The sequence below is a fragment of the Bubalus kerabau genome, chromosome 12 (assembly GCF_029407905.1).
Source record: "Bubalus kerabau isolate K-KA32 ecotype Philippines breed swamp buffalo chromosome 12, PCC_UOA_SB_1v2, whole genome shotgun sequence".
NCBI classification, from domain to species: Eukaryota; Metazoa; Chordata; class Mammalia; order Artiodactyla; family Bovidae; genus Bubalus; species Bubalus kerabau.
The window spans coordinates 25,487,919-25,632,097 of record NC_073635.1 but is presented as its reverse complement, the minus strand read 5'-3'; the positions used below and the strand labels follow the sequence as shown (position 1 = coordinate 25,632,097).

Sequence of the window (144,179 nt, the reverse complement as noted above, 5' to 3'; positions counted from 1 at the left end):
GAGCGTAGCAAGCAGGGTGTCGCCAGCACACCCTCAACCCTTGCCACCCCCACCCAGCTGTGGCCCAGCACCTTCATCAGTCTCTATTTGCTGGTTAGGAACATGATGGATGAAGCCACTGCCAGCAAAGATGCTGTCTCTGCCCTCTGCACTGTGCCATTAAGGTGGTTTGGATGTAACCTTGGAGGGTAGATTCTAAAGGGCACCGTGCTGATTGATGTTTCCAACTCAACTAGGTGACAGCCACCGCTGGTGAAACCACCCAAATGGTCACATGTCTACGTCTGCCTCCACCCTCTTTTCATATATAAGAAAGTGGGACTGGAATTAATCATGACAACAGAAGCTTTCTGAATGTTGTTTTATGTTTTTGGAGCAAATCTTTGTCTGTAAGAGCAGTTTTGGGGGAAAAAAAGGCCATTAAGAGGATTAATGGAAATGCATAGTACTAATTAGGCTGCAGAGATACAGAGCTCTGAGAATGGTTGGCTCTTTTAGACACCTTTTACTTGACATTTGAAATTATTTAATTTCATCAACTGGAGTAGTAAAAAATGGACCTTCAAAAGATGAGTGATTTTCTTTTATAGTTGCAATGGTAAGGTTTTTGTTTGGCATATAATTTAGCAAATACCTATTGACTGTCTACTATGTTATTCGTTCAGGGTGAACACTTCAAAGTCCTTGTTCTTGCAAAACTGATGTTTTAATGGAAGAGAGAGAACCTTAAGCTATTTAATTTCCATCAAATAGAGTTAGTGATAGGATTGAGGAAAGTGAGGAGAGATGAGAGGTTATGAGAGAGGGGAGAAGTAGATGTATGGAAATTGGAGTCTAACCAGATATCTTCTCTGAAGAAGGAAAGAAATGTCAATCTGGGTGGTGTGTGGGGAAGGGTTGACCTCAAGCAATTTGTTATTTATGCAGCCTAGAGTACAAATCGGGAAATGATGGGATGAAGATAAAGAACCAGGAAGGGGCATGTCCCTGTGGGCTCCGTATGCCAAGTTAAGTAGTTTGGATCTTTTTTCATACATCAGAAGATCTTGAAATTCAATTGCATTAGAATCATTTAGAACCTGATACATACTACCTTAGCCAGGTGATCAACGTCAGCATCAACAGAGACAAATCATGTTGGATGTACGTACCCTAGGGAAGATGTGATGAAAGTGACACTTTGCCTCTGTGGTCTTCTTTCCCCAAACCCTTGACCCCTGTCTAATGATGAGAAAATGCCAGCCAAATTCAAACTGAAGGACATTTCTAGAAAACACCTGACCACTACTCCTCAAAAGTCTCAAGGTCATCATAATCATGGGAAAAAATCATTTAAGACTTTGCGACTTGAAGTGTGGCCCCCAGATCAGTTCCCTGGGGAACTGCTGCTGCTTTTTTCAAGTTCATCAGTCAGCAGAACTTCTGTGCATTCCAACAGAGTGTACTGCCAGTGCTGGCGTAGTGCCCTGGTTCTCAAACTCTGGTTTGCATCAGAGTCACCTGATAGCTTCTTAAACCATTGCCGGGCTTCACCCATACTGTATCTGATTCAGTAAATTGAGGTGGGGCCTGAGAATTAGCATTCCTCTCAAATTCCCACAGGATCCTCTTTCTCCTCTGCACACACCACTCTCTATGTGAGCTCATCCCAGCCTCCTGTCGAGCTTTTTGAATCATGCTTCTCCTCAAAGCACAGCTCAAGTCCCATCATCCCCATGCAGATTTCTGGGCTTCAGTCTCTTCCTACAACCCAATCTGTATGCTAGATTGTCTCTGTGCTGGAGAGGGGAAGGTATAGAGGGGGCCAGTGTGAAATAAACAAGGGCCAACCAAATCGGAACAGGCAACGGCTGTTTATTCAGAGCTTGCTGTAGCACGAGACTCAGACACCATCATCTGTGTCCTGGCCGAGACACACAGGAAGGCAGAGGAGTGGGAGAACCTGATCATCAAGAAGGGGGAAGGTTCAGGTGTGCCGTGACTAGAGGCTGTCGGCAACCTAACTAGAAGCATCTATGTGACGGGTCAGAAGTGCATATTTGACTTTCTCTGGTTGATCCTAAGTTGGAAGTAGGGACAAAAATTAGGGAAGCTGTCATTTATTCATCAAGTCCTGGATATTTTGGGTCATTAGCAGAGAAATTTTTGTTGGGCTCCCTGGACTGTTGCTAGAGATTGTGATCTAACTTCCTACAAGTCTGACTTATAGATAGCAGGCTGGCATTCTGGGTTGGCTTCTATAGATTACGGGTTGGTTTCCTGAACTAGTTGCTGCAGACTGTGGGTCAGAATTCTATTTTTACATATGGTTTGGCCTTTATTCATTTGTATATTCAGTCTCTCACAAGGGACAACACTCATGAAATGGCCAAGTGAGTTACTGAGATTGGTGGGAGTAGAAGAGAAGGAATAAAAGAAGAGGATTTGGTAACAGGTAGGGGTGAGAAAGCCTTCACAGACCAGAAGAATGGTTAAAACTCTACTGCTACCACACTGCCTGCCTGTTAATCCCATTCCTGCCACTCACCTATTAAACTTAAGGCTAATAATAGTACCTACCTGGTGGTATATAATTGTTAAATATAAATTAAATTAGTTATTATAGTGAAGTGACTACACCAGTTCTTGACCTAAAGTCAGTGTCAGCTACTATTCTTGTTACCCTAGGACCAGGGTGATGCCATTAGCTGGCAGTTTGTCAAGAAGGGACCAGGCTTTGAAGCAAACTTGGGACCTCCAGGCGATGCTCAGGAGTGAGACTGATTTTTCCCTCCACCTTATATACTTCCAAGAGTACCACAGTGTATGTACTTGCTAAGGACTTAGTGTGTGTGTCCCCTCAAAACTCAAATGTTGAAGCCTTAATCCCCAGTGTGATGGTCTTTGGAGGAGGGACCTTTGGGAGGTAGTTAGACTTAGATGGAGGTCACAAGGGTGGGACCCTACTCTGGGATTAATGCCCTTATAGAGGAGACCAGAAAGCTGCTTTCTCTCTCTGAATATATTCACCCAAGGAAAGGCCAGATGAGGACATAACAAAATGATGGCTCTCTGCACACCAGGGAGTGGGTCCTCATCAGACCCTGGACTCTGTCAGCACCTTCATCTTGGACTTCCTAGCTTCCAGGGCTGTGAGAAATAAATTGTTAAGTCACACAGTCTATCGTGTTATTGTTTTTTGTATATAATATTAATATTTTGTTATAGCAGCCTGAACTAAAATGAGACTTCCTCCTGTTTTGATTAAGGCATCTCTTTTAATTTTTTAATAGGTACTATAGGGCCTGGTTTTTAATACCTCTCCCTGCAAAGAATTAGCAACATGTCCTCTCTGGCAAACAGCATTATTGGTCTGAAAAGTTAACTTACCAGCACAATAAGTAAAATGTATTATAAAATGAATTTTTAAAAAATTGACAATTTTAGTCATAAAGCTATCTTACTTGCATTTAATGCTATGCAACTTACTAATAATTATTGGTTGATAGTTATTTCAGGCAAATAGAATAATTTTTTTTGACTGCTAAGGAATGCAGAGCATGGATACTAAATTACAAATTATTCGACCCTCTCTAATATCTAGTTTTCAGTTAATTAACACCCTAGCACTTTAAATTTACACTGATATTTTCCACTGCCATTTCTAAGTAGCAGATTTAGTTTTCAAATATGACTCATAGGCATATATTAATGCTAATGAGTTATTTACTAACCTTGAATCCTATGAAAGCACCTTGTCTAACCTATATTTATTTGTTTATATAAGATCTATGTTAAAGTTTTTCCCCTGATGAAGTGAATGGCAAAGAATCTGTGTAAACATCTATTTTTTTAAGTACTTTTGTTACCAGAGTTGCCACCAGACCCTTACTCAAAACTCATCAACCCCTCTCTTGAACAGGAATTAACATATATTTTTTTAAGTCCCAGGGTCTGGACACAAGGGAAGGAAGCTATAGAAAGAGAAAAGCAAAAACTGTGTAGAATCAGCGGAAACCAAGATGGTGGCAAATCTGACCTCCAACAGAGGCTGAGCCTCATTCTATGCTAATTTTACTACATGAGCAGACTAAATGACCTACCTACTGCTGGCCATGGCCAGAAGTCATCCATCTAAAAATAAGAAAACAGGCAGCACCCCATTTCCAGGAAAGCCCCACCTCTTTCCCAGAAAACTAATGCATATATCTGCTCATCTTTACCCTCACTCCTGCCCACATTGTCCTCACTCCTTAAAAGTAAATCCCTCAGCCAGACTAGGGCCCAACTGGGGGTCCACACAACCTAATTAGGTAAGGCTATTGTCTTTTCTCTTTTTTGTACCCTGGGACATGTGGAGATATTAGTTCCCAGACCAAGGACTGAACCCACACCCCTGCAGGGGAAGAGCAGAGTTTTAACCACGGGACAACCAGGGAAGTTCTAGATAATGCTGTTCTCTATCCTTTTATTATTTTACTGCAGATAAAGAAAAGGAAAGGATGTGGTAAGGTCCAAAGAGAATCTTAAAAATCAAGCCGCCTTTTATCCCTGTGAATTGTAGTCTTTTATTTAAAAGACATTCAAGAAGCCTGATATTTGATTCCATGCACGTATAGATGAATTGTCATCCATAATATGGATAGCTTTGCTCAGAAAATAAACACATATTAAATGCTAGCTGAAATGTCATTAATTTTCCCAACAGTCATAAACATATATTAAAGATGAAATGAACAGGAATTTGTTTTATCATCATTATGTAGAACAAGAAAGATGGGCCACTTATAGAGGACATTAAATACCTACTGAATAAAGGCCAAAATGGGCTCTGTTCTTCCCTTGGAATTTGCTAGGCTAAAGACTATACAGCAACTAATCATTCAATTTGCTGACAAATGGGAAGCAAAAAAAAGAAAAAAGAAAAAAAAAATAAAATTATGGTGATTTAACACATTGTAGAAATGTATCACATTCTTGTATGTCTTAAAAAATAATACAACACACCTGTGGTTTGAAAATGCCATATTTTCCAGAATTTTAGCCAACAATTCAATTAAGTTGCCAGGGATTTAACTATGCCTCTAGTTTCTTACCCAACCATTTGAAGCTGCTTCTCCTGTGATTAAAACCATTCAGCAAAGGTGCTTTTCTAATTAAAAAGAAATTTCCTGTCAATTAAGTAATATCTTTTCATTTACAAAAGTGACAAAATTTATGGATGTTAGCCTTAATAACAAGGCAAAGAAATACTGGCTGAATAGCCTGACAATTAAATGAATCTGTCTCAATTCTGCTTCTCCTTTCATGGCTACCAGTGAAGTTAGCTAATTCCTAGATGGACTTAGTTTTCCAACCATGTAATTTTCAGGTGCCTTGAGTTTGCTTAGCAAGAAGAAAAACAGTAATTTTGATGGAGTTGCTAACTATGGATAAAAGGAAGAGCTTAGCTTTCTCACCCTTTATTATTTTGCCCCAGATGTGTAATGTTTGCCCTTTTATTTCAAAAGACAATTTATTTTACCTCAAGTTGATTAAACCTCATGAATATTTGCAGTTTTCGAGGATTCACAACACTCTTCTCTGTGTGTTTGCAGACTTAATTCTTCCCTTTCTTGTGAATTTTCTTCTGCAGTCTGTCCTTTGGCCTACAGCATATGAAAGGAGAAAGAAGTGAAGACACAAATCTATTTTGCAGATTGTTATGGGCTGAATATTTGTGTCCTTCCAAAATGTGTATGCTGAAATCCTAAATCCCTAGCTGATGATTTTAGGGGCTGGGCCTTCAGGAGGTGATTGGGTCCTGAGAGTGCAGCCCTCATGAATGGGATTAGTGTGCTTATAGAAGGGACCCCAGAAAGACCCCTTGTTCCTTCCTTCTACCACATGAGGTTATAGCGAAAAGACAGTGGTCCAGGAGTGGGCTCTCACCAGACACTGAACTGGCCGAAACTGTTAGCACTTTGGACTTGGACTTCCCAGCCACCAAACTGTGAGAACAACATTTCTGTAGTTTACAAGCCATCCAGTCTCTGGCACTTTGCTATAGAAGCCCAGAAGGACTAAGGCAAGGTTGTGGAGTGCCCTGGTGTGATGTGATGGAGGTGGCTGATGGTGTTGTCATAGCTCAGTTTCCTGGGCTGCTGGAGTTCTGCATTCTTAGTCTCTCCAGTGGACACACCGGGAGTCCCACGCAGTCACACTGGAGCTCCACGAGGGCCACAGTTTCAGCAGGCCTTCTATGAGATTCTATGAGATGTGTTCGGCCAAGCTTGACTTCAAGAGTTGGGGTCTCTGACATAACCTGATGTCTAACTGAAATTTAGAAAACTGAACCTTGTGAAAGTGATGGCACATGACCTGCTTCTACAAAACGAACACTAATACCTAATAGTTGCTGATTATTATTATTGTTGTTATTTTACTATTGCTGTGCTGGGTCTTTGGTGCTGTGCACGGACTTTCCCTAGCTGCGGCATCTGGGCTTCTCATTGCAGTGGCTTCTGCTGTTGTGCAGCCTGGGCTCTAGGCATGTGGGCTTCAGTAGTTGCTCTGTGGTCTCGGACCAGGGATGGAACCTGTGTCCCCTGCACTGGTAGGTGGATTCTTAACCTCTGGACAACCAGGGAAGTCCTGCTCTGATTATTAACTTCTGTGAGTCCTGGTACTGAGTTCTCATCTAGATTTTTTTTTTTTTAATTTACTTTGGATGACTTATTTTACATACATATGTATATATGAAATCCATAAAAATAATATTCAACCTCATCCAGAGTTCTTCACCTTTATCAGGAAGGGGTAAAACAGCCAGCAGTCTGGGTAAATGATAGGGGCTGTGAATTAATGAAATTAGTGGATTAATGATCAGTATTTCATTCTCTTATATCAGTGAACAAAAGTGCAGTGCAAATAGTTTCCTCTTTCTGTTAGAATAGGCAGCCTGTTTAGGTGGCAAGCAAGAACCCCGACCCTGTGACAGGATGGACAAAGAGGTGATGCAGGCTCTGTGCACGGCAAACCACGGTTTGAATCTCAGCCTTATATTACCTGTGGGTCCTTGGGCCAGTAATTTAACTTCATCATGCTTTAGTTCCCTTATCTTCTCTGGGAAATGGGGAAATGAAGATATCTATTTTTAGGATGGTCTAGAGTATTAAATGAAGATAGTACTGCAGCATAAAAAGCAACCAACATATATTTGTTTTTAAAAAGTGGATTCCACTTTCAACTTCTGTGTAAGTTAATATCTATTGCAAACTGCACATAATTATTGCAGCTTCCCCTGACTGGCAGTCTGGGTCGGAGGACGCCCCACTTGTTACAAGGGTGGTGCAGGAGCCCTAGCAGAGGGGCTGGGATTTGGAGGACAAATGTTATTCATGCATGAACATGATTTCCCAGGGAGCGACAAGCCAGGCAGCAGCTGGCTGATTCCTTTGCTTCCTTGGGAAAGGAGAGAAGTACAAAGCGTAGTCTTTTGCGTCAGTTTTCTGACAGGAGGATCTACCCAGAAATCTCACGGACATGGAGAATCAAGACAATCAAAGTCCAATAAAATGCTACACCACGCAATTTGCTTCCAATTGCCTTGTCAGTCTTTGCATAATTAGCCAGGCCAATCAATGATAAGTTCTCTCTTCCTGAGTTGTAAAACAGATGGAAATAAAGGAAAGAAGAAAAACATCTAGCTACTTTCAGGCTCATCCACCTGCATCAGGTTTTTCGTGCCTCGTGCTTATTCCTGCTCTTTGTGACCCCATGGACTGTAGCCCACCAGGCTCCTCTGTCCATGGAATTCCCCAGGCAAGAATACTGGACTGGGTTGTCTTTTCCTACTCTAGGGGATCTTTCTGACCCAGAGATTGAGTCCATGTTTCCTGTGTCTCTTGCATTGACAGGTGGATTCTTTATCACTGTGCCACCTGGGAAGCCTATAGAGTGGGTTGCCCTTTCCTTCTCCAAGGGGATCTTCTGGATCCAGAGATCAAACCTGAATCTCCTACCTTGGCAGGTGGGTTCTTTAATGCTGAGCCATCAGGGAAGCCGGCAGAAGCTTTTATGGCTTTCCAAATACTTTAAAAATGTTAACTGACACACTGCTTTTATTTATCAGGGTTTCCCTGGTGGCTCAGAAAGCAAAAAATCTGCCTGCAGTGCTGGAGACCTGGGATTGATCTCTGGGTCAAGAAGACCCCCTGGAGGAGGGCGTGGCAACCCACTCCAGTATTCTTATCTGGAGAAGTCCATAGACAAAGGAGCCAAGAGGGTTACAGTCCAAGAGGTTGCAAAGAGTCAGACATGACTGAACGACTAGACTAACATTTTCACTTTCTTTCACTTTTATTGATCATCTTACCAAGCAGTCTGAAGTCATGGCAAAGGTGCACCCCTTTGACCTACTAAAGGAAGATACAGAAATAGCACAATCATAGTAAGTTTGTGGCAGAGAGAAGGAAATGTTTTCCTTTCCTGTTCTTTCTGGAAAGCCCCAGCCTCCTCTGCTTCCCATGAGAATAGATGCTCTCTACTCACCCATTTGGTCAATAAGAAGATTGCTCTTAGGCAATCTGATAACAGTGCTTTCAACACGCACACACACTCCCACTCGCCACTCTGGAGACTCATAACTCATCTGGATTATTTGTTCTTGGAGAAAACTAAGCATAGACAGGCAGGAGACATATCCCAGGGACATAGATAAATACACCTAATTATAGACTGAGCTATTAGCGTGACATGAATTGCAGTTTCTGAAAATGATCTGACAGCCCAAGAAAGCTCCTCTGTCACCGGCCTGGCCTGTGTGTCAGTGAGCAGGGCCCTGCAACAAGCAGTCATTCTGTGACACTCTTCCCAGCTGGCTCTGTGGCTCCAACGCTTCAACGTCTTTCCCTTTGCTTTTTATCTTGAAAATATTTCTAATTCCTTCTTTTATTTTTTTTTTGTAGGGACTGAACACAGCTGCTGGCACCCTCATGCTTTCCTGGATGTTGCTGATATTTCTCTGTTTACTAAGTCAATGTCTAAACCCAGGTGGACACAGTTGAAGGCAGGGCCCCTTAGTCCAAAGCCCTCAGCTCACTCACCATGGAGAACTGAAAATTCATCCTGCAGCACTTACTACCCCAGGGAGAGCTCTCTGTCCTCTGTTCCTTTGATCTTCATGATTCATTTGATCCAATCAAACACTAGTTCATTCTCATGTCCCCTATGTTCAGTGAACACAAAGTGAACATTAATTTGTCTTCTCTCTGGAGTTCTTTTTATATCATTGGGATCAATGATGAGATTCCCCGCGCCACCCCCACACTGCTCTGTTTACAAAGCACCCAGTCATGTCCAGAACAAAAGGTAAAGGATTTTGGTGCTTGGGCCTGGACCTGGCATGTATGGTGCATATACACGGGAAAGAGGATTTTTCACAAACGCAAAACGGGTGTTCAGCCTCTGGTTGAGTTGATTTGGGAAAAAGGCTCTCTTAAAATGTTTAGGGACCATTTTGGAAACAAATACAGACTATGAGGAATAAAGTGGGAGTAGGGTTTACATTTGTAAATGGGTGGTATTTAAACATTATTAACAAACTTCCCTTTAGCCTACTTGAGTTTTTCACCTTGGTCTGGGTTGAAAATATTTATAAACATCTTTCTATATACAGGGATGGGGAGGGTTTGAGAAATAGTAGAGAAAGTTTATTGCAGAGAGAAAGATGGCAATATTTAACTGTTCCCATGCAAACTAAGATTTTACAACAGAGCAATAGCCCCCCAAACAAGGTGGCTATTATGATAGAGAATTTGCTGAATGACTTTACTCATTTATTCCCACTTGCCTTTAGTATGTCAATGGCTATGCCTGGAAGACTCATATTACCTGATTTTCCTCTAATGAGAAGATAACCTTTCTGTCTTTGATAACGAAGCCAGGAGCCCAGACAACCAATGACATAAAACTTTCTCAGGGTTTGGGCTTAAAGAGGCAGAGGGTCTCTTCTCCCCAGTAACTGGGAAAGAAGTGAGACCCTTGCTTACATACATACAGTTAGACTCTATTCTAGGAATAGAAGCAGAGAAAGAGGGAGGGAGAGGGCTACCTAAATGACTAAGTTTTATTTTTTTTTTCCTAAAGTGCCTAAAGAGCCGACTTATTGGAAAAAAACCCAATGCTGGGAAAGATAGAAGGCAAAAGGAGAAGAGGGTGGCAGAGGATGAGATGGTTAGATCGTATCTCCGACTCAATTATCATAAGTTTGAGCAAACTCCGGGAGACAGTGGAGTACAGAGAAGACTGGCGTGCTACAGTCCATGGGATCGCAAAGAGTCAGACAGACTTATCGACTGAACAACAACAAAAGTGCCTGAACATTAGCTTAAGCAATGCATATACACACACAATGGATTGGATCAAATTTGAACTAGTTTGGAACGCACTTAGTTAAGCGCGTTCTTGCTAACTAATAGGTAGAGACTTGGGAGAAATGCTAGGTCAGCATCCTGGTAAAGGGTTTAGCAAATGGGCAGATTTATGCTTCTCACTTGGAAAAGAGATGCCACTATTTTGGGGACCTGCTGAGATGCTTTTCCCTTTTGCCAAATTTTAGTACCTCTGAGAGTGACTTTCTATTTCTTTTCATTTCTTTACCTTTACTTGTTTCATTTTTAAAGATCCATCCTGCATCTTGTTGAGGAAAATGAAAGTTCTTATTAAGCCAAATATAAGCTGCGCTATAGATAACCTGGATGCTCTACCAAGTTAGACATGAGTTTGCAATCATTCAGGCTGTCAATTGGTTTTACTCAAAAGAAGCGTCTGGCTGCGTTTATTTGGGAAAGGGGCTCTCTTGAGATTTCTAGGGACAATTTTGGAAATGAACACGGAATATGTGAAACAGGCTGTGACTTATGGAGCCTTGTGGCATTTCTGGAAATATTTCAGTGGCCTGTTTCCCTAAAGCTTCTGACTGTGATCTTTGGGTCATGACCATCCTTGTTCTTAGACCCCCCTTCCCTTGGAAGGGGGCAGTGACTCAGTTCAGAGTCAAAGGCACCCAGGTTTGATTGGTAGCCCCTCATCTCTTTGCACAGATGTCAGATGAGATAATGCACATGGAATTAAACCTTCTACAAATGGAAGCTGTTGTTCTCAGGATCTTCGTCTTTCATATGGTGATTGAGTACTAATCAAAGGTTATTTGAGTTTTCCTCAAATAGCAAGTGTTGAAACAAACAAATTTCTTTAGCCAACTTGCTTGCAAGCATCCATCCTGTATTTTTGGGGCCCCAGGGTCAGAGGTTCAGGAAAAGAGCAGATTTCATGTCCATCTATAATGACAGGAAGAATCATAATTGCTGGCATATATTGAATGCTTATGCATGTATGAGGCCCTGTATAAACACATTATGAGAATTATCTCATTTAATCTTCAGACTACCCTGTGAGTCCCAGGTACTGTTTATCAGTCCTATCTTATAAATTAGAAAACAGAGACTGGAGATACCAAATAATTGACTAAGATCAGTAGCCAGCAAGTGGCGATACTGCATCAAAAGTTAGGAGATAAGAGTCAAGCAACAACTCAGCCTAATACCTAAGCAGTCAACAACTCCAGGAAAGTCAAGAATTGGTCTCCTGTCTCATGCTTGGTGGGAGCCTGTTGTCTTATTCCCCATCCACTATCCTATGGGCAACAGGACCCTAAATTGAACTCTGCTACAAATTAGATATGCAGAGAAAATACAATGTCTTTTTTGTGTCTATAATTTGGTTTTCTCACTGGTAAGCAAGGACATAGAACTAAGGGTTCCACCTAGAAATGTTATGACAACTATGATGTAGATGTTGCAGATGGATGGAAGAAAATATGTTTGGGGGGCGGTCCACTGAGAGACAGGAGGATTTCTGAACTGCCAGAGAAAAGCCAAGGAATCTTATGTACTAGTGGAGAAGGAGCGAACCATACAGAATGAATGAGGGCTAGAGGGAGAGAAATGAGGGGCAGAAGAACTTCTCTCACGTAATCTGGGGGTCCCTGAATATGCATGTTTGTGCTGTAAGTAAAGGCCATGCAGTCACACAGAGGGGAGAGATTTAGGAAGGAATTTATAGTGTAGTTTCTATTATTACTGTAAACAACTATTATTATTTGTTTATCACTTTAAAGCCTGTAACATACTTTCATATAATCTCACCAGTTACTCCAGCAATAATTGTTCCAACCTCAGGTCCTTTTCCATGTGGGCCAGTGGAAAACAACTAGCTGTGTAAGAAACCAAGATGGCAGGCACTCCGTGCTTCAAAGCTAGTCATCATCCAGTAGCTTTATTTGTTCATTCTTTTTTATATAAACCATTCACTGTGAATAGAATTGGGGACAATGGGGCTTACAGCATATAAAACCATACTCAGTGACTTTAAGATGTTGATCCTTGTCCTTTGGGGAGGCCCTGCCTAGGAATAGCCCTCATACGTGGTGCCAAAGCTTATAAATGAGACACAAGACCTTCAAAACATCAGTTGCTTTTATAAAGGGAACACCAGTTAAGAAATTTCTTGTTGTTTTTCCAGGCTGTTTGCAAATTCAAACAGGTTTTGCTCATGGATGGTATTTGGTGGCTGTGACATATGCTACTTTGCAGAGTGGGTACAGTTAACCCCCGACTTTGCACACATGGATTACCCAGATGGCGAGGATCAGGCTTTCCCATCCATCTGCCAGACCACCCTGAGGTGGGGGCTGCGTGCTTCTCCTCCCAGCAATGCTCCTCCACCCCAACCAACTGGGAAGATTCTCTTCGGTTCTCAGTTACCCACTGAAATTCTTCCTTCCTCGGAATTTACTGTGCATGTCAAGCAGTCCCTAACCCCACCCCGACCCCTGCCTCCTATCAGACGAACCGCAAGGCAATCAGAGGAGTGAGGCAGTGATTATTTTACCGGCAGTTAGAGGGAACAGCATGCACAGAGCACCACTTCATTTAAACTGGCAGGTTTCCACTTGGGGCTTCATTTGCCAAACGCTGGCATGGATCGAGCCAGTGGGGCCGAGTTCCCGACACAGTTGGCTGGTGGCAGCCCCTCGTCCGGGAGGCGGCTCCAGCAATGCCGGCGGTAGTGCTTCCCGCTGGGGCCGGTCATGGCCCTTGAGAGAGCAGGTGGGTCCTTCATGGGACAGACAAAAAGCCGCCTTTCCCTCTTTTTTCCATGTTCCCCCATGAGTCCAGTTTTAGGGGTTCTCCTGCCCTCATACACTACTGTCCTGATTGATATTTAAAAGCAGTACCTACAAATGTCTGTTTATCTATCTATATAAATATATATGCATATGTGAATGTGTGTGCATGCTAAGTCGCTTCAGTAGTGTCCAACTCTTTGCAACCCCATGGACTGTAGCCTGCCAGGCTCCTCTGTCCATGGAATTCTCAAGGCAAGAATACTGGAGTGGGTTGCTATGTCCTCTGCCAGAGGATCTAACCAATCCAGGGATCGAACTTGCCTCTAATATGTCTCCTGCATTGGCAGGTGGGTTCTTTACCACTAGTGCCACCTGGGAAGTCTGCATATGTGAACACGTGCATGCTAAGTTGTGTCTGATTCTGTACGAACCTATGGACTGTAGCCTGTGGGCTCCTCTGTCCATGGGTTTCTCCAGGCAAGAATACTGGAGTGGGTTGCTGTGCCCTTCTTGTATATGTGAAAAAAAAAAAAAAAATATATATATATACACACACACACACACATAAATATTTATATGAATCTTAAAAAACAATCTTGTCAGAAGTGAGACTATGAGTCATGATAAAAATCTCATGTTAAAAATTGCTGATGTTCTTATCCTCTGCTGGTTCCTAGCAAATGAAATACTGTACTTGTTCTTCTTACATTTGCTCATTTCCACTTAAACCAGCATCGTCCTCTTCCCATGGACCAGAAAGATAGCCTCTGAGATTCACACCCGTAGGTGATGAGGTTTTCTCACAAGGGAGCTAGAGACACTACTGAGCATTTCCCGGGGGCTTGGAGGAAAGCGATTGTAAAGCAAAATTGTTCATGCAAAGTAGTTTGAGTTTGTATTGGGAGGGGACAGAAACCACCAGACCTAAGTTCTTTCATCATTTGTTTCTTCATTCATTCACATAGTGCGTATTTATCAAGAGCTTGTTTTGTACTACTCAGTGTGAGACATTTTCCCCCAAGGAGCTTATGCTATACATGGGGGAAACAATTCCTCTAGGACCACCTTCAATCACGTACTCTGTGCTTTTTAAAACACTCTCATACTGCTGTCCCCTTTGGTCTCATGGAAAGAGGCAAGGCTGGCATTTTTCTTCTCCTTGACAGGTGAGGAGACCAGGGCCTGCTGAGGTTGTGCTGTCCATCTTGGGTGGAGCCAGCACCAGAACCACTCACGCACTGTGTGACTCAGGGCAGGTTCCCTGACGGCTCAGTTTTCTCATTTGTAAAAAGGACCCAAGTAATACTACCCACAAATGTTCATAAGGTGTTTGGCAGTGATCTATATAATTAGATCAGTGCATGACACAACAACTAAATACCCAATTGATATGAGTTGTCCTGAATTTTTCCTTGATACACTGGGTCATTCTTTAAGAATCACATCCTATTAACTCTTTGCAAGGTATTAACTTCAGGAGAAAGGGACAAACCACTTTCTGTCTCAGCTATAACTAGTTTTATTCCTGACAGTGTTTGAGGATATGTATTTAGGTTGAGGGTTGGAACAGAATTCCAGTTGCTATCTTTTATGCAAAAACAAGGGCTTCCCTGGTAGCTCAGATGGTAAAGAATCTGCCTGCAAAGCAGGAGATCCAGGTTTGATCCCTGGGTTAGGAAGATCTTCTAAAGAAGGGACTGGCAACCCACTTCAGTATTCTTGCCTGGAGAATTCCACGGACAGACGAGCCTGACAAACTACAGTTCATAGGGTTGCAAAGAGTCGGGCACGACTGAGCAACCTACACATACATACATATGCATAAAAAACAAAGAAGAATCAGTTTTCTGAGAGTCCAGCAAGAAGGGATGTGGCTATTGCCAGTCACTGATGACCTAAGGCCAGCCACCAGTTCTAAATACAAATGGATAACCTGAGAGCTTCATAGGAAGTTATTAAAATGAGCAAGTGTGATGTACAAGACTCTAGAAATAGGCATCAAGCATAGGACTGACTAAATCGCATCCTATATGTGACTTAAGGCATTTCTTCAGAGGGAATAAAAGCTAATTAATAAAGATTGGCTATTGTTCTTGGCAATGAGCACTTCAAAGCACTCACTGGGGGAGAAAAAAGTGGTATCGACTCATCCTTCAAGCCAGCTATTGATGGGGCACCAGAAGCCAGCCACACAACGCAAACACTTTCCTGTCATTTTCTCTTCAATGGAGAGAGCAGGAATCTGCCAACAGTATAGTCACAGGTCTTGTAAGACTTTAAAAGAGCACATCAGAAATATTCTCTGAGGAGGACGCAGCATCTTAGAACAGGGCACTCAAGTGTATTTTCCCGTCATTCCTGGAGCTCATACCACCCCAGAGAGCCAGGGCTGAGATTAGAAGCCCAGGTCTTAATGCTCTAACTCAAACGACTTTCTTCTCCTTTTGTTTCCATAAATTAAAAAATCGGATATTGTCTCAGTTTGGGCTGTTATTAACAAAATACCGTGGATCGTGTGGCTTAAACAACATTTATTTCTCACAATTCTGGAGACTGGGAAGTCCAAGATCAAAGTATCAGCAGGGCGAACATAGTGAAGTATGTCAGAAAGAAAAAAAAAAATTGAATATTAATGCTTATATGTCAAATCTAGAAAAATAATACAGATGAATGTATTTGCAAAGCAGAAATAGAGACACAGATATAGAGAACAAACGTATGGATAACCAAAGAGGGCAGAGGGGTGGGGTGGGATGAACTGGGAGATTGGGATTGACCTATACACACTACTGTGTGTAAACCAGGTAACTAATGAGAGACTACTGTATACCGTAGGGAACTCGGCTCAATGTTCTGTGGGGACCTAAATGGGAAGGAAATCCAAAAAAGAGGATATATGCAGTTTACTGTACCTCCGAAACTATCACCACATTGTAAAGCCACTATCCTCCAGTAAAAGCTTTTCTGAAAGGATCAGCACATCTGATACCTGGTTCATAGATAGTCATCTGCTCATTTCATTCTCGACTGGTGGAGAAAGGAGAGCTGCGAACTCTACTGTGAATCTTACAAATGCACTAATTCCATTTGTGAGGGCTCCACCCTCATGGACTCCACCCTCACGTGGACTTCCCTGGTGGCTCAAATGGTAAAGCGTCTGCCTACAATGCGGGAAACCTGGATTCGAATCCTGGGTCGGGAGAATCCCCCGGAGCAGGAAATGGCAACCCACTCCAGTACTCTTGCCTGAAAAACCACATGGACAGAGGATCCTGGTAGGCTACAGTCCATGGTTTCACAAAGGGACAGACATGACTGAGCGACTTCACTTCCACTTTCCACCCTCATGACTTCATCTAACCCTAATCACTCCCATAGGAGGTTAGGTTTCAGCATATGAATTTTCTGGGGACAGGAATAGTCCATAACAGATGTATTCTGTGCTCATTCAGTTTTAGAATTTGGAAGGACCTTAGAAATACCATAATTCAAATCCTTTGTTTTATAGACAAGGAAACTGAAGTCTAAAGAGAGGATACATTTTTTAGAGCTTCATGCAGTAAATGTCAGGGCAGCGACTAGAACACAGATATCACTTGCTTTGTCCAAACCTAATTCTGATACTTTGGCTATTGTTTGCCAATTTGCTGTCTAATTCTCTGCCATTGCCAGGCTCAGTGCTGGTTATGAGGAACGGGAAGTTGTGGATGATGCCACAGGGTGATGTTTGCTGTCAACTGGTTTCAGAGCCATAAAGTTTGTAACTGTCTGGTTGGTTTATTATTTTTTAACCACTTGATCATTAATAGTGGACAATGTGTGATCTAGGTGGGTGCGATCACTTACATAGAGCCAGGCATCCTGGAATGTGAAGTCAAGTGGGCCTTAGAAAGCATCACTACAAACAAAGCTAGTGGAGGTGATGGAATTCCAGTTGAGCTATTTCAAATCCTAAAAGATGATGCTGTGAAAGTGCTGTACTTAATATGCAGCAAATTTGGAAAACTCAGCAGTGGCCACAGGACTGGAAAATGTCAGTTTTCATTCCAATCCCAAAGAAAGGCAATGCCAAAGAATGCTCAAACTACCGCACAATTGCACTCATTCCACACGCTAGCAAAGTAATGCTCAAAATTCTCCAAGCCAAGCTTCAATAGGACATGAACTGAGAACTTCTAGATGTTCAAGCTGGATTTAGAAAAGGCAGAGGAAACAGAGATCAAATTGCCAACATCTGCTGAATCATCAAAAAGGGGAGAGAGTTGCGGAAAAACATCTACTTCTGCTTTATTGACTATGCCAAAGCCTTTGTGTGGATCACAACTAACTGTGGAAAATTCTTAAAGAGATGGGAATACCTGACCACCTGACCTGCCTCCTGAGAAATCTGTATGCAAGTCAAGAAGCAACAGTTAGAACTGGATATGGGACAACAGACTGGTTCCAAATAGGAAAAGGAGTATGTCAAGGTGTATATTGTCACCCTGCTTATTTAACTTCCATGCAGAGTACATCATGCAAAATGCCAGGCTGGATGAAGCACAAGCTGGAATCAAGATTGCCAGGAGAAACAGCAATAACCTCAGATATGCAGATGACACCACTCTTATGGCGAAAAGTGAAGAACTAAAGAGTTGATGAAAGTGAAAGAGGAGAGTGAAAAGGTTGCCTTAAAGCTCAACAGTCAAAAAACTAAGATCATAGCATCTGGTCCCATCACTTCATGGGAAATAGATGGGGAAACAGTGGAAACAGTGGCTGACTTTATTTTTCTGGGCTCCAAAGTCACTGCAGATGGTGACTGCAGCCATGAAATTAAAGGACATTTGCTCCTTGGAAGAAAAGTTATGATCAACCTAGACAGCATATTAAAAAGCAAAGACATTACTTTGCCAACAAAGGTCCATCTAGTCAAAGCTTTGTTTTTTCCAGTAGTCATGTATGGATGTGAGAGTTGGATTGTAAAGAAAGCTGAGTGCTGAATAATTGATGCTTTAGAACTGTGGTGTTGGAGAAGACTCTTGAGAGTCCCTTGGACAGCAAGGAGATTCAACCAGTCCATCTTAAAGGAAATCAGTCCTGAATATTCACTGGCAGGACTGATGCTGAAGCTGAAACTCCAATACTTTGGCCACCTGAATAGACTCATTGGAAAAGACCCTGATGCTGGCAATGATTGAAGGCAGGAGAAGAAGGGGACAACAGAGGATGAGATGGTTGGATGGCATCACAGACTCAATGGACTTGAGTTTGAGCTAGCTCTGGGAGTTGGTGATGGACAGGGAAGCCTGGTGTGCTGCAGTACTTGGGGTTGCAAAGAGTCGGACACAACTGAGCGACTGAACTGAACTGAACTGCTTGATCACTAATAGGGGGCAATGTCTATGGTTGTGTAGTTTTAATAATCAGGCTTTTTTTTTTTTGCGTTCCAAAGACACCTTTACTTTTGGTCAATGAAATCTGCAGTTTTCAGATTTCCACAAAAGATGCCCCGCGTCCCCCACCGTTTACATGTACGAAAGACATTCTCAGCTCCCAGGGGCTGTAACACCAAGTGGCCGGCCTGGCCTCAGGAAACCTCTAACATGAAGAAGCACCAAGGAACGGGCCAGCTCACGGAGCTGACGAGACCCCCCTCCACGGGGAGAGTGGAGCCCGAGGCTTCCATGCCAGCACAACCACGGCCTCGTTAAGCAACTGTGGACAGAAAGGCTCAAACCTGTGCAAAGGCCTCAAGCCCCAAACTCGGCAGACCAGGCTTTCTTTTAATAGAGTGTTTCCCATTCTCAAGGCTGCTTCTTCAGGTCAACTCAGGTGCAAATCCTGTTCTGATGTTCCATCTAAGCAGACCCAGGGCTCCTTCCTTGGTGGCTCCATCTGCTGTTTAGATCTCTCCATCTCTCCATCAGATCTCTCCATGCATTCTACTATCATTTTTAATTTACTTGCCTGTCATCCTATTTGATCATATGCTCCGTAGGATCAGGTGTCAGGTTTTTTAATTTTGTTTCCCTGGAGTCAAGTTCTTAGCTAAAGTAAAGTTCACCTGCCAGAGCAGAAGAGACAAAGAAACTGGCCACTGGCTCAGAGGATCAGATGAGGAGGTAAGCGCATGTGGATGTTGTCTTCTGGTCTCTTCTGCTTGCTCTGTAAAATGGAAAGCAGGGTCTCTGCCTGAGAATGAGGCTGGGCAGGGGGCAGTTTTGAGGTCAGGGGAGAGAAGAGAATGTGTGAGGTTGTCAGGAAAGTGAGGGAGGGGATGGGAAGATAGTCTTGGGGTGACATTGCTTGTCTAGGACAGCAGGTGAGGGAACAGACCAGGGAAATGTCAGAGCATCTCTAAGCAGCATTAGGTCCCACTGAAGGTTAGAAGTCATGGGTTTCAAGTAGTACTACAGACAAGGCTGGATGTGTTTTCCAGAAGCAGTCATTTGTGCAGGTGAAGATTCAGAGTTGATTGCTGCTGTTGTTCAGTAGCTGAGTCATGTCTGACTCTCTGCGACCCCATGGACTGCAGCACGCCAGGCTTCACTGTCCTTCACCATCTCCAGGAGCTTGCTCAAACTCAAGTCCATCGAGTCTGTGATGCCATCCAACCATCTCATCTTCTGTTGTCCCCTTCTCCTCCTGCCTTCAATCTTTCCAAGCATCAGGGTCTTTTCTAATGAGTCAGCTCTTCACATCAGGTGGCGAAAGTATTGGAGCTTCAGCTTCAGCATCAGTCCTTTCAATGGATATTCCAGACTGATTTCCTTTAGGATTGACTGGTTTAATCTCTTATCTGTCCAAGGGACTCTCAAGAGTCTTCTCCAACACCACAGTTCAAAAACACCTGTTCTTCAGCATTCTGCCTTCTTTATGGTTCAACTCTCATATCCATACATGACTAATGGAAAAACCATAGCTTTGAGTAGACGGACCTTTGTCGGCAAAGCACTGTCTCTGTTTTGTAATACGCTGTCTAGGTTTGTCATAGCTTTTCTTCCAAGGAGCAAGTGTCTTTTAAGTTTGTGGCTGCAGTCACCATCTGCAGTGATTTTGGAACCCAAGGGAATAAACGGTCACTATTTCCATTGTTTCCCCATCTATTTCCCATGGAGTGATGGGACTAGAAGCTATGACCTTCGTTTTTTGAATGTTGAGTTTTAAGCCAACTTTTTCACTCTCCTCTTTCACTTTCATCAAGAGGCTCTTCAGTTTCTGTTTGCTTTCTGCCATAAGAGTGGTGTCATATGCATATCTGAGGTTACTGCTATTCCTCCTGGCAATCTCGATTCCAGTTTGTGCTTCATCCAGCCTGGCATTTTGCATGACCTACTGTGCATAAAGGTAAAGAAGCAGGGTGACAGTGTATGGCCTTGACGTACTCCTTTCCCAATTTGGAACCAGTCTGTTGTTTCATGTCCAGTCCTAACTGTTGCTTCTTGACCTACCTTCAGGTTTCTCAGGAGGCAGGTAAGGTGGCCTGGTATTCCCATCTCTTTAAGAATTTTCCACACTTAGTTGTGATCCACACAGTGAAAGGCTTTAGCGTAGTCAATGAAGCAGAAGTAGATATTTTTCTGGAATTTGCTTGTTTTTTCAATGATCCAATGGACGCTGGCAAATTTGATCTTTGGTTCCTCTGCTTTTTCTAAATCCAGCTTGAATATCTGGAAGTTCTCGGTTCACATCCTGTTGAAGCCTGGCTTGGAGAATTTTGAGCATTACTTTTCTAGCATGTGAAATGAGTCAATTGTGTGGTCGTTTGAGCATTTTTTGGCATTGCCTTTCTTTGGGATTGGAATGAAAACTGACCTTTTCCAGTCTTGTGGCCACTGCTGAATTTTCCATTTTTTCTGGCATATTGAGTACAGCACATTTGCAGTATCATCTTAAGAGGTGTACGTACCAAGGGTCAGGGTTTTGCCAAGTGGGAGCCACACTTGGAGAAAGGGAAGGGTGCAGTGGAGTAATGCCAGTGAGTCATGAGATAGACCATTCAGTCGCAGCTCTGTGGGAAGCAGAGTGAGAAATGAGGGATGAGAAGCACAGTGGTGGGTCCATATGAAAGTCAAACAATGACTGAGATCAGCCTGGTCGTGGAGAGAGTGAACAGGCACCTCAAGCTTAAATGGCTGGAGGATTCACGTCATGGAGGCTGAAGAGGAGGAGAAACACATTCTCCTCTTGAAACACTGTCACCAATGGCAATGTAGATGGTCTGGGGCCATATTTCAGGAAGCATGACTCCCATAGGTTCTTGTCCAAAAGGAACAAGATTCTTCTTTTCTCATGCTTTGTTTTTACTCTTTTGTTCACTGCACAGATACCTACTGAGACCTAGAAGATCACAGTCCTGAGATGTGTCAGGGAAGATGAGTCACTGCAGGCTGAGGGAGAGGAAGCTCCCACGGAGCCAGGCAGGGGACTGGGTGCTTTCATTCATTCCCTCAACTTCCTCTGGGGGATCACCCACCGTATTTTACAGATGAGGAATCTGAGGTCCAGGGAGATTATATTTCTTGCCAAGGTTCACCCAGTAAGTGTATGTGTGGGGCACTGAGACTTATCCTCAGTTCTGCCAGGTTCTTTGTGCTACAGAGTATCAGGCCACCCCATGGATACCCCCACATCCCCATCCCACTGAAACGGTCCCTGAACTTATCCATAGTTTCCTCCAAGTGGGAACGTTTTTTGTAATCTCCCAAGATTCTGACAGAGTGGCAGATCTGAGTGGTTTAGAGCAGTGGTTTTTTCAAGAGCTGGGCTGTGGCAAAAATAATAAGAAAAAAAAGTGTAACATTCACATATAACGGACAGATAGGACTGCTGAGTATGTTCTATTTTAGTACAGTATTAAAAGACCCTTTAGCTTAATTCCTTTTTGCTATGAAAACATCCATCTTGTTATGATATGAAGGCAAACAGCAGATAGTAGTCTGCTAGCTTCTTTAGATGTTCATATGAGGCAGAATAAATAGTTGGCGCTAGATGAGTCCCATCGTGTTTTTTTTGGTCATTTTAGCCGTCTGTGAAATTGAAAGTCTGGGAACCACTTGTTTGGAGCAGACAGAGCTCTCAAGCCTGTCCTGAACTGACCCGGCAGGGTCTGCAGGGACAGGCGGGCTTTGCTTTGTGGCTACTCAGCCTTCCCAGTGCTGATGGAAGTGATGGAGAGACTCCTGGATTCAAGGAGCCCTTTCCTTGTTGTGTGTACAAATCCAGGCCTGGGTAGACTTCTATATCATTTACCCTACGAGTGGATTTGCAGTTAGCCTGCTTTCCCTTTAGTCTCTTAATGCTCTGAGGATGAAGTGTCCACAGCCTGACTTCAGGGTAGAATCTCTCAGGTTGGGACTGCCTGGAAGCTTAAAGGACAGGTGTGGAAATCAGAGCTCCAGGCAGCTGCTGCGTGCTGGGGACAGTGAATGTTGACCCTCCCCCTCCATCAGAGGTTTGCTTCCTGACGGTGCAGCACTGGACAGGCTGGTCAGGGTTTCCTTGGTGCCGTGGTAACCAGTGAACAGACCCACAGAAATTAGAAGTTGGACAGTGAGCGGCTCCAAGGTGAAGGAAGCAATTTTTCTTGGACCAACTCTGGAACACTATCTTAGCCTTGCTGGTTTGGGCTCAGGGGGCCTGTTGATCACATCCTAATGAGTAAAGGTGAAAAGATCAGAAAAGACTAATGACTTCTCCTCAGAAAAGGCTACTGAGTAATGGCTGTCATAATGGTTTTCTTAAAACAAGTTGCAGCTGGACATAAATTGCTAAGCTTGAAGAAAAAGTCTTTGTCATAGTTGTTTTCACCCTTTGTTTCTCTCACATTCTCTCCTTTATTAAAATCAATGTCATCTCCTTCCTCTTCCTTGCGTAATTTATCGATCTCGTTTCATTAACCTTGCTCGTAACACACAGTAGTGTGGTGGCCCCGAGCACAGGACCTGGACTTCCAGGATTTTTCACTCTGTCACCCACACATACCAATATTTTGACCTTTGGCACATTATTTAATCTCTTAAGGAACATTTTTTTTTCATCTGTAAAAGAAGAGAACAGTAGCATCCATTTCTCGGGTGTTGATGTGGGTATTAAGTGAGAAAATGCCTGTGAAGCACTAGAAGTGCTGACCACAGGGTAGGCATGCAATAAATGTCAGATATTGTGACTACTTCTAAACAGTACAGAATATGCAAGGAGCAGGGTGTACAGATTCTCCTCAATAAACATTTATTAAACTTATCATTGTCTCAGTGTTCTGAAGAGAACAATAGAGCTGCAAAGGAAGTCTTTTACTCCCTGGTATTACATTATTAATTCCACTGGTTTTTCTCACTGTTTAAGGTATGACTTAATCATCATCTTCTGACAGTTCTTCCTTTAGGTTCTTCATCATGGGGACAACCATGAGATTACTGTCCTCTCTTGCTTTACTGGTGGCTCAGACAGCAAAGAATCTGCCAGCAATGCGGGAGACTTGGGTTTGATCCCTGGGTTGGGAAGATCCCCTGGAGGAAGGCATGGAAACCCACCCCAGTATTCGGCCTGGAGAATCCCCATGAACAGAGCAGCCTGGCAGGTTACAGTTCATGGGGTCCCAAAGAGTTGGACACGACTGAATGACCAAGCATAGCACTTGCTTTACTATTTTAACCCCTCAGCTAGGGACATCATTTCAACAAGGTAAGTTCCTAGTTTGGATAGCAAATTAGAGCTTTGGGGGAGCCACTTTACATATCCAAAGTCAAAAAGTACCCAAGTGAAAAAATACAATAAAAATAAATAAAAATAAAATCAACATAGCTTTCAAAACTCTGCATGTTATTTCAGCAACACAAACAGAAAACCTGACTAAATAAGTTACTTTTCCTATAACACCTGAGCCTGTTTTATGGGATAATTTGATTTCCGGCTTAGACCTAGCAGTACTATTTATTTCTCTTGGGACAGAAATGGTGGTACATTGAAGGAATGTTGTATTTGTTCAAAAGTAAATACTGTTCTAACTCCAGGAGCACACAAGGCCTGAGACACAGGGTAATATTCACCTGCTGGCTCTGTGAGGTGTTCAAGGGCAGAGATGGGATACATTTGGAGACCTGCAGTGTATCGACTGGCCCTGGGCAGATGCTGCCTTCCTAATGTGTCCTCATTAATAGAATTGCTTACTAATTTGGAAATTCACTAGTCCATTGCCTCTGTTTCATTGTACAAATTTTATCAGGTGTGTTCACGTTGCATTAAAAAAGTAGTCTTTCTTCCATTGCTTTAAAAACATAACATTTAAACACTAATGCAAAAAGAATCAAAATTTTAATTTACCCTCCAGTGCTCAGTAGAATGGCCAGCTTTGAATACATTGATTTTAACCTTGTTTTAAAGCAAGATGATTGTGTTCTCATAAAATCACTGGAGATCTGGGGCTCTGATCGATAAGCTTTTATCATGAGAAAAGATTTTCATTCCAAAGTGCAGCAGCTTCACTTTGGTGAAATCCCAATAAAATGACCCAGTCAACTGATACAAACTTAAAACCTGCTCTTTGATTTGAAAATTTTTCACAAGAAAAGAAAGCCAAGTGAAAAGATCAAGTCAACAGAACTTCAAACATTTTGTCTTATATACCATGTGGGACTTTTGTACAAGTATATGCCCAGTTGTGGGATCATATGGTAGCTCTGGGCTTCCCAGATGGTGCTAGTAGTAAAGAACCCACCTGCCAATGCAGGAGACAGAAGAGATTCAGGTTGCAGATTCGATCCCTGGGAAGATGTCCTGGAGAAGGGCGTGGCAACCCACTCCAGTATTCTTGCCTGGAGAATCCCATGGACAGAAGAGGCTGGCGTGCTACTGTCCATGGGGTCGTACAGAGTCAGACCTGACTAAAGCAACTTAGCATGAATGCATGCATGGTAGCTCTATTTTTAGTTTTTTAGGAACCTCCATACTGTTCTCCATAGAGGTTGAACCAATTTATGTCCCCACTAGCAGTGTAGGAGGGTTCGCCTTTCTCCCTATTCTCTCCAGCATTTATTTTTTATAAAGGGTCTCTTTTTAATGTCAAAAAATTTGCAACCCTTCAGGGAATTGCAGTCATGTTCTTTAGTATCCATTAATTGAAAAAAAAATGCAAAATGACAAAATTTTAATTGAGCACTACAGGTTTCGTGGACAGAGGAGCCTGGTGTGCTACAGTCCATGGGGTTGAAAAGAGTCAGACGTGACTTAGCAACGGAACAACAACAACAACAAGTTCTCTATGCTTTTTAAAAAAAAACAAAAAACATGGGGATCTCTCCATCTTCCATAGGTTTGAACTCTTAGTTTTATATGCAGATCCAGATACTCACTATTTGGTGAAGGTCACACTCGACTTCCTCCTGCCTCCTTGCATCAGTTGGGATTCTCTGGTGGCAATAGAATCAGACTCTGGTCTTGCTTCAGTTTATCAGGAGTTCATAGAATCAGTGAGAAGCAGAGAGAACAATGTTTGGAAACAGGTAGATGGTGCCATCACTTTCTGGAAGCCGTAACTACAAATAATAAAACAGAGTATTAGTCTCATCCTGCCACTGGTATGCTCAGGCCATGATGAAAGTGAAAGTGATAGTTGCTCAGTCGTGTCCAGCTCTTTGGGACCTCATGGACAGTAGGTCTCCAGGTTCCTCTGTCCATGGGATTCTCCAGGCAAAAATACTGAAGTGGGTTGTCATTTCCTTCTCCATGAAATGAAAAGCCATGTTGGCGTTCACTAATTAACTCCTGCTGTTTTCAGACTCTTTTCTCATTGGTTCAATATTCAAATTCCAGTCAAACTGCCCTCCTTGTAGCCATCCCTTTGTTAGGATGTGACACTCAACTCTAGATGCCCAGAGAGTAGACTTATATCATAAAATCAAGTCCTGGCATCAAACACTATGGGATCAGAAATGTCTCTTGTTCATTGAAACAGGAAGCCAGAAATCCATATTGATGTTCAATTTTATTCAACAAGCATTCATCAAGGGCTTATCCTTGTCTAGGCAGGCGTAATGTAAGTATTACAGAATTTATTTATAGTGCAAATGCCCACAATGCTGTGGTGGCCTGGACACTGTGACTCTTCCTAGGAAAGTCAGGGTAGGATTCATAGATGATGTCACATTTGGAAGGGTATGTAGGGGTTACCAGAGGTAGAAGAGAAAGAAAAGATCATTTCAAGAAGAGTAGGGTGAATAGCATGGGGAGAAAGTAGGTGGTTGAGCAAAACTCCAAGCTGACTTTTGGAGTAGGGGCAGGGGACTCAGAGAGTGAAGTGATCACAGAAATAGTATAAAGAATCCTAGATTTTCTTATGTGTTATCTTTTATTTATTTATTGGCTGTGTCAGGTCTTAGTTGAGGAACTCGGGCCTCTAGTTGGGGTGCAAGAGTTTAGTTGATTCGAGGCATGTGGGATCTTAGTTCCTTGACCAGGGATCGAACCTGATATTGTCCGAAACTATCTAATTTTATGTTTTAAAACAGAGGAACTAAACCCCAGAAAGGTGCAGTGATTCACCTAAAGTCATTTGCAATAATAATCCAAGGTCTGTGCCATTGCCATGGCTCTCAGTGGCCTGGGATACTCCAGTGCAGAGCTGTGCTCATATTAAAATAATTGACTTGAAGCTCCTGGCTCCTGCTATCCAGGAAATCTCTCTGTGGGCTATGCAAAACACTATTCCTAAGAAATATCTGTCAGGGAAGAGTTCTGAGGTCACATAAGAACATAAGTTGGGAAGTGCAGTAGCCCCTTTTCCAGAGTATATTAATATATTAGAAACTCAAAGGAGACCCACAATAAAGGAACTTGTTTAGCTCCTTTTGACTCAGGTTTCCCATGTTTATTTAACTACAGGATCAGTTTGCCTAAAAATTATTAAATAAACAATTACCCGCCTGGTGGTTTGAGTCACAGTCCAAAATAGTCCAGGAGATAATGAATCTACAAACTAGAAGCAGAAGTCCTAAGAGGTTACCTTTCCTAGAAAGACCTACAGGGAGAATGAAGTTGTTTTAAGTTTACATTTACCAGGCTCTAAAAACCAGCAAAAACTCTTACTTTCCCAGAAATACATAATCAATTAGCTTTCTTTTACTTTTATGAAACAGACAAAAGTTAATATCAAGCACATATGTATGAATCAATCAGGGCATAGCCTTATAATTATGTAAGATACAGGAAATTGAGGATGAATTTATCCCAATTTCAGGCCACATGCACATACATACAGACTTTGCTTTTCTCACTTCATGTTGGAGACAACTATGGGTAAGATACAGTGCCACTCAATAAAGAGCTCAGGATCATTTGGACAGGGAGTTACAATTTTCTTGGCTCTAACTCTCATTTAAAAACCTGGAGAACACAGCTTTTTGGAGAGTCCAGGACTCTTCTCCTTGCAAACATGAGAGTCACAAGGTATGAAAGAAACACCTAGATTCCAGCAAAAAGCAAAGGTAGAGTCTGATGCTTTTTTTCCAAGTCCCCAACATCCTTCCAGTTTTGGCTCAGGCTCTCCTGCCGTCATCGTTGAGTCTCTCCTGTGGGTTCTACTGCCCGTTCCGCAGGCTGGAGCTTCTCTCAGGTGGGTCTCTGGACCTAGCTTCCTGCCAGCACGCCTCCTGGCCCTCTGCCTTCTGCAAGCTGTGCATTTATCTGGAGGTCTTCCCAGACATTACCAGAAAAGAGTCTGAAAATTTCTTTCCTCTAATGGGGCCACTGCTGAGCTTGTTCAGAGGAATAAGTGGCTAGATCAATGGCCTTCTCTTCCTACATCTGTTTGGTTGAGTGTCTGCCAGGCACTATGCTAGGTGGTGGATACAAAGGTAGATAAAACACTGTTCTTGCCCTTAAGGAATTTATGGTCTATGGGGAAGTAAGTCACACTCACAGATCATTTAAATTATCTGGCAGATACTACAGATAATTTAGAGAAATAAACAGAGCATCTGGACACTGGACCTAGCCTTGGAGCTAGGAGGATGCCTCCTGGTTCCAGTGTAAGTGCTCTGCTGGAATACAGCCCCACAATCAGGGGTACAGATGGTCACTGAGAGGTGAGACCTATGTCCTCAAAGAAAAACACATTCAGATTTGGATTTTCTTTTCCCTTGACTTCACTGTCACAGACACCAACCCTATCAAGGATAACACTCTCCTTCCCAGAGGTCTGGTGTTCTTTCAAACCCTAAAATAAGGTGGAGTTCTGGCTTCAAAGGATCACATCTAGCTTGTCTGAGGGTTGGCTCTGCCCTCCTGGTACTTTACTTCTCCCTTCCCTTGAGGCCCCAGGACAAAAACACTCATCCTCTCAAACCTCCTATTGTTTATATTGCAAAGAAAGATTAAGTAGCATTCAATGTAATTGCAATGTAAAATTCAGTTTCATGTTGTTTAAATTCAATGGCCATGAGTTTGAGGAATCTCTGGAAGACAGTGAATAACTGGGAAGCCTGGTGTACTGCCGTCCATAGGGTTTCAAAGAGGCAGGCATGACTGAGCAATTAAACAACTAAATCTGTAAAAGCAAGCATCAGAATACAGTGGTCAAAATACTATTATAAACTAGTAGTTAAAACAGATACAGGCATCAGAAGCTACCGTTGCAAGTAACTGTCACTTCTTTAAAGATGGTTCTGCTGGGCAGATAGCAAATACACTATCATAGCATTACATAAATCTCACAGGAAAAAAAAAATCTTACTACTTCCATAAAATTTTTACCCTGTTTTTAAATGACCCAAACAATGTTACTGAGTATGATCATCTGCCTTATTTCTCTGATTCCAAATTACTTTTGATGTTCCCCCCTCCCCAAATAAAGCCTGATCTTATCAGATGGAATGATAATGTCATTATTGTGCTTAACATTCCTTGGGAGTTGGCTTTTCATTGTTCTTCAGAAAAAGGTTAAAATCCTAAGCACCATGTGGGAGATGTATTACTGTTAACAAATGTTTGCTGCTCCTCCCATCCCACTGACAAACAAGATGTGAGTGGAGGTGCAAATTCTAGTTCCAGACAGATGCTTTGAAAGCTGTATGGGAGCTCATCAAGAGCCTTCTCCCTCTTGATGGTGTGTCCTATTAAAAGTTATTCCTTAGGATTCTCACATGGTCCAGTGGTTAAGAACCTGCCTTGCAATGCAGGGGACTCCGGTTTGATCCCTGGTCCAGGAAGATCCCACCTATTGCGGGGCAGCTGGGCCCGTGTGCCACAGCTACTGACGCCCACATGCCTAGAGCCCATGCTCCACAACAAGAGAAGCCACTACAAGAAGCCTGTGCATCACAACTAGAGAAAGCCCATGTGCAGCAACGAAGACCTAGTGCAGCCAAAAAATAGCAAACTAAGAAAGTTGAACCATAAAGAAGGCTGAGCACCGAAGAATTGATGCTTTTAAACTGTGGTGTTGGAGAAGGCTCTTGAGAGTCCCTTGGACTGTACGATCAAACCAGTCAATCCTAAAAGAAATCAATCCTGAATATTCATTGGAAGGACTGATGTTGAAGCTGAAGCTCCAATACATTGGCCACCTGACGTGAAGAACTGACTCACTGGAAAAGACCCTCATGCTGGGAAAGATTGAAGGCAGGAGGAAAAGCGACGACAGAGGATGAGATGGTTGGATGGCATCACTGACTCAATGGACACGAGTTTGAGCAAACTCTGGGAGTTGGTGATGGACAGGGAAGCCTGGTGTGCTGCACTCCATTGGGTCGCAAAGAGTCGTACACAACTGAGCACCTGAACTGAACTAGAAGGCCTTGCCTGATCTGCTGCCCTCAGTCACCCCAAGCACACCTTTCACCACTCTCCCCCTCTTCATCCTACTCTGTGCCACCCAGTCTGACTTGCTCTTTATTTCTTGAAACTCTAAAGCTCTTCCTGCTCGAGGACCTTTAAACATGCTGTTCATTCTCCTTGTGTTACAGAGATCAAACTTGTTTTGCTCACCACACAACAGGCCAATTAACTGAGAAATGAGGTGTTGAGGCAAGAATATGACTTCATTCTGAAAGCCAGCTGACAGGGAAGATGGCAGACTAATGTCTCAAAATAACTATCTTACTGGGTAGGTTCTTTTTATAGAATAGAGAGGAGGGGGAGGACGTGAGGAGGGAAAGTAAAAAAGGCCATTAATCTTACAAATATCTCTGGAATGGCTAGCCTCAGAGAGGGGATGTGTCAGTTTATTCCTTCCTATAAGCATCCATGGGTGGACAGGGTCCCGAACAAGGGCATTTCAGTCTAACATTCAGGCAGAGGGCCAAGATTCCCTGATGCAGGTCACTATGTATGGACAGTATCCTTTTAGTGAACAAAAGCAACAGAGAGCAAATGTTAAATAAAACTCAAAAATGGAATCAGTTCTTCCCTATAACACTTAGAATGGGTTTTTTTTTTTTTTTTTTGATGCATTCTACCAGCCCTTTATCCCCTTTCCATGTCAAATGCCTTCTCATTCTTTAAGTCTTAGGGAAGCTATCTTTACCTTCTCCAGAAAAAAAGAAAAGAATTATTATAATTGTATTCCATATGTTCAAAAACTGAATTAGAGACATAAATACAGGAAAAACCCACATAGAACTTGAATGTAAGCTACAATGTCTGAAACAAAAAACACATTAGATAGCATCAACAACAGATTATATATTGCAAAGGAAGGGGTTATTGCAAAAGACAGGAAATCAGCAAGGACATAGGTGAATTAAACAGCGCTATCAGGCAACTTGACCTAACACTGATTCAACAACACTCTTGGTGAAAGAGTTGGTAACATTTACCAAGATCGATCAGATTCTGGGCCATAAAGCAAGTCAATAATTTTAAAATAATTCAAGTCATAGAAAATATGCACTCTAATACATGAAAACAAATCCTTATCTCCCATCGAATACAAAAATTAACTCAAAATGAATCAACAACAAAAATATAAGCATTAAGATTGTGATACCCTTAGAAGAAAACATAGGTGTAAATCTTCATTACTTTGGGGTTGGGCAATGTATTCTTAGATGTGATATCAAAAGTATAAGTGAGCAGTACAAATAGATAAACTGGACTTTAAAACCTCTCATGTATCAAAGGACATTATCAAGAAAGTTAAAAGCTACCCTAGAGAACTGAGAAAACATTTGCAAATCATATATCTGATAAGGTCTAGTATTAAAAATATATATATAATACTCTTAACAGCTCAGTAATAACCTAATTTTAAAAACAGGCAAGGAAGGTAACTAGACATTTCTCCAAAGAAGATATACAAATGGCCAGCAAACACATGAAAAGATGCTCAGCATCATTAGTCATTAGGGAAATGCATATCAAAACCACAATAAAATACTACTTTCACACCCACTAGGATGGCAATAACCAAAACAAACAAACAGGAAAATCAGTGTTATCAAGAATATGAAGATGGACTTTCCTGGTGGTCCAGGGGCTAAGACTCCATACTCCCAATGCAGGGGACCCAAGTTCAATCCCTGGCAGGGAACTAGATCCCACATGCCACAACTATAAGACAATTCAGCTCAGGGAAGTGAATCAATAAATAAAATTTTTAAGAAGAATATGGAGAGAAATTGGAATCCTAATACATCACTGGTAGGAATGTAAAACGTTCTAATTGCTATTGAAAGCAGTTTAAAATTTCCTTCTGTGCCTAGCTGCTCAGTCATGTCCGATTCTTTGTGACCCCGTGGACTGTAGCCCTTCAGGCTCCTCTCCATGGGGGTTCTCCAGGCAAAAATACTAGAATGGGTTGCTATGCTCTCCTCCAGGGGATCTTCCCAGGTCTCCTGCATTGCAGGCAGATTCTTTATCATCTGAGTAATATAAAATTACTATATAATCTAGTAATTCTCCTCCTAGGTATATATCCCGGAGAAGGCAATGGCACCCCACTCCAGTACTCTTGCCTGGAAAATCCCATGGATGGAGGAGCCTGGTAGGCTGCAGTCCATGGGGTCCCTAAGAGTCAGATATGACTGAGCGACTTCACTTTCACTTTTCACTTTCATGCATTGGAGAAGGAAGTGGCAACCCACTCCAGTGTTCTTGCCTGGAGAATCCCAGGGACGGAGGAGCCTGGTGGGATGCCGTCTATGGGGTCGCACAGAGTCGGACACGACTGAAGTGACTTAGCAGTACCAGGTATATATCCAAAAGAATTAAAAACCAGTACATATACATGCATGTTCATAACAGTATTGTTTACAAAAACCAAAACTAGAAATGACATCCAGTTGTCTATAAGGGTTAGGGTTAGGTTAACCCAGACATCCCAAATGTCTATAAGTGGGTGAATAGATAATCAAATCATGGTGTATATATATATATACAATGGAATATTATTTAGTCATAAAAAGAAGTGGAGTACTGATAGATGTTACAACATGGATGAATCTCAAAACATGATACAAAGTGAAAGAAGCCAGAAACAGAAGGGAGAATCATATCATATGATTCCACTATGTGAAAAATCCAGATAGGTAAATCCATAAATAGAATACAGACTGAAATGCCAGAAGCAGGGGGAGGGAAGAATGAGGGCTATTTAAAGGATATAGTTTCCTTCCCAAGTCATGAAAAGGTTTGGAACTGTTTTGAAATGAGATAAAGGTGATGGTTGGACAACACTGTGAATGCACTAAATGTCACTGAATTGTTTACTTTAAAATGATTGATTTTATATTATGTGGATTTCACCTCAATTAAAAAAAATGTTTGACACAGTGGCACTGACACTGGCACATTGTGAGTACTTAGGAAAAGTTAACCATCAGAATTTTATTGTAGCTTTATCTAATAGTAGCTGAAAATGAGAAGCTACTAATACGCATTTTAAAATTGAATTTTAAAAATTAAGGTACATCCATATGTTGAAATATTCTGCAGTCATTCAAAAACAAACACAGGGATATTTCATGATCATGGAGAATACTCAGTATGTTAAATTCAATATTTTAAGTAGAAATACCTCAATAAATATTATGTTTAAAGTCTTGTTCATCACACTTTACATTCATCTCAAATCCTGTGGTAACTCTCCAGAAGCCAAAATATTCAATCTCCCAAACTAGAACACTCGGAACCCATGTCAATTCAGGATTAAATGTATTTTCATATCTTAGATCGATTCAAGTCCAGAAACTGAGCTTTGAAGTCTGATTTCCAGAGTTTCTACTTGAACTTGCTTTATTTCCTGGAGTCACTATTCTCTTTATGCACCACCCTTTGTCCTACCCACTCTCAGTTGCCATTCTCTTCTCTTATTCTCTTCTAGCAAGGGTATTTCTCCTCACCTCTCACTCTGACTCTCACATTTTATCCATGGTTCTAGTCTTGTCAATTTCCAGAGGAACCATCTTCAATCCCAGCCTCTTGACTCTCTAGACATCATCCAGATGTCTCATTCTGTCTGGTGGTGCGATTATTCAAGTGCTAGTCTCATTTCCCCTGCCAGACCAGGGCTGAGACCTTCTCATATCTGTAATGCCCAAGGCATCTGGCAGAGTGTTCTGCTTTGATTGTAGTAGGTGTTCAATAAATGTTTATGAAATTGAAAAGAATTTCTGAAACATATGGGTGACTGATTCAGACACAAGGGCATAAAAGCAAACACTAGTACCCTGTGTTTGAACAGTCTCTGCTCTCTACATGGTAAACGCTGCCACATGCATATTCAGTACAACATTTGTCAACACTAAACTATAATGTCACCAGGGCATGGACTGGGTCACCTGGGGATGATTTACAATTTATGGACAAATCACCATTAGCATTTACCACTGTTCACTTGACATCACCGTTAAGATCCCCTTTCTTCTCGGGTGCTTGTGCGCCCAAAGGGCTCGTCTCATAATCATGTGATCTGACCACCAGGTTACTAGACACACTGATCAGGTTATCTTTCTATGTATGGAATGTAGAGTTACGCACGATCCACAAATTCAAGGTTAGTAATGTCTCTTGGTTTGCTTTATTGATTTTTCAGTTTGACATTTGAATACATGTCTTCTTAGGGACAAGAAAGCTGAACTTTTTTTCATATATTAAATTTGTGTAGAGTTAAATTTAGGGCATATCAGTAGTGTAGATTTGCTGGAATGAAGACACATTACTGTTTTCAGAAACCATCCTGTTAGTCACTCAGTTGTGTCTGACTTATTGCGACCCTGTAGACTATAGCCCGCCAGGCTCCTCTGTCCTTGAAATTCTCCAGGCAAGAATACTGGAGTGGGTTGCCATTCCCTTCTCCAGGGGATCTTCCTGACCCAGGGATCAAACCCAGGTCTCCTGCACTACAGGCAGATTCTTTACCATCTGAGTCATCAGGGAAGCCCTGTGTTTAAAAATGGTGTCTGTTAATTCATATTTTTAGTAGGCCATAACTTGCCTTACTTCCTCAGAGTTAGATAGCACACTGTAGATAAAGTAATAACAGAAATGACAATAAAAAATAGAAGTAACAGTAGTAGAACTAGTAATAATGAATAGAAATAATAATAATAATAATACCCAGCAGACCAATTCTGTTCAAGCTGACATAGGCAACACCATTAGTCTAGCATGCTGACCATTGACTTAGGTAGGCAGTTGCATTCAGCAGAATTCTGAAGCCACATAGTACCTCACCTAATGTTGTTTTCTGAAAATGAGATGTTGATATTAATATCTTAAATGGAAAACTTTTAATATGCCTCTCAAGATATTCTTTTTTTTTATTTTATTTTATTTTTAAACTTTACATAACTGTATTAGTTTTGCCAAATATCAAAATGAATTCGCCACAGGTATAATTCCAAAGTAGCAAAAGAAAATGCAAGAGAGTTTTACTGGCAAGAGAGCCAGAAAGAACTTTTAAACAGATTTATTTTGTACTTTATGCTACATTTTGACTTACAATGTATATGATCTTAAGTCAATTCAGTTCAGTCGCTCAGTCGTATTCAATTCTTTGGGACCCCATGGACTGCAGCACACCAGGCTTCCCCGGAATTTTCTCCAACTCCTGGAGCTGGAGAAGGGAATGGCAAACCACTTTAGTACTATTGCCTTGAGAACCCCATGAACAGTATGATCTTAGCAGAACATAGTAAATTTTAAAGGGAAAAAAAAAGAATGCTTTTAAAACTGTAAAACTCTTACAAGTGATGGTTACTCATGGAGAGAAAATAGCTCTCTGCCCCTTTTCTCCATCTCACCCTCCAACACCCCCATCCACACTTACACACAAATACACTTGTTCCACACTTTAGGTCAAGGCTACGGAGCTTTCACAAGCACCCACCTGACTTGGTCTTCTGCCACCATTAGAGCAGTCAGGATCCAAGAGGAATGCATAAGAAGCTGGGTCTATCTGCAGTTACCCTGGACAAAATTTCCAGTATTAAAAGAAATCTAGCTCTTGGCTGTTTAGTTTTTGATGGTTTTAAAAGGGATTCATTGCTCTTGTTACCACTCTTAATTGCCAGGGTACTGGTCAATCATATACCGCCCCAGAGAACAAATAATCAAATGAGACCCAAAGTCTCCATTTTATTACACAATCTCCCATAATCTCCAAAGGAGAACTCTAAGGAAAAATAGGACAAGTGGCTTTAGACCCGAAGTCACACTGGAACTTCCTCCTTCCTCCCCTACTCACCACTGAATGGAAGATCATGAGGCTTATAGAGTTGGTATAACCTGTCTTACTACTCAGATTCATGGCTGCCAGTCTAGCTGCATGAGAATTCTGTGTTTTCTATGTGGGGAGGGACAACACAAAAAATCCAACTTTGACAACAGGAAGACATATTTTGATTTATTTTTCTAAAAAGGAATGAATATGGGTTATGGCTGGCTGATCCATTTCCACTCTCTCCCCTGACACTTCTGTGAGCAAAGACATTGGCAGGATAAATGCTAGGACCATGGGTATAATCTGTGTCTGTGGAATGGAGAAGTCCAATAGCTAAACACTGCTTGTTTACCTTAAATTACAGGAAAAACAAGGCTTTGGGAGTTTGCCTTTAAATCTTCTTCACTGGATATAAAGTATTTGAAAAAAAAAATCAGTTTTAAATTTCAAATGTTTTCCCTTTGGATGGAAGGTAATATATTGGTCAGAGTTCTCCAGAGAAATAGCACCAATAGGAAATACATAAATATAAGTAAACAAATACATTTGCATACATGAAAGATTTATTATAAGTAGTTGGCTCTTGAGAGTCCCTTGAACTGTAAGAAGATCAAACTAATCAATCCCAAAGGAAATCAACCTTGAATATTCATTGGAAGGACTGATGCTGAAGCTGATGCTCCGATACTTTGACCATTCATATGATTATGGGGGATGTAAATTCCCAAGATCAACAGGGTGAGTTAGCAAGCTGGAGATCCAGCAGAGCCTAGTTCCAGTCTGAATTTGAAGTTCTGAGAACCAGGAGAGATGATGGTGTAGTTCTAGTCCAAAGCTCAGTAAGTTCAAGATCCAGGAAGAATTAATGTCGTAGTTCAAGGACCGTAGACAGAAAAAATTCTGTTACTCTAGCAAGGTCATCTTTTTTCATTCTATTAAGACCTTCAACAGATTGGATGAGGCCCACCCAGAGTTGCTGTTGTTGTTCAGTTGCTAAATCACGTATGATTCTTTGTGACCCATGGACTATAGCATGCCAGGCTCTTCTGTTTTCCACAATCTTCTGGAGTTTGCTCAAATTTGTGTCTATTGAGTCGGTGATGCTATTTAACCATCTCATCCTCTTCCACTCCCTTCTCCTCTTGCCCTCAATCTTTCCAGCATCAGGGTCTTTTCCAATGAGTAGGCTCTTCACATCAGGTGGCCAAAGTATTGGAGCTTCAGCTCCAGTATCAGTCCTTCCAATGAATATTCAAGGTTGATTTCCTTTGGGATTGACTGGTTTGACCTCCTTGAAGTTAAAGGGGCTCTCCAGAGTCTTCTCCAGCACCACAAATCAAAAAAAGGACCATAGCCTTCTTTATAGTCCAACTCTCACATCTCTACAAGACTACTGGAAAAACAGTAGCTTTGACAATACAGACCTTTGTCAGAAAAGTGATGTCTCTGCTTTTAAATACCAGAGTAAGGAGAATAAGTAATACCCAGAGTAAGGAGAACAATTTGCCTTACTCAGTCTACCAATTCAAATATTAATCTCATCCAGAAACACCATGACATCCAGAATAATGTTTGGCGAACTGTCTGGACACTCCATGACCCAGTCAAATAGACACAAAAAAATAACTATTGTAGAAAGTAATTAATATTTAAAACTCAAATTTCTTATCTGAGAGCCATAAGTTCTATGGTTCCATAGGCCTTATAAGTTGCTTACTATTCATATATTCTTATTACAGAATTGCAAAGAAACAACTTGATCACCTACTTCTTAAGTTGTTAAATGATCAAAGTAATGTTTCCCATTTTAATTACAGAATAAGTTTTACATTTGCACTTTCTTACTTTTCCACTCTACTAAGCCTCTTTCTTTCAAAGAATGCCTCTCACAGGAACTGACAACTTAATATTCAAGCTGTTTTTGTACTTTCAGCTCTGGATAATATTTTGATGAAAGGCCTGCAAGCACATCAAGTTACTGCCCAGAAGTCTGATCAAAATTCTGGATATAATGATGCCATTTTCAACGGGTTCTGAAGAGGTAATAATTGGCTTTCATTAAACATAATAAATATTAATGCAAGTCAGAAACAAAGTACAGACAGAATTGTACCATACACATTAATAGTGCAAAGGTTTGGTCTGTGGACTATATGGAGCTCCTCAGGAATGGTAAATGGTCGACGACAACACCAAGGATCTCTGGTTTACATAGAGGAAATTCTCTTTTCATGTGCCAAGGGCTTCCCAGTGGCTCGGTGGTAAAGAATCCCCCTGCAATGCAAGAGATTTAGGTTCGATCCCTGGGAAGATCCCCTAGAGAAGGAACCCACTCCAGTATTCTTGCCTGGGAAATCCCATGGACAGAGGAGCCTGATGGGTTACAGTCCATAGTCTAACAAAGAGTCAGACACGACTTAATGACTAAATAACAACTGAGGACTGAAACAATATGAATAGTTTAAAAGTGCATACCCAGATTTTCCCTCAGCTGTGAATTCAAAAGGAATTGAAAGGTGTTTAGTGTAAATATTTTTTGAGCTTAATTTCTTTAGTTCTGTGTATTATTTAAATAAGAAAAAAAAAAGCAGTGTATATCATGAGGTCAGGAGATTGCTTCAAACAATACCAAAATGTCTAGGGACTTAGGGACTTAAACAGCAATGTATAAGGATGTATGAGGTCAAGAAGAGTGGATATCATCATTAAGGATGGTTCTCAGCAAAACTCACACAAAAGTTTAAAATTAGAAGAAAAAAAAACCAAAACCATAATTAATTACCACTACATACCAGAATGGGTTGGAGAAGGCAATGGCACCCCACTCCAGTACTCTTACCTGGAAAATCCCATGAACGGAGGAGCCTGGTAGGCTGCAGACCATGGGGTTGCAAAGAGTCGGACACGACTGAGAGACTTCACTTTCACTTTTCCCTTTCATGCATTGGAGAAGGAAATGGCAACCCACTCCAGTGTTCTTGCCTGGAGAATCCCAGGGACAGGGGAGCCTGGTGGGCCGCCGTCTATGGGGTTGCACAGAGTCGGACACGACTGAAGCGACTTAGCAGTAGCAGCACCAGAATGGGTTTCCCAGGTGGCGCTATTGGTAAAGAACCCACCTGCCTATGTAGGTTAGACGTAGGAGACTCGGGCTCAATCCCTGGGTCTGGGGGATCCCCTGGAGGAGGGCACAGCAACCCAGTCCAGTATTCTTGCCTGGAGAATCTCATGGACAGAGGAGCCTGGAGGGCTTCGGTCCATATGGTCGCACAGAGTTGGATATGACTGAAGTCACTTAGCACACACATACCAGAATGGCTAAAATTAAAATGAATGACCACACCAAGTGTTGATGTGGATATGCAACTCTTGTTAAGGAGAGGCTGAACCCAGGCACCTGGCTCTCCCTGGAATCGAGAGTCAGAGTAGGGGCTGGTCAAGATCAGTTAGAATCCTTAAACACTCAGTAACATACTGGAAAATCTCTCACACCAAATCTATCCTGAGAGAGATAACAAACTTTCAGAGTGTCACCACAATCACTCAATAGAGGAGCATAAAAGTTTCTAATAACCTACACCATTCACTTAAAAGCTGGAATCTAAAAATGGATTCCACATTGAGAATTTATGTTGAAATAGCCTTTAAAATCTAGTGGGAAATCATTGAATTTGGACAAAAGTAAACCTTGAGGCTCACTTCATATAATATATAAAAATGAGTTCAATACAGATCTTATACCTAAACATGATAGGTAAAATGATCAAGCTTGCAGGAAAAAAAAAAAAGAAACATTGGAGAATACAATAATGACTAATGACTTTGAGGTATGCAAATATTCCTTAAGCATGATATAAAAAGCACACATCAAAAGGAAATAAATATGTACTTCACCAGAATGAAAAACTCTTGTTCATCAAAAGCCACCATATCCAGAAATTGAAAAGGCAAGCTACGGATGCAAAGAACATATTCTCAGCAACATATGTAACAGATGACTTATGCCCAAAAGATGAATATATTTTTTTAAAAAATATCATAAGTCTATAAGGAAAAATGCAAAAGACCTAAGTGAAAATGGGTTAAATAAGTTTAAACCACAATTAGTTACCACAGCAATAAATGATGGCTAAAATGAAAATGACTGACACCCCAAATGTTGGCAAGGATATGGAGGAATTGGAATTCTATTGCTCATTGGACTTTAAAATGTTACAATCACTTTGGAAAATATCTTGGAGTCTCTTATAAAACTAGATATACACATACCATATGACACAGTTCCAGCAACTTCATTAGGGCAAGAGAAATGAAAACACATGTGCATACAAAGACATTTCTACACATATGTTCATAATAGCTCTATTCAGCTGTTATTTATAATAGCAAAAACTTGGAAATAACATAAACATCCATCAAAAGATGAACTGATAAACAAACTGTGGACCATCTATATAAGACTCCTGCTCAGCAATAAAAAGGAATGAACTACTGATATCCCCAACAACACAGATGCACCTCAAAAACATTATAGTCAGTGAAAGAAGCCAGGCATAAGAGAGTACATACCCATTTAATTCTATCTATATAGAATTCTAGTGCCAGTAAAACTAACCTATAGTGACAAATTAGATGAGCGTTGGGCTGGGGCTGTGAATGTGGACACTGACTGCTAATAGGCATGAAGGAACCTTGGGGGCTGATGCAAATGTTCTATATCTTGATATCAAGATATCTATATCTTGATATCTATATCTTGATAGCAGTGGCAGTTACCTAAGTGTTTATAATTGTCAAAACTCATCAAATTGCATACTTAAAATGAGTTATTTTATATAAATTATGCTGCTGTTCAGTTGCTAAGTAGTGTCTGACTCTTTTCGACCCCGTGGACTATATAGCCTGCCACACTTCTCCATCCATAGTATTTCCCAAGCAAGAATATTGGAGTGGGTTATCATTTCTTTCTCCAGGGGATCTTCCTAACCCAGGGATCAAACCCATGTCTCCTGCTTGGCAGGCAGACTGTTTACCCCTGAGCCACCTGGAAAGCCCAAAATCTCATTATAAATGATTTGTTTTGGTAAATTTGCTTAATGACTGAAACAGGCACCTGACAAAAAATTTCCAAATGACCAACAAGCTCGTGAAAATATGCTTGATATCATTATTCACCAAGGAAAAGAAAATTAAAACCACAATGAGATAGTTGGTACACAACCATTAAATGGCCGAAATTTAGACATCTGACAACTTTTGGCAAGGATGTAGAGTGAGAGAGAACAGAATACACCCACAGTACACTAACTTTCAGGGGAAGCCTAGAAGTTTTCAGTTCAGTGTGAATGATAGTCTGGAGCAGGTGCCTGTACAGAAAATAAGGAGAGTCAAGAATATCCCATGAGCTCCTCCCAAGGACCTTATACTATATTCAGATTCTGGACTAGAGAACAACTTGGTCCCAAACAAGCAGAATTTTCAATGACTCTCATTTGCTCTCCATAGTGGCTCACCAAGAATTTCTTTACCAACAGAGTGCTTCCTTCCTGCCATGTATTTCTGTCTTAGAACAAAGCTATTTTATGAGGACAAAGTTTATTTCATTCCTGTCTCAAACAGGGTACAGTCAGATTCTTGTCACCCCATAGTTCAAAGTATTGAATTTTATAATATAGTTATTTGAGAAAGAAACTCTTAGATTCTTCTCTAGAGTATGAACCATAGGAACTGGCTATGAAAAGTATTTGACAAATATGTATTTTTCTCTTTTGAATTAACTAGTACAGAATCAACTTCACTTGGTGAATGTCAGTTTTTCTTAAGTAGGATACAGGTTACTCATATAGTTTCTTTACTCTTTGAAACTGTAGGGTTGCTTAAATATAAGGAATAATGAATGGAATATTTGAGTAAAGATGCCAAGGAGACTGGGGCTTCCCAGGTGGCCCTAGTGGTAAAGAATCCACCTTCCAACAAACGGGAGGTAAGAGACACAGGATCGATCTCTGGGTCAGGAAGATTCCCATGGAGGAGGGCATGGCAACCCACTCCAGTATTCTTGCCTGGAGAATCCCATGGACAGAGGAGCCTGGCAGGCTACAGTCCATAGGGTCACAAAGAGTCAGAAACAACTGAAGCAACTTAGCACACAGGCACAACAAGGAAACCACTTGATTATTTTGTTTATAATGAATGGAAGTCCTGGCATCCATTCAGCATGCATCTTTAAAGAGGAACGTCTAACTCAGTCCTTTGTAAACTGGATACAGTACCAATTAGATAGTACATTTCCTGGGAAGAACAACAACAACAAAAATCCTAATGTATGAGACTTTCCACTTTCTTTGACAGATTGCATATTCCACAAAAGAGCCCTGGTATTTGACAAAAAAATCAGAAGTTCCTTATAGCATTTTCCATAACCAGCCAACCACTCTTTGCTCTGCCTGCTTTCCATTTATCTCTTCCGAGATCACATCTGTCCCCCATCCTCCATCTGCAAAACAGACTGGATCCAAGATGCTGCCCTTTTCATGTTTTTGCAGTAAGCATTTTTTGAGCACTTGGTATGTGGCAGACCTGTATTTGCTTGGGCTCTCAAAGTATGCAGGATAGAGCCTGTCAACAATTTTGTGAGACGGATTCTATCCTCAGAAACATGATATGAAAGTGAAGAAACGTGTCTAGATTGCGGTTTGATGAGTTGTTTATTATCTAGCAGCAGGGTGCTGTTGAGTTGGATATAGGCACTGCAACATGGATTGCACTGTGTCTGCATTTCTCTCGACAGAGAGAAAGCAGGTCCAGAGTCAGTATTCATGAGCTATTCCTTTGGTTTCCTTGATCATCAGAAATCTGTTCTCTTCAAATCTGCAACCCTTCCCCAGGCTCTGTCAGTCTCTAGCAAGACTGGAGACTGAATCCCCAAATATCCATGATCTTGCTGTAGGTTAAAATTGCTATTCACATCTGTCAGCTTCTGCTTACAAAATGATCTTTCACTTGCCCAGAAAGACGCCAGTCTTTTCCAGGCAAGGTGCCCATCACCTTGAAGAAGATATTTTAAACCTATTAAGGAAATCAAATAAAGGAAGAATGCTGTAGGAACATAAGTAGAACAAGATGATTTTAATAAAAGACTCTAACTTTAGTCAGTGCTAGGAACTTTAGGAGTCCAAATATTACTTTAGAATCTTTTTGCCTAAATTTGAGATAGATCTCTTGTTTCATTAAAAAAAACAAATCTGTATTGGATGTTCTTATATACTGAATGTTTCTTTATAGGAGTCTCCACAAACCAAGTGTTTGACCTCTGTTGTCACTAGTGGTATCTTTACTCTTATTTCAGTAGAAGACACACAAGTATTTAGAGATTGCAATGGATATTTAAAATTGATGCATAATATGCATAGAATAAAGCATGCAAAGTGTGAGATTTGCTTAAAGATGGAAATACGAGGCAAGAGGGAAGCATTTTGTTGGCAAAGAAATTCCTTGTGAGCCCTTGTGGAGAGTAAATGAGAACCACTGAAAATTCTGCTTATTTGAGACCAAATTCCTCTCTAGCCCAGAATCTGAGTGAAGTAGAAGGTCTCTGGGAGAAACCCATGGGATATTCTTGACTCTCCTCATTTTCTGTACAGGAATCCCCTCCAGACAGTCATTCTCACTGAAGTGAAAACTTCTAGGCTTCCCCTGAAAGTTTACTCATTTCTCCAATGAACAAATCTAGTTGTGAGGCTAGAAGGACTGATACTGAAGCTGAAGCTCCAGTACTTTGGCTGCCTGATGTGAAGAGCCGACTCATTGGACAAGACCCTGATGCTGGGAAAGACTGAGGGCAAGAGAACTGGGCAACAGAGGATGAGATGGTTGGATGGTGTCACCAATTCAATAGACATGAATTTGAGCGAATTCTGGGAGATAGTGAAGGACAGGGCAGCCTGGCGTGCTGCAGTCCATTGGGTCACAAGGAGTTGGGCATGACTTAGTGACTGAAAAACAACAAGTTGTGAGGCAGTTCTTTTTTTATAAACCAAAATCTGCTTGTCTACAGCTTTCTCTCATTGTTTCCTCTCAATTCTGCTCTCTGGAAAAACAGCAAGTATATCTGGTCTTTTCTATACACAATTACCTCTCAAATATTTGAAGGCAGCTAATTATGTATCCCCTTAAAACTTCCACATGCCAAAGTCTCCTGTTTTCTTCTTTTTTTAATGTTTACTTATTTGGCTATGCAGGGTCTTAACTGCGGCATGTGGGACCTAGTTCTCTCACCAGGGATTGAACCGGGGCCCCCTGCATTTGGACTGCAGAGTTTTAGCCACTAGACCACCAAGGAAGTCCAAAAGTCCCCTTGTTTTTTGAACTGTCTCTTGAAGAACACTTCTCTTCTTCTTGACCATCTTGTCTTAGAACCTTTCAGTTTTTCAGTGTCCTTAAATTGGGGTGCTCAAAATTGAAAGCAATATCCTGCTGTAATCAGACCAGTGGAAAACCCAGCGGGATTATTATTTTCTGTGATTTGGACACTATCATCTTACTAATGCAATCTGGATTTTTTTTTTTTAATTTTAGTAACTATTGATACATCAAATTGTTGGCTCCTGCTGGGGACAAGCAAAACTCTCAAATATTTTTCATGTAAATCAGTGCCAAATTCTATTTTTCCATTCTGTACTTAGGCAGTTGTTTTTAAAGGTAAACACAGAAGAGAACATTTTGGTTTTGCCTATCATTCCAACCTGTCAAGACTACTTTGAATCTTGATTTTATCATCAATCTTATTCATTCCCTTTTCCAGCTTTCTGTCACCTTCAAACATGATGAAATATCTTTTATGTCTTCATCAAGTTACAGAGAAAAAAAGCCAAACAGGACAGAGCTCTGTAGCTTGCCTCTAGAGATTCCCTCCAAATTCATGAACTTTTCTAGCAAATATTTTAGAGTACTTACTGTATACCAGAAACCATGTCAAGAGAAAAATAGGTTAGTTAAATATATGTGTGTGTATATATATGTGTACACACACACACACACACACACACACATATATATATATATATATGGTCTCTGAAAAAATAAGATATAGGCTCTAATTTTAACTTTCTTTTTCCATTTAATAGATTGTACACTGCTATTAATATTTTTAGGGTAAGGATCTTAAAGCAACAATTATTCTATGAAATTTTGATTTTTTTCCATTATTTCAGACACAGAATAACCTGGAGACTTGATCAAACACCTAATTAAGCCAGGATATACTAAGTCTCTGGTAGATCTCTATACCTAGAATGTTATCAAAAGAGAGAGTAAATCTGACCAACATTTATCTTAATAAAACTGCCTGGATCCTTAGTGATCATCATATTTTTTATAAAATGGGGCAGCAAATATAGTCCGGGCTTTCCTGGTGGCTCAGTGGTAAAGAATCTGCGTGCCAGTGCAGAAGACACGGGTCCAATCTTGGGTTGGAAAGATCCTCTGGAGAAGAATGGCTACTCATTCCAGTATTCTTGCCCGGAAAATTCCATGGAGAGAGGAGCCTGGCAGGCTACAGTCCATGGGGTCACAAAGAGTCAGATGCGACTTAGTGAATAAACAATAACAACAACAAACATAGTCCAGCATCTACTAGCTGTGTGACCTTGAACAAATAACTGATTTCTCTGACACTGTGTTTCTCCGTCTTCCCTGTGATAAGAACAATGAATACCTCACACAGTTGTTATGGGGAATGGAATTATTTGGATATGTAAATTATCATTAAAAATTAGTTCCCTGTCTCCTAAAAGCTCATTCACCATTTGACAGTCTCTTCAAGAGTTTTTTCCAGACCTCAATCTGGTTAGTCTATATTCTTAATTCAACTACTTCCCCTTTTGCCAAGCAGGATCACATTTATGTTTCCAGTGTTCAAGCCCTTCCTCATTCTCCATGATTTTGCTGTGAGGTCTCATAAGGCTGAGATCATGCCTGTGGTTCTTCTGGGCTCTGGGATGCCTTTTCTGGCTCCAGAAATGAGAATGCTTCTCTCATGTGACCAAGTCCCTTTCTACAGCTCCTCAGTGATGCTGGACTAAAATTTCTCCATTATATGTTTTTCTTCAGCTTTCTATTTGAATTCTTCTCTTCTCTCTGAAAACCATGAAAGTAAAAATGGGAACTGAGTGGTTTTGCCTACTTTCTGAGATCAACTAACTGAGATTAGCCATGCTAACTTTAAACGCTGATGGATCTATTAGTCTTTTTAACTCTAAAAGCTTATGGATCTGTTACGCTTGCTAACTCCACAAGCTAATGGATCTATTCCATGATTTTAATTTCCAACCATCTATCGGGGAGTACAGTCTCACAATTGGTGTCATCTAGTGCTTTTCAAAGTCTGGTTGAGAGAAGTATTAATAGTATTTGTAATGGATTGCCTGGATGGTATGCAATCCTTACACCTCTCTAAGATTATATTACTTCCATCTTCCTGAACATCTCCCAAATTTTGTTTGTATATTCTTAGTAACTGTGCTCAGTTTGATAATGATTGTATTTTATTCAGAAAATATAATTCCCATAGTAATTTGGTAATCATTCAACAATTAGACATATTCAGTGGTCATCACTGGCCCCTTCCCACCATGGTCTCTCTATTCCTGAGTTCTTCATTTTGAGTGTGTTATTAATAATTACCTGGATTTTTTGTCAACTTGCTTCTCCAAGAAAAGTCCTTGTGTCTGGGATTCTGAGCTGCTTCTCTCTTGACAAGGTCTGCCTGTGTTCATTACACTTGAATGACATCTGCCCTTGGTATGACATGCTTTGGTCACACTACTTTCTGCATGTTTTGATATAAACTGTTCCACTGTCTTCATCAAGGAAAAGTCTAAGGCCAGCCTGATTTATCTCCCCCTATATGGTACTTTCTTTCTTTCTGGACACATTAAGAGTTACTTCTGTTTGTTCAAAGTAGCTTAGCTCTGCCATGTATCATTATGAACAATCTGTATCCAAATTTCCCAGAATCTATTCATCTTTTAACCTGTAAATTTTTCATTTGGTGGGGATAGGGAGGTTCTCTTGTATTTTATCATTGAATACATATTTATTCCATTTTTTTTTGTTTGTTTCTGAACTTGCAGGTTGTTAATTATCTTTCTGTAGGATCCTCTTTTCTATAGTCTATAACATCTTTTTTCTACTTTCTCTACTTTCTGTATTTGTTATCTTAATTTATAGCGATAATCTCAAGGGTACCATAAACCACATCCATTAATAAGATGGAAACTTAATTGATAAATCTCATGTGGGTTCTGACTGCCTCACCAACCAGCTGTTTGCTCATCTCTCTCCCTCCTGGGCCTCCCTATTCTCTGAGACATAACAATATTGAGATTAGGCCAATTAATAACCTGACAATGGCCTCTTGCTCAAGTGATAGTAAGAGTCACATATTTCACACTTTAAATCAAAAGCTAGAAGTGATTAAGCTTAGTGAGGAAGCCATGATGAAAGCTGAGATAGGCCAAACTCTAGTCTTGTTGGACTCCTTTCCTTTGTTTCTGCATTTTCTCACTTCTCTGATTAAACTTATTCTTTGGCTAAAGTTTTCCCACAGACAAAAGGCAGGCAGAGGACATAGTGGGGTGGGGTTGGGGAAGGACCACAGGGCCCTGCTCCTTTTCAAAATGGATACAAAGGATTTAGAATATTACATAAACTTAGTTGATAAAGCAGTAGCAGGGTTTGAGAGGATCAACTCCAATTTTGAAAGAAGTTCTACTGTGGGTAAAATGTTATCAAACACCACTGCATGTTACAGAGAAATCATTTGTGAAAGGAAGTGTCAGAACTGATGTGGCAAACTTCATTGTCTTATTTTAAGAAAATTTCACAGCCACTTCCACCTTCAGCAACCATCACTCTTATCAGTCAGCAGCCATCAACATCAGGGCAAGACCGTCCTCCAGCAAAAAGATTATGACTCCTTGAAGTGCCAAAGAATGGTTAGCATTTTTAACAATCAAGTATTTTTAAATTAAAGCATATGCAGTTTTAGACATACTACTACTGCACACTTAATAAACTACAATTATAATATAAACATAATTTTTATATGCACCAGGAAACCAAAAAGTTTGTGTCTCTGTTCACTGTGATATTTGCTATATTGTGGTGGTCTGGAACTGAACCCACAATACCTCTGAGATGTGCCTGGAATTGTTCTGCGGCTCCTTTTCATCCGGCTCATTTCAGAGGGATTCTGTCTAACGTGCCATCACTCCTGCCTACCTTCCCATTCAATCCTTCTGGAATGTTTCCTACTTGCTACCCGGTTAAGAACTTAACATATTATATCCTAACTACTTTTTCTATAGTCTGAGGAAGTGGTGGGAAGAAAAGAAACTACGGTTTGCATTTTCCTTTGAGATTCTGTTATGTGTTTTATACCTGAGTTTGTGCCATTTCCCCTGGGAATGGATCTAAAGCTCAAGGACATCATCCTCAAACTTTCCAGCCTGTGGCGCTCCAGTGCCTCCATGTCCATTAGAGTCGATGCTCTACACCTTCAGCTGTTTCTCTTTAGCTGTTTCTCCCATTATTCCTCATTTACAGGATACACTCTCATTCTGCTTCTCTCGGATCTGGGGGTACTTCTGTGCCATCTGAGGATTTTCTCAACATATCAGTGTGCCACCTAAAGAAAGTGGCAAGTTAAGTAACCTAGCTCTACAGCCCGTCTATGCTCTGCTCCAAAATCTGTCTTTCCTTAGTTGCCAGGTTTTCACCTGTGCTGTGTTGGGCTTCCCCTTCTCCCCATTCCTTGTTAGTTTTTTATTCTGCTTTGCTCATTTTGTTAGTTATTAGGGAAGGAAAAGTCTGTGGTGCCATTTCAACCCTGCTTTGACTTGAAAGTCCTCCATGCTGTCTTTTGGGAGATGCACAGCACAAACTTCTCTCCAGCCTCAGGACAGGGATGGTTGAATACCCAGGCAAAGAGTCTGTCTTCATCCTATGGAAGACTGAGTAACCAATTATGTTTGTCACTTAGAATCTAATTTGAGACCTGTTTTTAGCAAAGTGAAAAAGAACATAGCAAACGTATTTTGGTCCTTTCCATATACCTGATTTAATCTACTTTTCTTAATCTTATTTCCCTTTATTTTCTCACTTTTAAAAAGATCTTGCCTCATGGTAAGTGTCTTTGTGAATAATCTCAGATCCTTTATGGAAGAAGGTAGACGAAAAGCATTTAAGTAAACACTTGCACCAATATTCCTCACCACCTCCCTCAAGGGGATAGATCTATTTCCTATCTTTTCTAGCTTTGACAAGACTCGAAAACAAAAACTTTGTGTTTTGTCAGTATCCTTTGAGAGCTAGACTTACTTTAGCTCTCTTGACATTATTCTTCAGGTTGATGCCAAAATTGTGTTTGTTCTTGGTTATGTGCCCTTCCTTCCATCTGCATTGAAATACAATTTACTTCTGCTTTTCTTAAAATATCTGGTTCTCTCCCCACCCTAATACAGCCTAAAGATCCACAGGCAGCCTAGGTATAGGGTGGATAAGATACCTGGATATTAATAAACTTTCCAAAAATACTTATAGCAGAAAAATTTTGAGACTCAAAGCTACTGGGCTTTGAGAAGAAAAGCTGTATGTGTTTGATATGCCATCTGAAACCTGGGTAATAAATAGGAGAAGGAAAAATTACTTTAAAATTCTGTTTGCCTTATCTTTTAAAAATGAAATAAAGATTTCAGAGAAAGTTTATATTGCTTTGAACTACCTTTATCTCAGTTCCATCTGTGCTTTAGGTTCCCATGATCATGAATTTGATGTATCAATATTTGAATTGTTTACCAGCTTTGTATACTTAAATGTGTTCCTAAATACTATTTAAATTCATATACTAAGACTTACTATCTGTGACTATGGATAGAGTATTGCACTCCTACATAAGGGCAACCCTCAACTTGAACAATGGATTCACCTAGTCTTGCTTCATCAAGAATATCCTGCCAGCATTTATTCCTTTGTCTTTCCTGTGTCATGAAAATCTCCTTCCCTACTGGATTGTTCCCAATGGCATAAAATGTGCTTAAACAATTTCTGTCTTTAAAAAAAAACACAAACAAAAACCTGCTATAACCTACCTCCCTCCTCAACTCCCATCACACCTCTGTCCTCATGTATCTCCTCAGTTCTGTGGACGCATCTATCTCTAATTCCTCTCCTTCTATTTTCTCATGTCCCCACTGGAAGTTTCCACCCTTACTGCGCCACAAAAACAGCTCCATCCAAGGCAGCTCCCTGTTGCCAGATCCAGCCATCATCCTCGGTCCTCATTTCACTTAATCCATCTGAATAATTTCACAGAGTTGGTCACTCTTGGCTTCTAGAATACCTTCACTTGGCTATCAGAACACCCCTCTCTTGTTTGACCCACTCTCTTCCTGCTTCACCGTCAGCTCTTTCTGTGTCTCCCCAGCCTCTAACCAATGGGACACCCAGGACTCTTTTCCTTCTCTTTTTTCTCCATCCTCCTCCCCAAACAGTTCCACACAGGTTTGTGGCTTTACCACCACTGATACACCAATAACTCCCCGAATTTGCACATCATTCATGTTTTTATCTGCCAGAAGAGAAAAATCTCTCAAGACATTGCAGCATGACAGATATCTAATCCATTTCTTCTTTGGGGATATTCCTCCTGCAATGGTCTGTCTTTTTGTTCTGGTCTCATTTCTTTCTAAGTCAGCATGTTTTCACCAGAACATCTCCTCTCCTCTCTATCCTGTGTTGGAATTTTTGTTTAATGGTCCATAGAGATTTTTTGTTTCATTTTCTCACTTCTTTAGAGCATCATCCCCAACAGCATCTGAAGAAGGAGGTAAAATGTTTGAGATCTATGCCTGTGTGAATATGGCTCCATTCCAATCTCACATTGTTTGAATATTTGGCTTACTATAGATTCTGGATTTAGAAAGTATTTACCTTGGAATGCTTTAAAAAAGACCTCCAATGCTGTTATATTCCTTTGTATATGATTTTTTGTGCTTTTTTTTTTGCCTTGAGGGAGGCTTTATTTACTTATTTTTTTCTCTTTGGACATCTTAAAATTTCACCCTGAGCCCAGTGCTAAAATTTTGTGCTGATATATCTTGATGTGGATCTTCATCCTGCCGTCTTGCTGGACACTCGATGGCTCTGGCAATCTGAGAACATGTATCTTCTGGTTCTGGGGAATGTTCTTTAAATATGATAATCAATTTCCTCCTTCTCTATGTTCTTTCCTTTAATTTTTAGAACTACTATTATTCAGCTGTTGGACCCTCTAGATTGGCCTCTAATTTTATCTTTTCTCTCTCTCTCTCTTTTTAAATCTTTTCATCTATTTTCCACTTTCAGAGACTTCCTCTTATTTTCTAAACCTTCTAGTAGACTTTTCATTTCTATTATCAATTCTTTTTTAATTTCCAAGGTCTTTTTGCTCTCCAAATACTTCTTTGCATTCTGTTTCTGCTTCATGATTGCAATACCTTAATTTTTTTTTTTTAATTTCTTCTCCAATCTTGCCTCTATCTTCTTGCATTTCCTTTTCTAGTTTTTCATTAGTTATTTTTTAGGGGGAAAGGAATTTTATTTTTTACATTGGAAACTTTCTCAGCTGGCGGTCATTGGGTTCTTGTCCTATTCAACAGTGGGGCAGGAAAAGCTTACTGGAGCTTTTGAATAAAGCAGTAAAATCTGCAGGTGATTTGGCTGGGCTATTTTTCTTGGGGACATGCCATTGTCTTTAGATCTTGTCTCTTAGCAAATTCAAACTCCTAGGGAGGAATCTTCTGATTTCTGCTTTGAAGATATGAACCTGGTTGCTAGAAGGAAGGGATGGTAAGGGGCATTTATTTCCATTTCCAATGATATGCCTTTTCCTTCCCTTGGACATTGCCCCATACAGAGTTATGGTTCACCTTCTCTAAAGGGTTAAACCTCCAGTCTTCTGCCAGGTGAGGAAAAAAGCTCTCTCCTAGCCACAAATAAGGAATGGATTATGAAGATCTACTTGATCCTGAATAAACTTTCAATCCGTTTTCTTTTGACCCCTAATTTTCCCTCTGCTTTCAGTACCTGGTACTACCAATGCCCGAGACTTTCTGTGATAACAAACTATTGTTACAGGGTCCTTCTTTCTTTCTTTGTTTACATGTGGCTTCTACATTATTTTTTATCCTTAAAGTGTTACTTAGTGAGATATAGAGAGGAAGGAGAGGGAACATGCGTCTTCATTCTTTGCTTTACTACTTATTAATTTTTTTTAATAACATCTTCTCTCATATACATCCTTTAATTTTGAAAAAGGTTTTTAATATTTTCTTTCTATAGATTTATATCCTAATTAAGAAACCCTTCCTATCTCAAGTTTATAAAGCTGTTATTTTTTTGCCCTTTTTTTTTTCTCTTAATAGTTAAAACATTTTCACAGGTAGATTTTCTAACCATTCTACAATTGCTATTTAGCAGTGAAGTTGCTTAGTCATGTCTGACTCTTTGTGACCCCATGGACTGTAGCTTACCTGGCTCCTCCATCCATGGAATTTTCCAGGCAAGAGTACTGGAATGGGTTGCCATTTCCTTCTCCAATTGCTATTTAAATATGATGACTATTTAAATAAGAGTATTCTTTTTTTCCTTAGGCTCCTCTGTCCCTGGGATTCTCCAGGCAAGGATATTGGAGCGGGTTGCCATGTCCTCCTCCACAGGATCTTCCCAACCTAGGGATCGAACCTGCATCTTCTACATCTCCTGCATTGACAGGTGGGTTCTTTACCACAAGCACCACATGGGAAGTCCATCTGAAAATCTAGTGCTTCAATAGCATCAATTGAGTGATTTATCTTTCTCCCTCTGATTTTTAATGCCAACTTCATTGTATTTAAAGTTTTCATATATGATTAGGTCTGTTTCTGATCTTTGTGATTTCTTAGATTTGTTTCTTTCCGCATAACCATCACTATCTTAATACTATAGTTATGCAAGAGCTTGATATCTGGCAGGGCAAATGCTTGTTCTTTTTCTCAATTTTTGCTTTTTTGGCTATTCTTAGATATTTATTATTCCATATAGATTTTAGAAGCAGATTTAAAATAAGGTGCCATACAATTTTCCTGGAGTGATATTGATTATAATTAGTAAGCCAACTTGTGGATAACTGATACCTTTATGATATCATCAAGTTTTTACATCTATATGCAAATATACTGTTCCATGTATTTAGATTTTCTTATTTCTGGCAACAAGTTGAACCATATGAAGTTATCCATACTTGAAAAGTTTTGACTTACAAAAAAGGAATTTCATATAGTTTAATCTAATAGTTTAAATATTCCAGAAAGTCTTTTACATCTTTTGGTACATCCATTTCTGTTACCTTTTTTTTTTCCTTGTTGTTGGGAATAGGGTTTTTTCTTTTATGTATTCTAACTGTTTACTAGGAATGCTGTTGATTTTGTTTCATTAATCTTATAGCCAGCAACCTTCTCAACTATCTTGTTAGCTTTAATAACCGGTTCAGAGATAGAGAGCTTTCCTACTTTATTCTTTATTTTCTGGAAACATTTTATAAAAGAGGAGTAATCATTGTCTTGAGCTTCCCTGGTGTCTCAGACAGTAAAGAATCTGCCTGCAATGCAGGAGACCTCGGTTCAATCCCTGAGTTGGGAAGATCCCCTGGAGGAGGATATGGCAACCCACTCCAGTATATCTGCCTAGAGAATCCCCATGGACAGAGGAGCCTGGAGGGCTAATCTATGGGGTTGCAAAGAGTTGGAAATGACTGGGCAATTAAGCACGGTACAATCATTTTCTTGCAGACTTAATAAAATGCACCCATAAAATCATCTGATGAGTGTAATTTTATAGGGGAAATGTAAAAAGTCAAAGTTGCATTTATTCAGATTTTCTATTCTTGAATCAATGTTGACAGTTTACACTTTCTGCATGCTTTTCATTGTATTTAAATTTATAGAATCATTTCATTAATTTGAAATAGTCTCATAATTTTAAGTCTCTATTATATCTGTAGCTTTGTTACTTTATTGTTCTCAATTGTTTATTTTAACTTTTCTTTAGTAGTCTTGACAGAACTTTGACTATTTCATGTCTTTTCAAAGAACTAGCTATTGTTAACCACTTTAATTTTCTTGTATTTTTGATTAAATGCTTTCTGCTTTTGATTTTCTAATTATCTTATTACAATTTATTAGATTTAATTCTTAATATCTTTTAATCCCTTAAGTTGAAACTAGATTATTGCTTTTCAAGGATTCTTGTCTAATAAATACATTTATATATAAAATTTTCATTTAAGTACTGCTTTATCAGCATCCCATGAATCATTAATATGCACTGTTGTTACTGTTCACTTCTAAATATTTCATATTTAATCCATGAATTAATTATTGGAGTTCTGAACATTCTTTTAAAAGTTGATATCTAAGTTTATTGTATTGTTACCAGAGAATGTGGCTTGAGTGATACCGAGTGTTTGCAATTTGTTGAGTCTTCCTTTGGGATAGAGGTCTCATCAATTTTTATAAATGTTTCAGTCTTGAGAAGAATGTGTATCTATTTCTTAGACCACAGTTCTATATATCTATTACATCAGGAAAGTTTATAGTGCCATTCAAATCTAACATCAATATATTTGGACTATAGTTTTGTCTATTTAACCTTTTATTTTCCAAGAAAGGCATGTAAAAAGATTCTACTATTATCACTGATTTATTCATTTTTCCATGATTTCCTCAGTGTCTGCTTTATATATATTTGAGGCTAAGTTATTTAAGATTATAGTTTTCTTGGGAGGTTAGTCTTTTTTTTAGGGTGAACTGTCTATCTTTGTCCCTATAATGCAATTTGCTTTGAGCTGTATTTGGACCAAGTATTAATTTTTCAAATAAAGTATCTTTGGTTATTTTTTCCCTGTTGTAACTTTTTCATCCTTTCATTTTCAATCTTTTCTTTAATGTCATTTTGCTTCATAAAGCTGCATTTTAAAAAATTTATCAATTTCAGAGTTGTTTACTCGTGGACTCATTTCTACCATTTTACCTTTCCTTTTGTATTCACCATGAGTTTTCTTCACTTTTTTCTTACTTCCTCCAGTCAGTTACAATCTAATAACTCATATCTTTTTTCACTTATGAGTAATTTTAAGTCATTATCTTGGATATTTCCTTTTTGCCACATTCAATTTTATCATTTTCTGGGTTTCCTATTAATTAGGGGCTTCCCAGGTGGCTCAGTGGTAAAGAATCCACCTGCCAATGCTGGAGCCAGCTGCAGGAGACATGGAAGTGTTTGATCCCTAGATCTGAAAGATCCTCTGGAGGAGGAAATGGCAACCCACTCCAGTGTCCTTGCCTGGGAAAAACCATGGACAGAGAAGCCTGTCAGGCTACATTCCATGAAGTCACAAAGAGTCAGACACGACTGAGCAACTGAGCACTGGAGCATTAATAACATTATCACTTTTCACTCTATCCACCATCTGTCTTAAATTATCTTCCTGGTTTTTTACTTCTTAACTTCTCTTGGCTATGTCCTCCAGTTCTATTTTCTTGTTAGGTAATTTCTCTTCAACTGCATTAAATCCACTGTTCATTCTATCTCTCCTTTTTAAAAAAATTATTGATATTTTCAAGATTTCCAAAGGTATTATTTTTTTAATATGAGTTTGCTCTTATTACATGATCTTTATCATTGGAAGGCGGCTAGCAGCTTTTTTTTTTTTTTTTTTTACAAAAAACCTCACAAGCAGCTTCAGCATGTATATTTTGTAATTCTTTTTAACTTCTTCAATATTTGGGTCTCTTTGGGCATGAATTCTCCCATGTGTTGCATCAGTTGACCATTCTCAACTATGCACTTCCTCATGTGTTTGTTACTTTTGTCTGATATCTTATTTCATACAGGAACTTTTTTTCTCATGCAAAGTCCTCATCTCATGTGTTTTTCAGTTGCCTCAGTAAGGGTCTCCAGGTTGAACAGAGTCTTCATTTGGAGGCTTGCAGGCTTTATCCTGGTGAGGAGGACTAGTTAGGATGTTAATGCCCACATACAGAGGGGTTCTCACAGCAGTCTCTCTTTTCTTTCAATATCACAGAAAGGTGCCACACTGGGGTTTCAAATAAGGTTAATTCAGGCCACTTCACTGTTAGGAGAGCTGTCTGGCACTCAGCTTCATTCTGGTCTTTTGTAACAAGAGGGACATGGCCATCAACCATTTTTTTGTGAGCCTTGTATTATTTGAAACCCATTTTCTGCATCCACTTACTCTTTTCTGGGAGCCTTGTGGCTTCAATGTCCCCTATGGCCTTTATAGTATTCCTGGACCAGAGAAATTCTTGTACCACTCCTTTTAAACAGAGTTACCTATTTTAAATACATTCCATATATTCTATATTTAGTTTTTATATTTAAAATATTAAGTGTATTTTAATATTTAAAAATAATTTTATTAAAATTCCTATTCTCTGAGAGCAAAAAAGAGATGATTTTGTAGTTCTCATTCAACCATATTAATTGATGTCCAAATCCAGTTGCCAAATATTGTTTCTTTAAGAGTATTATATCAACCAAATAGTTCTTATTCACAATAAGAAGCCAACACAGAAACTTAGGAATAAGACCTGCACCGTGCTAAGTTGCTTCCATCGTGTTGACTCTTTGTGACCCCATGGACTGTAGCTTGCCGGGCTCCTCTGTCCATGGGATTCTCCTGGCAAGAATACTGGAGTGGGTTGCCCTTTCCTCCTCCAAGGGATCTTCCTGACCCAGGGATTGAACCCCTGTCTCTTGCACTGGGAGGCAGGCTACCACTAGCTCCACCTGGGAATAAGAACTAAGCTCCCATGAAACAAAGGTAAAAGCAAAGAAAAAGAAAGATCTGAAGAATCACTATTAGACTTTTGTTTTATGAAATTTTGAAATATCATAATAAAGCCATTTGTATCTCACAAAAACAAGAATAGTATTAAAAATTTTTTTCCTGTACTGGACATTATTGAATACAGATTTTTATGGATATTTCATATACTTTTCATTATTATATAATGTCAAAGTAACTGAAATAATGGATATAGTTCTAGTACTCTGAAATTGTGTGGTGTGTGCTCAGTCTCTCAGTCATGTCCCACTCTTTGCAACCCCATGGACTGTAGCCTTCCAGGCCTGGGATTTTCCAGGTAAGAATACTGGAGTGGGTTGCCATTTCCTCCTCCAGGGGATCTTCCCAACCCAGGGATCCAACTAGAGTCTCCTGTGTCTCCTGCGTTGCTGGCAGATTCTTCACCTGCTGACCCAACACAGTATTCTTCATTTAATAACAACTGCATATAGATCTATAATATTATTTGATTGATTTTTGCCAAGGACATTTCCCCCTTACTTTAAAACGTCACATCTTTGTATCTAGAGAAATTTTACTTGGAATGCTGCACCTCCTTCCTGCAATAAAGGTTTTGTTACAAAATGTGTTTAGTGCACACAAAGCACAATTCTCATGTGAATGTCTCTTGAAATTTATGGTGAACAAGGTAAACCCGATTGTAATGGTTTTCTGTATACTACATATTTTTCAAAAGAAGAAAAAGAAAAGTCTTACTTTTCTTGCTTTATAATGTGCCTACCTAAATAATAAAACAAAGATTTTCTTGCTCCCTTAAAAATCTATACATTATGGTTTCAATGCTTTCATAATTGAGTTTCATGGTCTACATTTTAAGTACATAACAGAAGAAAAATCTTATGCTTTACAAAGTACCTACAGAGTAATCCTTATTTATTCTATTGAATATTACTGTATTTTTGTCTATTTATGAATTCTGAGATACAAAATGAGATTTTAAAAATGGTTTGTGGGGTTTCACATCTTTTTAATATCTGTATATTTCAAAGTGATAACTTGTCTCTTATTTGCTATTGATAATTAGTATTCTCTCTCTTTTCTTTTGACTGGTCTAGCTAAGGGTTTGTGAAAATTAATCTTTCAAAGAACTATTGTTTGACTTTGTTAATTTGCTCTATGCCAATTTTCTACTGTTTTTTTAAAAAATTTGCTCCTGTGTTTATTTTCTTCTTTTGTTTATTTTTAGTTTAACTTATTCTTCCTTTTCTACCTTCTTAAAATGGACTTCAGGTGACTGATTTTATATTTTTCTTTTAAAAAAATATAGTCTCTTAAAACTACACTCTCCTTTAGTCAATGCTTTAGCTGTACTTCACAGATTTTGATAGGCTAATTAATAGTTATTATTGAATTAAAAATATTTTCTAATGTCTTTTGTATTTCTTCTTTGATCTGTTGAATGATTTAATAATAATAAGCATCCTATTTGATTTCCAAATATTTGTGATTTCCTCTCAAATAAGATTATTCTTATTAATTTGTTTCAGACAGTATGATTATATGATTTCAATTTTTTAACTTATTTAAATTTGTCTTGTGGCTCAACATATCTTGAGCCTTGAAAATGAACTATGTATTTGAAGTGAACTGTATTTTGTACTTCAACAAATGGTATTCTGTAAATTTGAATTAGATCATGAGGTTTGATAGAATTATTGAACTATGTCTACTAACTTTTTAAAGTCTAGACATTGTATTAATTGCTAAGAAAGGAATCCTAAATATAATACTATGTAGAACAGTCTGTCTTTCTCTTTATTCTGTTCATTTTCCATTTACTCGTCAGTCAGTTCAGTCATTTAGTCATGTCTGACTATTTGGGACCCCATGGACTGCAGCATGCCAGGCTTCCCTGTCCATCACCAACTCCCAGAGCTTACGCAAACTCATGTCCATCGAGTCGGTGATGCCATCCAACCATCTCATCCTCTGTTGTCCCCTTCTCATCCCGCTTTCAGTCTTTCCCAGCATCAGGGTCTTTTCCAATGAGTCAGTTCTTCACATGAGGTGGCCAAAGTGTTGGAGCTTCAGCTTCAGCAACAGTCCTTCCAATGAACACTTAGGACTGATCTCCTTTAGGATGGACTGGTTGGATCTCCTTGCAGTTCAAGGAACTCTCAAGAGTCTTCTCCAACACCACAGTTCAAAAGCATCAATTCTTTGGCGCTCAGCTTTCTCTATGCTCCAACTCTCACATCCATACACGACCACTGGGAAAACCATAACTTTGACTAGATGGATCTTCGTAGGCAAAGTAATGCCTCTGTTTTTTAATATGCTGTCTAGGTTGGTCATAGCTTTTCTTCCAAGGAGCAAGTGTCCTTTAATTTCATGGCTGTAGTCTCCATCTTCAGTGATTTTGGAGCCCAAGAAAAGAAAATCTGTTGCTGTTTCCATTGTTTCCCCACTTATTTGCCATGAAGTAATGGGACCAGATTCCATGATCTTAGCTTTTTGAAAGCTGAGTTTTAAGTCAGTTTTTTTCGCTCTCCTCTTTCACTTTCATCAAGAGGCTCTTAAGTTCCCCTTCGCTTTCTGCCAGAAGGGTGGTGTCATCTGCATATCTGAGGTTACTGATATTTCTCCTGGCAGTCTTGATTTCAGCTTGTACTTCATCCAGCCTGGCATTTTCCATGATGTCCTCTGCATTTAAGTTAATTAAGCAGGGTGACAATACACAGACTTAACGTATTCCCTTCCCAATTTTGAACTAATCTGTTGCTCCATGTCCAGTTCTAACTGTTGCCCATACACATTATGTCTACCTGATAATTTATGTCTTTTCTCATAATGAAATATCCCTCTTTATCTTTGATGATAATCTGTGCCTGGAAGTTTATTTTATCTGATACAAGTATAGCCACTCCAGATTTTTCATGCTCACTGTGTGCACAGTGTACCCTTTCCCACCCATCTATTTTCAACCTAACTTTTTAATTAAAGTATTTGTTTTATGAGCAACATTAAAGTCTTACTTCTGTCTATATTGACAATCTTTTGTAACTGTAGTGTTTTTAGATCATTATCACTTAATGTAATTATTGGTATGGTTGGGTTTAGGTCTGCCATTTTATTATTTGCCTTCTATTTGTCCCTTCTGGGTTTTTTTTTTTGTTGTTGTTGTTGTTCCTCTAGATCCTTTTCCCTGCCTCCTTTTGGATAGATTAAATACGTTTTAGTATTTCTGCAATGGACTAAATATGTTCCCCAAATATTCATATGCTGCTGCTGCTGCTAAGTCGCTTCAGTCACGTCCAACTCTGTGCGACCCCACAGACAGTAGCCCATCAGGCTCCCCCATCCCTGGGATTCTCCAGGCAAGAACACTGGAGTGGGTTGCCATTTCCTTCTCCAATACTGAAGCCTTAATCCCCAGTGTGCTTGTATTTGGACACAGGGCCTTTGAGACGCAATTAGGACATGAGGGTGGAGCCCTCATGATGGCATTTGTGCCCTTAAGAGATGCTAAAGAGGTGATCTCTGTCTTAGCACAGATAGCTGTTTGCAAACCAGGAAGAAAGCTCTCACCAAACACCAATATGTTAGTGCTTATTTCAACTTCCTAGCTTCTAGGACTGTAAAAAATAAATGTTTCTTGTTTATATTACCAAGTCCATGCTATTTTTGCCACAGTGGCCAGGACTGAAACAATACTATGGTATATCTACTGGATCTTTAACTATACCTCTTGACTCTTTTATTTTATTATGTTTTTCTAGGGATTGTATGCGCCTAACATTTCACAGTCTACTAAGAATTAACATGGTTCCATTTCCCATAATATGTAGAAATTTTGCACCTATATACGATCCATTAACATCCCCGTCCCCAGATATCTTTTACGAGCCAACTTTTACATGTCATATGTATTACATCTTTTACATGACATCTTTTACATGTCATAAGTATTACATCTACATATAATAAACATCCCACAAGACAATGTTATAATTTTTGTTTTAAACAGTTACTTTTAGTGAATTTAAGAAAAAAAGTCATTTACATTTAATTAGATATTTGCAATTTCTGATGTTCATTCATTTTTAAAAATCCTGACTTTCTTCTGTTAAATATATATTATTATCCATTTTCTGTACACTGCAACCCGTGGATTTTTCACCACAAGGCAGATTGCCTCTCTTACATCTTCTGATGGGGCTATGAGCAGTGGCAACCATGAGGACATAGGGGTGGAAAGAGTCCTGCGGGGTGGGGGTCTTCCTATCTGTGACTTGGGCATCATAAAACCCAGAATTTTAACTCTGATCATATGGGCTTGATAATTTTATTTAATTTTATAATGAAATATTAAATCCCTTACTACAGTTGGTTAAAAATAAAAACACTGTTTTAGATGTGGACTCTGTATTAATTTTAAGTTCTGAACTAAAAAAGGAATGTAGGCCCCTCAAACGTTCCAGTTTTCTTATCCTGAAGCCTGTCATTATTCTATTATTATGAGCGTTTGCGGAGGAGAAAAAAAATAGGTTATAGTTATCTCACTTTTTTTTCTTCTAAACCTTAATTAGAAAGGTTTCATGGTAAGCTTTCAGCTTACCTAATCCATTTCTTCCTTGTAAAGCTTTTAAACTTTGCACAGTCAGGAATGGCTTTTATCTGGTACGCAAATGAAATCAAAATAAAAATGAACTTGAGCTATCAGCTACTTAATACCAGTAATTTTAGCAGTGCAGAGCAGCAGGTGAATAATGATAGAGGCCCAACACTGGCAGAAGAGGGAAAATAAGCTGTATTCAGTTTACCAAAGTTTATAGGATTCTTCACAAGAAATCAGTTCACCTTATCAAATATTTTCTTGAGGACCAACTTTCTTCAAGTCATTAAGAAATTCAAAAAAGATCCTGTCTTTAAGTATATAAATTAGGTTTTTACACTGTATATGAAGACTGATGTTACATCATCATCTAGTAGCATCTTGTAGGTATAATAACGTTTTCACCCAGTACAAGAATAACTTGTGGGTGTTTTAAAATGTGGTGCATTTAATATAAAATGTGAGGTAGAGTAAGGCCAGTAGAGGCTTCACCAGGTGTCTCAGTGGGTAAGGAATCCGCTGGCAAAGTAGGAGATGCAGGAGATGAGGGTTCTATCCTGGATCGGGAAGATCCCCTGAAGAAGGAAATGGCAACCCACCCTAGTATTCTTGTCTGGAGAAGCCTATGGATAGAGGAACCTGGCGAGCTATAGTCCCTCGGGTTGCAAAGAGTCAGACACGACTGAAGTGACTGAGATGTATGCATGCAAGGCCAGCAGGCCAGAAAATGACTGCCACTGAAAATACGGTTTGCCACTCACAGTTCTCAAGAGATGGGGGTATGACATGCCATGGTGGGCCACACGGGGGTTGGGGAGGGACAGAGAGGAGCTATGGGCAAGAGCCTTCATTGTGGTTTCCATGGAAGGAGCACATGAGTCAAACAGGCTCAAGATTGACTAGAGTGAGTAATTTCAACAGACTCTGGGGCATAGAAGCTTCCCTAGTGGTCTGGTACCTGACCCTGGGGTGACTAGGATAATAGGATAAGAACACACAGCATGAGAGCCCAATAAAGGAGGTGACTGGGGCGTGGGCTCTGGATTGGTTGGTTTGCATTTGGAAAGCACACTTGAAAGCCAGTTGCTTACTGTCTCTAGGAACTGGCTTATCCTGGGAGAGGGAGTCCTCCAGGGTCAGCAAGGTCCCAGATGTCAAAGCATCAGAGTACAGAAAACAAAAGACATGGTGAATACAGGGGGTACTCAATATCCATAACTCCATTCATCTCTGTGCCACTTTGTGAGTCAGTCAGTTTCCAAAAACAAGCTCAATTTCTACATTTCAGCCTGTGCACTATTTACTCAACTATTCACTCAGCCCTCAGGGTCTCAGGGATGGCAATGTAAACAACAGAAGCTTTCTGTTGACTTTAAAGGCTAGATAAAAACAATAGCTCTGAAACAGAAGCTAATTCTCTACATTTTCACGATAACACATTTGCTCTAGAGAGTAGAAGTTGCATAAAATAGGAATATCATTGACATGAGCACTTGAGAAAAACTCAGAGAGCCACAATTACACAGAGCAGAAGTGAGAGGGAAGAATTTTCACATTATCACTTCTTGCAGTATCAAAAGCAGCCGCATCTTCTCACCAACAAATTAAAACAAAAGCGTAAGCATTTCAAGATATACCAGAAATATTAACCTGAGGATTCCTAGGATCCACAGGAGATATATTAGACTAGTGTTAGTTGCTCAGTCGTGTCGGACTCTTTGCAGCCCTACGGACTGTAGCTCACCAGGTTCCTTTGTCCTTGGAATTTCCTAGGCAAGAACACTAGAGTGGATTGCCATTCCCTTCTCCAAGGGATCTTCCCAATCCAGGGATCGAACCCAGGTCTCCTGTATTGCAGGCAGATTCTTTACTGTTTGAGGCACCTAGAGAGAACCTTATTCCCAAGAGTTAACTTGATAAACCTTTCTTTTCAGACCCAAATACATCTTACCCAGGTCACAACATATTTCTAAGAGTTCTGGCTGAAAGCCTGACTTGTGGAGAAGGGAGCAGGGTGAGGTTGGGGTCAGGTGGCCCAAGTCTTGACTCACCACTAGCCAGATCTTCAAAGTGGAGTCTCTACAATGTAGTGAGCTCTGGTTTAATAGCCAGATTTCAGGAGTTTGAAGTATGTATCTTGCCATTTTGTTCATGTTTTATCTGACACGAGGTAAAGAAAAAAGCTGAGATTCAGAAGAGCAGTGGCGCTGGGAACCTTCCCCAGAGGAAGCTGGTAAGTGACCTGTGGCTTTTGGAAATCCATGACTGACAGCCTCCTGAATACCAACCAGATCCAAACATGGCTCTGGCGACTGTGGTCACACAGTTGGGAGAAAGGCCAAAAGGAAATACTGTGACAAGGCAAACGAGGCTGCCTCATTCAAGTGAAATAGAGAACTGTAAACTTCCTGTAATTTGCAACATCACAATGATGGGTTGTTCCTGGGGAACAAAAAGATGGAAAGTCTGACCTAGTGGGGAGGTTGGGAACAAGGTTCCTCCCTTCTCTGAGTGAGATGGTACAGATACAAACAGTGGGGAAAACCTGTCTAGAAAACAGAAACAGCGTGGGCTGATTTCCTGACTATTTGTTAACTTTCCAACAATCTGTGCTTCTCCCTGGTAGCTCAGAGGGTAAAGAATCCATCTGCAATGCAGGAGGCCCAGGTTCAATCCCTGGGTCAGGAAGATCCTCTGGAGAAGGGAATGGTTACTCACTCCAGTATTCTTGCCTGGAGAAACCCATGAACAGAGAAGCCTGGCAGGCTACAGTCGATGGGGTCACAAAGAGTCAGATGCTACTGAGTGACTAAGTATGCAGACCCAATCTGCAGAATGCTGTTGTCTCCATCATCTAGAGGCTTCTGGGTGTTAATAAGAGATTCATGATCAAGTACCTAACAACAAAGTGAAAGAGGTCTTATTTCATATCAGACTCTTCACTACAGCCTCACTGTCTTTCTGGCCATCAAATGGCCTATCCCGCACCATTCTACTAGAACACAGAGGTTAGTGTCTACTGAGATATTTAACAGCTAACCAAGCATACTGAAAAAAAATCCTTAGAATTTATGGAATAATTTTTATATTGATAAAAGGACGGAACTTAAGAACCATTTAGTCAGAAATATGGAACTTTGGTAACTTCTATTACCAAAGGATTAAAAATGCTTACAGAGGATTAAAGAAATACAAGATAAAATGAAAACTCAGACAGCAATTTAAATAAGGACTCTCTTTAAATAATAATGAGGCAATAATTATTTAGCTTTAAATTTTCTCTCCAACACAATTCTCTACCCTTCTCTCTAGAGATTTTACAAAAAACAAGAAAATTCCCGGTGAGGTCAATTATTGATCATACAGTTGATCACCTCTTTATCTCTGGTTTCATGAAACAGTGAACAGAATGGCAAAATACATACTTCAGATTTTTAAAGTTTGAGTTAACAAATCATTTTGCATTTTTTCCCTTTCTTCTAATCTCTTCTTATGTTTCAGCCACAAAGATACTATTTTCACAATATCTTTACTAACCTCAAGAATCTATAAATTCTTAGGACTAAGAAAAATCCACACGGCCCATCCTAATGGAAGGGGGAGGCATGAGTGGTGGGCCAGAGAACAACTTTTGAAATGCAGATCACAACCCACCTCTTCCACTCACCCAGGCTTCTCCTGCCACATCACAGGCAAGCACCCTGCCCTCTCAGGCCACAATGTGAAATCCTGATCTAAAAAGCAAACTAGGACTTCAAAATATTTTCTACGTTTTCTGTCTTTGACCCCACAATTTTTGAGAATTTAATTCTGACAGGAATGTAATAAAAAAAAAAAAATGAAGAAGAAGAAGAAACCAAAAACTGACTGTGGTTGAACACATTTAAGAAATATTTTATAGAATGTGATCTTCTCAGAGTTTACACGGCTGAGTTCTACTTAGTCAATCATCTTATTTAAACAATTTAAAATGGGCATATTTATTTGTCTTATTGTAAATCTAAAGCTACCCTAAAATTTCCCAAGTTTTAAACATTCATATTAGTATTCCTGTTCTTGTATTCAAAATATGAGAGCATCATCTTGGGATTGATTGCAGTGAAACACTGTTAAAATCTAGACAGTAAACAAAAATGCTAGCCCAGAATGCATACTCAGATCCAGAGACAGTTATGGTTCTGTTATGGTTCTGAAATACATAACTTAAGCTGCCTATTCTTAAAAAAAAATTCTCTTGACTTGTTATTTGCTGTCATTCCTTAAAGAATTCAGAAATTGAGAAAGTTGGTCAGTTAAGGTGGTCAAAAAAGGGGTCCTTAAAAATATGTAGTTAAAATTGGTAGGAGAAAGTATACACTCAATGTCAAGGAAGATGTCCTAGCATCAGTAGATTATTATAGACTCACTTAACAGGATGGTTAGAGTCTTGTAGCTAGAAAAGAGCCCAGACAGTCTTTTATAAGGCACCATGCTATTCTGGCATGGCCAGAGACCAGACGATCTGTTAAGTCCTTCCATGATTTAACTTCTCTAACCCATGATGTGTAGGTGCGTAGAATCCTTACATAAATTTCTGGGCATTGCAAGATATTCTGAAGGAAGAATGAGAGAGAAGCGCTCCATTGATCTCAAGGAAACTCGTGTCTACACATATTTCAATGTTAAAGCAATTTCTAGCTTTCCGACCAAATGGATTAGGTTTTAGTCACATCCACAAATTCTCTGAAAAGGCTGAGGATTACAGTGGTTTAGATTCTTTTAAGATTACTGAGAGCAGAAATATTGGAAGAAAAGGTAGATAACTCTGGGGAGAGGGCCCTTGGCCTGCATAGCCCCCTGGGGTTCTGACTCAGGAAGGTAATGAAGTTGGCTTTGGTGGGTGAACTGTAAATTAATTCCTCATTATCCCATATGTAGGTCTTGATCTCATGTGCATTTTTTCCACAGTTAAGGAAGTCATCATTTTCTGAAAATCTCTGTTTATGGCAAATTAAGAGAAATCCAACTACACTTTAAAATTACATAAATAGAAGTAATCAGATTTACCCTAATGTTCTAACTCATCTGGGGCTCTCTAAGAAGATGAAGCCCTTATTCATTTCAGGGTTGGATTTCAGCTTGCCGTCTCACTGTATATCCTCCTGCAATAACCCCTCTGGAAATCACTTCTGCTTCTAAAAGCTCAGTACTTGGGTTTATTCTTCTAAGGTCAGTGGGGAATTGATAAACTCCTTAACTGTATCAACATTTAGCTTTTGAAAACTAGTTTTAAGTTATCCATCAGCTCTGATTATGCGGGAACAGAGGATGAGGCCCGGCCTGACCCCAATTCAGCATCAGAGCTGTAGAAGGCCAGGTCAGGCCAGTGGCCCTGCAGATTCTAATCCCAGAGGGTTATTTTTTATACCAGCCAATGCTACAGGGGTTAATCTGGACAGACGTGAAGTTCCCTCATCTCTATTTTTTAAATGAACTTTTGAGATTTCAAGGTGAAAGGGGTTAAATTCTTCACTTGTATCGGGATAATGCCAAAAGGACACAGAAAACTAAATGATTCCAAATTAAGGTCTTGTTCCAAGTGCATACTTTTAAGGCAGTGACATATATATTTTATGGCTTGTCTCATGACTCTAAAGATAAACAAACCCTCTGAAATTATACCTAGAATTTTGCATATATTGACTATGTACAATTATAAACAGAAACTCAAAAAGGTCTCTGGCCCCAAAATGAGTTAAGAACCACTGCTCTGAGGGAACATTTGCTTCCCAGACAAACAGTGGTACCATTTAATTCAGTTCTGCAAATAACTGAGTCATCTCTTTGCCAGATACTTTGCTACATCATGCAGGTATGAACATGAATATGGAATAGGAGGGGAGCATCCTTCACTGAACTCCTATTGTGTGTCACACCCGGACCTATGGACTCTCTCATACCAGTCTCCTTCAATGCACACACAAGTCTTCAGGGTGCATTATTACTACATAAAATTTACAGCTACAGCCCAAAGTCACAAGTTATGAAGAAGTGGAGTGAAGACTCAAAACTGATTTGCTCTGAATCATCACAGTTACTTATTCTCTGCTGCTTCCATGATAACACGGTACACAGCCAAATAAATGGCCTAAGTGCTAACAAATGCAAACAATATTTTGTTCCCTTCCTTCTCTCTCTGCCTTCCCCACCCTGATAGAAGCTACCATACCTCTCCCCTGGATGAAGGCAACAATATTTTTATGTGATTTCCCAGCCTCCACCCTTGGGGGATCTAGTGTGATTCCCACTCAGCAACCTGGCTGATCTCTCCAACATATCATTGTGTCTTGGCTTAAAACCTGCAGTGGATTCCAACTGAGAATAGCAGTGATCATTTACTGCATGCAGTACCACTCTTAGACATGGGCAAGTGGGTTCCTCAGAGGGCCCCAACACTTTAGGGTGCTTCTCTTGAAGTTTTCTAAGAACCCCCAAGTCTCTGAGACCAGCAGGGACCAACAGTGATGTCAGGATGAGGCACCTCAGCCCCACTGGGAACCTGTGTGGGTACTGGTCCCTGTTTCTCCCCTTTGAGGGCACTCCCCATCATGCCCATAAGACTGCCCTGGGTTGTTGCTGGCTAAATTCCAGGAGGGTGTGGTCTGTGCTAGGATGGCTCCCACTGACCAGTGTTGTAATTTTTTTTTGAGAGAGGTTTTGAAAGATTGAATTGCCAAAATGGTGCTGGCATGATGATGGGTGACATTCACGTGAGACACAGGACAGGTTTAAGGCTCTTGTATAAGCTTCCTGTGGGGCCTCCCCAGTGGCTCAGTGGTAAAGAATCTGCCTACAATGCAGGAGATGCAGGAGATGTGAGTATGCTCCCTGGGTCAGGAAGATGCCCTGGAGGAGGAAATGTCAACCCACTCCAGTATTCTTGCCTGGGAAATCCCATGGACAGATTTCCATGGTGGGCTACAGTCCATGAGGTTGCAAAAGAGTTGGGACACGACTGAGCATGCAGTTTCCTGTAGCTGCATGGTAGTAACAAACTACCGTAAATTTAGTGGCTTAAAACAGGTTTTTATTATCTTGCAGTTCTAGAGGTCAGAGTCTAAAATGGGTTCAGGGCTGCAGCACAGTTTGCTTCTGGAAACTCTATCGGAGAATCTGTTCCCTTGCCTTTTCCAGCTTCCAGGGTCTGTCTACATCATTTGACTTGTGGTCTTTTCCTCCATCTTCAAGGCCAGTAGTGGAACATCTTCTCTCCTCTCTTCTCTTCTCCCTTCCTCTTTTAGGGACCTTTGTGATTATAGCAAGCCCATTTCTATAGCTCAGGATCTCCACATTCCAAGATCCTTAACTTATATCTGCAAAGTCCCTGTTGCTGTATAAAGTAATAGAGTGACAGGTTCTGAGGACTAGGTTGTGGACATCTTTGGAGGACCACCATTCTGTTCTATACTGCCTGTAGTACACTGTCCACCAGTGACTTCAGCTGAGGTCAGGGTTGGGGTCACAAACCTACCAGATGCACCCCCTCAAAAAAACCTAATAATAATAATTCTTAGTGGATTAAATATCTAAGTATGAAAAGCAAAATTATAAAGCCTTTTAGAAGGAAATAAAAGAAATATCTTCATGACTTTGAGACAAAGGAGTTTCTTAGAGAACAAAATCACTCAAAAGGAAAGGGTGCTAAATTTGACGTTAGAATATTTTCTCATTTCACTGAAACACTATTAAAAAACAAGTTTAAAGATAAACCACACAGTAGGAGAAGATATTTGCAGCACACATAATAGATGAAGGATCAGTATCCAAAATATATTAAAACTCCTATAATAAAAAGACAAAGCAATCTTTTAAATATGCAAAATTCTTAAACTGGCTCGTGTTCAAAGAAGGCAAGGAAAGGAAACCCAACAGGCATTTACATGAGAGTGAACTCAGCCTTATTAGTAATCAAGAAAGTGCAAACTTACACCACAAGGAGAAACCACAGCATGCTCATCAAAATTAGCAAATAGCCAAAAGTCTGAAAACACTATGTGTGTGTTTGTGTGAATGTGGAACAGCAGATATTGGGGTTCACTGCTGGTGGGGAGGTAAATGGGAACCTCCGTTTTGGAAAACAGAGTGTTGTTACCTAGTTAGTTGGAAGATATACACACACACACACACACACACACACCATATAACCCAGTTATTTCATGTTAGGTTTGTTCTCTGAAGATATGTGTTTATGTGCAGGAGAGTACATATACATGTGTGCATTCTAAGTTGCTTCAGTTGTGTCTGACTGTGTGTGACCCTATGGACTATAGCCTGGCAGGCTCCTCTGTCCATGGGATTCTCCAGGCATGAATACTGGAGTGGGGTGTCCTGCCTTCCTCCAGGGGATCTTCCCCACGCAGGGATTGAACCAGCATCTCTTTCATCTCCTGCACTGGCAAGAGGGTTCTTTACCACTAACCGCCACCTGGGAAGCCCTGAATGCATATGTAAGTATGCTCAGAGTAGCATAGTTTGTAATCACTCCAAACTGGAAACAAGCCAAATTTCCATTAATAGTAGAATGGACATAGAATGATATACACAGTGGAATACTATACAACAATGAAAATCAATAAACTCAATGCTCACTCGTTCTATTTGGCATTTACTGAACTTTATTCTAGGAACTAAGCCAAGAAGTCAAAATAAATTAGGACAAAACCATCTCTTAGAATAACTCACTGGGAAAAAACACCAGGTAAACTAATATTTACAGTTCAATGTGATGTTAGTGAAGTATTACACTCAAAAAGAATGCTCTACAGATATCTCACTGCACCTTTCCCTTCCTCTTCTGGCTTAAAAACAAACAACAAAAAAATATCTTTTCTCCTTGCTCTTATCTTTAAAATTAAAACAGAATTAAGCTGAGATATACAGTACATTAGAAAGGGAAAATGGTAAATTGCAACACCAAGAGCAAATTTGAACAACTTAAATCCCATGGACTTTCAGAGTAATTTTTATGTTGTCTTATGATTAGACATAGCCAGGCCTCTCTGGGGCAATTGCTTGCTGTTAAATCTTATGGGCTCTGTGAATGAAACTAATCAAGGTTCTTTCATGAACTGGCTTCTAAATGATTAGAATCAAATTTGTATCCACCCCAGAAGCATAGATGATGCATTTTTATGTCACATTCCTTGACTTCTGGGTTTTTTTTCTTTTCCTTACATCTGATTCTAATGTACCTTACTGTATTCCATTACCTGCATTTTAATATATAAAGGCAAGAATAAGTCCTTTGTATAGCAAGCCATTATATTCTTTGCAGCCAAAGATGGAGACGCTCTATACAGTCAGCAAAAACAAGACCAGGAGCTGACTGTGGCTCAGACCATGAACTCCTTATTGCCAAATTCAGACTTAAATTGAAGAAAGTAGAGAAAACCACTAGACCATTCAGGTATGACCTAAATCAAATCCCTTATGATTATACAGTGGAAGTGAGAAATAGATTTAAGGGCCTAGATCTGAGAGATAGACTGCCTGATGAACTATGGAATGAGGTTCGTGACATTGTACAGGAGACAGGGATCAAGATCATTCCCATAGAAAAGAAATGCAAAAAAGCAAAATGGCTATCTGGGGAGGACTTACAAATAGCTGTGAAAAGAAGAGAAGCGAAAAGGAAAGATATAAACATCTGAATGCAGAGTTCCAAAGAATAGCAAGAAGAGATAAGAAAGCCTTCTTCAGCGATCAATGCAAAGAAATAGAGGAAAACAACAGAATGGGAAAGACTAGGGATCTCTTCAAGAAAATGAGAGATACCAAAGGAACATTTCATGCAAAGATGAGCTCGATAAAGGACAGAAATGGTATGGACCTAACAGAAGCAGAAGATATTAAGAAGAGATGGCAAGAATACACAGAAGAACTGTACAAAAAAGATCTTCCTGACACAGATAATCACGATGGTGTGATCACTGACCTAGAGCCAGACATCCTGGAATGTGAAGTCAAGTGGGCCTTAGAAAGCATCACTACGAACAAAGCTAGTGGAGGTGATGGAATTCCAGTTGAGCTATTTCAAATCCTGAAAGATGATGCTGTGAAAGTGCTGCACTCAATATGCCAGCAAATTTGGAAAACTCAGCAGTGGCCACAGGACTGGAAAAGGTCAGTTTTCATTCCAATCCCAAAGAAAGGTAATGCCAACGAATGCTCAAACTACCACACAATTGCACTCATCTCACACACTAGTAAAGTAATGCTCAAAATTCTCCAAGTCAGGCTTCAGCAATATGTGAACCGTGAACTTCCTGATGTTCAAGCTGGTTTTAGAAAAGGCAGAGGAAACAGAGATCAAATTACCAACATCTGCTGGATCATGGAAAAAGGAAGAGAGTTCCAGAAAAACATCCATTTCTGCTTTACTGACTATGCCAAAGCCTTTGACTGTGTGGATCACAATAAACTGTGGAAAATTCTGAAAGAGATAGGAATACCAGACCACCTGATCTGCCTCTTGAGAAATTTGTATGCAGGTCAGGAAGCAACAGTTAGAACTGGACATGGAACAACATACTGGTTCCAAATAGGAAAAGGAGTACGTCAAGGCTGTATATTGTCACCCTGTTTATTTAACTTATATGCAGAGTACATCATGAGAAACGCTGGACTGGAAGAAACACAAGCTGGAATCAAGATGGCCAGGAGAAATATCAATAACCTCAGATATGCAGATGACACCACCCTTATGGCAGAAAGTGAAGAGGAACTCAAAAGCCTCTTGATGAAAGTGAAAGTGGAGAGTGAAAAAGTTGGCTTAAAGCTCAACATTCAGAAAACGAAGATCATGGCATCTGGTCCCACCACTTCATGGGAAGTAGATGGGGAAACAGTGGAAACAGTGTCAGACTTTATTTTTCTGGGCTCCAAAATCACTACAGATGGTGACTGCAGCCATGAAATTAAAAGATGCTTACTCCTTGGAAGGAAAGTTATGACCAACCTAGATAGCATATTCAAAAGCAGAGACATTACTTTGCCAACAAAGGTTCATCTAGTCAAGGCTATGGTTTTTCCTGTGGTCATGTATGGATGTGAGAGTTGGACTGTGAAGAAGGCTGAGTGCCAAAGAATTGATGCTTTTGAACTGTGGTGTTGGAGAAGACTCTTGAGAGTCCCTGGGACTGCAAGGAGATCCAACCAGTCCATTCTGAAGGAGATCAGCCCTGGGATTTCTTTGGAAGGAATGATGCTGAAGCTGAAACTCCAGTACTTTGGCCACCTCATGCGAAGAGTTGACTCATTGGAAAAGACTCTGATGCTGGGAGGGATTGGGGGCAGGAGGAGAAGGGGACGACAGAGGATGAGATGGCTGGATGGCATCACTGACTCGATAGATGTGAGTCTGAGTGAACTCCAGGAGTTGGTGATGGACAGGGAGGCCTGGCGTGCTGCGATTCATGGGGTCTCGAAGAGTCGGACAGGACTGAGCGACTGATCTGATCTGATCTGATAGCAAGCCAGGGAATGGGTAAATAAGTAGGAAGAGATAGGATAGGTTAGGGTAGGATAGAATTGGATATTGTCTCATCCATCTTCAGGAATGGCAAATGTTTTGACGGAGGGGAATATATTAATCATCTTTATATCCCAGCATAACACCAGGCACAGAGTAAGTGCTTGAGTCAGCTTTCCTTTGACTATGTTGCAAGATATACAAGCTCATAATCATGACAGTTTACAACGAATATTTATATATTGTTCACATTATACGTGGTCAGCTGGGCTCTTCTAGGCTTGGTACCTTCTATTTCTTAGTCTGGAATCTAGGCTGAAGGAGAAGCCACCGCCTCAGATCCCACACTGGGAGGTCGCTTCAGTCATACCATGCTATGGCATTTAAAGTTTCTGTTCAGCCATGACAAAGGTCATACCTGGTCGTTCCCATCGGCCAAACCATGCCAGGAGGGGGGATTGTGACCTGTCAATATTCAATAAACATGTGCTAAGTGACTATTACAATCATTACAGTGCAGTTCAGCTACAATATGTGGTGAGATTCCTGTGCCATGAACATTTGCTCTCAGATAAAAAACATCCCAGGCTTTCCTGGTAGTTCAGATGGTAAAGAATCTGCCTGCAATGCAGGAGACCTGGGTTCGAATCCTGGGTTGTAAAGAGCCCCTGGAGAAGGGAATGGCAACCGATTCCAGTATTCCTGCCTGAGAATCCCATGGACAGAGGAACCTGATAGGTTACAGACCATGGGGCTGCAAGATTTGGACATGATTGAGCAACTAACACACAAACAACACCCCACCGACCCCCAAGATTTGCCTCACTGAAGATTAGCTGTGGAAGAAGGATGACTCCCAACAACCAGAGCAAAGTATTTCCTCTATCCCCTCACAGTTCAATGAGTGGTGCCAATGAAAAGGCAGACAGGAGAGTTCAGAGGCTGATTAATTCTTAATCTGTTAGAACAAACTTGACTGGGCATAACAATCACCTAGGGAACTTGTTAAAAAATATAGATTTCCACTGACACTGAATATATGAGACCAGGAGCTTATGTTTACACTCTCCCTGAGTTTCTGAAGTACAGCCTGGTGTAGGGACCTTGCTCTAGACCCAGGGCAGCTTTGCCTGGGATGAAGAAGACTTCTCAGGCCAGGCTGCTCTGAGATTCAGGAAGAACTAGCCTTGTCTTTCCCTTTATGCAAGGAGGTCTGTGGGTAAAAGATAGCTGCCAGCTTCCCTGGGCTCGCCCCATGCCTGAGCGTGGCTCTCTTAGTGGAATCACAGGTACTGTGATGATCTGTGTCCAGGTCTGTGAACAACCACCTGAACACTAGAAACTCGTCTTGTTGGCCTTCACAGCCCCAGTGCCAACCCAGGACTTAAAATAAACAAAATGCCTGTGTGTGTGCTCAGCTGTGTCCAATTCTTTATGATCCCATGGACTGTAGCCCGCCAGGCTCTCCTGTCCATGGGACTCTCAAGGCAAGAATACTGGGGTAGGTTGTCATTTCATTCTTCAAGGGATTCTTCCCAACCCAGGGATCGAACCTGAGTCTTTCATGTCTCCTGCATTGGCAGGCAGATTCTTTACCACTACTGCCACTGGGGAATAAATGCCCACTGGATCAGTCTCATTCGTGATCCAAGTCATGCCAGCAGCAATTTCTTAGACTTCCGCCTGTGCAGAGTCATCTGGGGGACTTGCTAACAAGTCACCCACCTCACCCACAGAGTTTCTGATTCAGGAGATCTGGGGAGGCCCCAAGGACCAAGCCCTTGCATTTCTAACAAGCTCCCAGTGGGAGAACTGCTGGTGCTGCCACTGAGACCGGTATGTGGAGAACCTCTGCCTTAGACTTCCGTACTTTACTTTTTCTGCCTATAAAATTAGAAAAGTAAAACCTGCTCCAAAGCTTAATAATAGGCTTCAGAATTTCATACTACTTTGCCATGACTTTACGTGTCAGATCATTATCAGTCCAGAAACTTAGATGTGACAGAAATCTATTTTTAGTACCCTATTCCTGGATTCATTTTAGTTCAGAAGGCCCCCAAGGGCAGGAATCTTTGGTCTCTGTTGGACCCCAAGAATAGTCTCGGCATGTAGATGATACCTTAGAAGTATTTGCTGAGCGGATGAACCAGTGATTCTGGGACTAGCCTCTGGTCTTCACGCCTCACCTGATCTAGTAGTCAGACTACGCCTGGCTACTCCTGTACCCAGTGATGCTAGTGGGTGTGATTTATGGTATAAGTTCTATTTTTATGCCAAGAGTGAGCTCTAGCTCTCACTCTCCTTAGCCCAGGGCAAGGTTCTTAGGAGGAAGATGCCAGCTCCCTGCTCTCAAGAGTCTTGGTGGAAAAACTAATTCTCCAGTCTTCCCTTTTGTAAATAAATAAATAAAATTACATCTGTTACAAATCAGAAGATTTTGGCTTTGCAATGTACTGCTTTGGCTCTACATTTCATCCCCTAATTTGGAACTCAAAACCACACATTTGACCCATTTTTCACCATGTATATTTTTTGTGTCCTTGAAGAGCAAAGAAAACTTCATTTTTGTTTTTATAAATAAATTGCTTTAGACAGGACTTTTTTCTTTTTTTTTGTAAACTTTACAAAATTGTATTAGTTTTGCCAAATATCAAAATGAATCTAGACAGGACTTTTATTTATAGACCATCTAAAGGGCTGTAAGTAAAAGGAATGAAAGAAGAATTTCATCAATTAATATTTCAAAACAGTATCCACCTACACTTTGTTTTGTTTATATATTACATGCATGTAAGATATAGTATCATGGTACATAATCATCTTACATGATATATTATAAGACCATATGACACCAGCATCATAACCAAACAAAACCTTGTAGGAAATGCTCCTCTATGTGCAGAACTTAAAGCCTTTTGAAGATGTGGTAGCATCATCTAACAGCAGAGGGGATCCATCTATTCGATAGCCTTTACTGGTGGACACTGGGGTCTCACAAACTCATTAACAGCACAAATAGTTCATTTCTAGTCAAGGGGTTTCTCAAGAGAACATTCTCTCAAGAAGCCCTCCAATCACAGCCTGCTCTGCGACAACTGTAATGCATTATAAGTAATATTGTCAGAAATCTAGGTTTGCTCCAATGTCAGAAAGAATGAAAAACAGGTGACAATAGCATTTGCAAAGGGTCAGGCCACCTGTTGTCATCTCCATCCGGCTATTAATTAATTAATAGCTGAAAGGAACTCAGGCACCCAGACCAGGAGAATGTGAAGGGAAGTGAGGGAAAGGTTTTCTGAAATAGGGGTGCCTGGCACGTCTGGGTCCTGCTCATCCCCACGGTGCCGCAACTGCAGGTTTCGGAAGCAGCAGACAGCTCTGTAAACACCGACTTAATAAGGGCTTTTGAGGAAATGACTACTTATCGCTTGTCTGTCTCATACTGAGCCCTCTGTAGTATCATCTCACTTCATCACTGATGCTGCTGCTGCTTAGTCACTTCAATCATGTCCGACTCTGTGCAACCCCATAGACGGCAGTGCACCAGGCTCCCCCGTCCCTGGGATTCTCCAGGCAAGAACACTGGAGTGGGTTTCCATTTCCTTCTCCAATGCATTAAAGTGAAAAGTGAAATGAAGTCCCTCAGTCGTATCCGACTCTTAGCGACCCCATGGACTGCAGCCCACCACTTCAAATGCAAAACCAATGATGCAGGGATTGTATGTTTTGCAGATGAGGAAACTTAAGTTTGTCACTTGCCCAAGAGGACACAAAGCAAGATTTAAACCCCGGTTTGTAACTTCAAGTCTGTGCTCTGTTCACGACCACACAGATCTCTACCTTCAACGATTACAGTAAGAACAGATAAGCCAGGATGGACAAGGGGCAACCAGAGCAGCGGGCCCTTGTCAGAGGCCACAGGGTGTGCCCAGTTTCTTGCGTGATAACGCATCTGGTTTTCCTTCGCTGAGATGCACATGAGTGCAGGACCTGGAGGGGAACCCCAGGGGGTGGTCAGAGGGAGAACCTGGATTCTGTCTTGGAGCTGCTCCATCAAAGGTATGAGGAAAAGGCAGAAGGTTCAGCAGACAGGCCACGCAGAGTGGGGTGAGCCCACAGAGAGGTTTTCCTTGATGTTTCTCTCAAGGAATTTCTGAGATTGGCTTTAGACTGCCCTCCCCCACCAGCTCGACTCCCCAAGCATGTGGCGGATCTTTAAATAAAGCTCAAAATTGCCCATTCTCCAGGAATGGGAATAAGAGGAGGGCAGGGTGTCCTGTTTATACCCAGTTGTAGAGGGGACTTTCCTTTGGTACTGAAGAAAGCAAACCAAAAAATAAAACAAAAAAACAAACAAACCATTGGTTTATTTGGAGATCCTCATCCAAGTGAGCAGGATAAGCACTCTTCAGACTGCATCTGTCAGTCTCTCCACACCGAGACCTCAGGTGACCTGCCTGACTTGGCAGGTTTCACAAAGGACCCACTTGGGAACAGCAACATCCTTGAAAGCGTGTCCAAGCTCAGAGGCAGCCTATCCGAGAACTTCCTGAACCTCCTTCCTTGATCTTCCTGAACCTCCTTCCTTGATCTTCCCTGTGTATACCCTGGTCAAGGCGAGGCGGGCTCACCTTCTGGCAAGTAGAGAACAGCTGTCTCCAGCTGCTGTGGGGGCTGCTCTGCCCTTGCAGCTCCTTCTCTGAGCTGCTCACTCTCAGAACTGTGTCCCTTCTATCAGCAACTTCTGCCCTGACATGTCTTTTCAGTTATGGTTGCCCCATTTCACGTTGGCCTGGCCTCCATCTTTCCACGTTCCCACCTCACCAGCTCAGCTCTGTTTGATCCGGTCCAGAGAGGTCTCCCTCGAGACACTACCAGCATTCTTCCAATGGTACTCCAAGTTCCTGCTGCTTTTTCTTGCTCCCTTTCTTTCCTTCACGGAACACTCACCTCTCTTGTCAGCTTTCTTGATGATGAACCCTGCTACGGCTCTAAACTGTCTCATACTAGTCAATACCCCTTGAAGTTTAAAGAGGTAGGGTTCATGTTCTCTTTCACAAGTTTGGCAATGTGGTAGAAACAGAAGTTCTGTTTCTAAAAATCAAGCACATTTATAAATTGGGTGACTTTGGGAAAATTCCATAGCTTCCTGAGGCTCCATCTCCTCATCAGCAAAATGAGTGTGTGAATAATTACTTCCTATGGGTGTAGGAAAGACTAAATGAGATAAAAGGCCTATCACAGTACCAGGTTCCCAGATATATGGGGGGAAAACTTAAGTTGTTTCCTCTTTCTCTTCAAAATATTATATCTATTCCAAAAATGTCCTGGTTCTTTCCATGAAATCTGTCTTCACCACTCAACACCTGACATCACATTGCTACTGAGTGGGATTTGCAAAGCTAGTTTTCCAGAAGAATTCCCTGTAGGCTCTATGTTCAGGAAGCATAAATTCTTTGATTTATATCTCCCTGGGCTTTCATATCTGAGAAGGACAAGGGGAAAATCTCAATGGCCTGTCTGTCAATAATGCCTTTTCTATGGAAGAATTCTATTTTAAAACAATTACTGTTTTGTTTTTTTTTTTAAATAGGTTTAATCAATGGGGTAAAACCACATGCCACTTTCACATTTGCACTCTCTGATTTCCTCTGCCCACCCCTTGATGACTGCGTATGTAGAGACCATAGCTATTCTAGCAATTCCAGCTAGTTTAAGAAGTCTTATTTAATTGATTGTCAGTCAAGGAGAGCTGAATGCTCACAGCTCTTCTAAGCATTGAGAAGCACAACCCCAGACTTTCAGCACCAGAAAATGAATGCAGGTTTAGTTTAAAATCATTGTATGTTTGGATCCTTCAAATAAATTTTTACAGAACCCCCTCCCACAAAAAAGTTTTCTTTAGTACTTAATCGACATTTGGATATTAAAAGGTTGATCCCACCTCTTAATAATATCAAAACCTGAAGCTTACAGCCAGTTCACAGCTTTCCCCCACTACCCACCACCAGCTCAGGGCTTGCCCTTGGCTCAGGACCCTGCCATGGGCAAGAGTGGATATAATGACTTTGCTCTTTCTCTACCTAATCTTCTGGCTCCTTCAAATTATGGAAAGGGAGGGGATAAGGGGAAGGTGGACCAAGGCTCAGGCACTGGTGCTCTCTCTTGGCCAGTGCCGGTTGGCTGTTACCACCTCCTATCTGGCAGCCATACATACAAACATTGATTTTGTCATGGCATCACTTAGGTTCCTTGGAGCCCTCCCCCACCCACACTCCTCACCCCCAGGACATTCTCATTTCCTGACATGGACAGTGAAGTCTCTCCGCAGACCATTATAGAGCTCCTTCTCATTCCAGCTCCAGACTCAGGCAGTCCCCTCCCCAACCCTCTCTTGGTGCTGCTGTTATTCAGCTCAAGCAGTCAGCACTTTGAGTAAAGTCCCATCAGGACAGCTCAAGCCTGGTGACCACAGGCAACTGCCATATTCTCTCGGTCCTCAAGGAATTCTTGCATCTTTCCACAACAAACTGGGAAGCCGCAGCTCTCTCCTTGCCCCGTGCCAGGATTAATGGGCTTCTCCAGCTCTCCTTCTCCTGGGCTTCCTAGGTGGCGCTATTAGTAAAAAATCCACCCACCAGTGCAGGAGATGCAAGAGACAAGGGTTCAATCCCTGGGTCAGGAAGATCCTCTGGAGTAGGAAATGGCGACCCACTCCAGTATTCTTGGCTGGAAAATTTCATGGATAGGAGTCTAGTGGGCTAAAATCTATGGCATCACAACGAGTTAGGCACAACTGAGCAACTGACTGACTGACCAGCTCTCCTCCTACCTCCCATGTATTCCAGACAGAAGTCAGTCACCAGTTTTACGTTCACAGATGCCCCTAGTCTATGGAAACCCAGTTCAGCCTCTTGCTGCCCTTCATTTCCTACACTTCAGTGTACTTTGTGGTCCCCCGAATGTCAGCAGCTCAGTGAGTATACAGCCAAGAGTGAGATGCCAAATGTCTCTCCTGTCAGGCATCCCGAATCTGGGTAAACACATCTCAGACCCACAGCTTGACCTGGAGGTTGGAAATGCCTTGCTAACTGCCTAGGCCAGTAGCTGCTTTTCCTCAATGACTGTTTCTCTTACATAGGCCGATGGTGGTAGGAGACAGATTTGACCAAATTGGTTATCTTTGAGTTGGTCTGGTTGAGATGTGTCCAGCACTTCTTTTTAGACAGTAGAAGTGTCTTTTGCCCATTTTCTCAGGTGTAAGGCTTGAACTAAAATTCCAAGAAGATAGAATATATATCCCCATTTAGCATCTTGCTATAAATTTAAATAACAAATGGAATTATAATTAACACTTATATGCTGCATACAAACTATTTTTTAATTGTTCTTAAGAATACTGGAGTGGGTAGCCATTCCCTTTTCCAGGGGATCTTCCCAATCCAGGGATTGAACCCAGGTCTCCTGCAGTGCAGGCAAATTCTTTACTGCCTGAGCTACCAGGGAAGCCCAAGAAGATACAGCTAAAGCAAGATTTTAAGACAGAACCCAGTCATCTTTCTTTAATTCAATTTTTTAAAATGACTACTTTATGAAAACTTCCTTTTAATTTCTGCTTTATAGAATATAAAACTTCTTCTTTCTATATATGATAAGAGTCATTTAGTCCATAAGTTGCTACAAGCCAATCATGACAGTAACCACTTTTGCACAACAGCACACACATGTCAAGCATATACTAGATGCTTGACAGATACCTCTAACTTTTAAAAACAACGTTGCAAAGTCAGTATTCTCCTGCCACGCATTTCATTTCACAAACAACAAAAATGAGACTCAGAGAAGAACTGGATCAAGGTTACACAGCTATTAAAGACCCAGCATGGAATTCTGCCTGTCTGACTCTAAAAGGTAGAGTCTTTCCATATCCATGTTATAACCCAAACAGCAGGTTATAGCTTTGCCTATTTTTAAAGTCACAGAATAACAGCTTTTCCCTGGTGGCTCAGATGGTAAAGAATCTGCCTGCAATGCTGGAGACCTAGGTTCAATCCCTGGGTCAGGAAGATCCCCTGGAGAAGGGAATGGCAACCCACTCCAGCATTCTTGCCTGAAGAATTCCATGGACAGGGGAGCCTGGCAGACTAAGTCCATGGGGTCACAAAGAGGTGGACATGGCTGAGCAACTAACACTTTCACTTTTCCCAACCTAGAATTCATCGAACACTATTCAACAGGAGGTAAAAAGGAGTACTGAGGACAGCGCAGGGTATTCCAGGATCAAATAAGTTTGAGAAATGGTGAGTTAATAAAACTGAATAGTTTTATTTACTTAACCATTTGTTAGAGACTTGACTTTTTTACAATGTTATTTGTTGACATATAAAATTTGTGTGTATTTAATGTGGACAACTTGATGTATGCACACATGGTGAAGAGATCAAGCTAAATAACTTCTCTAACACTTTTTGTATGTGTGTGTTGAGAAGATTTAAGATCTATTCTCTTAACAAATTTCAAGTATTCAATATAGTACTCTTTACTATCATCAACACTGGATCTCTGAAACTCATCTTGCATAACTCAAACTTTGTACCCCAACATTTCCTGATTCCCCAGGCAGATGGATATGTTGACTGGTTGCGGAGGAAGAGGGAGATAAGCATACAATCGCAGTGTTTCCCAACTTCCACATAACCCTCATTTATGGCAGTCTCTCTGGCTTCTCCTGGAACAGAACTCTGTGGCTCTATTGCTTCCTTCCCGACACAAGTTGCTCCAGGCTCACCTGCACTCCCTGACATCATGCTCTAATTTGCTCTGTCACTTTTCTCCAGATTCTGTGCCCCTGTTTCACAGAGCTTCACTTAGAATCACAATTCCTATGGTAATTAGTATGTTTTTGAATCAGTTCAATTATTTGACATGACAGACTACTCCAGTAATCTTTAATGTTAATGAAACTGCATTTAGAGAAGATAAGAATTAGGTTCATTATGAAGTATTTAATTTATACAGCCAATTATGAACTGGATGGATGAACAGAAAGAAGAGAAAAGAATGGAAGAAGGAGATAAGCCAAAGTAATTTCTATATCATTTGAAATAGTCAGACACTGACAACTAGGTACCTGCTCCCTCGCTGCCCGAAAACTTTAACAAAGAGGTGGTTCTGCTTATCTTTGTATTGAGATCTGGCTGGACAAGAAGTGAGGAAGGCCTAAGTTTCTCCAAAGACTCTATCTAATAAATACTCAAGGACTGATGAGAAAGGAACCATCAAAAGATAAGGTTACTGCAAAAAGACATCACAGTTTATTGGTTTTGTTATAAAACATTTGGTCATCAGGTGAGGGAATGTTTGGTCTGACATAATACAATTTACAATGGACCATTCCTTATTGTCTCTACCTCAAACCAAAAGCTTCCCCTTCAAACTAACTTTCAAAAAATGGCTTATGATAATGGTATGGTGAGCAAAGGAATGCTGAGGATCACGAAATCCAATGGTCAACAATTGACTGAAAGTTTGAAGAAGATGGAAATTATTCTGGTGAATTAATATACACTATATGGCAGATTAAGGAAGTGTTAATTGTCAACATTACATTGCAGGAGAAAAAAAAGAGTTCCTTAGGAATATTTCCATTTTCTCAGAATTATGTATAATATTGTGCCGCTATTAGAAAATCCTATTATCTCTCCATGGGACAAAGCTTCAGATGAGATATTAGAAAGTTCACACTCAGGCATTAATCAAAGCTTTCAACTTCATTCAAATTACAATTGTTTCTCTTCCCCCTACCTCCACCCAGTTGAATCATGTTCCAGGGGAGAAAGGCATTACCAGTTTTTTCTCTCTTTCTAGCTACTGTCTCAGACCCCTCTGAGGTTGTAGGGAAGAAAGATTAGGGAAACAGGAAAGTTCCTGACTGCCTGATGCTGTCTTAGTGGCCCTACATTTTGAGTCTGAGTGATGTTTAAAGGTGATGCAGTCTTTTTGTATGCTTTTGTGGGGTTTGGACAACTTTCCCCTGCTTCATGGAGAATTTTCATCTGCACTTACCTATATGCCAGTGATAATCTTGCTCCAGCTCACCTTACTCCTGGGAATCTAGTAGTCTGCCCCTAGGTACCCTGCACTGAAGCCCCTCTACTTCCCCAAGTAGCCTGTTAGACAGGACTTAACCCACAATAGTGCTCAAAGAGCTTAGTCATGTCTGACTGTAGCCCGCCAGAATCCTCTGCCCATGGGATTCCCAGGCAAGAATACTGGAGTTTTCTTCCATATCCTACTCCAGGGGATCTTCCTGACCCAGGAATCGAATCCACGTCTCTTGCATCTCCTGCATTGGCAGGAGGATTCTTTACCACCAGCGCCACCTGGGAAGCCCTAACCCACAATGGATCAGGGAAAATCCTTTTCTCTGACAAACTTGGAGTTCAGGCTCTCCCCTTTGGCAGACACCTCTTCAGCTCAGTTGTCATCAGCTACCCAGACCATCACTTATTTTTTCATCTCAGAGGGAGTTGGTCACCAGTATACCACGCCTAAGAGTTTCAGAGAACTTAGTGTGTGTTTGGAGAGAAGTGGGCCATCGGCAGGGATGACTAATACAGCAGCACCATGATCTCAGTCAGGTCATGACCATCCCCAGTCTATCAGCCTCGTCCTCTGATGGGGCTACAGGTGCCACAGCCTTATGACAACACCTAGAGGCAGAAAGAAGAAGCTCCTCTCTGTCAGGTCTCCTTGCAGATGGAGAAGGAAAAGTCTCCCAGAAGCTGCCTGTGCAATTTCCCCTCCTAAGTACCACATTCCTAAGCCTTGGCCCTTCACCGGCAAGAATTATTACTGCTCTGGGGTTAGTGATGGGACTCACCTTCCAGAAAACAACTGGCCACTCAGAGAAGGGCAGAAACCCAGGCAAAGTCTGGATTCTGTTAGGAAGGAGGAGTGTTGTTAGCTGCGCAACCAGGGTGGCTGCTATTGCCTTGCTGTCTCCTGTTTGTGGAGGTGGGGTTGAAAGTTCTGGAGTAGACCTTCTAAGAAAGCCTCATCCCAAAGTTGCTTTCATATAGATAAGGCTTCTTTCAAGGCAAATTGAAAAGGCACCAACTTCCAGAGATCTCTGGGAGAGAGTTCCACACACTCAGAAAATCTCCCCACTGGAAAATCTTTCCTGTTTGCCTCCAGACTTACATTCTTTTAAATAAGGACAAGGCTTTTAATTTTTCATAAATATTCACTGCATTCTATGTGAATAGCATCCCCTCTAGCATAAAACAGAATTCAATATTGGTGGGGTTCCCTGGAGTTGTTCATCAAAGAAACCATTAAATACAAGTCTTCGGGGGGATATATGTTGGCCAAGAAAGCACTCTAGGATAAGTGAGTTTTGATCTATATGTATGTATGTATATGTATATGTATACGTATACACACACACATAAACATCATGTGTGTGTGCACACATGTGTGTGTGCTCAGTCTCTGTCATGTCCGACTCTGAGACCCCATGGACTATAGCCCACAGGCTCCCCGTCCATGGAGTTTTCCAGGCAAGAATACTGGAGTGAGTTGTCATTTCCTTTTTCAAGGGGATCTTCCCAACCCAGGGTTGAACCAGTGTCTCCTGCACTGGCAGGCGGATTCTTTACCACTGCGTCACCTGGGAAGCCCCAATAAACATCATACTTATCCATAACAGCTTTTGTTTTGGAGGGGTGTGGGCTGTGCCACAGGACCTGTGGCTTGTAAGATCTTAGTCCCCAACAGGGAACTAAGCACCCGGGCCCCCTGCAGTGGAAAACTGGAGTCCTTAACACTGGGCCACCAGGGAAGTCCCCATAACAGCTTTGACAGTGGAGAGAAGGCAACAGAACAATGTGTCTCTGACAGGGTCATTGCCAGCTAGAGTCTTTACGTAATTAGGAAAAGGCACCTCTTCCTCTGCGGTGGCAACCCTACCGGATGGTGTGGAGCCCAGACTTCCTATGACCTGGGGCTCTGGTTATGAAAAGCTTTTGAGGAAAGGGAGTCTCCATCAAGAAAAGGAAAAAGCACTTACAGAAATGGGGAAAGTATTTTGTTTGGAGTTAATCTGCTTCCTTCCATTGTGGTCTCATCATCTCACTGCATTGAGGCCAAATTTTTGTGAAATCTGGGGTTTGTACTTATTTTTTTTCACCCATGTTACACAAGTTAGGACTACATCCTAAGCTTTCTTTTCATCTCACTCCACATATTCTCCCTGGGTTAATGGACAGTTTCAGTTGATGAAACTGTCCTAGCTTTGATTCACATTTATCTGCTCTGAACTCACAATCTGCATATCCAGCCAACCAAGTCCTCTTGGACTCTAGACTCGCCTATCCACCTATTTACTGGGGACTTCACTGGGGTGGGGGCGTAGAAAGGTAGTTTAAATGATTTTATTATGTTTTTCTCTATTTTCTAAATTGTCTATAGTTAGCATGTATTTCTATAATCATAAAAATATTAATTGAAAGACAAAGTAGCAGACGTGAGAAATGTCAAGTGACTCCTAACTGTGTCACCACTCTGTGAGAGCTGCAATGCTCAAGGGCTTATGTATTCTCGCATTTAATTTCCTCTACAACAGTGGAGAGTGGGTATTATCATCTTCAGGTAACAGATGAAGAAACTGAGGCTCAAAGAAGTCATGGTCACGCAGCTAACAAATGACCGAGCTTGAATTTGAACCTAGAACTGTCTGGCTTCAAAAGCTTTGATTTTCTGAACGGACATGCTCTCCCAGCAACAGTACAGACTCAGTGGGGAAGGAAACAAACAATAAAAGAACACATCCAAATTATATGCACTGTTTCTGAAGCCCTTTACCTAACAGGACCTCATGTTTACTCCCCTTCCTTGTCTTTTATTCTCAAGTAGTGCAAGCCTTCTAAGCTTCTCTAAATATAACTTGGTAAAATGAGCTGGGAGACCACATTAGGCCTCCCTGCTCATTTTAAGTGGTAGTCCCTTGTGGTTCAGCTGGTAAAGAATCTGCCTGCAATGTGGGAGACCTGGGTTCGATTCCTGGGTTGGGAGGATCCCCTGGAAAAGGGAAAGGCTACCCATTCCAGTATTCTGGCCTGGAGAAATCCATGGACTATATAGTCCATGGGGTTGCAAAGAGTTGGACACGAGTGAGTGACTTTCACTTTCACAGACCATTAGTCTTTACTGTTCAACCTGAACCTCTATATACTTTTTAAAATTGGGTTGCAATTAACATATTATATTAATTTTAGGTGTACAACACAGTGTTTCAGTATTTTCATACATTATGAAATGACCACCAAAATGAGACCAGTTACCATCCATCACCAAAGTTGTTATAATATTATCGATTATATCCCCTGTGTGGACACAACATCCCTGTGACTTATTTATTTTATAACTGGAATTTGTACCTCCTAATCTGTTTCATCTATTTCGTCTGTATGACTATTTTTTTTTTTTACACTATCCCATCATTCCAATGAATCGACTGCCGTCATGAAACTGTACTACTGTTGATATACTGAGATCTCTAGATCTTGACCTGTATTTCTAGGTGCCCTATAACTATTCTAAACATTAACTGATTAATCAAACAACTATAAAACCCACTAACAGCTCAAAAATATTTATTGAGCATCTACTTTATGTCAGGCAAAATGCAAGGGGGTGGGGGTACAAAGATGCATAAGACAAATCACACATTGTTTGTCATAGGATAAATGGATAATTGTGATGCAACCTGATAAGTGATTAAGCTAAGGAAGATTCTGAGGAAAGCTCACTGATGTGAGAGCTTGCTTTCACAGGCGATGACTGCTGAGCCAAGCTGGAAAGATGAACAAACCAAGGACACGCATTTGGGAGCCATCAGCAGATGGGTCGCTGTAGAGGCCCTGCCGCGATGCAGGAGCCCAGGGAGGTGATGTGGACATGGAAGCTGAGCAGTTGAGAAAGAGAACTCTGGGGAGAACGAGAGATTGGAGGTGGCCAGGAAAACAGGAGCTATGAAGGAGGTCATTGAGGAAGGGCAAGAGAAGAAGAGGCAGAACTAGCACGAGATTCTTCCCAAGAACCCGTGAGTGTAGAAAATTCCAGGGAAGAGGGAATAGTCAACCGTGTTAAATGCGGCAGAGAAGTTTAATAACAAGAGAGCTGAAAATTACTGTTCAGATCGTATGTTATGACAGTCATGGGTGGTCTTTCCACAGAGATGTTGCCAGGAGGTGAGGACGAAAGACACTGCAGAGGCTGTAAGAGTGATGCAGTATAAGTAATGACAGGAAGACTTTTTTATTGTAATACAAGTGCCAGACATTAAGCTTTTGGTCATGGAGGCATTCATTTCAAAGACATCCATCTCAAGTCAGCACATTGCAAGCTGCATGACACAGTTACTGGCAAAGCAAATAGATAAGGAGCTGGGCAACCTCCACCCATGAAAAATCTCCTTTAGAAGGTCTGGGGTAACACAAATGGCTTAGGTGACCTTGCTTCTCCCTTCCTACTCCCTAATTACCATTCCTATATTTTAACTTTTTCAATAAAAAGTGAGCCTATGAAACCCTAGACAACCTATCCTTAGACCTTAATAAAGGCAAGTCCCAGGTCTACTCTTCCTGTCTCTCTACCTGAGACCTTGTTGTGTGGTCCTGAGTGTTCCATGTACCTTTTGGGACTTGTGGGTAATAAATCTGTTCTTCAAAGTTCCCTGATGGTTGTTGCTAAGGTGTGTCCTGAAATCAAAATAAGAACCACAGCGAGTGGTCCAGTCACAGCATCCGTGTGGACAGGGACATATCTGTGGGGTTCATCACAAGCAATACGGTTTCAGGTGAGGGTCTCAGGCATTTCTAGCTCCTAACATCACTATGAAGAGCCTGAGACCAACACAAATGAATGCACAGATCAGGAGGTAGACACAGTCAATGTGGATTAACCCTTCAAGAAGCCTGGTTGTGAAGGGAAGGAGAGATGGAGGCAGTAAAGCGACAATGCAGGCTCAAGGAAAAGAGTTTGGGGGATTTGACACTTTAAATACACTTTTATGGATTATGAAAAAAGAATCAATGATGAAGAAAAGCTGGAAAATATAAATTCCAGGAAGGTACTTGATGGAACAATGGCATTCAGAGGGGAAGGGAGGGTAGAGGTTGGTCTTGTAGAAGAGTAAGGATACGGTCTTTGAAACTAGAGGGAGAAGCTGAGGAAGAGCACAGAAGCAGCAGATAGGCCAGTAGATGGGAATAGAGGTACTACATAATCCAAAGGGTGAGAGGTCTGGAGGGCAGGGACTAGAGAGGGAGCTGGGGGACTGTGGACGCTTGTGTCAGACACCAAAGGAAATGAGTAGGAGGGAGGCTGACCCTGGGGAAGACTGCAGATGTGTGACGTCAACAATCTCCCAAGAACGGTGATTTTTTTTTTCCTAGAAGTCTTTGGTTGCCCCAAAGCAAGAAAGTAGGAGATTTGGGGAATGATCTGGGGCTGGTGGTATACCTCAGATGAAAAGAAAACCAAGAATTTTGATGAGGGAATGATTCAAGTTATCAATTTCAACATCTGGTCTGAGTAGGGACATGAGTGAGGCCAAAAAGGGCTGAAGACCTGCTTCCACTGTCCATCAGATGATCTTCCACAGGGAAGACAACCAAGAACCAGGAGCAGTGCCTCTATGATACTCAAACCTTATCACAAGGATCGCTCTCCCTAAATTATTGAAGGCCATCAAAAATCCTTCCAGGATCAGCCTTAATCTTTCCTGACTATATCAGAATCACACAGAGAACTTCTATAAAAGACAGTATGCAGATTCCAATGACAATGATTGAGGATGAGGCCATGGTAAAGGCATTAAAAAAATATATCCTGATGATTCTAAAGTGTATCCAGAGTTTTAAGTCATTGGTTTAGTTGGTCAGTCTCCAATTATCCATGTCAAGGGCAAGTTGGTAGAGAACTGCAGGGTCTAGGAAGAACATAGGTACCTGAATTCTATAGACAAGCCCAAATCCCAATGATGCTAATGGATTCAGCCTTTTTATTTATTTTTTAACTAGGTGGTAATTAGCACCCAAATCCACTGTCTTGATTTTCTTTCCTTATTTCTGTCACTCATGATAAGACAGAGGTGCTAATTAACAGCAAAATGACCTAAAGGCAGCCAAAAGGCAAGAGAAAAAAAGGGAAAGAGAAGTGTGCGGTTCCATAAATGGGATCTTTGTCTCTGTAATAGCAGGGTTAACACACATATGGTCCTTACTGAGTGTCAGGCTCCATTCTAGGAATTCCACATGTAACTCATTTCTTTTCACTGAGTCGCAGTCTTCTGTTATGCCCATTTTACAGGTGGTACAAAGATGATACTGCAGAGTCATAAAGCTAGCCATTGGTGGGGATGACACTGCATGCAGGTTTTCTGATTCCACGGTCCTCTCTCTCACCATTACACAGATGCATTCTAGAAGCTAATAAACTCATTAAGAAAAGGAGAATGCACTGAAGAAATGAAAAGTTGGAGAACTCTATAGTTACCGTTCAGAAAGTCTCAGACGCAGATTTTTTAATGGATCTAATTTTTTTTTCTGATTGCATTGTTGATTTACAATGCGGCAACAGTTCCTGAGCTAACACTTTAAAGAAATTATTTTTCTGATGCAAAGCCAGTTTTTTTTATTAGTCTAGTACCTAGTAAAAAGTGAGGCTTCCCTGGTGGTTCAGTGATAAAGAATCTGCCTGCCAGTGCAAGAGACTTGGGTTGGATCCCTGAGTTGGGAAGATCCCCTGGAGAAGGAAATAGCAACCCACTCCATTATCCTTGCCTGAGAAATCCCATGGACAGATGAGCCTGGCAGGCTACAGTCCATGGGGTCGCAAAAGAGTAGGACACAACTTAGAGACTAAACAACAATAACAACCTGAAAAGTAATACCCTTTACCTTAGAACTAAATCCCTGGATGAACTGGTTGATAGATTATTGCCACCCTCCTAAAAATATATGCTTAAATGAACAAATAGATGATAAGCAAATTTTTTCAACTCTCCCCTTGCGCAGTTTTCCTCAATAATAAGATTTCCATCTTGCCTCCCTCATTTGTATGCATTGCACTTATCACATAACAGAACCTTCATTCAATTAGGGTTGTATTAAACCTTCATCCTGTAGCTAATTCTCTTTCAAAATGTCAGAATCTACTGCCTCATGGAAAGCTGTGTATAGTCAGTTTATTTGTGACCTAGGTGTTCATAGTGTGCTTTGCTTGCCATCATGTTAATTAAATTACTTGTTGTATAAATTATTGCAGAATGTCCCAGATGATGGGGATCAGGCAAATGTCAGGGTGCTCATTAACATCTCCTCAACAGTTGCAGGAAGGAAAGCATTGCTATTTGTCTCTGGTTCTCCCTCTCCCAAGTGGTTCTCAACCTCAGCTACACATCAGAATTGTCTGGAGATCTTTAAAAAATATGGATACCTGTGTCCCACCCCCAACGGTTCTGATATCATTGATCTGGGTATTGGAATGAGAGGTTTTAAGATACTTCCAGGTGATTCTAACGTGTAGCTGGGGTTAGGAATCCATTTCTCAGGAGCTGGCAAGGCTGTGGGTAGAAGCAGCAAATGAAGAGAGGTGTATTTTCCAAAGCCACCCACATTTTTTTTACACTATGTGACTCACAAATCTCTAGGGCTGTCACCTTCCTCTATCCTTTAGAAGCTTTTTTCCTTTTGAAATAGATATAACCTTAGTATTTTATTTGAATTCAGTTCCTTTGGGTAATTGTACTGTGCACTTATAAAATGTCTCAGCATTTCACTTGAGTCACTGAGACATCATGTAAACCAATAATTCTTTAGGACCCACTTGTGTATGCTAGGAACACTGAAGCATTTTAATTGGGAGATTTTGCTTCTGGTCCAGTAGTTGAAAAATTGGATAAGCATATTTACAAGCAGACAGGTTCCTGTGCGAGTTCCTGAAGCAACACAAAATCACACACCTGTGTTTGTTTAATAGGACATATCCATTTTACTGATTATAAGTAAATGTAACTGATTCAACAGGTTTTTGAAGAGCAAAAATATAATTATTTCCCTGAAACAATGTGACTAAGAGACAGTTTCAACAGTTTCCCACAACCTACCTCAAGAAAGAATAGGGAATGTAACCAAGAAGATGACAGGGTGTCCAGGAAACTGTTTACTGTCATTGAGCACGAGGTCCTTTCACCCCACTGAACTCCATCCCCCTTTAACATCATGTGACCATGGGTTAATTAGGTAGCCCATCCATGCCTCTGTTTTGTCATCTGCAGAATGGGATAATAGTGGAGTGGACTATAACTCCTGGGCCGATGAAGGTTAAGTAAATTAACACACCTAGAATTCTTAGACTTGGGCACTTGGTAGGTACTCAATAAATCTTAGCTAAAATAATGTTGTTTTTTCCCAAGACCCTATGGTTGGAAGCCATCCATTTCAACCAAAAACTCAGCTGCCTCTGTGAGAGCAGAGCCCCAGGAAAGGTGACATCACTGGCCTTGGTGGACACAAGGGGCAGGAGACTCACGGACCCCCAGCAGTAGTCTTTCGCCTTCTTCCTTTAATACTTACAGGATCAAAGAGGCATCTTCTCCACATACTGGTTCCATTCCACTGTCTGAAATGCATTTTCCTCATTCTTCAGAACTTCAAGCTCCATGAAAGCAAGGATAAGGTACATTTTCTTCACCAGTACACACCCAGTAGTTATCCTGGGGTCTGGCAGCACTCACGAAGTGAGAAACAAAGTGTTGATTAATCTGGGGGTCCTGGTAGGATAATATATTATCAGCTACTAACACTTCAGCTTGGAGAAGTCAATGGCACCCCACTCCAGTACTCTTGCCTGGAAAATCCCATGGATGGAGGAGCCTGGTAGGCTGCAGTCTGTGGGGTCCCTAAGAGTCGGGCACGACTGAGTGACTTCACTTTCACTTTTCACTTTCATGCTTTGGAGAAGGAAATGGCAACCCACTCGTGTTCTTGCCTGGAGAATCCCAGGGACAGAGGAGCCTGGTAGGAGGGTGTCTATGGGGTCACACAGAGTCAAACACGACTGAAGCAACTTAGCAGCAGCAGCAGCAGAACACTTGGGCTTAACTCAGAGCATATACTTAAGTTCTGTTGTCTAATGGTTCTCAGGTGTGTATGAGTGTGCATGCTAAGAAGCTTCAGTCATGTCTGACTCTATGCGACCCTGCAATCCTGTGGACTGTAGCCCACCAGGTTCCTCTGTTCATGGGGATTCTCTAGGCAAGAATACTGGAGTGGGTTGCCATGCCTTCCTCCAGGGCATCTTCCTGATCCAGGGATTGAATCTGCCTCTCTTAAGTCTCTGGCATTGGCAGGCGGTTCTTTACTACTAGTGCCACCTGGGAAGCCCAAATATAGCACAAGTTCACTCAAATTAACTTAAGACTGCGTGTTTATAGTTGTGAATCAGAGAAATGTGAATGCAGAGAAATTTGAACACATCCTTAGAACACTGTGGAGGGAATCAATGAACAAAACTTTAGCAAGCAAGAAGCAGTGTTAAAGCTCAGGGCAAAGCCTAAGGAAGCAGAGAGAGACAATAGAAAACGTTTTGTCAGCACTTGAAGGGGATGTACTGAAATCCAGTCCCTCTCTACCAGGAACGTCCTTTGGCTTTGGTTTCCTTCTGAGAAAATCTCCACCCCCATCAGCCTACTCCAGGAAGTCTATGATCTGTGAGAGCTGAATGTGAACCCTGGGGAAATCAACAGTTGGAGAAGCCAAACATTGTCTTGAAAACTGGCAAGGGTGAAGAAAATTCTGGGGTTAGAGAATAACAGGAAAACTACTTCCTCACTGCTTCCAAACACTTCCCATGTAATAATGCCCTTGTGGCATGCCAAGTTGTGCTGGCTGCATCTATACACAAAACAAAGCGAACCATAAAATGTACCTCTCTGCCCAGAATTTTTATTGGAATTTAGTGCTCATCCTCTAAATTTTTGCCACTAACTTAATGACTTGACGATTTACTTAAGGTAGACTATGTCATCTATTAGGTTGGTACAGAAGTAATTGTGGTTTCAGAGCGTGAATTTTAAATCATTATAAATAGGCTCAAAACTCTTTATTCATCAAAATAGGAACCATTACAATCAACACATTTTTGCCAACAAGAAATAAGTTTTGTTGAGTCCTGTAATGAGAAAAAACCCATGCTTCAGGATTCGACAAACTCTTGGAAAGGATTTTCTGCCTCTTGCTGGTTGTGGAAGCCTTTTTCCTGGCTAAAAGTTGTCGAGATGCTTGAACAAGTGGTGGTCGGTTGGTGAGAGGTCAGGTGAATATGGCGGATGAGGTAAAACTTCGAAGCCCAATTGGTTCAACTTTTGAAGGTTTGGTTGTGCGAGCGCAGTCAGTTGTTGTCATGGAGGAGAATTGGGCCAATTCTGTTGACCAATGACGACTGCAGGAGTTGCAGTTTTCAGTGCCTCTCATCGATTTGTTGAGCATACTTCTAAGATGTAATGGTTTCACTGGGATTCAGAAAGCTGTAGTGGATCAGATGGACAGCAGGCCACCAACGACCATGACCTTTTTTTGGTGCAAGTTTGGCTTTGGGAAGTGCTTTGGAGCTTCTTCTCAGTCCAACCACTGAGCTGGCCATTGTTGGTTGTCATATAAAATCCACTTCTTGTTGCACATAACAATCCAAATGAGAAACTGTTGTTGTTATGTAGAATAAGAGATGACACTTCAAAACGACAATTTTTTTTTGGTCAGCTCATGAGGCACCCACTTGTCGAGTTTTTTCACCTTTCCAATTTTCTTCAAACACCAAATGGCAGTAGAATGGTTGATGTTGAGTTTTTCAGCAACTTCTTGCATAGTTGTAAGAGGATCAGTGTTAATGATTGTTCTCAATGGGTCTTTGTCAATTCCTGATGGCTGGCCACTATGCTCCTCATCTTCAAGGCTCTCATCTCCTTTGCAAAACTTCTTGAACCACTGCTGCGCTATATGTTCGTTAGCACTTCCTGGGCCAAATGCATTGTTGATGTTGTGAGTTGTCTCCACTGCTTTATGACCCATTTTGAACTCTGTAATAAAAAAACTGCTTGAATTTGTTTTTTGTCTAATGTAATTTCTATAGTCTAAAATAAATATAAAATAAACATAAAAAGTAATTAGCAATAATTATTGCCAATAATTATTAAGTAATTAGTCATAAGTAATATGGAATAAGTCATTAGCAAAAAACATAAAGCGAGAAATGTGCATTAAAATGATGCATAACATAACCACATTCATTTCAGAATGTATTCCAGTATCAAACGACAAAGCTTAAAAATGTAAAACCACAATTACTTTTGCACCAAGCTAATATTTTTACAGTTTTAGTTTAAGGTGGGCTTCCCAGGGGGCACTAGTGCTAAAGAACTTGTCTACCAATGCAGGAGACTTAAGAGACACGGGTTCGGTTGGGAAGAATCCCCGGAGAAGGGCACGGCAACCCATGCAAGTATTCTTGCCTGGATAATCCCCATGGCCAGAGGAGCCTGGTAGGCTACAGTCCATGGGGTCGCAAAGTCAGACTGGACTGAAGTGACTTAGCATGCATGCACTGATGGTTTAAGGTGCTGGTTCTCAACCTTTCCTGCACATTTGAGTCAAGTGAGGAGTGTTTAGCAATCCAATACCCAGGCTGCACCCCAGGCTAATTAAATCCGAGTTCCCAGGGATTCAGTTCCCCAGGCATCAGTATTTTGTAACTCCCTTGGTGATTCCAATGCACAGCCAAGGTCCAGAGCCACTGCTCTAAAGTAATATTTACTTTTCTTCATCCCTCTCATGACAATTGTAAAAATGAAACAAGAAAGGAATTTAATCAAAAAAAGAAAAAATGCAAAAATTCACTCCATAAAGAATAAAACAGAACGTCATGGTAATTATATTATTTTCAGCCCTCACTAGATAAATGCCTGTGTTAAATACAACTTCTTTATGTCATTGTGTTATTCCTCAGCATCTGGCTAGAATTTAATACAGAAAAAACAAAAGCAAAATTACAGAAATATTGCTGTAAGATGTGTCTCCTAGCATGAGAAGAGGGACATTGATCAATTATACCTTAAGTAAAGTAAGTGGACTTCAATACAGCTCAGAAGGTTTCCAACAGACATACGCTCTTAATTGGGCTCAAAGTCTTTGTTCTAACCATCTGTCAGGGTTTTTTGTTTTGTTTTGTTCTGAACTATTTGCATATATTAGTTTCAAGTATACAACATTATGACTTGGTATTTTTCTGATTATAATTGATTATACATTATTACAAGATATTATATATAATTCCCTGTGCAATATAGTAAATCCGTGTTGCTCATTTATTTTCTGTATAGTAGTTTGTATCTCTTAATCTAATCTGTTCTTTACCCTTCCCTCTCTTCTTAAATATCAGAACATGAGGAGTGACCAAGGCTCTTTCCCAGAGGCAGAAGTCCTCTGTCCACCCAGATATAAAGCAAGAGGGTCTTTATTATGCCTGAAATGGAGTTTTCTAGTAACCTAGTGGGCTGTGGGCTTAACAAAGATTAATCTTGACCTACAGGTTTTAAAGAAAGTTAAATGTTTACACTCCAAATTATAGAGTAAAATTCATACCAACTAACCTGGTGCTTCACAGACTAACTTAGTCTCAAGAGCCAAGGGCTATAGCCATCAAGACACAGGTAAATTCCAATTCCAAGACTGAGTCACTCATGTAAAGAGAACGGACTTCTAAACAGGCAGTGCCACCCACTTTTGGAGCATCACCAGACTTTTCAGGACAAGCCTGAGACAGATTTGTCACCAAAAGTCCACGAATACTGTATATGCTTGAGACATACTTTTGTTTTCACCTCTGGCCATTTCTCTGGGAACCAGAGTGCACCGCTAAGCAGGGAACGTGTACACAACCTGAGACTTGCTCTCTGTAAGCAAGTGGCTTTTCACTTATTCATCCAATGAACTTTTACAGAGTTTTTACTAAACACCAGTACTGGAGAAAAAACACCTAGGGCTATCCTGGCTAAAGTAGGATTTAACACAGGCATTTACATCTGTTCTGTCTTTAATTCCTACTAAATGACAGCTGAAGACATAAACTGTGGCAACATAGAGGACTGGAACTGAGAAACAGTCAGAAACACGTGGCAATGGAAAGGCAAATGGAGGAAAAGCAGCTGACCTTTTAGGCCAGAGACGGCTGCAATCTATGCTGGCAGAAGTAGAAACTAAGGAGCAAAGTGATTTACCCCACAGAAGCTCAGAGCACGTCAGGAACTGGCAGTACTGGCTGTCTCTAAAAGGAAGGGCAAAAGTGAGGCTGAAGACAGCAAGACCTGTTAAAACATTATTTCAGAAGCAGCCAAAAACCAGAGGTTTACTCTCCAGAGAGGTTGAATCAGAGGTATTCTGAGGGCGGGGGACACAGCACAGCTGACAGCGGGTGGGATCACTGTAGTAAAAACAGGAATTAGGTGAAGGTCCAGGGACTTGTGTGACCCACACCCCCTGCAGGCCTACTAGACCACGGGGAGCCGGGCCTACACAGGAGAATGGAAGACAGTTCAAGGGGTAGAATCTGAGCAACCCAAGGGAGAAGGACTGGGGGTCCCCAAAGGAACAGGACAGCCAGATCACTTGGGAGTGAAGCCTGACAGGGAACAAACTTTGAGCTTTCACACACAACTTCCAATCAACAACTGGATGACCTCAGTCTCAATTAGGACCAGACAAGGAAGGGTCGCTGGATGCTTGAGGATTAAAGTAAATAAATAGGGGAAAGAAGATACTCAGAGGAGAAGACACTGTAAAAACAAAGCCTTTCATTAATATCTCAGAGACATGAGACTGCACCAATGAAATAAGAACACAGGAAACATTCAGAGAACTAAAAGCAAACAAAAAAAAAACCTTTAAAAATAAATAAAATGAGAGTGCTATTAATTTTTTTTAAGTAGGAATGGGAAACTAATGTGGATGGAAAATGAAATTTATGAAACACTCCAAGAAATAGAACAGAATCAAGAAAAGGAAAACAGGAAAGAAAAAGACAAAAACAACAACAAAGAGAGCCCATTCAAATAACAGAAGTTCCAGGAAAGGGGAACAGAAAATAAAGACAAATTCAAAAATATACATTCCCAGGTTATTTGCTACTCACAATTGCTATTCAATGATGGGGTCTAGGAGAAGGCAATGGCAACCCACTCCAGTACTCTTGCCAACTGAGCAACTTCCCTTTCACTTTTCACTTTCATGCATTGGAGAAGGAAATGGCAACCCACTCCAGTGTTCTTACCTGGAGGATCCCAGGGACGGGGGAGCCTGGTGGGCTGCTGTCTACGGGGTCGCACAGAGTCGGACATGACTGAAGCGACTTAGCAGCAGCAGCAGCAGATGGGTTCTAAGCAGAGAATGACATAAGTAGAATAGCAGCAGTGGAGATGGTGAGTTGAAATGGGTCCTGAGGAGGGAGGCTGAACGAGGAAGCTAGTCAGGAGACTCCTGCAGTAACCCTGCATGCAGAAGAATTAAACAGGAAGGGAGAGAGTGGTGGGCAGTGGGGAGGAGAGGACCGAGGGCTGAAATGAGAGAGGAGACTGCGAAGGCTCCTGGGTGACCGCCGACGCAGGCGGACCAGAAGGCAGGGGCGCCGTCCATCAGGACAGGGGTACAGGGGGAGGACCAGACTGGAAGGCAGCACAGTCAGACATGTCAACTTGGAGCTGCTTACAGGCTGTGCACGTGGAGGTGCCCAACAGGTAGTCAGGCCCCTGGGTGTGTAGCTCAGCAGAGGGATGTACTAAACTCATCACTGCACAGGTGGCAGCAGAGTGCACCCACTTGAGAGAAATCACCCAGAGAAGACAGAGGAAGAAAACAGAATGGCCAAACTTGGATCCTGGGAACATTGGCCTTCAATGAGTAGATGAAGGAACAGGAATCACAAAAAGAGATAATGCATGATTCACATACATCCAAACTGTGATTTTGTCTCTGCTAGTCCTTAGAAATCTATGGTTTCATTGAGGTCAGGCAACTTAGGAAAGGAAAAGAAGAATGAGTCCTCTCCCCCTGTTGGCCATACAAGACACACATGAAGAAAAAGTGAAAAATGAGTCCCGGATGTATGGGCAACAGAACTGAAGATGGGCATAAGAGACCCAGAAAGAATGCTTTGGGAAGAAGACTATGAGTTCCAATTTTTTTTGTTTAAATAAAACTGGCAGAGGTTAAGGGTAGGACCAAAAAGAAAATTTATCTTCTTGATCACATCATGCAATGAACAAGACTTGTACAGATCACAGCACAGAGTCTCTCAATGAACTCTTTCTTCTTTCCGTGGCAACTCTCTCACACGTGGCAAGTGAATTCAGCCTCTGCATGTTTAGAAAGCATAGTTTAACATATCAGTGTGTGCATGTGGGCTAACTGAGTTTGTTGCCTTTTGAAACAGTTCTAGAGGTTTTTATTAAAATGATCGGGTTGAGTGGCTAAGATAGGTGGGCACTATCTGAAATTTGGGCTTCCCTGGTGCTCATTCAGTAAAGAATCTGCCTGCAATGTACCAGACACGGGTTCGATCCCTGGGTTGGGAAAATCCCCTGGAGAAGAAAACGGCAACCCACTCCAGTATTCTTGCCTGGAGAATCCCATGGACGGAGAAGCCTGGGAGGGCTATAGTCCACGCGCTTGCAGAGTCGGACACGACTGAGCAACTAAACCACCACCGCCACTTGGCCTTTAAGGCATCATCCATCGGATGCTCCTCTCTTAGGGAGCACAGGTAAGCTCAGAGAAGTTTTAGAAAATTTCAATGCTACCTCAGAAACTGTTCTTCTATCTTTGTAGCAGTGGGTTCAGTGGTGCGAAAGAGAAAAAAAAAAGAGAGAGAGAGAGAACTGAGAAGAAAAAGATCATAAGACCATCCATTATTTCTTGGCATTGTTAGAGCCATCAGAAACAATCTATAACACACACTGAATACAATGGGCTGCTGTCCATAAGGCAAAATATGCAACGTGCTCTGACTTGCAGTTAGAGAGTGAATTAATTTTTGAAGAGAAGCTAAAGCAGTACCTCCAGAAAAATAACAAGGAACCTTGTGCTACAGACCTTAACTGGCATGCGGTATAAGCTGGGGAACATTCTTCTTCCTTGCTCAGAAGTCAGATTTCTAAAATAAGGACTGATAACAACATTGACCCTGTTCATAGGAAGGTTGTTAGGATTAACTTAGAAATCATTATAAAATTATCTTGCAAATATTGTATTAGATCAGAATACCTAACTCCAGGCAACATATCTTTACAGTTGAAATAAAGTTTGAAATTTTCTAGACTGTTCATCATTGCCATAAAAATAGAATGCAATACAGATACATTAGCAAATGTTAAAGTCACTTTGCCCCTAGTGAGTTAATTTGGAACAACAGATTACACTGTTCAAGTAGTCACGCAAATCAACGTGATTTCGGTTGAGTTATGTGCCAAATTCAGACAAGTTTTTAAAAGATATTTGATGGTTTTCATCAGATAAATTAACATCAATTTTAGAAATGTGGGTATAAGAATACTGTATCAAACAGAGTTCTGGCAGGTGGTTCAAGGAACTTTCATAAAAATGTGGGCCAAGATAAGCAACTGATAAAAGATGTTGATGCTCCCAAGAAATTAGCCACAGATGAAGTGGATGTAAAGCGATAGAGAAGATAAGACCTTTCAAGAAACCAAAGAGTTGAAGAATCCAGATTCTGCCAGAAAAGTCTGCCTAAAGCAGAGATGGAACAGGGAAGATACAGCTCAACCTCCTTCTCCCACCACTTACCTTATTCACATCTTCTTTAATATTTTTATTTGATTATAAAATCTCTACTGATTCAGATCACTAAATCCTAGTGCTGTTGCCTTTGCATGACAATGAGTACATCACAGGCTTACAGACTTGATGCATAATTAGGTATTTGGGGAACTAAATACAAATGCAAGGTAACAGTACAATTGGGCTAACCTTGAGAAGCAATTATATTCATATTAATCATCAGTACTATGTTCTAATCACTGGATTTGGGAACATGAACGAGCCACGCTAAAGATTATCTGTTATGCTTCCCAACCTCCAGTCTCCTACTGGTGCTGACCACTGGTTGAAAAAACAGAAGCCAAAGAGTCAGGGGATGCAGTTCATAGGGTTAGCCTCCTCGGGGTCAGAGGAGGGTTGAGAAGGGCAAAAGTGGATCTGAGGAATGGTCAGTGGAGAGTAACCAACATAAATATAACCCTCAGGATTTTTAAGGCATCCTATTAGTCCAGCTTTAAAAATAAGGTTTGTGTCTTCCTTTTAATTTATTCATGAGTCACTGAAATATCCTACACTATGTTAATGTTACGGTAATTCCAATAGGCAACAAGTTCTATATAGGCCCAGGTTTTGATCAGGTATATATTTGACTGTAAGCAGCAAAAACACTTGTGACTTTATTTATTTATTTATTTTTACAATGACTTTAATAAGGTGGGATTCACCCATACGAAGGGCTTCCCAAGTGGTGCAGAGGTAAAGAATCTGCCTGCCAATGCAAGAGGCAGAAGAGACACAGGTTTGATCCCTGAGCAAGGAAGATCCCCTGTAGTTAGGAAATGGCAATCCACACCAGTTGCCTGGAAAATTCTTGCCTGGAAAACTCCATGAACAGAGGAACTGATGAGCTACAGTCCATGGGGTCACAAAGAGTCAGGCATAACTGAGTGACTGAACACACACACACACACACACACACACACCCATAAGAAGTTTGGAGGTAGTAGACTGCTGGCATTGTCAGCACTCAAGGACATTGGAGCCAGAGTCAGCCATTTGGGGGGCTTTTAATTGATGCGTTTCACCTCAAGGTTGTAAGAAAGCTGCTGCAGCTCCAGACATCATACCTGCAAGGAAAGAGGAAGGCAGAAAGGAAAAGAACAATGCCAGTTGCATCTATCCATTTTTATTGGGAGAGCAAACACTTTCCTAGAAAGCTCAGCCAAATTCTACCTTTGTTTCACTGGCCCAACTACAGTGCACTTCTAACTATAAAAGGGGCTTTGTAAGCACATAGTTAGGGGAGTGTTTTTTGCCTTTGATAATATCTGGCTTCTGGCAGCAAGCAGGAAGTGAGGAGATATTTAACAGGCAACTGAAAGTGTCTGCCACAGTTAAATATCATTCATATATTTTATGTTTATTATATTAGCTACTCAAAAGAAACCCATTCACACTCATTAAATATTAGATAACAAAAAGAAATGCTCGTTTACTCTTCCTTCTCTAGTGAATAAGCCAGATAGGTAGTGAGCCTGTCATCTGAAAGCCATTCTCAACTAACATCAACCCACTTCTTACAGTAGATGGGAGAACGGGAGAACTGATTTAAAGGTAATATCTCAACTTATGAATATGATGCTGTCCTTCTCAGGATAATTATGTTGTGTTCTTGAATCCTAGTTCTTACTAGGGCTTATATTTAGTACTAATATATTTGCTTCTCAAAACTAGCCTAATTATGCTGTTAGTGAATTCGTATTTAATTCCCAAATATACCCACTTCCACATCATTTCTACAAGACTCTGTGATCTACTGATTGCTATGCAAAGACAGAGGCATTAGGATTTAGAAATCTGATTCAGTAGAGGTTTTATTATCATTAGAAATATTGAATAAGATGTCCCTGGATGTACCATTTTGATCAGTTACAAAAGATAACATGCTATAGACCAAGAGATATTATACTCTAATTACTGCCTTCTATTCAGTGATCCCACTGCTCATGTTAATGAATAGCTGCCAAGGAATAGTCATTTAACAGAGAAGGGAGCACAGCAACCACATTTCAGACTTCAGTATGGCAGTGATCCCTCCCCCTTGTACAAACCCAGCATGGTGTGTGACTTGAGTTGCTGTCATTTCAGTGGTTTTTGATTTTTTTAACCGTTGTTTTATTCTGCATTGCATCTATTATTCATATGAATCCTAGGGCAAAGCTGATTTTCCTGCCACATCACCTTGTTCTGTCACACAAACTTTCTGGCCACTTCTGCCCCAGAGCACTCTTGATGGAAGCATTTGTTATACAATCAGTCTACAATGTGGGCTTAACTTGGCACTGACTTGCAAAGGGGAAGGAAAATCGCATTTTATAGCGCTGAGTTTAAAATCTGAACAATTCAGATACATCCAAAGCACTGAGACAATGACATTTCAAAGGCAGCCAGGTACAAAACACTAAATGATATTCAATTCAGTCAAACTGTTTTATGCTTTAGTTCATCAGTATTGTTGACATATAACAGAAAAAGATTCCATGGCCATAGTGAGCCCCAGTAGACTGCAGACTATAACTCTTGTGATGCTTTAAAAATTAAAAGTTTGAAATGGGGCTGGATGATCAAGAAAGTCGGTCCTTTGTATATTAATATTATGGACAAACAAACCTTAGGCATCTCCTGAGATGTTTCCTTAAAACACAGCTAGTAGGACATACCACAGTTTTCTTTTATCCTTCCTCTATCGTACTGCTGAGAATATGGATTGAGCTCTTAGCACCATTTTGGATCATAAGGATAAAGGTCACATCTTAGGGATGGTGGGATAATGAATTGGAAGCAGCTTGGGTGCCTGAGGACTTCAAGGACCAGCTCTGGACTTTCTACTCTAGAATCCCTATGTGAAACTGAAACAAGCTTCTGTCTTGTGGGTCTTTATCACTCACTGTCAAACACAATGCTAGCAGCTACAAGCTCAGGTAATAACAAAAACAACAGCTAATATTTATTGACCTCTGACTTTGTTGGATAGTGTTCTGGGCACTTTATTTGTGTTAGCATCTTCAACCTTCACAACAACCCGATGAGGCAGGTAGTATTTTACAGAGGAGAAAACTAGAACTTGAGAAAGATACTTAACTGACCAAGGTGATACAGCCAGTGAGTGGTAGAAATGGGACTCAAGCCCCGGCATCTGACTCCAGCACCCATGCTTAGGACAGTAACCATGGTGGAGGCCATCTTTATAACTATGACTCCTATTTCCTCTACATAGTACATCTATCTCATTTTGAGTAATATTTATGTTTGCCTTAGTTTTTGGAACTCCCCTACTTTCAAACACCCTACTTGTTCAACAAATGCTTACTTTAATAGGTTACAATACTCTGTGTTATCCCAAGGTTAAGGAAGACAAGTGAAATTTATTCTGATGGAATAAATATTGGAATTTATGCATGTAATTGTTTTGTGCTCTGTAGCAAAAGACATAATTTCATTCTTCTAAATGCTGCACAATAGGGAAAAAAGAAGTGAAGGATAGAGACAATGTCTTGAAGAATGATTCAGTAATGAAGGACATAGTCAGAGAACAACCTGAATTCAGTACTCTTTCAATGCAATCTTCCACAACGACGTATTCAAAGTACTTTATAGATCAGTAGCTTAAATTATTTTTTAAAAAGCAACTGTCATTATCCATAAGAGGAAAATATATTTACTCCATACTTAGGGTGGCTGGTACTTAAGGTCATTTTATGCAAATGATGTTTTTGTTGATAAAGTCAGGAACAAGGAAATCCAGTTTCTATGTAAGTACTAGACTTTTTTTCTGGACCCTGGGCTTTTAAATGTAATTATGACATTGGAATGTCCAAAGAGAAGTATACATGAAGGATGAAGGAGATCGGAATTGACCCTTTAACCGTATTCCACATGACTGCTGCTAAGTCTGCTGCTAAGTCACTTCAGTCGTGTCCGACTCTGTGCGACCCCATAGATGGTAGCCCACCAGGCCCCACCGTCCCTGGGATTCTCCAAGCAAGAACACTGCAGTGGGTGGCCATTTTCCTTCTCCAATATTCCACATGACTAGAACCTCATATCAAATGCTAGTTTCACAATTTAAGACTCAGAATTTTGAGACAGAAGGAAGTCAAGAGGCCATAGTCCAGTACCTTAAATTACAGATGGAAAGAGGTCCAGTAAGCACCTGGTCAAGACTACACAATAGGAAGAACGACAAGTAGAAGTCAGAATCCCGAATCCCTAATTGAAGCTCCATCCTTTAGGCCATATGGCTCAAGAGAGACACAGAAAGCTTGGAGAGCCTCAGAAAAGGATGAGGGCTGGAAAACAGTGTAATGAAAGGTCAGAGGATCTGGGATTATTTAACTTGAAAGGAAAAGACCAAAGAAATGATTTAATAATTACTCAGTGCAATGGCACCCCACTCCAGTACTCTTGCCTGGAAAATCTCATGGACAGAGGTGCCTGGTAGGCTGCAGTCCATGGGGTCACGAAGAGTCAGAAACGACTGAGCGACTTCACTTTCACTTTTCATTTTCATGCATTGGAGAAGGAAATGGCAACTCACTCCAGTGTTCTTGCCTGGAGAATCCCAGGGATGGGGGAGCCTGGTGGGTTGCCATCTATGGGGTCGCACAGAGTCAGACAAGACTGAAGTGACTTAGCAGCAGCAGCAGTGCGAAAAAAAAAAAAAAGCCAAAAACAGAAAAACAAAAAACAACCAACAATCATTTTCTCTCTCCTAATGAGACAGATAATAAAGGTTTTCTTCACAGTGTTGCCCATGCTATTCTTTCTGTTTTAAACATTGTTTTACTTTACTCTCCACCTACCCAAATACTGGGCATCCTTGGTGGCTCAGCAGTAAAGAATCCACCTGCAATGCAGGAGACACAGGTTCGGTCCCTGGGTCTGGAATATTCCCTGGAGAAGAAAATGGCAAACCACTGCAGTGTTCTTGCCTGGGAAACACTATGCACAGAAGAGCCTGGAGGGCTACAGTCCATGGGGCCACACAAGAGTTAGACACGACCTAACGATTAAACAACAATCCAATACAACTTCATTTCAATGTCATTTGACAAGGCCTAGATCTTTCTAAATCGTCCCCAGATGAGTCCATTAACACTGAACCTTATTTTCTCAGGTTTCCTCCTTTAGCACTTATGGTTAGGACCGCAAAGATTGACACATGCATTGTCATCATGACCAAATGTTTCATTGGGGTGTTTCTCCTTTGGAGAAATCTATTCTAATCCTTCAACTCTTAATCCTCCTGTCATGTAAACCTCCATGGAATTTCTATCGTGGTTAGAGTTGAGCTTAGAATAGAAACTCAATATTTATAGAATTTAATCAATCCAGGGCATTGTAATTTATGTTAAATATAAAATATATTTTTTCTAATGATGAATTAAGTATTATTTAAGTAATCATTAAGTAATATACTAATTATACTGTAAACTTTCTAAAACCAGATATATTATCTATCTGCAAAATGTAAGGTCTGAAGGTTCAAGGATTGACAGATAAACCACAATCCTTTCTCAAGTCTGAGCCTTATGATTCTGTCATTATCTACATTGACTTAAACAATACGTACTCTAGATCTCAAGGTTTCAGCTATCTCCAACATTGATTCAAACCACTGCAAAGTCAAACTGATGAATTAATCGATGAGATATTTGTAATAAGTTTTCTGTGGCACAAAAATAAACTGAACAGCTGATTCAATAATCATGTGATTAGAATGTTCCAATTCTATCCATGTAATGAGAACCACAAGCTAGAAGCCATATATATTGCTCTGATGTTACAAAAGATGAAGGATTATAGATGCACTTACCTTTTATGGATCTATTACCTCTAGTATTTATACAATATGATGGTTTCATAAAGTTTTCTGGAGATTATTTTTTCACTTTTATTATTTGTACTCATGCATTTAGTAAAGTAACTGATATACTAGAGAAGAGAGGATATCACTAAGTAATCTTGGCAGATGAAGAGAAGAAAATCCCTTACAAGAGACCAACTTGCTACATATTTTAAGAGATCACTCTTACATATCTCTATGGCTGTTTTAACTGACATCATTCTAATCTCATGCTTTCGAGGGTTTTACGTTCACTATAAAACATATACATGGGGATTTGCCCTTTTATTAGCATGTCAATCTATTAATATAATAAATACGATATTTGAGATAACGAACTACCTGATCTCCAGTGGAGATCATTAAAATGTTGCCTCTCAAATTGCCTTCCTAAGGGGCAGACCTCTTTAAAAAATTGATGGGAGTCATGAATTGAATTTGTGAAATTTTTAGAATCTCCTTTCAGTAACAGCCATAAGTTTTCTATAGACAAAGATGGTATTTGGCTCACTCTGAGAGGCCTCCTTGTCTAATAATGTGAAATATAATACAATTTTAGAATAAGCAGGCCTTTAAAATGTCATTTTAGAATGACATTTTAAATGCTTAATGAAAAGCAAGAACCTAAGTGTCTTTGTCACCGCAGTTTATTTCAAGATTCTACTTCGCCTGATTTAGGGTCACTTGAAAAACAGCCAGATTGACAGCAGGATTTTAAAAGTGGCAGTATCTGGAACAGACAGTCCTTCCAATGCCAAAGTGGATCCACAGTGAAGTTAACGAGGCTGACCCTTTGGGGCTTTCGCTTGCACAGGTCTATGAAGGCAAGAAGCTATGAATGTCCCAGTGTCCTAGGAGGGGCCAGCAAGCCAGGTGCTAATCAGGAAGCATTCCTATGTGTTCATTTCTGGTAAGTTGGCCTACAGAGATCTCTGAATCTTCAAGCCTTCCATAATTTGTTGTGATTTACTTTTTTTTTTTTCATTTTAACTAAGATCTCTTTTATAACTTTGTATTTGTTTTTTTTCTTAGAGGGATCCCAAAGTCATGTGAATCTCAGGCCCCATAAAATCTAGATTTGCTCCTGCCCAACAGCAAGAAGGATTTCATTACAAATAAAATTTATTGCAAAGAATCTTTTTAACTGACATTTTCTAACAGAGTTCGATTAACTACACTAAGGCCCTCAAAGTAATTTGTGTGAATGTAGCCAAATGGTCTGCATAAATCATCATTTGGATACTGGGAGTTAATGATGTGACACAAAGCCTCAGAGATAAATGAGAGCCCTAATTTAGATGTAGCACCATGGACTCTTAAAACAATAGGTGGATCAGTGCAACAAAAATGACCAAGCAGATGTTAATTCCCAACTTATTACTAAGTAGAAAACTCCTACAGAGATTGCATGAGGTTCTGACACACCTCAAGTAAAAGTTAGGGGCAAAGGCATAATCTATCCTGTGTCGAACAATAATCACTACTGAGGCTGAAAAGAAGAGCTTCATTTGGGGTCTTAAGAATTGCAATTCAGGAGATATAGACTCTGGTAAAACTGTTTAGAGTGGTCCCCTAGAATAGAAAGTGTCTGGGGCTTATCAAGGCAAAAGCCACAAGGTTGTTCAAAAATTGTGACTGACCCTGATGCAAGAAAGGAAATATTTGTCCTTAAGGGATAGGTTGTCACAAATTATTTTAGAGTAAGTAAGGGCTTCCCTGGTGACTCAGTTGGTAAAGAAGCTGCCTGCAATGCAGGAGACCCAGCCAGGTTCAATCTCTGGGTCAGGAAGATCCCCTGGAGAAGGGAAGCAGTGAGAAAGCTACCCACTCCAGTATTCTTGCCTGGAGAATCCCATGGACAGAGGAACCTGGTGGGTTACAGTCCATGAGGTCACAAAGAGTCAGACATAACTGAGCAACTAACACTTTCACTTTCAAGGGTCAGATACATATCTTGAGTTTTTGGGCTGATGTTCTGGATGCCTATGTTATGATAAGAAGTGGTCCGAGTTCAGATTTCATCTGGGCTGAACAGTGCTTGAGTCACACTTCTTCAGCGGCCTCTCAGCTCTATTTCAGATGCCTCTCTTGTCAACACTGACTCCATTTTGATTCTCCTTTTATACCTGAAACCTCTCTGCAAAAACTGAGTTCAGACAAACTGAAAAAATTCAGTGGTCAGTGCATACCATGACAAATAATATGGTGCAGAGATTCAAGTCAGTGTGACAAAAGAAAAAAAAAAAAAAAGGTATCAAAGAATCATTAGTCCCTCTGAACATCATACATTGTGCGGACTCTACTCTGCTGAGCTAAGGGGTCACAGCTTGAACATGGATCCACTTCTGAGTCACTGATACTTGTCACTTATCCTGCAAGAGGTGGGCTAAGAGCACATAAATTGTCAGCACTCAATTAGGAAAAGAATATTTCTCTCACTTTTAGTTTCATGACTTACTAACATGTCCTATACTTTAGAAAATTCACCAACATTAATACCAAGGCTATGACAGTGCTCCAGTGGAGTTAAGATGGTTGTTGTTAACAATAAATCATTTTAAGGTAACTTCCATCATCTGAATGAGATAAACTTTCAATACTTAAGGTAAATCTTTTTAAAATATTCCCCACAAAACTTAACAAGTCAGAAGACAGTCTCTCCCAAGAAAACAAGTACAGCCCCTGGGCCTAATGGGTAAAGGCAATGGTGGTGGGAGATGGCTGGTGGGGAGGGGTGGAGATAGGAAGACAGAAGATCAAGGTTAAAGCTTGTGAGAAGATTCACACAAGACACAAGACTTTCTCAGGAGAAATCAGTCTTTAGCCAACGCCTTAGGACAGCAGTACCCCAAATACGGGCTGTCGGCCTCTGAGGGTCATTGAAGTTACTGTCAAGTATAAACTTACAACTATTTTAATAATAATACTGAGACATTATTTGTCTTTTTCATTGCACTGTTTTGCATAGATGGTACAAAAGCAATGATGGCTAAAGCTGTTGGCTGCTGCTGCTGCTGCTAAGTCGCTTCAGTCGTGTCCGACTCTGTGTGACCCCATAGACGGCAGCCCACCAGGCTCCCCCATCCCTGGGATTCTCCAGGCAAGAACACTGGAGTGGGTTGCCATTTCCTTCTCCAACACATGAAAGTGAAAAGTGAAAGTGAAGTCGCTCAGTCGTGTTTGACTCTTAGCGACCCCATGGACTGCAGCCCACCAGGCTCCTCCGTCCATGGGATTGTCCAGGCAAGAGTACTGGAGTGGGTTCCCACTGCCTTCTCTGAAAGCTGTTGGTGGCTAAACACAAATCGAGGCAATGGCTCCTAAGTGTACTGGTATCACGTACTAGTTTCGTGTGAAATCAGTGTGCTAACTATAAAGCACATTGTACTTCACTGCCACTCACTGGCAGGAGGGGAAAAAAAAGCCAGAGAACAGTTTCACTTTACAATGACTGTTACAAAGCAATACAAATTATTAACTTTATTAAATATCAGTCCTTAGATGTACTTGGTTTTTTATAATCTGATGAAACGGGGAGTGTTCAAAAAGTACCCCTGCTACACACTGAAGTATGATGGTTGTCTCAAAAAAAGGATTTGGACACGTTGCTTGAGTTCTGAGCTGAATGAGCAACTTTTTTCAGAGACTGCCATTTTTACTCGATTTGGTGAAGAATCATGTGGAGAAGGCAATGGCACCCCACTCCAGCACTCTTGCCTGGCAAATCCCATGGATAGAGGAGCCTGGTAGGCTGCAGTCCATGGAGTCACTAGGAGTTGAACATGACTGAGCGACTTCACTTTCACTTTTCACTTTGATGCATTGGAGAAGGCAATGGCACCCCACTCCAGCACTCTTGCCTGGCAAATCCCATGGATAGAGGAGCCTGGTAGGCTGCAGTCCATGGAGTCACTAGGAGTTGAACATGACTGAGCGACTTCACTTTCACTTTTCACTTTGATGCATTGGAGAAGGAAATGGCAACCCACTCCAGTGTTCTTGCCTGGAGAATCCCAGGGACGGGGGAGCCTGGTGGGCTGCTGTCTATGGGGTTGCACAGAGTCGGACACGACTAAAGCGACTTAGCAGCAGCAGCAGCAGCATGTTTATTTAGACATAAGTATTTGGCAGAAACTTTATCAACAATGAACCAATGAGACTGTCACTTCAAGGAAAACAACTGACAGTTTTGTTGCCAAGGATAAGACTCAAGATTTGCAGTGAAAATCAGAATTTTAGAAAAATTGTATCTATCAGTGTAAGCCTGGCAGTTTTTCAATGCTCAAAGACTTTTCTGATTATTAGCAACATTAACAGATAAAATATTTTACACTGTATAATGAAATATGCCAACATTTGAGAGAGCTGAATAATTCAAAGAATCAATATTCCAAATGACCAATGCATCATGTTACAAAATGCATCATTACAAAATATATGGGTAAAATATCGATTCAAAGCACAAAATAAACCAATAAATTTTAATGTAACAGAATTTGAAAAGTTCATGGATATGGTTTCAGATTCTATGATGCAATTCACCTTTAAGAAACTTAGTATTTGGTGTTGCATCTAAGAATAGCCACAAACTATTTAAGAAAGTTATTAAAATACTCCCTTTTCCAAGTATTGAACTGAGATTTCTTAAAACATCTCAACCAAAACAAGACATCACAACAGCTTGGTAGTGTCTTTAAAATATGTCCACAGACTCTCTGACAATCCTGTTCTCAAAAGGTGTATTCTGAGAGTCAGACTTTTTTTTTAATTGAAGTATAGTTGACTTACAATATTATTTTAGTTTCAGGTAGACAGGTGAACTGAGGCAGCAAAGTGATTCAGTTATGCATATATGTATATCTACTCTTTTTCAAATTCATTTACATTATAGGTTATTACAAAATATTGAGTATAGTTTCTGTGCTATGCAGTTAAGTCCTTGTTGGTTATCTGTTTTACATATAGTAGTGTATATATGTTTATCCCTAAAATACATGAAAATGAAAGTGTTGCTTAGTCATATCTGACTCTTTTTGATCCCACAGACTGTAGTCCACCAGGCTCCTCTGTCTGTGGAATTCTCCAGGCGAGAATACCGGAGTAGGTTGCCATTTCCTCCTCCAGGGGATCTTCCTGACCCAGGGACCGAACCTAGGTCTCCTGCATTGCAGGCAGATTCTTTACCATCTGAGCCACCAGGTAAGCCCACGTTAATCCCAAACTCTTATTATTTGTAGACTTTTTATGATGGCCACTCTGATTGATGTGAGGTGATACCGCACTGTAGTTTTGATTTGCATTTCTCTAACAATTAGCGATGCTGAATATCTCTTCATGTGCCTTTTAGCCATCTGTATTTCTTCTTTTCTGAGGCTCAGACTTAATGATTCATTTCTAGCAAACAGTATGTGACAAAAGTGACAATGTGTGACTTATAACAGTTCAGAAATGCATCGTGGTTTCCTCCTTGCTCTCTCTCAGAAAACCTGGGAGAAGTCAACTGCTACTTTGTGAGGACACCAAAAGATCTGAGAATCTTGGTCTTCAGTGACAGGAAAAAGATCAAGCTGGATGTCCGCATCTTGACTATGTGAAGCAAATATTCCCTTTAGGTAACTTCAAGACTCAACTACTGCCCAGGCTTCTTGTGGGTCATGGATAATGTATTATATTGGGAGTTGGCTAAATTCAGCTCACTGTCTGCTTTTGCAAATAAACATTTATTGGAACACAGCCAGGTCTCTGTTAGATATGCTCTTCGGCTGCTTACAACAGCAGATGTGAAGTTGTCACAAAAACGCCATGGCTTAAAATAGATATTATTTGGTCACTTACAGAATGTTTGCTTACCCTTGTACTACATCAGTGTTCTTCAATTTGCCCTCTTGGTACTCATTTTCCCACTGAAATTTCAAGGTATGACTTTTTTAAGGAATCAGAACCTTTCTCTTCTCTCCCTCTTATTCTTGTCTAATCAACACCACAGTGTGAGAGGGTGATTGGTTAATATTCCAAATGCCATTATACTGACGATTAGTTTTCAACTTATAAATTTTGAGGGGACACAAACATTCAGTCTATAACAGTAATCAAGGAATTTTAGTACCATATAAATTTGGTACCCACCATCATCCATTTAAAAATAGATAAAAGTGCTCTTAAATTGAAATTTTACATCTTCCTTTCTATTTGAATCTGTTCTTATGGTCCACATATCTTCCCTGGAAACTAAGTTTCACAATGTATTTTTTAAATCACAAGTTCTTTATTTATCACCCTCACTCAACAAACATATAGAGTTGCCCCCTGAACAGCACAGGTTTAAACTACACAGGTCTGCTTATACACGGAATGTTTTCAATAGCAGATGCTACAGTACTACAGGTTCAGGTGTCGACTGAATCCCAGGATGAAGAACCACAGACATGGAGTAACTGAGTACGGAGGGCCAACTGTGAGCTAAACTCAAATGTCTGTGGGGAGAGGTGGCGCCCCAATCTTCCATTGTTCAAGGCCAACTGTATACAAACTGAAGTTTTTTAATGTAAGTTTTATATTTTCTGTGAGCATAGGGCTCCAAGTGTTAAAAATTTTCTTCTAAATGAATTACTATTATAATTATTATTAATGTATAACTGATGAATAATTTTCATATATTAAAGCTTTTTACCAAAACATACATTTATTTTAATTTTTATAAATAACTATTAAACATACAAGCTAACATTTTATTGAAAGTTCTCTTACTAAGGTTAATATGTATGCTGTGACAATCGGTCATGTCCAGCTCTTTGCAACCCCATGGACTGCCAGGCTCCTTTGTCCATGGGATTCCCCAGGCAAGAATACTGGAGCGAGTTTCCATTTCCAATTCAAGGGGATCTTCCTGACCCAGGGACTGAACCTGTGTCTCTTGCATCTCCTCTGCATTGGCATGCAGATTCTTTACCATAGTGCCACCCAGGAAGCCCAGTAAGGTAAATAAGAAGTTTTTTCTAATTATTTCATCCACAGGTGAATTTACTTCTTTCTAGATTAAGTTATAGCAAATATAGGCCATCGGTTATATTCCTATTTCCCATAGTAAGATTTGGGATCAGTGAGGTACACCTCTTTCTCATGTGTAGTACGAGAAAGGGTATTACAAATGCTTGTAAATTCTCAAGGTGGTCAATTTAAGAAAAATACTTGATATAAAGTTGAAATTTCCCTTAAAACCAATTTTTTTTTTTTTTTTTTTGCACAAGTCCTCTCTTGGGAAGTCTTCCTGTACCTTACGGGCACTGAGTTTGAAGCCCACTGGAGTAAGGACCCCTGAAATCTCAGAGGGGGAAAGATGGAAGTGAGAACAAGAGCAGATGATCAACCATGAAAAGCTATAGGGCCACTGGGTGGAAGAGCTGGATGAAATTAAGTGGAAGTTCATGATGAAGTTCCCTGGTGGCTCAGATGGTAAAGCATCTGCCTACAATGTGGGAGACCCAGGTTCGATCCCTGGGTTGGGAAGATCCTCTGGAGAAGGAAATGGCAACCCACTCCTGTACTCTTGCCTGGAAAATCCCATGGACGGAGGAGCATTGTAGGCTACAGTCCATGGGGTTGCAAAGAGTCGGACAGAACTGAGTGACTTCACTTCGACTTCGCTTCATGATGAAGTAGGTAAAGGAAAACCAAGAGGACGAGAAAATAGGAAATAAAATTTGTTTTAAGAAAAAAACTAGAAAAAGGCAAGATGGGAGTTTTTGCACACTGGGCAGGGGCGGGGGTGGTGGGGCGGACCACAGTATGTCCAGAAGCGTCTGTTTTCTCAGATATTTTCCTGATGATCATCTACTCCAGCTCAACTCTATCTTATTCCGACTGTGAACAAGCTCCAGGCACAAGGGAGGTGCTCAAAAAGGTTGTGCTGACTAACAGACCATATTTAGGAGGTTTAAACCGCAAGGTGCTATTCAGGGAAGACATTCTCTACCTATCTGCCTTGACTATCTATGCAAGAGGTGGAAATACAAGTACTACCCTTATAGTTTTTATAGCACCACTTCCCAATTAGTGTCATGTGTGCTTTGTACAGAAATCTCTTCTGGAGGTTTTCTAAAAGACATTTTAGCATATGAAAAAATAGGGCCCTCCTGTTGGATCTGCGGCTCTTCCCTCCCCTCCCTCTTCAGGGTTTGTGGGAATCTCATCTTTCCTATTCTGTACACATAGTACTCTGTTCATATTTATCGTGCTGAATCAAAATCCAACCCTGGTTTCCTCTCTTCTTGACCTTAGAGCACACGGGCTCAAGATGCCTATTTTCCCAGGCTGCTGATTGCTGATTCGTTCTCACCTGGATGTCTGGGGCGGTGGTGCCCACACACCAACTCTCCACTTGACAGTCAGCACCACTCACACAGCACACAGCACTGCCGACTGGGATTGCTCTGAGTAAAGCCGCAAAATAATGCAAAGAGCGCAGCAGATGCGTTTGGCTCAGAAACATTTCAGTAACGATTTTCTTGCAGATGGTCAACTCAAGCATTGTTAAACTATCATACGTCGGGGTTTTTAACTGTTTTTCCACAAGAGCAAATATATTTTCATCATCTGAAGGCTCACGCCCAAGTAGATTTTCCCAACGGTATTTGAGGGTTGGACTGAGGCATGGACAGCAAAGTTATTGGCACACCAAAGGAATTTCCAGTGCCAGATATTATGGGGTAGAATTCAGCACAAATATTTCAGCTTCCTCCACTCACCCTCCCTCCCAAACTTATTTCTTGCTAATTCTTTCAAAATTAGCTTTTCTAGCCTAACACCCCAAAGTTGCCCTTTTGCTGTTATGAAATTGCAAACCACTTCAAGGCAAAGCCGTCTCTGAGACGTACCTGAGAGGCACATTATGAACTGCAAAGCTCCCACGGAGCAATTTAAAATGATGAATATCCTTTCCAAACATCCTTTTCAAAATTGCACATGGACTCCAGCCAGTCACAAGACAGAGATGTGGAGGATGCATTCAACTCCCCGTCTGCTTTTCACATTGCTCATCGCTGATTTATAACTCACAGTAAGTCACTTGGCCACACAAACAGAGCTGACGGGCAAGCACAGCCCCCAGCAGATGCAGTGTGTAGCTAAGAAAGAAAAGATAGGTCCCTGGCATTATGGTTTTTTTCTCCTACCTGCACCCTGATGTGACTCACCGCTATTCTGAGAAGAGTTCTACCCACTAATCTCAGAAGAAGAAAAACACCAAACCCTGAGGAACATTTTAGACTTCGACAAAATAAATAAACCACTATAGAGATAACTTCAGACTTCTGCTTTCATTAAAGCAGTTTCAATGCATCTTCTCTCCCTTGAAACACAGTAGCGTGTGTAAATTCATTCCTTCCTGTGTCAAGTTTCATTAACAGAATCACTTTTTTTTTCTAGAATGTGTACCATTCACTGATTAGATGAGACACATAGACACTTCCTTTTGCACAAGCCATGAGAGGGCACTGTATGTTTCAAGAGATAAAATGAAGGCTGTGGTAATGAATTCAGGAAACCCCAAGGCACAGCTGATGTAATTTCTGAGCAGAACTGCAAAGCGAGCAGACAAGATGGCCATCTTATGCTGCCATGTTAGCTCAGCCCAACTTGCTACGAGAGCTGAAGGGTACCAGAAACCATGCAAAGTCACACTCTGGAGCCGGCAGAAGGCAGATTGTGAAGTGCACGCCGGCTGCCATTCTGGCCGCGCTGCCCCCAGCACTCCACACTTGCTGCCCAGCGGGACATCCCCCCATGGGGAAGTGTCCCGGGACCTCTCACCAACATTTTCTATCATCCCCTCCCCCACCCCACCCTTGTGTCCGATTTTTCTGCCCTATAACCAGCTCATCCCCTCTCAGACCTCTGCTGCTGCTGCTGCTGCTAAGTCGCTTCAGTCATGTTCAACTCTGTGCAACCCCATAGACGGCAGCCTACGAGGCTCCCCCATCCCTGGGATTCTCCAGGCAAGAACATTGGACCTCTAAGTGTTCAAATTTAAGAACGAACTCATTTAATTTGCTCAGGTGCTAATAGCTAATGCAGAGAGAAATACCTCTGGTCCTTCTTTCCCTCCGAGGAATAGAGCACATTTTAAACAGGGGCTTCTTATAAACTATTATCTTCTGGCCCAGAGGAAGGGTACTCCTGCTGGGAAACTTCCAGGAAAATAGGAAACCAAAGGACATCTTTGGAAAGGCAGGTCAGTGACTACTGAAGTATAACACTTGACAGTTGTTGACTGGGGCCTGGGTCATAGCATCACTGTAATCTTTAGGATCCTTTGATCATATGGAAAGTCTTATTCTGGTTACCTCAAATAATAGTGGAATTGTTATAAGGATATACATTGAAAAGACAGCACCTGGAATTTCAAGGAACCATGAATAGCTATGGCTAATCAGTTTCATAGAAATGGAAATGTAGTTTGGAAAATGGAAAACAGTTCAAATTCAAGGGTGATCTAAAGCTTGGAGAGCAGGGGTTCATCCATTCCTTCCCCATCATGGAGACTCAGTGCCTCTGACTTTTGCTTCCTTGCAGCTGTCAGCCAACCACCTCTTCCTCCCTTCTGCATGTGCTTTGATTTCTGCTAGCGTATAACTTTTGCTTGTTCATAACTTACTCACAATTTCAGCCTACACACAGTCCCTGCTATCTCATAGCCCCTGGGTGTGTGTTTTTAGCTTCTGTTCTGGGTTCTGATTGACCAACTCACATATTTCCAATTTGAATGTCCTAGAAGGAGAAGTTACCTGGATCAGTTAGCTAGCATTCTCCTTGTTGAGGTAGAGACTTTGTATCAGGAGTCAGCCAAAGCATTCTTAGTTGCTAAGAACCAGTTTGGCTCATTTAAGAAAAAAGTATATATTGAAAGGATATTGGATCAGAGAGAGGTTCAGAAAATGAATAGAAACAAATGGAGGCTGAGAAGCCAAAACAGCAGCCAAGTCATATCTCCAAATTAGCTGAGGGTGGATACTCCTGCCATTCCTGAACAGAAGAAGCCATGACATGTAACTGACACTGGGTGCTGGAAACCAGGTCTCACTGCTTGTCCCCCAGCCCCCCTGGAACCTGGACAGTGTCATGGTCACTTCCAGAAAGCACTCTCCTCATCTCAGTTCTTTTGTGTGACCAAGTTTCAATTCCAGGTCCAAGGGAGGTATATTTGACTGTCCAAGCCTAGCTCACATGCTGTCACCCCAGCTACACTGGTGTTGGGTGGTGATCAGAGGATGGGAAAGCGTATACGGCCTTTCAGGCTTCATCAGTGATAGATGGGCTCTGCCTCTCACAAAGTTTGAAACAGTGGCGCGATGATGGGTGGCTAAGAAAAAAAAATGTGGACATCCATCACGTGAAGACAAAACCAATAAGCTCTGCTCCGGGGCAGCAGAACAGGGCTCCCCACTCAGCGGGGACTGTGGGCAGGTTGAGTACTTTGACTGGCCAGCCCGAGACAATCTCATGACCACAAAAGCACAGGGGATTCTTTCACATGCACTGTTTGAAGCCTCACAAGGCACACTTATATTCAAAGTAGGTATTTATATGTCCATCTGCCTGCTTGAACTGTAAGCATTTTAGAAGACTTTGGCTTTATTTTTTATCTCCCTAGTGCCTGGGGCACTGCTTGGCATATAGCAGATGCTCAAAAATGTCTGTCAAATTTAATAGGACCGTGGTCCAGGAATTTTTCCACAGCATTAGATAACATAAATTTCTTCACACTTTGGGGCAATACTATGATTTAAACAAGCAAATAAACAAAAAGGACTATTGATAGTTCATGAAAGAGCAAAAGAAGTAAGAATTTTTATGGCCCACAGTCTTCTCTGAGTTATCTTAGCTTCTTTACAGGGCCCAGATCTCTGAAATTGCAGCAGATGGAAAGGGGGAACTGCTTGAAAGAAGAGAGATGGAGGCATGAGAGAGAGGACAGAGTTTGAGAAGGAATCATTATAAGAGGGGCAGAAATGAAGGAATTAAGGAAAAGAAGCAGAGTATCTGGGGATATTAGACATAGAACGTACGATTCCTGATAACCTAGAAGGAAATTAGAGAATGGACAAAGTAATTCTGAATGCTGCTTTGATGGTAGCAAGGAAGAAAAGATAGAGCTAATATTTTTAAGCATTTATTATATGCAAGGCAATTGCTAGGAACTCTGTGTGTATGTATATATGTGTATGTGTGTGTGTGCAAGCTCAAACACACATTTAACCCTCACAACAACATAACAATGTGGACACTATTATACTGAGGCTTAGAGAAGTGATTGGCTTAAATCACAGAGGTAATAAATGAGAGCATCAGAATTTAATGACGCTCCATCTGATTCCAAATTCCACACTTTAAAAAAAAAAAAAAAATTCATCTCTCTCTCTCTGAATAAGGCAGAAAAGGGTTGGGGGAAAGATAGGGTGATCATGCTTGCTAGAAGCTGGTACTATGTCTCTAAACTGTGCCCACAAACTCCCAGGACCTTGAATGGTGCCTAACCTACTTTTGAAGACAAATTTGACAATTAACATGTTCTAAATCATTTATACATGAAAATTTTTTAAAAATTAATAGAAGAGAAGCTTTGCCTCTCACATCAGTTTTGAAACAGTTTTTGGAAATTTGTTACAGCAGCCCTAGGAAACCAAGTTCAGGAAACACCAAGAAAATCCTCACAGATTATTTATTACTTATTTTGTATTGAAATACAATTGGTTTATAACAAAGCAATGATTTCATGGATGTTACTGCTTATGAGGAGGCTAAATAGAAATCTAAGTACCTAATAGAGCAAGTGGTAAGTGGATGTAGGACAATTCATGAAAGCAGCATGTGGATGGTAAAGTTTAGGATACAAAAGCAAGTGTGTTGGGAGAGAAACACGTCTCAGAATATGCCCTCTGGATAGTGCAACTCATTCCAGCATCCTGCTTTTTAGATCCTATACGCAAAGAGTCACACAGAAAAGGTGAACATATGGACAAGCTCCCTGGAGAAGGAAATGGGAGAGATAGAGCCTTTGTTCTCTTACCAAAGGGGGCTCGGAGTTAAGCCTGCCACCCCCATCGGCCTCTACCTGGAAAACCACTGAACAAGGGTACAGCTACCATGACCGCAGGAGCTGGGCGCTGGTAGGTGGCAGTATCTAGGCAAGTTTACATGGTCACCAAGGCTTGAGCAGCATCTTTTTATATTGGTTTGTGCTCCTGGCCATCTCATCAGGGAGATGACACCAAGGTGAATGCAGCCCGGCAGGCAGAGCAGGGACCGGAGGCCACGCCAGGGACACCTCCCAGGGCTCAGCCCTTCGCAGGCCATAGAGGCCAGAGGGCCACCTGGATTGTTGATTGTCAAAGTGGAAGAGACCTCAGACATCAAATCATCCAAGCCTCTCGCTTTCCAGTTGAAAAAACAGGAATCCAGAATCACTGGGGGAAGGTCACAGGGCTGAGTGGTAACCGGTGTTAGGCATACCAGTTAAAGGCTCCCTGTATAGAGTTCTTTTAAGATGTGTGACTCTCTGAGCCAGTGGCCCAGTAGGGAATTTCTAGGATTGCCTGTCTCCCTGTCAGTGATGGAAACTGCAATCCTATTCATTTCATCTGATGATCTGGCAAAGGTCTCGGAAGTGGGAAGAAGAGAAACGCTGGAGGAGAGAGGTCTGAGGCGAGGCACATCACAGGACCGGGCGATGCCCCCAACGCAGCTCAGAGCTGGGCTTCCTGTGATGCACCGAGACTCGTGGTTTGGAGTGGGGGCTGCGTGGGATTCACAAAAGAGGGGAAGAGTTGTCAGAAAGTAGATGCTTTTGCCTGAAGCGAAAGGTCCCTAAGTCCCCAGTCGCCTTCCTCAATGCGTGCACACACACACATACCCACACACACGCACAAAAGTTGAGGCCACCACATCTGCCTTCCCCAGATGGGGTTCCCTGTGCAAGAGTCTCCTCCCGCTCCAGGATTTTCCGACGCTGGCGCAAGCTCCTCCCTTGCCGGAGCCTGGCTCCAGTCCTAGCACAGAGTGTCCGCCCGAGCAGCGGCTGGGGGGCGGCGGGGAGTGGGCCCCGCTCGCCGCCATTGGCTGTGCGGCTGCCGGGCGGAGGGAAGCCTCCCGCTGCGCCCGCCGCCAGCCCGTGCGCCCCAGCCGCGCGCCGCACCGGTGCGCTCCACCATTCCCGCCGACCGCTTCTCCTGCGCAGATCGGCGAGACCCGGAGCGCCCGCGAGGAGCTCGACGCAGCCCGTCCCACCCCGAGCTCGGGAGCCGGCAGGGGACATCCGCGCGCCCCGATCCGCAGGTCAGTGAGGGGCTCCCGACGCCGTCCGCGAGCGCAGGCAGAGGAGTGGGAGCCGGGGAGGCGCGGGGTGCCGAGCGCTGGAGGGGGCTTGCCCTGTGCTACCGGCACCCCGACTCCTCTCCTGGGGTGGCCTCGGGTCCCAGAGGCTTCGCTCCCTCCCGACCTCCCTCGCCAACTCTCTCCGGCTCCCAGCGGTTGAGCTCCTTGTTCTGGTCACCCCCGAATGTGTCCACTTCGCGCAGGCGAGCAGCTTCCGCTGCCCGTCTCTGCCTATTCTCCGGGTGACTCCTCGGGGCTACAGTAGGACGCCGTGTCCTTGGTCCCGGGATGACCCACTTCTATCCCGGACACGGGGCGCCGGGGATGTCTGCCCTAGCGTCTGCGGCTGCAGAGATGGGTTGATTCACCCGCTCAAGTGCAGGCACTTACACACTTTGCGGAGTGTGTCTCGGTGCACGCTCGCCTTTGCGAGAAAGGTTATTCTCGCCTTTGCGGTGTGTGCGGTCACGTTCGTATCTGTTGGGCGCCCACCTGGATTTCTAGGGTCACCCCTCCCTTCCTGAGGACTCGCGGCGCGCACACTGACCGCCCGCGTTGTACCTTACCTGCCTCGCGTGCGTCTTCACCGGTCCCCGGTGGCTCCAAATCCGAGCAAGTTCTACTGGCGCGGAACAGGCTGCCATTCCCCAGCCGCGGTTTTCCAAGTCCTTGTTGTTGGAAAACGCGTCGGCTTCCTCCCCGTTTTCCCTGATCTGGTGAGATGCTGGAATCCCGCGTTTTCCTGACGAGGTCCGTGGACCATGGGCAGACTGTCTGATTTCTAATTGAGGAGGAAGGTGAGTCCTGCGGGGAGCATCGGACTCCTCCATTCACAGACTCGTCTCGTTGAGTCCCAGGCACCCGCTCGCTTTCCACCGCCAGACGCTTGGGGCCCCGCTGTTGCTGGGTTTGGTGCCAGACTCCAGGGATGGGGTCCGTTTCTTACTGTCCTTCATTTCCTCTGCTTGTAAAATTTCCTTTGGAAAATTCTGTGCTGAAGTAAGCACTTGGGTGGTTCTTTGCGGGCGAGAATGGGATCGGACGGCTACAGGACGTCTCACAGCCTTCGCATTTACTTCAGCCCAGACTACAGGTGCCAAGGGCGGGAAACAGGCGACGATTACGTCCTGAGCATTCCCGGGCCCACCATAGGGACCACGCCCCGAAAGGCCTTTTTTTTTTGTTTCCTCTTCCCCCAGGTGCTTTTCACTTTAGATTTTCCAGATTCGCTGTCAAGACAGTTGCCTATCAACAGGAAAAGAGGCAAAATAAGTGATACCCTTTTCTTCAAAGGTTTAACCCCCTAATGCATTAAGCCCAATGCATCCTCCTTAAAAAGACAAAAAAAGGTATATTTAACTAGTTTCAGCTTATTTGTGATCTGGCTCCGAGGCATGCTTAAATATATTGGCACTATTTTACTAAGTATAAAGGCATTTTACCCCCACCCTCACCCCCGCACACACATGCACACCCTTTATAATCCGCACACAGTTGATCTATAATGTATTGACAAATGGCCTTTTGAAGTGTTAGTGAGGCTGTCTTGCATCGACACCAGCCCCACAGAGGATGCCCCAGTCACCTTCAAATGCTGGGCATCAGGCATGGGGAACCGTTTGCCAACCTCAGAAGAAGTCTGGGAATAGTGAGTTACAGAAAATGGGTGGAGTGTTCCATTTCTGTGTTTGGGTTGGAGGCTTATTATTTATTTGGCTTATTTATTTACTATCTTTGATTCCTCTACATAAAGGCAAAGCGCTTTGAAGAGCTCACCACACACACCTTTATGGTTCTCTTTAAAGAAGCCTCACCGAAGGTAAGATCCATTCTGTTCTCTCTGCCGCTGGTTAGTTCAATTCAGCAGATTTTCCTGGATGTCTGTAATGTAAAGAGATACATAATGTGCTGGTGTACATCTGTACATCCACTGGCCTTTTCAGGTCCAGGGTAGCAGACTACTGAGCCACATTCTAGGGCCTCAGCACCTCTGATTCTGACTTGTAGTAGATATCTCTGTGGGATCAAGTGTTCTGAGAAGCTCAGTCTCATGACACAGAATGACTCCTTCAAGAGTTCCCTATGAACAGAACCCATGCTCACCTTTGGAACCAAGACACCGTCATTGTTAAGTCTACACTAAATTTTGGCAACAAAAAAATGAGGGTTCTGAATGGTCAAGCAGCCATATACAATTTAATTGTATATCCTCCCCGTTTCTAGCCAAATCTAGCTAGCTAGATCTGGACTGACTGAAAAGTGAAAGAAAGTGAAGTCACTCAGTCGTGTCCAACTCTTTGCAACCCCATGGACTGTAGCCTACCACGCTCTCCGTCCATGGGATTTTCCAGGCAAGAGTACCGAAGTGGGTTGCCAAAACAGTGTCTGAATTCACATCAGGAACGAGAGACTGTCATAAATACTTTCTGAGTTTCTAACTTTTAAATTGTCATCTATTAAGTTGTGATGGCATCACTGACTCAATGGACATGAGTCTGAGTAAGCTCCGGGAATTGGTGATGGACAGGGAGGCCTGGCATGCTGCAGTCTGTGGGGTCGCAAACAGTTAGACACGACTCAGAGACTGAACTGAACTGAACTGAAGTTGTAACGGCTTCCCAGGTGGCGTTGCTGCTGCTGCTGCTAAGTTGGTTCAGTCATGTCCGACTCTGTGCGACCCCATAGATGGCAGCCCACAAGGCTCACCCGTCCCTGGGATTCTCCAGGCAAGAACACTGGAGTGGGTTGCCATCACCTTCTGTGGTGGCGCTAGTGGTAAAGAACTCGCTTGCCAATGCAGAAGACATAAGAGACATGGGTTCGATCTCTGGGTCAGGAAGATCCCATGGGCATGGCAACCCACTCCAGTATTCTTGCCTGAGGAGCCTGGTGGGCTACAGTCTGTGGGGTTGCACAGAGGCAGACATAACTGAAGTGACTTAACATACATGCATAAGTTGTGTTAAGATGGGAGATCAAACTCTTCCCTGGTGGCTCAGATGGTAAAGCATCTGCCTACAATGTGGGAAACCCACATTCAACCCCTGAGTCAGGAAGACCCTCTGGAGCAGGAAATGGCAACCCACTTCGGTACTCTTGCCTGGAAAATCCCATGGACGGAGAGCGTGGTAGGCTACAGTCCATGGGGTTGCAAAGAGTTGGACACGACTGAGCGACTTCACTTTCTTTCACTTTTCAGTCAGTCCAGATATATTATTTGTACAATATTACAGGCTTGATCTTGATGTTGACATTGTTATAGACAATAGTGAACAGGTGTGGAAATTATAAGCCTATAATAGTTGTTAAAAAGTGTAACTTAAGAAGGTAACAGACCTGAATACAGTTTTTGATGGGAAACAAAAGGATAGGTGGCTGTTAAGAACCTATTTCAAACTCACAAAGACAAGAAGTTGACTTCAATCGCAGTCAAAACACTAAAGATATTCATTCAGGGAACATTTAGAGGACAGATTTGCCCCCTGGGGTAGCCAAGACAGCAGCTTTCCTTTGCCATGGTCATCTAGTACTCATCAGATGTGACCGGCAATTTGCCAACTATTGCCAATCATGCTGGTTTGGTTCTTACTCACTTTCACTTTTCCTGTGACCAGGATTATAGCAGAGGGACTTACTCATCTCATTTCTTAAACAGAACATTCAGAACATGCTGTAAAATGCAACTGTAACAGAAAGTATAGTCACGTCTTTTTGGGCAGGTTGACTTACTGGCCTCAGCCTGAGAGTCTTAAACTTTGAAATAAAAGGTACATATGAACCACTTTAAAGGCTGTGTTAAGCATATACGTTACAAAAAAGAAGGAAGGGGAGAAAGAGAAAGAGTTCTGGGCTTAATCAGGAATATTTTACTGCATAATTTATTATTAAATTTTACTTCTATTTCTTAATGAAAATACCTGCATTTTCTGATTAAGATTCATTGTCTTGTACCAACATTCAAATGCAGACATGCACAAAATAGAATGTGAACATACCCATAATATCACCTGCTAACAAAACCATATGTTAGCAATCTGGTACATAACCTCTTATCTCTTTTAGTTTAGTTTGGTTTGGTTTTTGCATGTCACTAAAATTTTGTGTGTGTGCATAGCAGCAATAGCCAGGCTGGTAATCATTTTACAAAAACAGAATCATACTATGCACAATTCTAAAGTTTACTTTTTTACTTTGCCAGACATGTCCAGCGTCTTTCCATGTTAGAAAACATAATTCTTTTGATTATACCAGAATCCCCTATTTGTACAATCTTGCCATCATTTGTTTAACCAATCCTTGACTCATTGGTAGTTCCAGTGTTCAGCTACAGAGTACATATTTGTGCATGCACCCTTTAAATTTGTCTTATTTTTCCCGATAGGGTAAATTCTCAGAATTTATTATTTGTATTATTGACCTATAATGCTGTGCATTTTTTCAGTAAAACAGAAAGGACTCAGTAATTCATCCAACAAGTAGTAGATATTCCCCTGTGATCCAGAGTATCTTCTATATGCCCAACATATTTTTCACACTTAAAAAGATAATTTTTATTGTTACTTAACATCCATAGTGAAAGTACACAAGTCATAAGCACATAATTTATGATTTTTTGTGTTCAATTTGAACACACCCATGCAGATGGAACCCAGGTCAAAAAATAAAATACTTAACAATACCATCCCTCATGCCTCTCACATGCCTTGGCAACCAATTGATTATTCTAACAATTCCTCATGAGAAAGTCGTTGGTGAGCTTGTTGACCTCAGTTTTCATGATTCAAGTGCTAGATTACGGGCACCATGCCGTTTAGATTGACAGTGTAATATTGATTGATGCTTTTCAGACCTTCAAAGATTCCTTGTCAACAAAGGTGGCCTAGTTCAACTGAAGTTTCCAAAATTCTTCATTCTGTCCTCATCACTTTATCATTTCTATCAAGTTTGATCTTATATTTATCCATTGGACCATGCCTGGCACATATTTCAATTGGTATCATGAACTAACCTCTGGATAACAAAAGAAATTGACTAACTTGTTTTTCATCTGATTTCCTATTGTTGGCCACCCAGCCCAGCTGAGTTAGTTGGATTTAAAATTGGGAAAGGAGTCCTAGGCTCTCATTTTGTGGCTTCTTTCTTCTGCCTTCTTTTTCCATTAGGAGTATAATCAATAACCTTCAAAATTCAGTTAACTTTCAGAGACATCAGTTTCTTGATATTTAAGGACTTCCAACTCCTTGATTCTATTAAAAAAAACATTATCCTTTAATGTATAATTAAATACATATAACTTTCCCTTCACGGAGGAAAGTCAATATTGAGAGTAAACGCAGGAAAGAAGGAATGCATTAGATGCATGAAAAGTGTCTTAAGTTAGTTCAGTGAATGAGGAGAGAAAATATTTGCTCCTTTTGTGCTCCACTGTTTTCATCCCTTTTATTATTTTCTAAGAAGCGGAAGTCTGAATCAGTTTCCTAACACAATACTGCTGGGGAGATCACTGCTCACATTACCATGGCTGCAATGGAGATGAAGTGCTACTCAAAGTACAGTTCACGCACCAGCGCTTGAATTGTTAATTACTCATTCACCAGGAGAGACGGAACTTGAGCCAGAATATAAATCAAATAAGGCATGAAAGCACACTTTTTAGTTTGGATGATTTTTTGGTAGTAAAACCTTCTTGATGAAGGAAGCAGTGCTTTGAAGTTCCTCTTCTCACAAGGACTCATAACCCACCTATTCCTGAGGGAGTAAAGTGGTTATTTGAATAGTAGCACTGATCTCTAAGGTGGGCTTTGCAGTTAAATTGAGAAATTTGTAAAAATGTAAACATTTTCTCTTCCTGTGCTCATTTTCTATTGAAATTGGTTTTTTTTTTTTAGTTTTTTTTTTTTTTTTTTTTTGAGGGGAAAGTGTATTTAACTTTGAGACAGAGTGACTAATAGCACCACAAAACATGGTGTTCCTGTACACAGCTAGTTATAATACCCTTCCCTACAGTGATCAGCGTATTGCCCTTGACCCTTTTTACTTCCACAGATGAGCAGAGAGACAAGGACTGTGATTGTACAAGACTTGGTAATTTTCAAAGAATGGGATTATCATAGACTTTAACTTTACATTTAAAAAAAAACAATGCATCCTGTTTCCATATCCAGTCACATCTTCACTGAGTCACTATGGTAAACTCCCTTTTGATTTTTATTGTGCTCTTCAGAATACATTCATTCCAGCCACTCAACTACGTTCATGATAATATATTTCAGTGTTGACAGCAGATTCCTCCATTATCCTGGTGGACAGGAAACTCAATAAAATCTTTGTTGAATATTGTTGAGAGACACAACTGCTTGATAAAAGTATGGTCCAAGTTTGCTCTGGAGCATGGAAGTATTCATTTTATTGCCCTAACTAAAATATTTATAAATTTAGGGCATGTTCATCATTTTTTTTTACTATTGAATAGCTACCCTTTGCCTTATCAGTATGATTTAATACAAGATCATTTATTCCTTCATTCAATAAATATTATTGTGAATCCAAAAGTAGAATAGATAGAAACTACCTCTCCAAGAAGCTTCAAGTTTCTCATTTCTTTTACCCTTTGATTCCTTCATTCCTTCAAATACTTATTGAGCATCTTTATAATAGAGATTGCTGATTGATAGATAGAAAGATTAGTCCTCTATTCTAAGAGTACATAGTCTATCAAAGCAGACGAGTGGGTCAACAAATATAACAAGTATAATAAAATGTGAGAAATGCTATTGTAGAAAGGTATAGAAAGTATCCTGAGAATACAAAAGAAGGAGCCAGAAACTTGCTTAGAGAAAAATAGGTAGGGATTTATATTACAAGTGAATTACCAGATGAGGCAGATGCAGGAAGGTTTGCAGAGTCTTAAAGAATGAACAGATTGGATTTGGGGTGGAGTTGGGGAGAAGACATACAAATATAAGAATTAAATATAAGAATTCAAAATATATGGGGACTCTATAATAGTTTGATATGCCTGGAACACCATTCTCAGGGACAAGAGAAAAATGAGACTGGAAAAGTAGCACGTGGCTATGTAGCAAGGGACATATAAGGTAGGTAATATAAGGGAGGATTTTTAGAATTTTTAATCAAGATGGTCACTATAAAAATATGCATGTGCATTAGACTCAATCACATATAGTAATATTTTATCACCTTAACTTACATAGTACATGGTTAACAAGTTGTTGAGTGAATCATTGATTGTATCAAAGAATAGTTTTCTTAACCAAAGTCACTACCACTATCCCATTATTTGTATAATGAGTTGTTTTATCCATTAGGGGTCTTGAGTTAGTCTTCATGTCTTTATTGTCTCTACCCTAGTCCCTCTTGAGGGCTTCCCTGATAGCTCAGTTGGTAAAGAATCTGCCTGCAATGCAGGAGACTCTGTTCAATTCCTGGGTCCGAAAGATCTGCTGGAGAAGGAATAGGCTACCCACTCCAGTATTCTTGGGCTTCCCTGGTGGCTCAGCTGGTAAAGAATCCACCTGCAATGTGGGAGACCTGGGTTCAATCCCTGGGTTGGGAAGATCCCCTGGAGAAGGGAAAGGCTACCACTACAGTATTCTGGTCTGGAGAATTCCATGGACTATATAGTCCATGGAGTCGCAAAGAGTTGGACATGACTGAGTGACTTTCACTTTCACTTTGGTCCCTCTTGAAACCATTTGTGCAGGTTAAAGTGACAGCTGGGCAGGACTGTCCATATACAATAGCACCTCTTCATGCACCCTAAAGGAAATCAGCCCTGAATATTCATTGGAAGGACTGATGCTGAAGCTGAAACTCCCAATACTTTGGCCACCTGATGTGAAGAACTGACTCATTGGAAAAGACCCTGATGCTGGGAAAGACTGAAGGCAGGAGAAGGGGATGACAGAGGATGAGATAGTTGGACGGCATCACTGACTCGATGGACATGAGTTTGAATAAGCTCCAGGAGTTGGTGATGGACAGGGAAGCCTGGTGTGCCACTATCCATGGGGTTGCAAAGAATCAGACATGACTGGCCAACTGAACTGAACTGAACTAAATGCTCCAGCTTGTCAGGGAATGTGTGTAGCTGTATCAATAGCTCACTCTGATTCCTTTAAACCTCACTCTTGTATGAAATTAAAGCTAACCAAAAACATGCTTTACAACCTACTTTCTTAGCAGTGCCAAAAGAGAGTTTTAATATAATATATAGTAATTCATGCAGCTCTCCATTATTCAGAATTTGACTGCTTTAAAGTCAGTTTGTTATATACCATCGTAACCTCTGCTGTCATAGTGAGTCAGTCAGTAGAAGGTAGATTATGCTACAGTACAAAATAAGCGAGTCATCTCAGTGGCTTAAAACAACAGAAGTCTACTTATTGTTCACACTAAGTGCTCACACAACCAGAAAGGGGTGAATGCACTGGCTTAGGCCACCCAGGAACCCAGATTGGCAGAAGCTGGCCCAAATCCACAGTTATTGCAGCAGAGGGAAGGCAAATCTCACATGTGAAAGAAAGGTGAAAGTGAAAGTTGCTCAGTTATATCCAACTCTTTGTGACCCCATGGACTATACAGTCCATGGAATTCTCCAGGCCAGAATACTGGAGTGGGTGGCCTACATCCAGTGCACATACACTGAAATAAAAAAGCACTCAGATATAAGAGAAATGAGTCATGTGTGAATGTGTGCTTCTGATTAAGGGTATTCCTACAACTTTAATTAAAAAAAAAAACACAAAGCACACAGCCTGAAAGGTAAAGTGGAGAGCTCAGTCTTCATAAAGGGCAAAGCCAAAGTCTGATAAATCTTGTATAAAAGATCCTCATGATTTTCATGAGTAAAGCCATATTTATTTGCACTTTTAAAAGAATGTATAAGTCTTTTATATAGGCCATTAGTGTGGTAGTCTGTTTTCTACAAATAATGACTAATTATTTTTCAGTTTGACCTCTTCCCATTGTTAAAAGTGAAATACATTCTGGGAGCATTTGAGCCTACATTTGCTTATTGCTTCCATATTGTCTTTGACAAATTCTGGTCCTGGGTTGTTATCTCAAATAACAGGTTGCCAGGGACTTGATTTCCTCTACATTTGATAGTCTGCCATGTCATGGTGCTCCATGTTACAAGAAACACATAGACATTCTTTTTGTTAGCCAGACTTTTGAGTGTATTGTGCTGCCTGAGAGAGAAAAAGGAAGGACGAATGAGAGAATATTAAGGCAAGCTCTGCTGCTCTGTTTACACAAAGGATTAGCAGGACCATGGGAAGTTTCTTGAGGGAACATGCTTTCCTGATGAAGGACACACTGTCCTCATTTCTGTCTCCTGCCTTCCCTGGTGAACTTGGGAATCCTGGTAGAAGAGTAATTTCAGAGCCATGAGAGGGCACTTTGTCTCCTTATATGGTTGGTGTTTTATGTGACCTCTGCCTAAAATCTGACTCATCTGGTACTCATCAATTTAGGGTACCTACCTAGAGCCTCAGTCATATGATTGCTTATGACTGAAGAAAAGCACTATTAATATCAATGCTCCATATTAAAAAAAAATTTGCAGCTGCATTTTTCAATGACTAGTTTCATTCTTCAGAGAAGGCAATGGCAGCCCACTCGAGTACTCTTGCCTGAAAAATCCCATGGACAGAGCCTGGTAGGCTGCAGTCCATGGGGTCGCTAAGAGTCGGACACAACTGAGCGACTTCACTTTCACTTTTCACTTTTATGCATTGCAGAAGGAAATGGCAACCCCCTCCAGTGTTTTTGCCTGGAGAATCCCAGGGACGGGGGAGCCTGGTGGGCTGCCGTCTATGGGGTCGCACAGAGTCAGACACAACTGAAGCAACTTAGCAGCAGTAGTAGAAGCAGCAGTTTCATTCTTTAAAAATTGTTTACTGGCTCCTATTTCAAAAGATGCAGACCCTGAACTGTAAGAGAGTTCACGTATTTGGTTTTATTCTTCTTGCCACAATAGTATTAGAACTCACCCAAACCAGAGCGATCAGGGAGGTGGCTGCTAGATTTGAGATGCAGGAAGCATGAGTTCTTTGATCTGCTGAACTTGGAGTTTGAAGACTGATGCTTGATGCCTAAATCAAGTCTCCCGCTTTTGCTGGGTTTATTTGCTTCTGTGTTTCCTGTGGGCCCTGTGTGGAACCTGGACCTCATTGGCTATTGGGAGTCTCAGTGACCTTCCCCAGAGCCTGCCAACACACTAGCCCTCAATAGAAAATGACTCTCTCTTGGATCTTGAGGGCACTATACTAAGTGAAACAAGTCAGACCAAAAAACAAATTCACACAATCTCACTTATATATGGAATCTAAAGAACACAAAAACAAGCTCATAGAACAAGTTGGTTGGCGGGAGGTGTGTGAAATGTGTGAAGGTGGTCAAAAGGTACAGATTTCCAGTTATAAAATAAGTAAGTCATGGGGATATAACATTTGTCATGTTGACTGTAGTTAATACTACTGCATTGTATATTTAAAGTTGCTAATATCTTAAAAGTTCTCATCGTTAAGAAAAAATTACAACTGTGGGTGGTGGCACATATTATCTTCTTGTGGTGATCCTTTTGCAATATACAAATATCTAATCATTGTTGTACAACCAAAAACTAATACCGTGTTATATGTCAGTTACTACTACTATACTAAAGAATAATGCATGCTCAGTTGCCCAGTCGTGTCTGACTCTTTGCGACCCCATAAACTATAGCCCACCAGGTTCCTCTGTCCATGGGATTTCCCAGGCAAGAATACTGGAAGGGGTTGTCATTTCCTCCTCCAGTGGATCTTCCCTTCCCAAGGATCAAACCTGCGTCTCCTGCATTGGCAGGCAGATTCTTTACCAATGAACTACCTGGGAAGCTATATGTCAATTATATCTCAATTATTTTAAAAAAGAAAACTACTCTTTCTTAAATCAGGATACCTACAAAGCCCCTCCCTTTGACTGGGTATTTAAAGTGCAGGAAAGATATCCTGGGCTGCCTCTGAGGATGACTGATGGCGTAAGATGAACATCGAACATCTTACATTCATCTGGAGGTCCAGACAGAGATTCAGACCAGTGAGTGGTGGCGGAGTGAAGTCATGAGCAAGGCTGGCTGGCCAGTCACCATTCGTGGTGTTCAGGCAGCCTGTCCTGCCACTATGGATCTAGTTCCCTAGGAGTATCAAACCTCCTCTCTCTCATTCTCTGAGACTTCACTTCCTGTACCTCTGGGCATCATAAGCTGATGGTGCAGGAAATATTTGAACTTCTCCAAAGCCCACTGAAAAGTCAGGCTTAATCAGGCTTATTTATTTAGAAGCTTCTAACATTTTTACTGACTTACTGCATATTATACCAAATATATTTTCTTAATACCCTTGGGGATAAACCATCTTTCCCTAACTTATATGTTAAAGATCACCAATCCTACTGAAAAACTATGAGAATAATAACAATGGACACCTATATATCCTTATTCAGTTGCTAATATTTTAACACATTTGTTTCATCATCTTTTCTTTCTGTATGTGTGTGTGTACTTATTTTTTTTTTTTATTTTGGCTGACCATTTGAGGGTTAGTTGCTGCTATTGTGCTATTTACTTTGTACATGTATTTCCTAATAACCAGAACATTCTCCTATATCACACTTAGGAAATTTAACATTGCTACAATGCAGTTATCCAATGTACAGTCTATACCCAAATTTCCCCAGTTGTCATAATAATGTCCTTTATAACAAAGCTATTTTTCCTTTTAATGGGTCCAAGGATCTTTCATTGCATTAGAGGATAAATCTCGACATCTGCATCCTACTTTTTCTTCTCCGAGTATTCAGCTGAATACTAAATAATGTTATACAGCCAAAACTGGTTGTAGCCAAAACTTAGCCTGCCTAAGCTGCCAATTACCAAGCATTATTATTTTTAAATACCCGTTTCACTGTGGAAAGCATCATCATACGTTGACTCTCAGCCATGGAGGACTGGAAGAATGAAAGAATGTATTTAGTAGAATCCATATGTATGAATTATGCTAAGCACTGGGCTAATATCCAGGAGGGTTGGGCAGTGTACACACTATGTAATCAACTAAGGTTCTATTTGTAGTTGAATTATGAGGGGCGATGGTTTATTAATTCAAGTAAATGCTTTGTTGAAAATGTCATCAGATGGAAGACTCTGTGAGTCTGAGTCCTTGCTGGGAAATGCAGGACTTAAAACACATATACTTGTCATATTCCAGTCCATTTCTAAGAAGAGGCTATAAAGCATCTTAGTTTAAACAAATACATGACTATAGTTGTCAACAGAGAAATATAAATAAATCATGGCCTGTTTAATTAATTTGCTAATACTGAAGTTCTTTTCAAACAACCTATATCATCACTTTTTTTTCAAATTGTATCTGTACATGTGATTTTTATAGATAAGAGAATGGTTTGTTAGGTTTTGGCATATTCTTAGGTGCAAATTTTAGAAGTGGATATATTAGATAACTTATTTTCTGTCTTCCGTATGCCTCAATTACCAAGATATTTCAATGGAAAATTAAGCTTGGGGTTTAATTTATGAAGTGAATAAAACATTTGTTATATATCCATTCTTATAAGCTGAAAATTTACAATACAGATGAAAAATTACAAGATAATGTATACACAAAACAATAATAGACATATACAGAAGCATATGCCATCAGAAAAGTTCTCACTGAACACATTTGCCTAGATACCTATGGGAGATGGAAGGAAATGTAGAGAAAGAGGGATCAGGTTAGTCACAAACAGAAGAATGTGTATTTAAAAAGGAAAATAACAATAGAAACAAGAGAATAAAGAGTGGCATTGGTCAGGAGTTGTACAAGCTCACTTACTTTCTTCTTATGCTGCATGGTCCCAGTGGCCCATAGTTGCCTACTTCAGAGGAATCTGCTTAAATTTAGGGTGGACTTTATCAAAGCTTATAGAAATCCCACATTTCCAAGCTCTTCCCTGTCTCCTTAGAACAGTTTTAGGGGCACTCAAAGGCCCCTGGAGCCTGAGAGAGTCGAGCGGGAATACCTTGTGGTCTACCTATGAAGGTTTAAAAAAGTGACTTAGGGCAATTGCAAAATTAAGTTTACAAGAACAAAATCTTCCCAAATATCATACTCCATAAGGACACCGTTAGGAGCATTTCCTGATTGGACACAAACTAAACTTAATACAAATTATTTTAATTGTGGAGATAGAATGAAAGGCAATGGGAAAGGAGGAAATGCCATTCTCCAACCAGAGCATGGTTCTCCAACCAGAGCATGGTTGAGAATTTTTTAAAACATGTCTCGTCTTATTAAAAATAAGCAAGCAGGTTTCCCTGGTCGTCCAGTGGTTAAGAATCCACCCTGCAATGCAGGGACCCAGGTTTGATCCCTGGTCTGGGAGGATTCCACATGCCCCAGAGCAACTACGCCCATGCGCCACAACTACTGAGCCTGTGTCCCACAGCCTGCTCACCACAACTAGAGAAAGCCTTCGCACAGCAACTAGACAAAGCCCTTGGGCAGCAAAAATAAAATTTAAAAATGTAAAAAAAAAAAAAAAAAAAAAGGAAGCTTTTTTGTATACTAGTTGTTCCAAGAATTAAAATAGTATATATTTTTCTTAATATTCTTCTAAAAAATTGGAAATGATCAGAGCTGAGTGGAGGAAGGGAGTTGCACCTCAAAGTCCTCATTAAAAATTCTGTAACATCTTGAAAGGTCGATCTTGGCTTCTTACCATCTTTCTTCACACTGATTCATTTCAACTTTGCCTGTGATCTTCAAGTCATTTCTCTGACGGTTTGCTTTTTCTTTAAATCAAGTGTATAGCCAATAATCTTTTTTCCTGCTCCCTGAAAGTGACTATCATGTTCTGCTACTTCTGAGCCAGTTCCTGCTTCCTTCAACCTTTAAGTGGCCACTTTTCTCATTTTGATTTGATTCATTGTGTTAATAACATAGATGGGTCCAATCTTCCCAAAGTGCAGGGTAGACCCCTTCTTGGTCTTTTCTAAACATCATTACAAAATCACAAAAATACTATGCCTAATACTGGTTTTATATTTGACCTTTTTAATCCAGAAAATGGGGGCTTCCCAGGTGGCACAGTAGTAAAGAATACGCCTGCCAATGCAGGAGGTGAAAGAAACTCAGGTTTGAACCCTGGGTCAGGAAGAGCCCCTGGAGGAGGAAATGACAACCCATTCCAGTATTCTTGTCTGGAAAATTCCATTGACAAAGGAGCCTGGCAGCCTGTAGTCCATGGGGTCGCAAAGAGTCAGACACGATTGAGAATGCATGCATCATGCATCATTGTCCAGAAAATTATCCACTTAAACTTTCTTTTTTCTAATGGAGTATCATTTAAAAATAATTATTCTTACTAAGGCAGAGATTTTGGCATAAAAATGTTCACAAGAATGTAGCAAAACTTTATTACAAATAATAGTTTGATTTCCCCAGGAAAACAGTGCTATAGATGCAAGGGAACTCATATCTATAATTGCTTTTGAGGCTATACAAGATAGATGGTCACTTAGGTTCCTATCTCCTTTAGAAATAGTTTCTTGTGTTGTTTATTTTTATTTTTTAATTTCATTCAATCTACACTGTTTTGCATATCAAGAAAGGTATATTCTGAATATTCTGTGAATTATACCTTATGTGGATAACTATTTTTTAAAGAATCAGAACAAAATAACTAGCCTAACATAAAAGTATTCTGAAAATAATTTAATTATTTTGCTGAGGAAATATTTTACTGAGCCAGAGGCTAATCCAGAGAGATAAAAGCCATCACCGAGGTAAAGAGAGATAATAAGGGATTGGACTGAATCCAAAGCCACCTAATGACCTACCCTAGAAACTGGTTTTGAAAATAAATCACAGATACTAAGCTGTTACTCCAACACTTCTTTAATTTTCACCAGAGTACTACAAAAAAGTTCTGATTACATTTACTCATCATTCTTTTGAACTACAGATAAAGAGGACTGTTCATTTTAATTTTTGGCTGCCATTATCCAGTCCAGGGGAGCTTCCCAGGTGGTACTAGTGGTAAAGAACCCGCCTGCCAATGCAAGAGACAGAAGAGATGCAGGTTCCATCCCTGGGCTGGGAAGATCCCCTGGAGGAGGGCATAGCAACCCACTTTAGTATTCTTGCCTGGAGAATTCCATGGACAGAGGAGCCTGGCGGGCTACAGTCCCTAGGGTTGCAAAGAGTTGGACGCGACTCGACTGAAGTGACTTAGCACACATGCATCCAGACCAGACCATGAATTCCAGGACGTTATCCAGAAACTTCATCTCTCCACATTTCTTTTCAGAAATGGCTCTCTAACTCCACATTGAATAGCAGATAGACTCAGTTTTTTTCTTTACTTGGTTTTATTTTTTATTGTGCTGACTCAGGACATCATAATGAGATTCCACTAATTTTCACACAAAATTCTTCTCCCAAAGCACTGTACTGACTAAGCAGGAGCAGTTCTCAAATAAGCAAATATATGGCAGCCCACTCCAGTATTCTTGCCTGGAGAATCCCATGGACAGAGGAGCCTGGTGGGCTATAGTCCATGAGGTCACAAAGTCAGACAACCGCAGTGACTTAGCATACATGCATGGATGGGCTTAATCAGCTTTGAATAAGATTAGTAGTAATATAATGAACTTTATTTTCATTATTGCAAGCCTAGGGGTAAGTGTTTGCCATTGACTGCAAGTGAAGATTTAAATTTATATTTAAATCTTCACTTGCAGTGGGTGGCAAGTATGTATTGTCAGCACCTACCTTCTCTTACCTAGCATGACCTAAAAAGCCACTAGGTGAAGAAAAAGCATTAAGAGAAAAGAAAATCATGCAAATTGTAAAGGAAAGTTCAAGGTCCTATATAAAACATGTTCTTTTCTAAGTAGAACTAGAAACAACTATGCTAAGATATAAGTTCCCCTCCAGATTCTGGAAATGGTAGTTTCTACATGTCCTACAAAGAAAGGGATCAAATATATCATCTAAAACTATTCATTACATTATACGATTACATTTTACATTTGTAGACCTGGAAAGAGCCTTTACCATGCCTGTTAATACTGTATCAAATTGTTGCTAATGGTTTGGGAGGCCCACCTTTTGGAGAATGACACAGCAGGGCGTGATAACCATGAACTGTTGATTCAACATCCTAACAGCTAGGGCACTCTTTAAATAATGTCCACAATGGAACAAAGCAGCTTGTCCCAGTTTTCCACAACAACAACAACAACAACAAAAAACCTTTCACAGAGTTGCTATTCACATAGAAATGTATTTAAATAAAGGTCAGAAACTCAGAGACTGCTGTGCCAGATTGGAGGCTGACTGTAGGCTGGGTTTAATCCACCACTGTATTGTAGAAGTCAAGACCCTGGCAGAGGCCCCTCCCACAAGCTGGCCGCCCAGGGGTCTTGCAGTGCTTCTGGGAGAGCACTCAGAGATGCGGGCTTATCAAATCTCCTTCCTTTCACTAAGCAGGAAGGTACACACAGCAGAGAGTATGCTTTGCTCCTCCAGAGCTTCACAGTCCTCATAATCACCCCCTGGGAAGGAAAGCTTCCATTCTTTCAGAGGAGTCACAGAGGCTGGGCGCTGAGTGACATGCAAGGGAGGCCAGCCCCCCTCCACCACGTCTGCCTTAGCTGTGTGGTTCCTCTGACTCCCCACCCCACCGGACTCACAGTGAGATCACACGCCCATCCTTCCTCGCTTCAGGAGGTGACTGCCGTTTGTAGACTTCTTCCCAGCACGTTTTTCTATTCCAAGAGATAAAGGGATAGCTGGCTAATCATGAACTGAAACATCTCCCCAGATCTTCACTTATAATGCGATCTGTCTCTTCTTCCTTTCTCAAAAAAAAAAAAAAAAAAAATTCTGAGAATGGGTCAGAGAAAAAAAATGCATCTCAATCCTCACATGGCTTTAGGTGCCACATGAAATGAGAGTCTGCTCTCGCTGCCCCTGGATGGGTCAAGGCTATGCATTTCAGATGAAATCACTTTCTTTTTTCCTTTGAACCTAATCTGTTTGGGAGAAACAGCCCAAGAAGCAGCATCTTGAAACACACTTGTTTGATTTTGTTTCCACAGTACCACCTACAGCCTCATTCACACTGCTCAGTGACTAAACACATACACTCTGGGTCATCCTCAGCATTATACACAGACTCAAAATATTCACCAGAGAGAAAGAAGAGTTATCCATTTTTAAGACATCTATAAGAAAATAAGAAGTGATGTCATCAAGTTAAAATGATTCTAACAGTGCGTACACTCTATTGTTTTGGAGTAGAAGAGTGAAATGAAGTTTGTAGATCTGTCATTTTAAATTAGGTAGTATTCTGAAAGTAATAGTAAATCTAAAATATTGGGGGAAGAATATTTAGAGAAGATATTTAATTGTGAAATGTTGAATGAGGATGCAAGTTGTCATCTGTTCATTTCTACCATTATCTCAAGGCCACTTGGAAAGTCAGACACTTTCCCCAAACATTCTCAGCCTCAGTTGCCATAAACTTTTCCATAGACACTTGAGGCTCACAATGGGCTTTTGTCTCAAAGAAGGTGATCTTCAGGAGGTGAAACGTGCTCTTGGAATATTTACATTGTAAATAGATACCTTGGATTTAGCAACTGGCAGCCAGTTGTGAGCTCTATCATTGAATTGCCAGTGACTGATTCGGTGCCTCCAACCCCACCTCCAGAAAATGATACAGAGCTGAGTAGCAAAGGTGGTTTTAGAGAACTCAGCCAATTTCAGCTGAATGTATGACCTGTATGTGTCAGTTATTGGACTAGCAGAGACCTGGAAGTCCCTCTAGTCCTTCGAGGGATTGAGAAATACCTATATCTACTGGTCTTTTACTTGGATGGACTTTTTTTATTTTCAATCATGATTTTGGACACAGTGTCACATCCTAACTTAGGAGCTTGTGGAGAGGTATAAAAGGTATCATTGGACAGATGGGAAAACAAATATCAAGACTGAACTGTGAACTTGTCCAAAGTAAGTGGCAGGCAGGAACTAACAGAGTGTCGTCATTTTCTCTTTCTACCACAGTTGAGGAAAGTAAGAACACGGTTCAGGCATGGGTTCCTCTCTGTCCTCTGTTACTGACTAGCTGTGAACCCTGAGTAAATCACAATTTCTTTGTTGATCGGTTTCCTCATCTGCAAAATGGAAATAATAATTCCTGCTCTGCCTCTCCTACAAACTAGTTTGTGTGAAGAACAACACAAAATGCACAGCCCCTACCTTCTTACCGATGCCAGAAAAAGAAGGAGTAAAGTCATTACTACCAAAGGATAGGAAAATTGAGACTGGATGGTATAAAAGGTGAAAGTTCTGGCTTATCTTCTAATTAGATACATTTATTTTTGTCATATCGATGCAAGACAGCATCTTTGTCCTTAGTTTCCTCAGCTAGACTTAGGAGGTCTTATCAGAACATCTTGAATACTTCTTTCCATTCAGTCCACACGATTCTTTCCTATGCACCATGCTGTCTCTGAGTGAAAGTTGCTCAGTCATGTCAGACCCCCATGGACAGTCCATGGAATTCTCCAGGCCAGAATACTGGAGTGGGTAGCCGTTCCCTTCTCCAAGACGATGTCTCTGAGATGCTGCTATTTTCCCTACAGATGAATGGCTAGGGCACTTTTCTGCTGTATAAGGCATGGTATTTCTACCAGATCAGTGGAACAAGTTTGCAGTCCCACTGTGATCCTCTTTTTTTTTTCAAACGATCCTTAGGAGCCTATAGCAGCCTAATGGAATTAAAATCACCAAAGTGTAATGAGGAATGGGAGTCTCATTATTTTAGGAAATACTAAGAGCTTGTCCCATGGCCTCCTCTGAGGAGTCACTGAGATTGTTAGCTGGCTTGACTGCCGCCAGGGCAGCCCTCTCAGAGGGTCCCTCCTTCCTGGGAATCATTAGTGCCGCTCAGCCACAGCCACAGCGGCGGCTGCCAGCCCCTCAAGGACTCAGTCACTTAATTAGATTTGAGCAATGGAAGGAAAGGCAAGTTGTCAAGGTAAAATGCAGGCAGAGGTTAGGGAAAGGGAAAGCCAGGGTACAGAGGCAGCATTTCACTACATCTGATGCAAGGAAATCTGGAAATTTACAACCAAATGGTTCAATGCCATAAAGAGCTAGGAAGAGCATCTTTGCTGGATTTGAGGAAAGAGAGTCATCCATCAGAGGGATCATTCTCCCTCAGGCTGCTTCCCTCGCCCCCACACGGACTAGGCAGAAGCTGGCTGGGACTTCTCCAGTCATGGACGCGAGGGTGGTAGAGACACACCGCACCCACACCCACACCCACGCCTGGAGCCTGCAGAATCACACACCTTCCCTCCCAGGATGCCCGCCTGGCTCCGTCCACTTTGTTTCTGGCGTTCCTCACAGGGACCACATAAGGAGGGGAACATGGCCAAGAGCATTTCTTTCCCTGTACTCAACACACCCATCACACATATACACACGCACCTCACCCCCACACACACCACACATACACACACACACACATCACACATACACTCCCACACACACCCATACACATCACACCCCTCACCCCCACACACACCACACGTACACCCACACATACACCCATAAACCCACACACACACCCATACACATCACACCCCTCACTCCCCCACACACCACACGTACACACACACACACCCCACACATATCACACACACACACATCACACATACCCCACACACATACCACATACACATACACCCCACATACAGATGAACCTCCCCCTGCCACCACACACACACACTGAGCTCATTTTGGCCCAATTTTACAGTTCACAGAGTGCTCCCCTGTCTATTATCTTGATCCCTGCATAACACAGTGTGCAGTTGGGGCAGTACTATACTATTTTACAGATGAGGAAAATGAAGCTCAGAAGCTAGGCAATTTGCCTAGCTTCCCAAAGATGAAGGAGAATTCAGGCCTCAAACTTAAGGCTCTTGACAGCAAACCCAGTACTCTTTCTACTCTTAAGAGGAAATCCAACTTTTATCAATCTAAAGGTTTTTAATTCAATGCCTAAAATATGCAGAACAGAATACAGAGGTAGACCTAAAAGGAAACAAATATGTAGGAATGGCCCCCAATCCCAAAGAGATACACTTTTATAAACAAGTCAGCAAATTATGAGAAGCAAGCTTACACGTGCAGTGATTCTCCAAAGCATGCTAGAAGGAAATACTGCTCAAAAAAAGTTGTGCTAGTGGGCTGGACAGTGCAGGGAATTCATTTTCTGGAGGAGGAAGGTTTGCAGCTAACTTTTGGGGTCCTATTCTCAGAGTAGGCTTGGAGCATCTGTTGAAATCTCAGCAGATGGAACACACCAGAAATGTACTTTCCTTTTTATTTTGGAGAAACCTGGCACCTAGGGTACTATGAGATCAAATAAAAGTGCATTTTTATATCATCATTTGTAACATAAAGTCAGGAACATTACTTGTTCCTGGGAAAGTGATTTCATTTTTTTCCCTCCCCAATGGATTTTATAATTAAGCCATGCTGAAATGAAAACTGGAAATGAGAGTCAATGTGACTTCTTTCTGAATAATGCACTCAGTTGTCTGGGGTTTTTTGTCTTTGTTTCTGCAGTGTCAATGGACACCTGACACCTGCCGCCTTTGCTTGGAAACTGAGAAGTTCTGTTGTGCTGCAGTGTTTGCTGATGCTATCACAGCAGAAGGAATGCTGATTCTGTCCCTTTTAACCCCTGTGTGAAACTGACTTTCATACACTGTGCATTCTGTGACCTTCGGTAAAGATGTCTGAACCTGACTCTTCCTCTGCATTCTCGGGGAGTGTGGAGAACGGAACTTTCCTCCAGCTGTTTCCCACATCCCTGTCCACATCGGTGGACCCGTCCTCAGGCCACCTGTCAAATGTCTACATCTATGTGTCCATATTCCTCAGCCTGTTAGCCTTTCTGCTCCTGCTTTTAATCATCGCCCTCCAGAGGCTCAAAAATATCATCTCCTCCAGTTCCTCCTACCCGGAGTATCCAAGCGACGCTGGGAGTTCTTTCACCAACTTGGAAGTCTGCAGTATTTCCTCGCAAAGGTCCACTTTTTCGAACCTTTCCTCCTGAAGAAAATGGAAGAATCTTTCAGTGCCGTGGCCGCTGAAGTTTTCCCTCAGGGGAAGTATCACAGGAAGCAGGCACTTCAGGAAAGAAATGCCCATGTTGTTCTTTTTCACCAATTAGACCTGGTTCTCCTCCTCCTTCAGCCCTGATTTCTTTTTCTGTTCATGATGCTTTTTGTTGTGAATGTAGGAGTTGATGCTGACAGAAATGCTTGCATGGTGAGGAATTTCACCCAGACCGCTTGATAACCTGCAGCTGGCTTCTCGGCGGGGCAGGCCACCCTGCTGGACACCTGAGGCTGAACTCACCTGAGGCGGCCTCGCAGAGGAAGCTGGGTCAGGGTCAGGGCTCTGCACTTCTGTTTCTCTTACAAAACCATGAAACCAACGGAGCCAGCAGAAACTGGCAAAGTGAAGTCTGAGCTATGTAGAAGATATTTTACATATTTAAAAGATAAAGTGGAAAACACCAAGTTTTAAAAAAAAATCAGTTTGGATTTCATGTATAACATCTCTACAGCCAGAGGCAAAAATATGCTAAGTGTTTTATTTCATTTCACTTTAACCAATGAAAATCACATTTATTGATGAATTAAGTCATATATGGAGAAGTTCTGGAAGACTTTAACTTTTAATAGCAAGACAAATAAGTGTTATGATGCTGTTTGTAACATATTTCTGCTTTGGGGTTTTTTTTTTTTTCCTACTTATGTTATAGTCTTAATGACTCTATGTTTGTGGAATTCTTTGTGATAATTGCTGTTGCTATTCCTAAGACAGGCACCAGAACAGACACTGGAAATTTTTATTTTGTATCTGTAATTTCCATCAGTGGGAATCATACATACGGAAAATACTCATTTAGTTGTATTTTGCACTCCTTGTGGTTGTGAAAGTATGTTCCTTTATTCAGTTTCACAGTCTTCATAAGCTCAGTGCAGAATTATATTGACTCCAAGATGTCAGATGTCTGTTCACTCACATTAGGTTGCAAAACTTAGAAGACTCCATTGCTTAATAGTTATGTTGTTATATACTCTGTGAATGTTACATGTCTCTGATAATTCATTGTTGTGTGTTAGCATAACACTCTACATTAGGATTCCAGGATGTGGATTTATGTTTAAAATTGTAAACACTCACATTGGGTAGGGGGCTGCTATACTGTGGTCAGCCAAGCACAGTTGAACTCGGGGGCTTTGTGCATGAAAGGAAGCACTCTTGAGAGCACAGACATGGAATATGGAGGGACTCAAGTTGCCCCCCAAAAAACTAACAAAGCAAGCAAAGAGCTTTGCTCCTTTGCAGCATCTTAAGAGTAAGAATTTTAATATAATTTTTGAAATCAGTGGTCTACGGTGTAAACATTGAATGTATTCATTCTGCAAAGCCCCTGCATCAGCATGGCCCCATCTGCCCAGGGCAACTAGACACTTCTTATCCAAAATATTTAATAATCTGAAGTGGTGGGGCCTTAAAGCCACCCTTTGGTTTGGTTGCATGGATTCTCCATCCAGAACTGGAGTGGGGTAAAGAATGCACCATTTTTACAGGGCATACCTTTGTCATTCTAAAATGCTGAGAGAGATGTGAATTCACAGTGAGGATCAGATTTTGGTTTTTTTTTTTTTTAATCCATAAGCCTCACTGAAATCTGACCATATTGGAAGGTTTATGTATCAAAAATCCCCCCAAACACTATAAGACCTGCACAGAGTTGCAGCCCTAAAATGTATAATGAGTGAAAATTTCCCCTCTGCTGTCATTTAAAGCACAGCAGTGTATTACAATGTTATTATGTAGTATAAATGCTGGACTGGAAAAACTGTTATTTTAGACCATTATTAGCATTCTCAGTGTGTGTGTGTGTCTGTACACAACATAGAATATATAATATATATATATGTATATTCACACCCTTCCCAATTAAGAGTTGTGTGAAAGCTGCACAGGATTACAGAGGCATCTATATCATCACTTTTGCTCTTTGATTAGTCTTGTGCTATTTTGGTTACCAAGGAAAAAAGGACTCGGATGAACTGATTTTAAAAAATAAAGGAGCAAATTTGCCACATGACAGTATAATCTGCGAATGATCTGTTCTAAGGGGGTAACTTTACACTTTCCTTCTGGAAGAGATCTAAAGGCTTCTAGGACTAAAACTAATTTTTTTTTTTTTTTAATTTTCAGGCACACCCCTCCCTTCCCCACCTCCCAACCCCCCTCCACGATGGTTCCAGCTCTCAAGGTTAGCGATTGGGAGCAACATTCAAAGACATAAAATAGGGTTTCTCACTCCCAGCTTGTCAGGATAACAGACTCTACAACCTGAGATGAATTTGTGTTAAGAAGTTCAGGAAGGCTGGAAGACTGGTTTATAAATAAAGAAATCAAGCCCACTGGAAGCCTGGCTCTTCTCTTATTGTTTGTTCTCAGTGAGGCAGTCCACAAGCTTCTTTCCTGGGAAGGCTTTTCCTTCAAGTCCTCACTGAAGCAGGATCAAAACGCCAGCCTCTCCCCACCCCTGAAGGGTCCCCTCCCTCTGGGGCAGTGAGTTCCAAAAGTCCCTGATCAGAAGAATCACCTGGATGCTTGGGAACTATTCAGGAAATATTCCCAGGCCACAGTCCAGACCTCAGGAGGGAGCCAGAGAACCGGTATTTTTAACAAGGACCCTGGGTGATGCTCATGGTCAGTGAGACACACGGTGGCAGAGGAAAGTCAAAGTGTTAATCAGCCGTGTCCAGCGCTTTGAGACCCCATGGAGTATAACCTGCCAGGCGGCTCCTCTGTCCATGGGATTCTCCAGGTAAGAATCCTGGAGTGCATAGCCATGCTCTTCTCCAGGGGATCTTCCTGACCCAGGGATTGAACATGGGTCTCGTGCACTGCAGGCGAATCCTTTACCATCTGAGCCACCACGGAAGCTCAGGGTCACATATATCGCCTGAGCGTATTTGTGGAGACCAGGGAGGTCTTCCCTCTGGACTACTGCCTAAGT

General features: G+C 41.2%; 2 protein-coding genes across 6 annotated transcripts; one reads left to right on the top strand and one right to left on the bottom strand.

Annotated features, from left to right (window-relative positions):
* Window positions 1-93,011: 93,011 nt before the first annotated feature.
* On the bottom strand, window positions 93,012-121,805 carry LOC129624830 (uncharacterized). The gene is made up of 3 exons (XM_055543118.1): window positions 121,790-121,805; window positions 120,542-120,916; window positions 93,012-93,957 (listed from the first exon to the last, which is right to left on the bottom strand). Exons 1-3 carry the CDS (start codon window positions 121,803-121,805, stop codon window positions 93,614-93,616), a joined length of 735 nt encoding a protein of 244 aa, XP_055399093.1. The 3' UTR covers window positions 93,012-93,613.
* SERTM1 (serine rich and transmembrane domain containing 1) lies at window positions 119,713-143,554 on the top strand. Of its 5 annotated transcripts, XM_055542344.1 has the most exons (4): window positions 119,713-119,936; window positions 121,175-121,324; window positions 121,729-121,794; window positions 140,690-143,554. In XM_055542344.1, exon 4 carries the CDS (start codon window positions 140,859-140,861, stop codon window positions 141,180-141,182), a length of 324 nt encoding a protein of 107 aa, XP_055398319.1. In that variant the 5' UTR covers window positions 119,713-119,936; window positions 121,175-121,324; window positions 121,729-121,794; window positions 140,690-140,858; the 3' UTR covers window positions 141,183-143,554. The 5 variants fall into 5 exon arrangements, with proteins under 5 accessions (XP_055398319.1, XP_055398317.1, XP_055398321.1 ...); XM_055542342.1 differs by lacking the exon at window positions 121,175-121,324; XM_055542345.1 differs by lacking the exons at window positions 119,713-119,936; window positions 121,175-121,324 and adding an exon at window positions 120,657-120,772.
* The last annotated feature ends 625 nt before the right edge of the window (window positions 143,555-144,179 follow it).

What these genes read in the sequence shown, in the direction of transcription:
- LOC129624830 (XM_055543118.1), bottom strand. An exon ending in TGAAGACGCACGCGAGGCAG is followed by an intron (nt 93,958 to 120,541) that starts GTAAGGTACAAC and finishes TTTTTATTACAG; the next exon opens with AGTTCAAAATGGGTCATAAA.
- SERTM1 (XM_055542346.1), top strand. Translation starts at nt 140,859, where the DNA reads ATGTCTGAACCTGACTCTTCCTCTGCATTCTCGGGGAGTGTGGAGAAC.